Consider the following 137,940-nt stretch of genomic DNA (forward strand, 5'->3'; position numbering starts at 1 on the left):
AAGCCCCTGAGCGAGGGGCAAGGCTGGGCTGTGTGATGATCCTACAAGATTGGGCCAGTCCTTGGGCATGTCTGGGACAGGGAAGGGAGAGGCTGTGCAGGGCTGAGGAGAAGTCACTCTGAGCTGTGAGAGCAATAATCAGATGTCATGGTTTCGGTTGCCTTTACCAGCCATGACAGAGTGTGAGCTCTGGCTGCCTTGCGGTTGGTAGATCAGAATCTTTCTGTGGTTTCTGAGATCTTGATCTGGCCCTGTCACATCTCATGTCACAGGCAGTAACAGTTCCTTCATCTGCCAGCAGATCTGGGAACACCAAACAGGTTCATTTGCACGTCTCCATCTCTGCCACTCACCACAGGCGATGGGAGGTGACGCAGCACGGCAGCTGCTTTGTGGAGCTCTTTGTAGGGCCGTGTGGCAAGGCAGGTGGGGGACATAAAACAGACTTTTTCTACAGGCACTGCTCCTTGGAAAGAGAAATCCCAGCCCCAGGATCAGCCTTGGGGCAGTGGGGATGAGGCTTAGCACAAAGTGCAGTTGTTGTTTTGCTGAGAAGATGAGGGTGAGTCCCACTGCCTTACTTTACACCCTGCATGGATCTGGGGCATAAGCAATGCTCACATCAATTAGCCAGACCAACAGACAAATGACAATTCTAGAATACAGGATGGCACTAGCAATAAATAATCTGTCTCCTCATCTCAGACAGGGAGAGACCCTTGGCAAATTCCAGCTGAGGTTGTGTCCTTCGCAAAGCCTGAATACCTGCAGCACATTGCTGTGCTGCCCCAAAATGCCACCACTCTGTGTCTGTGACAACCCCATGATGTCAGGCACTCGGTTCAGCTCCAGCTCCTGCTCATGAAGAGTCCTCAGGGTCCTCAGGACAGCTTCCTGGGAAGATGATTTGAAAAAACCATGGGCTCCTGCTCCCCCCAGCAGGGTCCCTGGCACAGCCCTGGTCCCCACCCATGGGGACATTGTGGTTGAGGGTACACTGGGAAGGTTCTGAGTGCTCCCCCAGACCCATGAGGCCACTGTGGGAAAAGGAGAATGGCAGCAGAGCAGGCCTTCTCTGCAGCCCTGGTGCAGCACTGGGGCCGAGGGTCAGTGAGGAAATCTGGGAAACACGAGCTCGTGGCACCTTGTGAGCAGCAGCTGGGCTGGAAAACACCCAGAGGAACCACAGGCTGTGAGCTGGCAAAATGGGGGCCAGTCACAAAGTAGAGAGATGGAAAAAGGGGAAATGCTCCCTGGCACAACCTGAGGAGCCCATCATACCATAGCAAGGGCAGAGCCAGGGGCCTCTGTGCAGTCTGTGCCACGACCTCCGTGGCTGCAGGTGGGCACCAAGGACTGCAGTCTGTTGGTCCCTCTCAGCTCCCTGGGCTGGGGAAGTTCCTGCTCTGCCCTCTGCATCCCACCTTGAACCAAACCCACTGGCACTCAGAGAACATGCTCTTTGTAGAGTTAGCCCGTCCAGGCAGGATTCCCAGTCAAGCCCAGCCCCTACTGGGATTGTTGGAAGGGGTTTGGAGGGCACAGCCCCACACTGGAAGCACAGCACTGAGAATTCTGTGCCTGATGGTGCCAAGGCTGCCAGCCTGGATCTACAGCCAGTCTCCAGAGTGAGTGTTCCTGCTGCCCATGCTGCCCTCACTGACCCCCTGTTCCCACCCTGGACATTTCCCAGACCCACCACTGGAGAAGGGAACCCTTGGTGGAACCTGCACCTTCCATTTGACATTCTGAGCAGCCCTGACCCCCAGGCCTGCTTCCTTGAAGATGAGACTGAGCTGGGTCCTCCTGGTGCTTTGATGGGGATGCTGAGGAGACTTTGATAAGCAGAGTTGTTTTGGATGATGCAAACGTGAATCTGCTGCTCAAGGGTGGTTTCATATCCTGTCTTGGTCACTGGAGGCTGATTTGCTCACACTTACCTCTCTTCACCCAAAGGCTATTCTGCTACTTCCTCAGCCAGCTGGTTTGGTTTTTTTTTTTTCAGTATTTCTGGGGCAAAGGTGCCACGACATCAGCTCTATTATGTTTTGGAAATTCCACGTTTGCTTTCAAATCTGACTGACTGGCCACTGTCCCTATAAAAAGCAAGGACTGAGCCAGCACCTCACAAAAGGCCAGGAGGAACCTGCTCTTGATCCTGCCTCTGCTTATCCCTGTCCAGGATGAACATCTCCGCACTCTGCCTCTCCATCATCCTGGTTGCTGACCTCTTTTCTCAGGCCCTTCCTGCTCCATGTGAGTACAGCATCCCTCTGCTCTCCTGGAGTGGACTTTTGCTCTGACTGCCTGTAATTTGGAGCAGAACTCACAAAAGTCAGCTGCAAATGTTGGAAACCTGTTTGAATAACTTCTCCTAATTTATTTGGACTGGTCTTTCTTTCTAATATCCTTTTGTCTTAGGGATGAATTTTACTGGTATAAAAGTTTTCAGGTTTCCTCTCCCCTCATTTTCTTGCTGGCCCTTAGGAATGGACACAGGGTAACAATAGGGATTTTTACCCTGGATGAACAAACAATCCTAGCAATATTTTTTATCAAGCTTCTGTGTTCACAGGAAATTCTTGCTGATTTTTAGGGAAAACGGGAGGAGAAAGGACAGTTCAGCTGATTAAGGAGGTGGTTGCCTGTGCTCTCAGCCAGGAATGTACAATTTGTTGAGTAATGGTCTCAGGCTGGATTTCCTGATCTCTTCCAGTGGGGTCTGACATGGCTTTATGCTGCTTCAGCTACACCTCACGAAAGCTGCCCCAGAGTCATGTGCAGGAGTATTTCTACACCAGCAGCAAGTGCTCCCAGCCAGCAGTTGTGTAAGTACCAGCACTGGGCCCTGAGGGGAGGCTCTGCCAGCCTTTGGGCTCCTGGCTTCACATCTAACAGGGCCAGGAGCAGGATGCTGTGAGGCATCATACCTGGGGGAAGCCACCCAGGTTCCTTGTGCAGTGTGCAAGCCCTCACCCTCCTCAGCTGAGCATTAAGTGGTGCTTGGTGTCCTTGGACTGTCCTGATGCTGGGAATAAGGCATGGGAAGGAGGGTCAGAAGGCAGCAGGACCTTCCAGAACTTGATGAACTCAATCCACACAACATTCCACACTGCACCCAAGCTCACCTCTGCATAGGACAAGGGGACAAATATCTGAGCATGGCAGGGTCTCCCAAGGGACCCTGATCTCCCCCTGGGTTTTAGCACACTCTGCAGCTCCAGGATGCTTGAGAGTTTGTGAGAGATAACCCAATAACATGACCCCTGTCCCTGATGCCCCTTTTCCCCCCGGGACTGTAACCCTTGAACTCATGACTTGCCAGGTTTGTGACCAGGAAGAAGAGGGAGATCTGTGCTGACCCTGATGCCAGGTGGGTGAAGGAGTACGTGAACAGCCTGGAGCTGCAGTGAGCACTGGAAGCTGAGGAGTCCTGCCAGACCACCCATGAGAGTTTGTCACAGACCTAGAAATGCTACTGACAAGCACCAGGACCTGCTGAGCCACCTTGGGACCCTGGAAGTTTGTTTTGCCTTGCAAAGGTGTCATTTATCCAATAATTCAGCTTCACTTAGGGCAGAAGATGCTGATGCTGAAGACCTCTTGGCCTTGCAGACCCATCTTGGGGTGCCCTGCTGTGTGATGTAGCTAAACTGAGCCCCACCTTGTGCCTCCACTGCTAGAAGGAGAGGGGGATTTCATCCCAGAGCTATTTGTGGGTTGGAATTAGGTCTGAGTGCTGTTTTATGAGCCCAGGATGAGTTTTCCCACTGAATTTTGTAACGGTGCAGTAGATGCTGTGAGTAAGATCTGTCCCTAGAGAAGGAAGTGGTACCCTGGTTACTTACAGGATGCTTGTTGTGGAACCACAGTGTTCAGCCTTATTCTCAAACTGCTATTTTGTGCTGGTGCCAACGAATAAAGCTGTTTTCTCTCTGTGTCATCACTGGTTGCTCCCCTCCTGTTTGGAAAATGGGGACCCCGCTACAACTGTTTTTGGAGATGTAAGGGAAAAACCCAACTTCTCAGCTGGAACTGGCCCAGCCTTCTTAGGTCTAAAAGCCTCCCCTTCTGCTTGGCCTCCCTGATCCCAGCACCACAGCATCAGCAGCCCCAGCACTTCCCAGCACCTCCCAGTCTCTGTGCTGATGTGGAGCCAGAAGTTCTTCCCATCCCTTTCCCCCATCACATCATAGCCAAGGCTGGGGGCTGTGCCACTGCAGATTTGGCAAAGGAATGCCTGGAAATCTCAGCGTGGGGATTCAGGGGTGTCCCTATGTTGAGAGGAAAGGGGGATGGCCCGGACTACATCCCTGGCACAGGCTCCTTTGGAATGCAGCCTGAGCCAGGCTTAGCTCTTGGGATGCTCTGTTAGTATTTATTGCAAGACAAGCACCAATTCACTGTTGTTCTGCAGCTTCCTGGGGCAGGAAACAAGACTTCTGTTTTAAAAAGCACAAAGTAAAACCAACAAAAGCACTTTATCAGCCTGTGGTTGACTGGCTGGTAACTTTGTGGGTAGAAAATGAGACTGCTGGTCCCACCTCCCTGCTGGAGCTCTGCAGGGGATGGGAATGATTTGGGCTGTGTCCCTCAGAACTGGTTATGAGGGACAAGAAAACCAGTGTGAGATAAACTGCCTGTAAAACAGTCCCAAGCCCTGTTGGTGCCACAGCGACCTGCAGATGCTCAGGTTGTCTCCTGACCTCTCCTTGCTCACCATCACCTCTGCCCAAGGCAGGGGCAGTCTCCATCCCTGGAGGCGTTTAGCAGATGTGTGGATGTGGTACTTAGGGACATGGATTAGGGGTGGTCTTGGCAGTGCTGGGGGAATGACTGCAGCCACAATCCGTCTTTTCCAACCTTAGTGATTCTATGACTCACCTGGAGCAGAGCAGCACTGGGAAAGAAAAGCAGAAACAAGGCTCAAAACAAGGCTCAAGCAGAGAGACCTTCAAGCTCCCACCAGGGTGTGGGCAGATGTACAGACCATGTTTGTGCTCAGCCTGATCCATCCAGCCCCCACTTGGCACAGGGTAGCACCAGTGATGGGATGTATAAGTGGGTGGGTTTAGGAGAAAGGATTCTTGGATGAAGTGGCCAGTGCAAGTTGAAAAGACAGAAATTGAAGATGCTGAGGTGTGAGGCCAAACCATCAGTTCTCCAGGAGTGGCAGTGAGAGGCCATGCCAGGATGTTCATTATGGAGTTGGGAGCAGTGACCAGCAGGGAGACAATGTAGACACTGGGACTGAGGGTCTCCATGGCACCTCTCTCCTCCCAGGGCTTCTTCAAGTGAAGCTGGGAGAGAGGGAACAGCCACAGGGTTCATGGTCTCCAAAAGGCCAAAGAAAACCAGGCTATCCAGTGTTTTGTCCATGGAACCATGAAGGTCTTCTGATCTCCTGACGCCTTCTGCCATTGCAGGCAGGGAAGGACACGTTCCCTAAGTCCAGCAACTGGAAACTGAAACCAGAAAGGCTGGAGAGGGGAATTCCCACAAGTGCCTGGGCACACAGCCAGGGACTGTCCTGAGGGGAGGCAGCTGCAGCACTGGATGATCCAGCCCCTCCATCCTGTCCCTGCATCCTGGGCATGGGATAAACCCCAGTACTCCCCTCAGCTTCCCTTTCTCGAAAACATCCATCCTCCATCACCTCTCAGCTCAGAGTCCCAGAGCAGGGACAATTTGGGGCTCCTGTAGTTGGTCTGCAGTGCCAGACTTGGGGCTGGGATGTCCTCAGGGATAGAGGAGACATCCAGCACCCCATACCCATGGTCTTCTCCTGCTCCTGTCTCCCCACCCACCACCCTGCTCCACGGTTTCACAGCACAGTGAGGCAGCCACACTCAGGATACACCCCCTGCAGATTTTCATCTCTCCATGTATGGCCCCAGCACCATCTCCTGGGACACAGAATGGTGCTGGGCTGGGCTGCCCTTGGCTGGGATGCTGCTTCTTGGGTGTCCATGACCCTCCTGACTACAGCTAGCTTTCCTGCCCAGAAAGCACAAGACTAGAGAGAAATCACAAGACAACACAGAGGTGCTTTCCCAGCCTCAGAGTTGCCAAATCTGACCTATAACTGCAGGGGGGGGGTGTGTGGAAACACTAAGAGAAAGGGCTTTTTGCTTTAGGAAGAATGAGATGTGGGCAAGGCTATGTCAGCTCTGGACTATGCTGTGGGGGCAGTTAAACGGGGTCTGTAAGAAAGATGGGAACAAAACTTTCAGCAGGGCCTGTTGCTGTAGGCCAAAGAGGAATGGTATTACACTGAAGGAGGTGAGTTTAGAATGGGCATTGGAAAGAAATTCTTCCCTGTGAGGGTGGTGAGGCCCTGGCACAGGGTGCCCAGAGCAGCTGTGGCTGCCCCAGCCCTGGAAGTGTCCAAGGCCAGGCTGGACAGGGCTTGGACCATGCAGGTCCAGTAGAAGGTGTCCCTGCCCACAGCAGGGGTAGAATGAGATGAGCTTTAAGTTCCTTTACAGCCCAAATCCTTTTGGGATTTCTTCACAGAGTGCAGATGTCAAGGAGCCCTGAGCACGATCTCCATGGACAAGGTGTGCCCAGCACTGTGCCTTTGGGACCTGCTCCTTCCCATTCATGCTACCATGGAAAGCTGCATCCTGGCAACAATGGCAGCAGGTTTTCTGCTGGTTGTTTTACCCCTACAGCAGGAGCTGGGCCTTTCCCCTTGTTCTACAGGTGGGAAAGGGAGGAACAATCCCCACTGGGGCAGGCAGAATGAAAGATGGGGTCCCTGTCCCTCTCCAGCACTGCTGGTCTCAACGCTGCACACCCAAGTATCAGTTTGATGTGGGGTGTGTGGGGCTGGGAGCAGCAAATGTGTGCAATGTGCCTGGCAGTGTAGAGAGCAGATTCATGAATGTAAAAGTCCCCCATGTGGGTACAAACACCTCTAATTCTGTAGAGGATGTGGGGACTGGGGGTGTGTGCTGTGGGGGAATGAGGTTTTGGAGGATGTTCCTGAGTCTGCAGTATGGAAACTTTATGGGCTTGCCTCAAACCATTTTCCATCTTCATGTGTCCTATAGAGACACAAATGGCTCAGAGGTTTGTTCTGTGTGTGCTGGTGAACACCACAGAGGCACGTAAAAGGGACAAAGCAAGGGTTTTCTCCAAGTTCTTTATTCTCCAGAATCATGAGTTGACATGTATAAACCAGGGTTTCCCATCATTCAGCATTGGGTCACCCTCCTAGAATTACCCTCCCTGTCACCCCCCCCATAAATAATATCATCATCCACAGAAAAAAAGGACTGACTGCCCCATATGATGATTTCTTAAATAACTTCAAATAATACAACAGCCAAGGTGCAGTCCCATGGGCCTGGGGTTGGGGCAGAGGGATGAGGCTGAAGCCTGGTCTGTGCAAGCCAAGGATGACCAGCTGGCCTGAACACAAGGTGCCCTTCCAGGAGTCCCTGGGGACACCTGCAGATGCTCCTGTGGCTCCTGTTGTCCCAGGGTCCTCCTCCACGGCTGGAGCTCAGGATAACATGACTTGTCCATGACAGCAGCTACTCTTGCCACACTGCTTGGCTCAGTTCTGCTCCAAAATTCTCAGGTAGCTTTGGACCCAGATGCTTTCAGGATTGGCACAGACCTGGCGGCCTTCCTTTGTGACAAACCTGTGGAACAGGGATGGGACGTGTCAGATCTCTGCTCACACCTGCTTCCCAGGAGAGCTTGGATCCCAGCTCTGAGCATTGCAAGAAGTTTTCCCGTGTGCTGATGCTGAAAGCAGCAGCTGGCTGTGATGCTCCCCACTCCCACCCCTTCCTCCCCTCCTGCAGGAGCATCCCTGGGAATGCCCATATGAGCATCCCCAGCAATACTGTGTGAGCCCTTTCTCCTTGTTATTCCCCTCTCCCTGCTCTGTTCCTAGGCCCCCCTTGCTGTGCAGAGCTGGTCCCTGCCCTGTCCCACGCTGGCACTCACACGATGGCCGGCCGGGGGCAGCTGCTGCTGGTGCTGTAGTGACGCTGGATGAGCTTCCGTGGGAGCTTGTGCTGGCTGTATGTGAAACAGCAGATTGGGATGTCGAGTCCAGCTGGAAGAGGCAAAGGAAGACAAAGTGAGCTCTGGGATCTGCGCTCACAGGGAAGGGAGTGAGAAATTAGGGAATAATTAAGGTTGAAATGGACATTGGGGATCATCTGGTCCAATGCCCTGAGCAGTATCAAGGTACTGTGAGATTGTCACTCTGCCATTGCTTAGAGCTTCACTTCCCCAGTGCTCCAGCCACAGGGCAGAGGGGGGGAAATCTCTCAGTTCTAACCAGGAATAAGTACTTTGAGCCCAGGTTGGATGGATGGGTGGATGGATGGATGGATGGAGGATGGATGGATGGATGGATGGATGGATGGATGGATGGATGGATGGATGGAGGATGGATGGATGGATGGATGGACAGAGGGATAGATGATTTTCTGATTCCAGGGTTCCTACATGCAGCTGATCTCTGGGCAGAGTGGAGAATTGCACAAATGATGATAAATTCCCAGCTGTCTGTCATGGGAGCTCAGTGGAGAAATAATAGGAAAGGTTCAAATCTGTTTTCCCTTGACAAATGAAAAAGCAGGACTCACCTGGGCCACAGAAGGTTTGGGAGAAGGAGGCTGAAATGAGGACAAGAGCCAATCCAGCTGCAGAGACCTTCATCTTTCCGTCAGGTGAGGGCTGTCAGAGCAGGAGCAGAAGCTCTGGAAGATGCAGCTCAGTGTGGGACAGCTGGATTCAGCCCTCTTTTAAAAGGAAGTCCTGGAGGCAGCTGGGAGCAGCCGAAATGGAAATTCCAAGACGATGATAAAGGATGACATGAAAGTGAAATAGCTGAAGGGAATTAGAGGAAACAGAAAAAAGGGAGGTAGAATGGAATATGGTCCCTCGCAATGCCAAGTGACTCGGCTCTCATTTTTTTGTTCTAATCAAAAGGAATTTAAATGTGTCCAGCGGCCTGGCCACAAAAAGGAGAATGGTCCCAATGGAGGGGGGTTTCCCTATGAGGCTGTGAAGGGAAAGACAATGTTTGCATAGGATTATGCAATTCTGGAAAAAACCCCAACAGGCAGCACAGAATTGCTCTCGTGCCGTTGTGTGCTGGATGTTTGCCAGAGACTGCTGAGCTGCTGCCCCGGAGCTCAGGGATAGCTGCACTGAGGGCTCTGTGCCACCCAAAGCACTCAGCCTAACCCACAGGGCTGGTGAGGAGCTGAGGCTGGAATTCATCCAGCCCAGTGCCTGCAGGCGCTGCCCAGGACCACGTCCAGTGGGCTGTGAGACTCCACAGCCTCTCTGGACAGCCTGCTTCAGAGCGCAATAAAGTTTTATCTGGTGTTTAAATAGAATTTCTTGTTGCCTCTTGTCCTGTTAGTGGCCACCACTGAGAGTTGGGCTGCATCTACTTTGCTCCACATACATTGGACAGAATCCTCTGAGCCCTCTCCATCTTGAACTGTACCAGCATCTCCTCCCTGGACAAATGCCACTCTCTCTTCATCATCTCCGTGGCCCTTTGCTGGACTGTCTCAGTATGTCCATACACCTCTAATCCTGGGGAGCTCAGAACTAGACCCAGGACTTGAGGAACAGCCTCACCAATGTTGAGTAGAGAGGAAGGGTCCCCTCCTTCAACCTGCTGTCAATGTTCCTCTCATACAGCCCAGGAGCCTGATGGAATTTTGGTGGCAAGGGAATATTGCTGCTCATGTCCAGTCTAGTGTCCACCAGGAGCCCCAGGTCCTTTTGTGCCAAACTGCTTTCCAGCCGGTCAGCACTGCCATATACTGGTGCTTGGGGATGTTCCTTCACAGGGTCAGGACTTTGCACTTCTTTTTGAGCTTCATGAGGTTCTCCATCCTGATGAGATCTCCATGGATTTCACACAGGCCAAAAGTGATAAGATAAGGGAGAACAGCTTTAAACTAAAAAAAAAAAAAAAAAGGAGATTAAGATTAAATATTAGCAAGAAATTCTCTGTGAGGGTAGTGAGGCCCTGGAGCAGCTTGCTTCCAGGGGAAAGCAGTGGCTGCCCCCTCCCTGGGAAGTGTCCAAGGCCAGGTTGGACAGGCCTTGGAGCAGCCTGGGACAGTGGAAGGTGTCCCTCCCCATGGCACGGGGGACAGACCTGCGTGGGTTTTAAGGTCTCTTTGATGCCAATACATTTCATGATTCCATGATGGCAGCATGTCCCTCTAATGTGACAAGCCATCCTCCCAACTGTGTGTCACCTGCCAGCTCACTGAGGGTGACCTTTGTCCCATCAGCCAGGACACAAACATATTAAAGACCACCCAGTATCAATCCCTGGGTTTCCCTGCTGCTGACTGGCCTTTAGCTGGACTTTGTGCAATAGATCACAGTCCTCCAAGCACAGTGTCCAGCCCATTCTCAGCCTCTCTCACTGCTGTTTCACTAACCCACCCTTTATCACAGGCTTCCCAAAGGGCAGGATTTCACCTGGGAGCAGGGAGTTCACTATCAGAAGGGGTTTGCCAGACCTGAGGCAAGCCTCAGGCACTCCCTCCATGAGATGCACTGGGTACAAGACAGATTTTCTGGCTAAAGAGGTGAGATGAAAGTGGGGGACAACCAGCCTGATGTGGGAGAGACCAAGTCTCAGCAGGCCAACCACTCAGGGCAGCTCCTTGGGGAGCAGGAAGAGGGATGACCTGGGCTTCCTGATGTCCTGTCACATTCTGGGCCCGCAGTCAAAGACCTCTCCACTGCAGAGAGGCTGCTCAGACCTCTGGTTGTGTTCCTGAGTCTGGATTTTCTCTCCCAGAACTCTAAACCCTCTGCTTGGCTACCCTGGAGCTGCACATGAGAGCAATGGAGGCACGGTCCTTCACCAGCTGGCTTGTCCCTGGCAGGGACTGAAAGGAGAAGTTTGGAGGTTCCTTAGCCTGGTCTGCTCCTTCCCATGCTTATCCCATGGGGAGGGTTTGTTTTGCATCCCTCCTTCCCTCATGGTCTGGTCCTGCATTACATCCCGGGTGCTGCTGGCTGTGGCACATCCTCATCTGGGCAGAGACCTCACCAGAGAGGCCAAGGATGCGCTTTTAGAGGGAGCAGAGTCTCTGTAAGTCCTGACAAGGATATCAGGGAAGGTGGTGGAAGTCTGGCAGGAAGAACCAAGTCTGGCAGGATCAGCTCTTGGTTCCCTTGGTTAGACTGATCAGCTCAGCACAGAACAAGAAGTGGCTCCAGCTTGCGGCTGAATTGCTGCTGAAAAAAAACCAAATTATGGCTTTTTGCCACGGAAATAATTCATTCAGAAACCAACAGTGGGAGTTTTATGTTCCTCTGTTCTTGCAACTCACATTGGAGTGTGACAAACGGCAGCACCGAATGGAGCAGTGACAAAGGCTGTGGCTGCAGAAAGGCTCCCTGTGGCTGGCACCACCCTGTCACCAGCAGGTGACAGCTTTGCTCATGGGAACTTCGCACCTTCTGCTCACCAGCTGCCGCCCGCAAGGCACAACCCACGAGGCTGATTACACGCGTGAGGCACGGGGGGTGTGGGGAGGTGCGGTGGCTGCGATGGACCTGCAGCTCTGTCTTTTACCTGGAAGCTCTGAGATGGTCGGCGTGGGGAAAGAAAGCACAACTGAACGTGAGGAGGAGGAGGTGCAGGAGGAGGTGCTGCAAAAAGCTGCTGCAGCTGCAGCCCCTTGGTTTTGTCAGCAGTGGGTGCCCACGGAGCTGCTTTGTCAGCTGGAATGTCGCTTGCCCCGGGATGCCGGGAAGCCTCCGGACCAGGGGGCAGCTCCTGCCCGGCACGGTCACCCCCGCCCGCCGCGCTCCTGTTTGAGTCACCGGCGCCGCCCGGAGCTCTGCGCGGTGAGCCCGGACCAGCCGCCCCTGCGGACCTCTGGGCCCAGTTTCTGTTTTCTGGTTTCGGTTTTCTGCTTCTGTCCACTGGTTTTCGCTTCTCTGGCAAATCCCAGAGCTCTTTGCTGTTGCAGTTCCTGCAGTTTAAGTGTTTATTAGCTGACCCTTCCCAAGCTTCCTTTATTATTCCTGGAAAAAAGCCATTCTTTACCACTTTAGCCTCACTCGACTGGGGTATGAGGTTTGTTTTGGTGCAGGCAGGGTAGAAATAGAAAGCTAAAATTATTCAAAGGAGAAGCATGTAGGAAAGGCTGTTATGGGGCTGCTGAGTCTTCACCCCTGGGATATAAACAGTGACAAGGATTAGCCCAGAAGTTTTCAAACTCCTTCAAGCTGCCCTGAAATCCTGCCCTTGCCTAGAGACACAGGTCACAAAGCCAAGAACCCAGTGCAGGGGAATGGGGGTACTTTGCCCATGGGTGATGGTGAGGGCTCTCCCCAGGCTGGTGGGGGACTTTGTCAGCCTCCCCCTGTGGCACAGCTCACCCGTGGGGACTGCACTACCCCAGCCCTGGCACTGAAGGACCTTGGAGCACAGGAAGGATTATTATTCCATCCCTATTACTGCCTGTAGACTTTTCTCCTCTTTCCATAGGTCCACAATTGGATGCAAGCTCTGGGGAGTGGGATGATCCATTTGGGAGATGCTGGTGGCCTCACCTGGGGCAGAGGTGAGGTGCTCTGGGGGTCAAAGGACTGTCCCTCAGGTGTTCCCTGACTGAGCCCAGGTGCCTCTACTCCCCCTGACAAACTGACCCCACCAAGTCCCAACGTGTGGGACCCTGTGTGGTCCCCATGGGATGCAGGAGCCCTGGGGCTATGGAGGGATGGGGATGCTGTGGCTGAGGAGGTGGTAGGGGGATGCAGGAGAGGCCATGGGGGTTGTGGAAGGATGCAGGGGCCCGCAGGGGGAGGCTGCAGGGCCATGAAGGGATGCAGGAGAGGCTGTGGAGCTGCGGCACAATCAGTGAGCAGTGCCAAAGCTCCCTGAGCCCTCCCTCTCTCCCAGGGGATGCGGGTGCCAGGCACAGCCTGTGCTAGCTGGGGCAGCCAGACAATATCCCCTTTGAAGGGCACAAACCCGTCTGGGGTGGAAAAACCCTCCATATTACCGGGGACAGGACCTGCACCTCAGAGAAACACTGCCGAGCACCCCTACCTCCAAACAGCCCCAGGCATGGGAAGTGGTTTGACAGCTTTTAATAAATCATGAGGCCAGTAAACAGCAGCACATGAGCATGGTGTTCACTGGCAGCTGCAGAGCTCACACCTCGCTGTGGGACTGGGGCTCACACCTCCCATGGGGCTCCAACATCCCCACAGTGATACAGCCCTGCCAGGACCCTGCAGAGAGGGGCCAGCACTGGGCAAGGGAGTCCAGGGGACCATTCCTGGAGGGGTTTAACAGATGTGGGGATGTGGCACTTGGGGACCTGCATTAGTGGTGGCTCTTGTAATGTTTGGAGGATGGTTGGACTCAATGACCTCAGGGGGCTTTTCCAGCCTAAATGATTCCATGATTCTATGATTAGGGATGTCCTCCAGCTGTGGCAATAGCCCTGACACAAGTTTGAAGGTTATCCCTGCTCTCAGGGGAGGTTGTGGTTCTAACCTGGTTCTAACCTGTGGGGATCAGCCAGACATCCCATGCTCCCTGGGGCTGCCTCCACCCATCCCACCCAAAAATGCCTAGAACCCTGCACAGCAGGAGCACCAATGAAAATTGAAACTATTTGTGTCGTCTTTATTTTTATTTTTCCTTGATTATAATGAGCAGGCAAGGCCCACTGGGTTCATTAAAAGTGGGTTTGATATTCATAGAGTCATAGAATCAAAGAGTGGTTTGAGTTGGAAGGGACTTTAAAGAGCACCTTGTTCCACCCTCCCCATCCCCCCACCATCAACAGGGATCCCTCCCACTGTCCCAGGTGCTCCCAGCCCTGTCCAGCCTGGCCTTGGGCACTGCCAGGGATCCAGGGGCAGCCACAGCTGCTCTGGGCACCCTGTGCCAGGGCCTGCCCACCCTTACAAAGAAGAATTCCTTCCTCGTATCTATTCTAACTCTACCCTCTTCTAGTTTCCATCCCAGCAGAGCTCTGAATTTTCAGCCTGATCCTCCCTGCTTCTTTCTGGGGGACTCAACAATGATCTGAGCGAGGTGGGCAGAGGATGCAGCCCCAGCAGAGACACTTTGTCTGGTCCTCTCAGACATATGGGGTTTGAGGGATGCTGAAGGGGGTGGGTTGGGTCTGTCCCAGCCCCTGGAGCCAGCAGTCAGGGTGAAACAGAGACACAGCCCCACAGTCACCTCCCTAAGGCTCAAAAATTGCAAAACCTCAGGTTTTCCCTGTTTCTTTCTTTTCTTTTCATGCCAAGAATGGAGAGGGGTGTGGAGCAAAGAGGCTTTTTTATTTCACCGTAATTTGCTTTGAAACACTGTACAGTTCATCCTCTTTGGTTTGCTCTGCTTCAAAAGAAAGGCCAGGAAAAATTGGAGGTATCAGCCATTAGAAAGAAGAATATTCCCTAGAATATTTTATTTTGCAAAACGCCTTTACTGGAGAAGAATGGGACCTTTAGCGAGATACACATTTCTGATCAGCTATTGCTGCCTTCCTGTCCTGACATGACTTTGGGGAAATACAAAGAGTTTTCTGTGACCCAGCCAGAGGTGATCAGCCAAGGTGGCCGTGCTCTCCCCTGGACCCACCACACTGGAGACAGATGGTCCCCAATCACTCCCACAGCTTCTTACTGGAGTCAGTTCCAGGATGTGACATCATCTAAAAAATTCCAGCATTTCTCCAGCAATGTGAAGAATGGTGGGGGTGAAACTTCTGGACACTGGTGGAATGTCATCATTGCTGGAGCTGGAGCGGGGCAGGATGGATGGAGCTGCTGCAGGGGTTGGTGAATCTTGGCTTAGGGGCAATTTCTGAACTCAGGACATCTTTAATGACTTCCTTTTCTGAGTGAATCCCAATTCCTCAGCATTAAACCCTGCTATAAATAGCACCTTGCATCAGCCAGTCTCACCAGGTTCTCCTTTCATTCAAGACAGAGAATTTCCCTATTTCTGACGGAACTTATTTTGGGCATTTGCTTTACTTAGCACTTTCTCCCGGGATTTTTCGGGGGACTCATAGAAAACCTCAATCATATCCCTCTATGTAAAACAGGGCAACATCAACCAAACTCCTTCAGATGGCAAATCCCACTGACTCCAAGCACTGCCTGCTGGGTCAGGAATTCTGAAACCACCTGATGGGAAAACTTCCTACTTACACCACCACTTTGCTGTGTAATTAAATTAATCCCCCCAGAGATGCTCCAGCCCATTTTTCCCACTCTTCCATGGCCATCTTCATGTCTCAAGGCACCTCCCAGGGAAGATGGTTCCTCCTCTGAGACACACTCCACCTCCCTTCCTAAAAGAGGGAAGAGCCAGAAGAGATGACTTTCTCTTTTCATCGTCATTGGAATGTGGGAAATGGGTAAGAAACCATTTTTAGGAGCATGTTGCATCCCAGGGCATCACTGGCATGACTGTAACCTCCCACCTCCCTCCAGCTGGCCATGAGCTGGCAGAGCAGGATCTTTTATCAGACTTCTGAGGAAGAATTAGATTCCTAGAAACCAAGCAACCTGGCTTTGGAGTTATTTTTGGTTCTCAGCAGTAGAAAAGTTTCAGCCCTTACCAGTCCCCTGTAAAACACATTACCTAAACTAAACTGATCCTAAACTGACTTAGGAAATTTTTGCTTATATTAATTTCAAAATAGGCCCCGAGAGTCTAAAATAATTTGATATGTGCTTGCTGACAAAGGGATTAAGGCACACAGGTGTCCAGCTGCCTGAAAGGAAAAATCTTTCATTGAAAACATTTGAATAATCAAAGCAGATCCCAAACTAATTCTTCTGTTTTCATTAAACTCATCTTTTAGCAGAACATTCTCCACATTTTGGCACTGTGTGCCTCGGCAGCAGGATGGGAGCACTTGGCTGGAGGTGCCGGATCTCCAGGCATAACCCACGGATGCTTGAAGGCACAGTCAGAGGGGACAGCTCAGAGGCAAACCGTGCTCCTGCATCCATGTACAAGTTATATTCCCTGAGCAGCCAGACAGGATCCAAGGGAGCTGATGCTCACCCCCTCTCAGGCCAGCTGGTGTCTGTCAGAACACCAGGTTCCCACCTCCTGCCTGGCTGGGCGCCCTGCATGTGGGGACAGGCTCTCTCCTCATCTTCCCAGGATATTTGGAGACAAGCAAGATGACAAACAGAGTGAGGCAATGGAATACAGACTGATGAGTGAGCCTGCAAGGTGCCTCTCTGCAAAGGGAAAGATGGAAATGGGCCGGATCAGCTGTGGAAGGGGATGCTCAGCTTGGCAAGAGCCGTATTTGCTTCATGGGGTAGATCTGCCCTCCCCAGCCCGAGTGAGAGACACCACCACAGCTCCCAGCAGGAGCATCGCTGAGGGTGGGGACAAGTCTGCAGCATCTCCTGTGCCTTGTCCTCTGGAGCCCTCACTGCCCACCTGGAGCATGGAGCTGACCCAGCACGGCTGGTGGAGAGCTGAAGGATGTTGGGAAAACACCAGGGTATTTACAGAAGGTTCCTGGGGCAGTAACTGGAAACCTTTAATAGAAATAGGATGAGTCAGTACCCAGCGCTGCCGGGGGAAGTGCAGAGGTGCCAGGGTGAGCTTGGGTTGCTCCATTTACATTATAAACCTTCCACTCTTATTTAGGAAGTGTCTACCAAGACATCATCACTCCAAATAAAAAAATGGAGACATTCCCCAGGAATATCCTCCTGAGAACATCTCACTGCAGCCGGACAGCCCTCAGCTCTTCCCAGAGCACTCATCACCTCCCTGCCCAGCCTCCCCTCTCCTCCTCAGCAAGTCTGTCAGACCTCCATGGCTCTCTGTGTGGAGGGTGGTGGCTTCTTCCCAGCGACCCGTCCCTGTCTCAGCCCTTGCCCAGCCTTCATAGAGCTCTTACTCTCTCCTACATCATACTGCTTCCCCAGTCTGTGGTCATTTTCCCTCATCAGCTGAGACATTTCTTCCCAACATCCTAGTTTCTGCCCATGCTCTTACCGCACAGGTAATCTGCTCCTCATTTTCAGAATCACTGTTTCCTTCTTCACCCTGCTCCTGGAACTCTTTCTGCCTCACCTTCAGGGTTACAAATATCCACAACTTCTTTCAGCTCTTTGCATCCCCATGCCCAGACTACCAGTAGCTCTTGAAATGTAACTGTATAATCTTTATTTTTAAAAAGCAACTGTTTAATTAAATTGCAATTTAAGGTCTCCTTACAGGACCTGGAGTGCATCAGGCATTTCCAGGAGATAACAAGTAGCCCATCTCAGCACTCTTTTCCTTTAAATTGAGGAGGAAACTTAGTGTTTCAGCTTCTCAGATTCCTCTTTCCTGCCCACCACTACCTATGCCAGTGCCTGCAGTGCTGTCACAGCTGCAGGACATGCCCTGAGGCACCTCCAACCATGGGAAACACGTGCAGGACACTGGCAACAGCTCCCACCTCCTGCTCCTGGGGCACCAAGGGCTTTGCAAATATGGGAGAAGTCCTTGGTAAAGGAGACTTCAGTCTCTTTTTCCCTAACCAGCCTCATCCCACTGATGCTTCTGGGCCCTCCAGCACAGCTCTTTCATGGATACACTCTCCCCTCCAAGCTGCAGGGAAGGTTGGGTAACAGGGGACTTAACAAATGCAGGAACCTCCACAGAGGAACTTCTTACTAAGGGACAGGCACGAGAGAAGCAGAAATAGCCACAGTGACTGTTACATATCCTGTGTCACTGGGGAGGCACTGAACAGAGCAGGGAGCTCCACTCTTCCGGAGCTGGGTCTGCCCTGTTCCATCACGAGACCGCAGCACAAGTGGACTCTGGTGGAAATTCCACCGTGCCTACGCAAGCCTCTGCACAGACCCCTTGCTCCATAAATTGAGGGGCTGCTGATGGTCTCAGCGTCAGACAGCAAAGAGGCTTCCAAGCTACCCTTGCCTGCTCCAGCTCCAGCCACCACTTCTCCAGAGCCATGAAGGTTTTTGTGCTTGCCCTCACCATCCTCATCGCTGCCTTCTGCTACCAGACTTCTGCTGCTCCATGTAAGTCCAGGGTCTCCCCACCCTCTCTAAGTGGGGACAGGAGAGATGTCGCTGCTGGGACAGCCCCTTCTGGCAGCAATTCCACTCTGGGTCCCTCCCTCTGTCCCACCATCTTCTGGCAGGTGCTCCAGGGTTGTGGGACAAGAAGAGCTCAAAGACCATTAGCATAAAAGCTAAAGGTTTGTTACCCTTTTTAGGGTAAAAGCACAACCATGCCCCCCACCCCTGCTAGAGGGGTAAAATATGGGCACCCTGGGGAAGGCTAGGGCTGGCCAGGCTTGGGCTGGGAGATGTTGCCTGGTGGCACGGGCTGTGTCAATGCCAGCGCAGGGTGAACCCCACAGGGGAATAACTGAAGGAGAGGAAAAGACCCCATCTTTTCTCTTCCCCCTCCACATAATCCCTGCTCCCTAGACCCTGGGGTGGGTAATCCCAGCTCCGTGCCCTGTCCCCCATCCCTTGCCACTGCTGATGACTGTCTTTGCCCTTCACAGTTGGCTCCGACCCACCAACCTCCTGCTGCTTCTCCTACGTCTCGCGGCAGCTGCCCCGCAGCTTTGTGAAGGATTACTACGAGACCAACAGCCAGTGCTCCCAGCCTGCTGTCGTGTGAGTCCCTCCTCTGGGGCACGGGTGTTTTGGGCTGAGGAGACCGGGAGGGAAAGGCCCTTTTGCAAAGACAGGGAAGGAAGGCTGAGATAGACAAGAAGTACAAGGTGATGCTTGGAGCACAAAAGCCATATGCTGCTCCTGCTCTACCCCTTTGCAGATGAAACTGGTGGCTGCTCGATAGGATGGGCAAGGCATGGAGCTGCTCATCTTTGGGAGAGGCAAGGCTTGGGCAGGGCTCTTGTCCCAGCCCTGGAAGTGTCCAAAGCCAGGTTGGGTGGGGCTTGAACCTGGTCTAGTGGAAGATGTTCCTGCCCACGGCAGGGGGTGGGACTGAATAAGCTTTAAGGTGCCTTCCAAAGCAAACCATTCCATAATTCTATGATTCTGTGGTTCTCCATTCAGTGCTCTCCCACCAAAAACTGACCTCCTTGCACCCCACAGGTTCATCACCAGGAAGGGCCGGGAAATCTGTGCCAACCCCAAGGAGGACTGGGTCCAGCAGTACGTGAATGAGCTGGAGCTGGACTGAGCTCCTGCACAGATCCAGCTGCTCCATGGCCCCAGCTGCCGTGATGGATGGACGTGACCAGCTGGGGTCCACTGGAAGTGCTTCAATGTCATTTAGAGCTAGCTGAGAAACTGAAAACATTCCATAACCCAACTTCATGTTGTGCTATTTAATTTTTTACAAGGGAGGGATCAGGTGCAATAACTCTGAGATAAAAAATATTTTTATTTAATATGTATATTATTTTTTTAAACTTGTAGACTCAGGTTATATTTCTGTATTTAAGTAACTATATTTTTGACATAAAATTCAATTCAGATGTCAATAAATAATTTTTTTTGTAAGAATCTTCTGTGTTTGCCTCTGTTACAATCCTTTGGGATGACAATAGCTGAAATTATAATTGACAGCAGATTCTTTATATCCTTTTCCACACTGTCAAAACTCCTACAAGCTTTCTGTGTTTGAACATCCTGTTTTGCAAAATAATAACAAGAAAAGCCATGAAGGAGCAGTTGTGAGAAAGGCAGGGATTACATTCAGGTAACTTGTCTCAAGCTTTCTTTAAGGTATTTAATCTCCATTCATTATGACAACTGGAAGCTCAATAAATTCCATTTCTGGCCCCATTATAGTCAATCAAAAGATTACCGTTAGAGGCTGAAATTCAACATGTAGGCTGTTTTAGGGAAAGCTTTCTGAGAGCTACAGATAAAATGGATCAGCTATTTCCAGAGCTGAGGGTGGAAAAAATATGTTTCACTGCAAGAATTTTAGAATTATTTCATTAAGCTCTCATTTAGCTGGGACATGAAGCTTGGCAGATATTCCCTCTCAGTAATACTTTGACTCCAAAACCCGCTCATCTTTGGAGATGCCTGTCCAGAGATGACCATGCCAGACCCCAGCCCTGGGCAGAACCTGACCCTGCAAGGAAACATCTCCCCTGTCCCCACCCTGGTCCTGAAGGAAATGGAGCCCACCTTAGTGAAGGTATTTCCCACATTCCTGATGGCATTTTCCACACCACTGATGGTGCTTGGGATGCTCTGGACAGGCTTTGTTGGATCAGCAAGAAGTATTTGGGTTCCTCCTGCCTGGATCTCTGGTGCACTCCACAGAAAAATGCTCAGCTTACCACACTGCATTTCCACACTGGATTTGGGATTTCAGACACAAACACCAATGGCACACAGGCCAGCAGGGCAGGAGGCAGCCCTGGGGAGGGGCCTTGAGCAGAAACAGTGTGGTTGGTGAGCAGGGAGAGGAGGATCCGGTGGGGCTGGGAGGGATCGGGGGATGTGGAGAAAGGAACGCATCGCTCCTCACTCAGGGAGCTGCAGCCCCCGGCTCCTCAGCCCACGGGGCCCTGTGGATCCCATCAGACATCCCACCCCATTGCTGACTGCATCCAGCTTAAAATAGCACCCTGAGAGGAGGGAAGTGAGGTAGAGAGCAGGACCAGAGCCCCCTTCCCTGAGACACTGCTGGGAGGGGAGGGAGCCCATGGCTGGGAGGTTCAGAAGGACATTGCCACCGGCATGTGAAGGATGTGAAGGGGCTGGCTTTGGTGAAAGCCTGGACTCACCAGGTCCTGCACACCCCAGGGCCAGCTACAGAAGGCAGACTCATCTTGACCACTGAGTACCATCCGCCCTGGGTGCTGCCGGATAGATTCACCCTGAGGACTGACATTGGCACAAAGCCCAGTGCCCAGAACTGCCCTCACTCCAGGGAACAGCAGGAACAGGAGACAGGAGGGGGAAGACCTGTGATGGGATTATCCCAAAATCCCTTGAGCCTCCACAGTCCCTCTTGGATACAAGCCCTGCCTGCCTCTGTAGCACTGGGAGCGGTCCCACAGCCTCAGGTCTCTTGTGGAAGGGCACAGGGTCATGCAGTGAGCACCGTCCAGCACTGCTGGAGCCTGCAGCAGACACCCTCTTGTGCGGTGTCCTAAAGCACCCAGGGCACGTTCCAGCCTCCCACAGCCATGCCCTCCCCCTCCACTCCAGGGTACCTCAGCTGGCTCCTCACCGCTGCTCTGGGAGCCTGCAGGAGCCCAGAATTACTCATGTCTGTCTCGATCTTGCACCCGGCTGTGTGTGACAGCTCAGAAGAGCCAGTGAGAAGCTGTAACACTACACCCCCGGCAGAGAGGTGAGAACTGAGCGCCTTCTGCAGAGGATGAGGAGCGGCTCAGAGTAGGCGGGGGCACCATCAGCTCAGCTCCTCAGCCAGGGGTCACCCTGCCATGTGCCCTGGATGTATTTGTGGTTGGTGCAGCTGTTTGAGGCTGATTTTGTTGCTAGAGCTGAGGCATGCAAGGAGACCCTCACACCATGCAATCCTTGGGTCACAGAATCATGGAATCATAAAATCATGGAATGGCTTCAGTTCAGAGGGACCTCAAAGCTCATCCTGTTCCACCCCCTGCCATGGGCAGGGACACCTTCTGTCGTCACAGGCCCCCAGCCCGGTAATAATTAGCATTGACTCCATGATTCCCAGAAGGCTGATCAATCACTTTATTAAACTATGCCTATTAAGAAACTATTGCTTTTTTAGACAGTTACAATACAGATGGACCCAACTGGTCCTTCAATCCAAACACCATCACCATTGGCCAGTCAAGAAGCCACCCTTTGGTAAACAAATCTCCATAACACATTCCACATGTTCACAACAACAGAGGCAGCAAGTGAAGATAAGAATTATTTATCATTCTTTTCTCTGATCTTCTCACAGGCTTTCCCAGCACAATGCCTGGGAAAGTTGTGCTGCTCTCTGTAGCCAGAGCTGCTGCCACAGCCTTCCATTATCCAGGCTGCTTCAAGCCCCATCCAGCCTGGCCTTGGACACTGCCAGGGCTGGGGCAGCAACAGCTGCTCTGAGCAACCTGTGCCAGGGCCTCCCCATCCTCATGGGAAAGAGTTTTTTTCTCCTCAGGAAGTTCATGCCTGGGGCTCAGGGCAAATTGTGGTGCTCATCCCTCCCATAAGCAGTATCATGGGGTGGTCAAGCAGGTGGGCACCAGAATCACAGAACATGCTCAACTAGAAGGAATCCTTAAGTTTAACAGATGAAAAGTGGGACTGGGACCAAGAGGAGGGTGGTTTTCTGCAGAATTTTCTCTAGATTCAGATCAAAACAAGAACAATGCTGTTAAGGGGTTTGGAATTTGTAAACTACTCATCCTGAAATCAGAGTGTGGAGTTTGCTCAATGTTTTGCACAATGTATATAAAAATAATTCTCCTTTTTTTTTGGTTTTGTGGGGGTTGGTTTGTTTGGTTAAGTTTTGTTGTTGTTGTTGTTGTTGTTGCTTGGGTTTTTTTTTACAAAAGTCCTGGGCAAGCCTAGCTGTGAACAAAAATTCAATCATTACTATGATAAGAATATCATTACTATAATATATGTGCAGGTCTCCATATTTGCTGTTTACATCACTCTAGTGTGTCTGTAGGCATTCTGAGGCACATCAAATACCAGAGGAATCAGAGGCTGGAGGCCAGCATCTCACAGAAGGAAGAGCTGGGCTGTGCTGATGGGGATGTGGATTGAAGCCAGTCAATGTTCATGGTCTGGGCTTTTACATCTCCAGTTTTCAGAGAGGAATTAGATACTCTGAAGGCAAAATGTTTGTGTACCCAGAAGTGCCAATTCTGTGCCTTTCTCCCCATCCCAGAGCCCTGGTTTGCCACAGGGAGGGGAGGCTCAGTCCAGCATCCAGAACAGCTCTTCCCAGAGATACTATGAGCAGGGGGTGTGTCACCTCTGAGGGACCAGAATCCAAAAAATCTAATGTAAAAGGGGATGGGTTTGTAAGCTGCATACAAAAGTAGTGTTTTCCTAAAGTGGTGAAAAATCCCAGACTTCCAGGGCTAAGGAAGACACGTAATTATTACGGAAGAAATTGTGCCTGGCTGTTGCCTTCCCTGTGATGCCTCACAAAAGGCAGAAGTGGCCAGGAACACCCAAAAGAACTTTTCTGCTGAGTTCTTAAAAACACGCAGATGATGACTCACATCCCCCTGAGATGATGAAGCATTTTCTTCTAGAAGAGAAGGGTGCAACATTTTTGAGAAAGCACATTTCTAAAGCTGCAGATCTGTTAACTGTGCTGAATCACAACAAGGGACACTGCCAGTGCCTGGGAGTAAGCAAACTGCCCCGGGCGCCAATGCCTAAAGCGTTATTTTAACCTACTGATTTCTCAGAAAAACAGTAACACCCAATCCCTGGTCCCTCTGCCAGATTTGGTATCTCAAGGGATTCCTGCCTTCAGCCAAACCACACTCCTGGAGCAGAACAGTCCCTGGCTGGGGTAATAGATGGACTCAATGACCTCAGAGGCGTTTTCCAACCCGAACAATTCCATGATTCTATGATTCTCTGCTGTGCTGTGCAGCCATTCCCTCTGGATGAGGCTGAGCAGGATCTGGTCCTTGCAGGACAGGGTCTGTGTGGAGGCTTTAGCCAGACATCAATGCACTGCCACCGAGGACAGGGACAAACTCCAGGTGCCATGGCTTAGAGAGAGATCCTGCTTGCAAATCACCCCAGGATCAGTTTCAGAGCAGCAGGGAGCTCCCAAAGCCAGGTCCCAGTGCTCCCAGCTGCTCTCCAGCTGCCTATTGCCAACCAGTCTGGGCATCAGAGGGCAGACTGGTATCTGTTCCAAGCAGTTCCTTAGAAGCACGTGATGCAGAGTCCACCAGATGGAAAATCTGGGAGCCTACTCAGAACTACCTCATACCTTTGACCTCCACTGTCCTTCTCGGGGGAGGCAGATTCATGATTGCTAGAAACACTTTGGATGCTGCATTGGGGTGACCTCACATCCTTTCTACTCATTCATTTCTTCCCCTGCTTGCAAGATCTCTGAATTGTTGCACTTCCTTCTGCTTCTTCTGGAAACACTTTACCCCCCCCCCCCCCCCCCCCAGCGCTGCAGCAAGTGCCACTTGTCCATCACCTGCCAGGATCAGGTTGCTCTGGACAGTTTCTATTCCACCACCTCCTCCCACTCCTGTTCAGTGACATTTACCCTGGTTCCTTCCCTGCACAACAGGTTTCTGTTTGTTGCTGTCCTCACCACTCCCTCCACCAACTGCCTCTGCTTTCAGCTCTTGAAGTTTATGTCCTTTCTTATCTCCTCAGGCTCAATAAACTCCTTCTCCATGTGGTGAAAGTAAGATCACAATCTCTATGTAATATCTCCAGGTTGTCAATGCACTGCAGGACCCACTGAGACCTATCATCCTTCTCCTTCTTGGGATGTGGCAAAGCTGTGGCTGAGCTTGTCTCAGCAGTCTCTTCTCTGTTGTGCAGCCTTCAAAAGAAAGGTCCTGAAGGAATGTGGGACTCCCCAAAACACAGCAAAACTCAGTCAAGAGGAACTGCTCTCCCAGTCCAGCTAATTTATTCACTAGAAGACTCCTAAAGCATCATCCAGGACATCCCCAGAGAACTGGAGAGAGACAATTTACAAGGGCATGTAGTGACAGGACAAGGGGGAATGGCTGCCCACTGCTAGAGGGCAGGGTTAAATGGGATATGGGGAAGAATTCCTCCCTCTGAGGGTGGGGAGGCCCTGGCACAGGTGGCCCAGTGAAGCTGTGGCTGGCCCAGCTCTGGAAGTGTCCAAGGCCACATTGGGCAGGGCTTGGAGCCCTGGTTTAGTGGAAGGTGTCCCTGCCCATGGCAGGGGGTGGAACAACAGGAGCTTTAAAGTCCTTTCCAACCCAAACCAGTCCAGGACTCTATGATAAATTGTGCTGAGCATTTCAGACTATGTTTCACCAAATCTCATTTTATTTGCATTGATTTGGACTTCAAATTAGGCAGCTTCTTAATTTCTGTCTGAAGGACACACTGCATAGCCACTCCAGCTGGTAGTCCAGGGCTGGTGGCCCTGCTTGCACACCATGTGCCATGGAGCAGTGTTTTGTGCACCCAGGGCAATGTCTCCTCCTCCTGGCCCTGTGCAAAGACACCATGGCTCCACTCAGGTTTAGATGAGCTTTTCCTCCAGTGACATGCTGGCAGCCTGTTCAAGGCAAGAGCCTTAGGGGCAGCAAGACAGCCTGGAGGAGAAGGGATGTCCCAGGGGATGGACAGACCAAAGGTGAACACTTGAGAGAGAGTTTGGGCTATTTTTCTTTCCCTGGATCTTGCAGCCCTGAAGTACCCTGGCCCTGTGATGGGCAGCTCCCCACACTTGGAGATTTCCCACTCATGGGGTTTTGAGGGGGGGTGGAGGGGCTGGAGCTGACAGACCTGGAGGGGCTCTCCTGACCAGGGGACCAGAGACAGCAGCCCAGGGACCACCCCCACCCAAAGAGATGTCCTCTCTCTTTACCCTAGGTCCCAGTACCACAAGGCTGGGGTGAAGCTACCACACAGGCATCTGCCACTCCCAAATCCCTTCCTGGAGAGTGCTGCTGTGTCCCACAGATGCCACAGTGGGATCTCTCAAGGGCCCTCTGGGCTGGAGAGGATCAGGTCCAGCAGCACCCCTTTGCCTTCTGAGATATTTCAGAGTAGCAGCACTACAAACCCAAACCATTAACCACACAAGGTTCCCCAAATCAAGCCTTTATTGCTTTATTCCAATACAATTCACATCAAAGTCAGCACTACATGGCAGGCTGGGCACATCCGCTGCTCCAGCAGCCTGTGAGATGAGTATCAGGGCATCAGTGATCAGGGGACTCCCCTGTCCCCACTAGTGGCACAGAGGGTTATGGCACATTCCTGCTGCAAAGTGCCTTCCCAACACATGGCACACAGTGGGTGTCACACATGGCAGGTCACTCCAGCAGCCAGAACCATGTGAGAATCCTGCCAGGACACTCACCAGGGCGCTGAGGTTTTCCCCTAGTGCTGCCCCACTCACCAGGAGAAGCTGGTTGGGCTCCCAGGTCTCTGCCCACCAGTGCCAAACCAGGGCAGCCACTCTCACAAGATGATGCATCCGGTCCCCTGTGGGTCCCTGACCCAGGAGATCACCAAGGGTTCTGCATTTCTGCCCCCCAAAAAGGCACCCAAGAAAAAGAGAGGCCGGAGATTGCCTGAGAACTTGTCAGTGAAGGTGTAGATGTGGGAGCGGTCGCTGACGTTGTAGAAGGAGATCTCTCCCGCCTCGTAGTCCAGGAAGATGCCGACGCGCCGGGGCCTCACGCTCAGGGTGACGGGGGACACGGGTACGGTCAGGGCCTCGTAGGTGCCCCCGTTCTGCAGCCGCAGCACCCAGTAACCGTTGTTGGGGGAGAAGAGGACGGAGCCTTTCCGGCCGGCAGCCTCTCGACACAGCCCCAGGCCCCACTCGGGCTTGTCTCCCACCTGCACCTCCCAGTAGTGGCGGCCCGAGAAGAAGCCGGGGCTGCCCAGCACCACCGGTGCGCTGCCAAACCTCTTGGGGCTGTCAAAGAGGGACAGAAGCAGCTTCTTGCTCCCGCGCCGGACGCTCTTGCGGTCCTCAGACACGGTGAGGTCTGGGTGTGCTGTCTCTGGGTCCAGAATCACGTCCACTGGACAGAGAGAAGGATGGAAGGATGGACAAGGCTTCAGGCATCTGCAGGCACAGACACAAACAGGTGCCTGTGACCTGAATGCTGGGTTCTCCCAAACCATCCCACGTCCCACAATTATTTGCTCGTGGTTTTGCCCAAGTCCCAGCACTGCCTGGCAGTGGGGAAGTGTAATATAGAAAATGAGCCACATCAAAATATCTGGTGTCAGGCTGCAGAGCCAAGCCAAGGAGGGCATTTCCACAGCTTCAGGAAGAGGTCTGAAAGCAAGAGATCACGGGCAACATGGTGCTTGAAACCACCAAAGGACATCCTGGGCTTCAGGGTCCCCTCACAATCCATCCAAGACCACAACAAAGGTCTTCCCACCATGAAACCAGCCTGAACGCATCAGCGCACAAACCTGGAGCAGCTGGACAAAGCTTATTGGAAAAACCTCCCTGTGCCCAAGGGTACTGGGGAAAACCAGAGCCCAAATCTGCCTGGAGCTGCCCCCTCACCTTTAAACTTCTTCAGCATGTCCCTCATGCCCAGGCAGCGCTCAGGAATGCTGTAGTTTTCCTTCAGGGTCACAGACACAGCCTTGGGGGACTGGAACTTTACCCTTTCACACCTGAGAAGGGAGGGATGCTCTTGTGCTGTATCCAGAGCCTGCACGATGGCCCCTCTCCAGCTAGGAGGGGGGTCAATGCCCTCTTGTTGCCCTTCGCCTCCTGGAGCTCTGGCTGGGAAGAGCACTAGGGATAATTACTTGCATATTGGCAATCCAAATGAGATCACAGTTAAACAATACAGGGAGCAGCAATGCCAGGCCTGGGGAAGGAAGGAACAAAGCCACTGGGCAGCACATCCCTTAGGAGGGCATGCAGCTCACATGTCACAAGCCAGGCAAGACCTTGGCCCTGAGCCCCTGAAAAAAGAGGATGGAACCTCTGAGGGATTGTCTCAGTCCCTCCTGTGTCTACCCCAGGAGGACTAAAGCAGATGCTAGGCAGGGAGAATGGGGTGGCTGTTGTGGAACAGATGCAAACATCTGCCTCAAAGCCTGGAGGCATCCAGGACAGTAGAGGAACAGCCATGGTGCCTGCCAGGAGTAACTATGGCTACCTGCCAGGAATAATCATGGGTACCTACCAGGAATAATCATGGCACCTACCAGGAAAAATCACCCACCTACTCAGGATGCTTTTCATGTCCTAGAAGAAGACAAAAACAACTCTGGGTTCGTCTGGGCCAAGCCACCCACCCAGGTGACAAAGGCACCAGGGCTGAGTTAGTGGCAAAGCCTAACCTTGAGCAGCCCATCAGCTGGCTGCTGGCTCTTCCCCTTTATATCCAGGATCAGCTCCTCCAACAAGCACTTCTCCTCCACCAGCCTGGCCAGGTTTTCATTGATCAGCAGCAGAATCTGCTTCTCTTCCTCCTCCAGCTTCTGGAGCAGTAGCTTCTCCTCATCAGCCAGCAGCCGATGCAGCTTCCCAAACTCACTTACAATCCTCTCCCGCTTTTTCTTTACTGCCTCCTTGAGATAAGAAGATTCATGGGTGAACGTTATCCAGGCAGCCAAGACAGAGCCAGATGCTCCAGCATCCATGCCCGGCATCAGGCCCTGGGAAAATACTGCATTTTTGTGATAAGTGCATGAATTTAAAAACCAGCCAGAGGCAAGCTTGTGCTTCCACCTCACTGTAGTTCCCACTCCCCATCCTCGGTTTACCAGCAGCAGGACTTTGCCTGGGGGATTTCTGCTCAGCTGGACCCCAGAGGTCTGGGGCATGTTGGGCTGCAAGGAGGTGCCCTCAGGTGTCGGGGTAGGTTTTTATTGCAACTCATACCTCCAGCCAAATCCAGGTTAATAAACTACTTGAGCAGGTGGACAGTGCTGGAAAAATCCCCAGTTAAGAGCAAGAGGTAGAAAAGTCATAAAATCATGGAATGGTTTCAGTTGTAAGGGATCTTAAAGACATCTGCTTCCACCCCCTGCCACGGGCAGGGACACCTTTGACACTTTCAGGGACGGAGCAGCCAAAGCTTCTTTGGGCAACCTAGGCCATGGCCTTAGCACTCTCACATGGAGGAATTTCTTCCTTGTATCTAATCTAAATCTCTCCTCTCTTAGTTTAAGACAGATCCCTCATATCCTGTCTCTGCCATGTAAAGGAAGCCATGTAAAGGAAGGCTGTGGAGGATGGAAAGGCAGAGCCCAGGAGACTCCTTAGGTTTCACTAGGAGGTGAAGAGCCAGCAACTGGCAGGATCTGCCAGTGCCTTAGGGCTTCTCACCTCATCCCTAAAGCCGGCTGGAAACCTGGAGCTGCAGAAAGACACTCTGCAGTGAGCTTGGGCCAAGAAGCCTCAGAATGAAGAAGATAAAGGAAAGGAAATTGAACTTCTTTTTTTTTTCCCCATCCAAGTACTTGGACCTGAGTCATGAAGACTTGATAAGCCAGGACAGCCTCTTCCCCCCACCATTCACACAGGACTTTTTGCTCTTTTTGCTATAAAAGCACAACCAGACAAAACTGGAAGCAGCTGAGCCGTGACCCTGAGCCTTGACTCAGGCAGATGGGAGGACAGTGACACAGCTCTCACAATCTCTGTCCTTCTCCCCCAGTGGGGACAGAGGGTTCATAGGGACATCCTTAAAACCCACCACCATTTGTCTGGACTGCCAAAGGCAAGGGAACTGAGCGAAAAACTAGGGGAGTTCAGAGAAACCTGTCTTCCCTGCCAGAGCTGATTAACCATCTGCTCACTTCGGGGTTGGATAACTCATCCAGCAGTTTCATTTCCTTTTCCGCAGTTACTTTTACTTTCCAGCTTTCATTCCAAGAGACTTGAAATCCAGCTGTTTGCTGGTGTCTGCTCTTCCCAGAACTGTCTGGAGTGGGACAGAGTTGCAGTAATTCAGCTTTTTTTTTTCTTATGAAAACACTTCTGGTTCCTGTTGCTGTGGAGCAGAGCTCACCACACAGCTCACGCCTGGCTTGGAACTCAAGCACATGTTGTAAAACAAAAGGCAATAAAAAATAGCCCATGTCTACTTGTTTAACCAGCATACAGTCCTCATGATTCCAGGGAATCCGGCATGCTGCTCCTTGCAAATCTTTTTATAGAGCTGCACACATTTACTGAGCCTGGCTTCCAGCATTGCTCATACATGTGACAGCAGAACATGGGGACACAGCCTGGAGACAATGATAAATCTGTGCCCCCAGACAAGATCATTCAGGGCGGTTTTTTGGTTTTTTTTAATCCTGATATCTCTGAAGCTCATTCTTTAAGAATTAAGACAGGCACCTGCCTTGCACTCCTGGGTTTTCATCCTTTCTGCTGACTCACGCTTCTTTACCTCCTCCACTTCCTTTAAAAGACTCTCCAGGGATTTCTGGAGTTTGACCTGGAAAGAAAAATGGGCTCAACTCACCCCACGAGCACCCGCTGAGCACTGCAGGTTGGCTGGGTCCCCAGTGCCAGGCAGTGCAGACACTGACCCAGTGCCAGGCAGTGCCAGGCACTGGCACCCGAACAAAGCAGCTGTGCTCTTCACTCAGCTCACAGTGTTAACCCTCCCCATGCTCCGCAGGTTTCCCCTATGTTTTTCCTCGCTATTAAGGTTCTGGAGACCAGAGTGACAGCCCTCTTTCAACGCTGGGGTGAAGAGTGGATGGTGTCAGGATCATAGTTGGGATGTGGGATTTATGTGCCAGCATCCCTCCACCGGGGCAAAATGTCCTCTGGGACCCACCGGCTCAGCTTCCCCAGGGGTTGTGAATGGGCAGGGAGCCAGGCTGCGTCCCTGAGCTGGATGGACGGGGTGAGCCTGGGTCCACCAACAATTTGAAGATAACCAGGTCCAGCTTTATCCCTGCAGCGAGGGCGGCTGGGGGAGCGGGGCGGGGGGGGACGGAGGGAGGTGACCGTCTGCGCCACCCCTCCTTCTGCTTTCCCAGCCATGCCACTGAGCACGTTGGGGTCCCGGTGGCCGCACACCGCCGGGCCAGAGTGCCTCGGGGCACGACAGGGAGCCGGTGCCTTTCCCTCCCGTACCTTGTAGACGTGCGCCGCCTCCTCGATGGGGTACACGGTGTGCGGGCGGTGCTGCAGGGACTCCCGGCACACCACGCAGATGGGCTCCTCGTCCTCCTCGCAGAACAGCTTCAGCCGCTCGTCGTGCTGGGGGCACAGGGGCGTCCCCGGCTCCAGCTCGGGCCCCAGGCCGCCCCGCAGCCCCAGCTGGCGGATGCTCTCCACGATGTTGGCCAGCTGCCGGTTGGGTCGGAAGCCGCTGCGGTGGCAGGAGGCCCGGCACTGCGGGCAGGAGAAGGGCCCGTCGGCCCACAGCCCCTTGTCCTGGCAGTGCTTGGCGATGCAGCCCCGGCAGAAGTTGTGGCCGCAGTCGATGCTGACCGGCTCGCTCATGTACTCCAGGCAGATGGGGCAAATGGCCTCCTCCTGCAGCCGCTCCAGGGCACCTGCCAGCGCCATGGCGGCCCGCTGGTCTCCACGGGCGCTTCCCTCGCCCCTCGTCAACCGGCAAAGGCGGGCTCGCAGGCAGGCATGGCTGGCACGGCCCCACGGCGAGGGAGAACGGGCAGTGCCATGAAAGCCTGCAGGACGAGCCGGCCTCGCTACCGGGTAGCACCGGCCCCGGAGCCTCCGTGCTGCTGGGGGAGGAGCTGGCACCGGCCGGGACAGCTGCAGCCGGCCCCGAGGGCTGGGACTGCCTCCAGCCCGGCGGGGCAGAGCCGGACAAAGGCCCCGCGGGGAGAGCGGGACAGATTGGGAAGCAGCAGAAGTAAGCCGTGGCCAGAGACAGCCCCGGGCCGGGCCGGTGGTGGAGATGGGGTCGGGTCTGTGTTGGCTGAGCTCAGCAGCCCGTGGAACCCCTGAGGCACCTGCCCGCTGCCCAGAGATGTTGGCCGAGGTAAGGGACCCCTCGCCACACCAACAATTGTGCCAAGATATCCCCCGAGACACCCACCCACTGCCAAGAGCCGGGAGTTTGGGAATGTGCCGTGCAGGAGGCAGGGGGGACAGGCAGGATGAGAAATGCTCTCCCTCACATGCTGGGGGACAGCCAGGTGTCACCCCATCAGACACAGACGCTCCAGTGTCCAGCCATTGCTACACACCCCAGTCTCTGTGGAGCATCCCAAGAACCACTGGGAGAAGTTGCAAGTTTTGCTCCTTTTTATTATACAAAAATAACTTCAACACCTTCAGTACAAAGGAGAATGAAAAGTTTCACTGAAAATGTCAAATAAATTAATACTGCCTTTGCACAGCCTTCCATAAAAGAGCTAAACACTGAGTAGAATACTTGGCCAATTTCCCAGGCAATGAGAAAATAGAATATGTCTTGGAGGTGTCCATGAGACCACATCCTTGGAGAGAGCAGGGTGTTGCTCATCCACTGTGCTTATTGTCTAATTGATTCATTATGTCCTTGACCCACATGTCATTAGGGTTGGCACAGACCAGCTTGTCCTTGATGGTGGTAAATCTGGAAAGGGAAATCCAGTGAGGAGAGACAAAGGAAAGGAAGATAGAGGAGAGTGAGACCACCTGCTGCACACCAACAGTGACACCCACCAGACACCTCTACAGGCTTCAAAACAGCCCTACAGCCCTAGGGAAATGGGGTGGGGGTGGCTCCATCCTGTAAGGGTGTCCTGCTCTCTGCACTTAAAGCACTTTGTCCCCAGCATCTCTACATCTGGGACACCATCCTGGCTGGGTCCCACTATCTGGGGTGAGGGGGGTGACCAGCAAAAGCTCTTTGGCTCAAATCTAATAAGGAAGTCCACAAACTGGCTGGCTGGGATGTGGGATTGCCCTCTGATATGTTCCCAGGCTGTTCTCCTCACATGGGAAAGCCCTGCCCAGTGCTTTTCCATGTCAGGATGAGGTATGATGTAGGGTTCCCACACTGTCAGGACAAGCAGGGCAGGAGATCTACTTACATCACAGCTGCTGGAGAGCAGTGGCTGCCCGTGTGCTCATACTTTACCACCTGGCTCAAGGACAATTGTCTGGTGATGTACCCAACACAGCAGGGACCATAAAACTTGAGAGAAACTGGAAGAGAAGTTTTCTGTTACATCAGACCAGGAAAAGTGTCAGTGGGGAGAAGCAGGGTCAGAAGATGAGAAGATTCCCACTGGAGGAAGTGCTGCTCCCACAGTGGGCTCCCACCACAGGCATCTTCCCATCAGGGAGCCAAGGTAAGACAGGCCTCTCCTTTCCTACAGCAGATGCTAGTGAGAGCTGCCAAGCATTACTAGACCTTATACAGCAGACAGAAAGAGGAGACAGCTCGTTGAAGAGGAGAGACTGGACTTACTTGGAGAAGAGGTGGCCTGGTAGCAGAAGACAACCACAAAAAGTACAGAAAGGGCTGCTGTGAAGGTCTTCATGGTCCTGTTGGGTGGAGGTGAATTGTAGGAGTGAGGCTGGACTGTTGCAGAGTGTCCCTCAGTGTTCCTGGTGTGGGATCTCTGGGTTCAGCCCTCTTTATATAGGGAGACAGCAACCAAGGATGGAAACATTGCTGAAAGCCATGACACAATGGAAAAAGTGCAGTGTCAAGGATACCACACAGGCTTGCAGGGGAAACCGTCCAGAGCCCTGATGACAGCAGCATCCTGACATGGCACAGGGTACGATACCATGGGTGATAAGATACCATGAGAGGACAGAGAACAGGATATGCCCTGTCATTTCATTTCCCCTGACCTAAGGGCTCTGCAGAAAACCCAGAATTTGTAATTCAGAAGATCAGTAGGTGGACCTCTTGCCTAGAAGTCACAGCAGTGGATGAAGGACAACCATGGTTGTTACGCACTTGTGTTTCCCAGAACATCTGCATCATGGACAAACAGGAGATCTCACCTCTGCCACAGCAACTAAAGCAGGGAAATTCTGAGAGTCAGGCTGACCACCTATGTGCCCACCCAGCCATGCTGGCTCCCACTTGCAACGGGGGCTTCCTCTGTGGGACTCTGGAGGCCATCAGTGCATAAGGGTGCAGAGCAGAGGGTGGAGCATGATGCAGTACCAGACCTGGGCTCCTCTTATGTCCTTGAGCATCCCTTGCAACAAGTCTTTAGGGAACCGGTTCTGCTACATCACAACTTCTCAAATACTAGTGACAGCTGAAAGAGTATTCTGTTCTTCATGGATGTGGGAATCGGCCACTGATGCCCACAGAGAACTTTAGGAGCTGATGACTATGTTAGCAGAGCAAAGCTGACAAAGATGGTTATTTGGTTCCAGCAGTGTAGCACTAGCATCCTTCTGACACTGCTCTGTCATTGTCTCCACTGCCAAACACACACAGAGAAAAGATTGGCTGATTTAGCGCATATTGTTTAGGATGGGAATGGTGTCTCCGCACTGTCAGAAAAACTGTTGGAAATGTTACATCCCTCCAGAAGGGCTCTGCTGTTTTCCAGGCAAAGGTTTGTGGACAAAGCCTCAAGAGAGTGGAGGAAGAGCAAAGTCTCCATGGTGCTAGGAAATGGGTCTGGGCACTGGGCAACCACAGCCACAGTGGGAAAGCCATAGGAGCAGGCTGCCTTTCCTGATGGTCCAGTAGCAAAAGGGGTTTTGCTCCTTTGTGGAGGAGGATGATCACAAAACAGAACCCCCCACCCAAAGTGGGGTTCCTTGTAGGAAGCCAGAAGAGGAAATCAAAGGAAAATTAAGATATTGCCTGGAAGGGTGGGTTGCAGGCCTGAGGCTTCCATGTGCTCCAGGGCATGTGATAGATAATCAGCACATCTCAGGAGACTGAACTCCATGGAAAAGTGAGGCAGATTCATTGGAAGGTGCAGGGTGCTGCCATGGTGGGGTTTGTTTTACACAATGCTTTTTCTCTCACTACAACACTCTGTTACTAAGCATGAACAAAACTGAGCCTGGGTGACACCGCACATGATGCCTTGGTGCTAGGGAGGTGCAGCTAGAAGCCTGGGGAGTGGGCAGCTGAGGAGGACCTGCCCACAGAGCCCTGGGAGCACAGGGCACGTTGCTGGGTTTCTGGAAAGACATTTCCTTAGCAGAGACCTACCTGCCCCTTCCCACAGCAGGCAGGTGGGCTCCATACAGCTCATGGATTCTCTGCTGCCATCACAGCCCAGTCCCCAGCTTAGCCTTGGCACATCCGTTCCCTTCTCTGAAGCTCTTTCTCCATGTTCTGGCTCACTTTCATCCCAGCTCCTGCTAAGGGATTAAACTCCTAGAGTGAGAGTCAGTTGAGACAGCTGGAATCAAGGCTGAGGTTTTACTTGTGAAGAAGACTCAGAATATCCTGGTCCAAACAGCTGATGAGCTCAGGATTCCTCTGGGATCCTTCCTGCTCCATGACTTGCCTTGTTCTCTGTTCCAGAGCCTATTTGGATACTGGGATGAAACCTGGTACCTCCAAGGGCATGAAGTACTCCCACCATCATGGATCCAGTTCCCCCCACACTACACAGAGTGGGACAAGGAAGGTGTGAGTAGACCGAAACCCAAAGCTCAGCAAGGAGTGCAAGGACAGGGACAAATTGCCTGCACACCTTAGGAACAGGAATGCTGATGGAGCTTGGTGTGCCACTCCAAGGGAGACACGGAACAAAGGATGGAGCAACACAGAGGCACTGCAGTAATTATAAAACAAAAGATGGAGTGACACAGCAGTGTTGCGGATAGACTCCATGGAAAACAAAGCAGCTAATGAAAACTAAGTCAAATGAATGATCTAGATGGAAATCAAAAGCTGAACTTTGCTTAACTCAGACATACATATTACTTTTCTCTCCTCTATTTATGCTACTAACTAAAGTCAATAAACTCCACCTAATCTGTAAATGACATCAACTGTAACTTTATCTTTTTGCAAGAAAATATTATAAATATGGCTGAAGTGGGAAGGGAGGGCAGGAGACTCCAACATTTTTGCAGTCAGTTATTACCAGTGGCAACCTCTAAACCTGTCACAGTCTTCTCTGAGCAGTGCTAATAAACTGCTCAGTGGGAGTCACAGAATCACAGAACCACAGAATAATTTATGTTGCAAAAGTCCTCCAAGATCAGGTGTCACCAACACTCTTCCATCCTCCCATCCCCTGCTCCTTCCATTTCTACCAACACATTCAGAAACAAACTTGCACAAATTCCCATTGAGACTAAGCCTACACTGTTCAGACACATCTCCACAGAAGGACCAGAATAAAACTGAGAGGAGGAGAGCAGACTGAGGAATGAGCTGGAGCCTCCTTGCTGATGGCTCACACAAACACAGCCCAGCTCAGAGCAACTTCAGTTGAGTGTTCTGGATGTTCCACAACATTCAACTACAGGTTTGATTGAAATGTCAAGATTTGTTTCGAAAAACCAGTATTTTATAGCAGGAATTTAAATGCACCTCAACATTGTCAATGAATTTTCTGTCCTTTCAGATACACCATCATGTATTTCCTGCTTCTATTCAACCAAAAGGAATTTTTGGAGGTTTCAACACCTCTGTTATTTCCCCAACTCACTGTTTTCCTCTACTTTGTTCCTTCCTTAAAGATTCTGTATTCTTGCTCCTTCCTACCAAGACAAATAATGCAAACCTCTAAATATTTTGATTTCTAAAACCTCCTCCATATTATACATCCTAAATAGTGCTATTTATGGAGTCTGTAAATCCTCCACCTTATGGTGTGCTTCAGCTATGGACAGAAACCAGAGTATCTTTGGATCCATCACCAGGACAGGTTGGGGATGTGGGAGGAAACCTCTGCTCAGCCCTGAGGGTAGCCTGCTCCACCACAGCACCTCCTGGGCTGGAGCCATGTCTGGGAGATCACTTTATCACAGTGCTCCTGGGAGCTGCTGGATCACTAATGTGGGAAATTGGGTTTAACTGTGAGCAAACCAGTTGGAAATAGAAAGATAATGACTGGGGCCAGAGATCCCAGGGTGGTGCAGCTCCAAGCAAGATCTTAGATGAGAAAAAGTATTTTCAAGAAGAATTGAGACTTTCCACCTGAGAATTGAAGTCTGCAAGATGATAAGTGGCCTAGAAAGAGGGACAAAGCGAATAGTCACTGTCTGCCCCAGAGCAGGAACCACGGATTATTCAATGGAGTGGGCAAGAGGAAGGTTCAAAAGGAACAGAGGGAGGCAGCTCTTCACATGAGGAGCTCCTTGCCAAGGGACATGGTGAGGAAAAGGAAATTTCCTTGAGTCTGAGCTTGGATTTCAGGGTGATAAGCTTGAGAAGATTTGGAAAATGAGAATGGTTGGAAGCTGGGAGCACACTCCAGAGTGCAGTACAAATATTGATCTGTCTCTTCAAGGGGTCTGCTGTGGCCACATCTAGAGGCATCAAGCCTGATGTAGATGGATCCTTAGTCTGCATCCCCTGTGGCTGTTCATCTTTGATTCCCCAGAACAACTGGTCCAACAGGACCATCAGGGCTACAGAGCAGCTTGTGAAATTGCATTGAAATCCCTGGACTGAAATCTACATGCACACCAGGATGTGCCTCCAGATAAATATTTTTTGTAAATATCAGCAGAAAGACTCCAACGGTTTCTAAGCACACAGCAAGGCAGAAATAAATTGCTGCAGTCCATGCAATTTTCCAAGACAAATTTGGGGCACCTATAAAACCTTCACTTTGTGACTAGGAGTCTAAAAGAGCAGGATGTGGCTGGATGCCATGTTGGAATGTGTCCTTCACAGAAATGTGGTGGTACTTCCCAGGATAGCCAAATGATGCCTCTGCCACAACTCCTTTGTTTCCCCAACGATGTCCTCAGTACTGAGTAGCAACTGGCCTGGAGCTGATCAGGGCTTGTCCTGCAGCTGCAGCACAACATGACAGATTTAGCCACAGTTCAGAGAAAAGGAAATAAAACATTTGGCCTTGGGTTTGAGACGGGGAGGATCTGAGGCTGCGAGCACCACAGTGACGGCTGCATTGTCCTTGCACACTCTGCCGCCTGTTGTCATCAGCTGGAGGTACAGGGGATATCTGCAAGTTAGGCCATGGAGTTGCAGGAATCCTGAAAACAACATTTGACAAGAGTACTGGTGGATGTTGGATCATGGAAAACATAGAAATCATGGAGTCATTCAGGTTGGAAAAGACCTCTAACATTATTGAGTACAGCACTGCCAAGGCCACCACTAACCGTAGCCCTAAGCATCACATCTCTATTTCTGTTAAATCCCTCCAGGGATGGTGACTCCACCACTGCCCTGGGCAGCCCATTCCAATGCTTGCCGACTCTTTCAGTGAAGAAATTTTCCTTAATATCCAACCTGAACCTCCCTTGGTTCAATTTGAGGCTGTTTTCCCTTGTTCTATCACTTGTTCCCTAGGAGCAGAGCCTGACCCCCACCTGGCTCCACCCTCCTGCCAGGGAGTTGTAGAGAGCCAGAACGTTTCCTCTGTCATGAAGGGAAGACAGGGATATACTGGCTCTCCACATCCATGCCCATGTCCTGCTGCAGTACCTGCCCTGTGCTCTCCCAAGACTGCTCTGCAATGAGCACACGGCTCCCATACTCAACTCTGCACACTCCAAGTCTTACACAGAAATCCTTTCCTCAGTAATCCAACTCTGGCAGTCAAAGCTCCCAATACAGAAATAAAGGAAGAATTAGGAAGAATTTATTCACAGAAAGGGTTCTCAGACATTGGAATGGGCTGCCCAGGGAGGTGGTGGAGTCACCATCCCTGGAGATGACTGGATGTGACACTTAGTGCCATGGTCTAATTGACATGGTTGTGATCAGTCATAGGTTGGACCTGATGATCTCAGAGGTCTTTTCCAATCAATTCATTCTGTGAAATCAGGCTTGCCATGTCCTGCCTTGGAAGAGACCTGGGCTTGGTGGGGTGCTCCAGCTGGACCTGCTGGCCATTCCAAGGGGACACTCTCCAGCAAGTGGCTGGGATCCATTTTTCCCACCTCTAAGGGTGAAAGAGCAGGGTCTTAGCACAGCCCACTCTAGCACAGCCAGTGAGAAAACAGAGGAAGGACTGTGGAGCTCTGTGATTCTGTTTTGCTGTTGAAACAAGGGGGATCTGTGCTCTCCCTGAGCCCAGGCCAGGCCACGGGAGGGTGATGTGTGTTGCAGCAGCACCCTGGGACTCTCCAGCTCTGGCTGGGGAGGGAATTGTAAAGACAAACTCCAGCTCCCAGCCCCCACGAAAAGAGCATCCCTGAGCCCCAGACAGGGCCCATAGCCCCTGCAGTTCCTTCTGGCCCCTCTCCTGCCACTTGTCTTTCCCCTTTGGGTTAAGGATGTCCTGACAGAATGGGAGCAGACACCCGTTAGGGTCCTGTGGACAGGAGCCTATAGGCATGGAGCAGGAGGAGCTCCAGTCCCACCTGCCTGGCCTGAGCAGCACTTGATGGCTGCCCCATACTGCTCAGCAGGAAAAAAGAGAGGGCACACATTGTCCTCTCCATGTCCAGACAATGTCTGTCCCCACACAGGCCAGACACTCCCATGAGGGGCTCTGCCATCACCCTTCAGTCCAGCCTCTTGGACAGGAGTGAGGACAGACCATTCAGAGCAGGTGAACCCCAGCCATGGCTTCCAAAAAGAACATGCTGGGGAAGAAGAGCAATGCCCAACCTGCTCCACCTCCACCCTGCTCAGTTTCAGCCCTTCCCCATTATCTCCCCATGGAACCTGAGACAGAGGAACAGACGCTCCACAAGAACAGCTCTGTGCCTTCCCCTCTCAACTACCCGAATACAAGGCATCCTCTTCCACTGGAAAGGAGCTTCTCAAATCCCTGCAAAGCCCCACAGCACATTCCAGCAGAGATGCTGCATGGAATGGGTCAGCCCAGGGTGGTCTGACCAGCCGCTCATGGGCTGGACCCAGTTCAATCCTGTTACATCCCCTTCCTGGGGGAGGCAAGAGCAGCCAGTAGAAACAGCCTGTTCTGCCCCATATCCAAGTACCTTCCTCTGCTCCTGCCCAGGTCCCAGAGTGAGCACTGAGCCCTGGCTAGGGAAGAAGAGGATGTGGCTCTGTTCTTCAGTAGGAGGGTGCAGCTACACCAGGCCTCAGCCTAGTGGTCCCTTGCCATGGGCTCCCGGAGCAGGATGTTCCGAGCAAGGTGGAGGGTGGGAGAGGTCACAAGGATACTGCTGTCCTTTGTCCAGTGCCCTCCTTTGCTCTTCCTTTCCTCCATCTCTATTCAGGAATGACGTAATTTCTTCAATTATTAATCATCTTGCTGCAACAATGGATGAATCAAACCCATTAAACCTCCCCTGGGAGCAGCCCCAAGGAAGGAGGCAGGTTTCCAGAAAGTACATTAAGGACAATGCAGACAGGCAGTTGAGATAAGCCACGGTGGGAGGAATGGCCTTGCTGCTCCGTGAAGGCCATTTCCCATCAGCTGGGATTTGACATCCAATGCACAGGGTCTGGGAAGGCCTGTGATGCAAACAGCCTGTCACACACTCTGCTGGGCAGCTCCAGGAGGGTCCTGGTGTGGCAATTATTTCAGCTGAAAAGCCACAAAAGAGAGATATGCTGGGAAAATTATTTATACAAGAGCTCCTGACAGCCCACATGCTAAAAAGCTGTTTCTAGATTGCTCCATCACCCCAGCAGTGTTTTGCACAGCTCCCCACCCGGAGCAAAGTCATTGATTTGTTATGATCTGCTTTTAAGGATCTGGGAACCCAGCTGGCATAACCCCAGCACAGCCCATTTACCATATCCGTGGATTCAGTTTTCAGTCTCTTCACAAAAAAAAAAAAGTACTTTCTTCCAGTATTGCAGAAATGTTCCAAGTGAGAAATTCGCCTCTCGAATAGGATGGTAGTTCTGCTCAAAATTACAGGAGTCATCAATTCACCAGGTTGAGAGAATCCCAGAATGGTTTGGGTTGGAAGAAAGTTAAAGTTCATCCTATCACTGAAACAGCAGGAAAAACACAACCTTTCCAACAAATTTTAGTGTTAGAGAACTCAAGCAGTATTTTATTCTGGCCAGGATGATGTTCTGGCCAGAATGTGCGACAGAAGTCATTTTAGCCACACATGGGGTTGTGCAAAGAAAATAATTCCATCACACGTCTCTTTTATAGATTTTTCACATATTTATACAGCCAAAACTCAGAGAGATTAATTGGTTCAATGTTTATTGGTCCCAAGTTACACAATTCTTAGAATTTGGTTTCCTATTGGTTATCAATCCCTTCACCTTAGCTGCTAATCAGGTTCTCTTTCTTCTCTTATGATCTTTTCCCAGACCAAGTGTCTCCAACACACCAGGAAGGATGTTCAGGCACTGATGTTCATTAATAGTCACTTATCTCTTGTACATCCTCTGGCAGCTCCCAGTGCCTTGAAATGTAAAGCTCATCAGGTCTTGCCCAGGGAACAGTCTCTTGAAAAGAAACTTCCATTCCCTTCCTGAGCAAAGATGAACAAAACCCTGATTAAATTAGTTTAAAAATTTAGAAGTTGTATCGTTTCCTGTTCCACCCCCTGCTATGAGCACACCTTCTACCAGACCAGGTTGCTCCAAGTCCCGTGCAATGTGGCCCGGATAGCTTCCAGGGATGGGGCAGCCACAGCTTCTCTGGGCAACCTGTGCCAGGGCTTCAACCACCCTTACAGCCAAGAACTCCTTCCCGATATCCAATCTAATTCTACAAAAATCTCTGATCAGAGTGACAGGACCAGCGACATAGGCTCAGATCGGGTTATAAAATACAGTCCAGTTGTTCAGGGGAAGCAAAATCCTTCTCTCACCTCTCCTCTATTCTTTTTCAGACACCTGTAACCACATTTTGCCCCTCTGCCAATGCTTCACCCTTCCTGCTGGGCTCTGCCAGCTGTGCCTGCAGCATCCTCCTCCAGAGCTCCCACCCACAGCCCGGCTCCCACAATGGCAAAGCCTTACACAACCCTTCCGCAGGCTGCCGGGGCCCTGCTGGCGCTGACAGACGGCGGAGCCGCCTCCCCCCTCCCGGCCCCAGGCAGGGGGTGAGCCATGAACATCCCGTGCGCCAGGGGGGTCAGCTCCGAGAGGGGCCGGGCTGGGCCTGGGACGGGCGGCAGGCAGGGGGCAGCGGTGCCATGTCACCCCCGTGGTGACACTCTGGACTCGGCTGAGGGCCCGCAGCCTCGCAGGCCGCACAGACGAACTGTAAGGACGTCGGCGGCCTGCGGACCCGGATGGCTCAGCCGCGGCTCAGAGCCGTAGGACAGCGGCCCCCCGGGTCCGGCGGACCCCGCGGCGCTGCCCCGCACACGGCCGAGCCCCGCCCGGGCGAGGCCCCATCCCTGCCAGGGCCCGGCATCGGCGGCATCGCCACCGCCGCCAGGGGGCGCCGCGGCCCGAAACGGTGAGGGGCGGGGCGGGACACCGAAGTGTGAGCGGCAGGGTCGTGGGCCAATTACAGCAGGGGACCGCGCGAAGGCGTGGCCGCAGCGCTTGGGTGGGCGGTGCTAAGGGCGCGGTCCCTTAAGGCGGAGCAATGGGCAGGGGACTCTTGGGGGACGGGAGCTAGCGTTGATTGGCGTCCAGCTGAACCAATGAGCTGGGCGGTCGCCACGCAGAGGCTGGGCCTTCCCGGGGGCCGCTCCTCCCCGGGGGCCACGCCGAGAACCAATGAGAGCGAGAAGTGGGGCCGGTGGGCGGAGCTTCGTGTGGAGGGGTGGTGCCCCGCCGTGAGTGGCAGGTGGGCGGGCCAATGGCGCGGGGCCCGCGCGGCGGCGGCGCTGCGCGGGTCGGCGAGGCCGGGGCGGTGGCGGGCCCGGCGCGGCCATGGACCGCGTGAGCAGCACTATGAAGCAGGTGTCCAACCCGCTGCCCAAGGTGCTGAGCCGGCGGGCGGGCGGCGGCGGCCTGGAGGCGGAGCGGGAGAGCTTCGAGCGCGCCCAGGTGCGGGCGGGACGGGGCGGGGGATGCGAACCACGAGGAAGGGAAGGTGCCAGCTGAGGGGGCGCGGCCGGGCTGGGGCGCGGTGCGATGGGAACGGCCCGCCAGGTACCCGGAGCGATACAGCGGAGCGCGGCCGTGCCGAGCGGGCGGGGTTCGCCACAGTGGCCGAGCTCATTTGGGTGGGCGCGGTCAGGCAGGTGAGCCGGGGGCGGGGACAGCTCCGGTTGCCCGGCAGGTTGGTGTTGGCACAAGGGGCGGAGCTTGGGGCGGTGGGCGCGGCCGGCCCCGGCCGGTGGGCAGGGCTGGCCAGGTAGGTGGGGATCGGCGGGGCGGGGTTGGCCTCACCCACCCGGGGGGACGGTGGGTCGCAAGGGGGGGACAGAGATGGGGACCCTCAGGGCTCCATTCAGCTGGCGCTGAATCCTGGCCTTAGAGGAACACCCGGGGACACCGGGGTGCAGTGGCCCCCGGGGTGCCCCAGCCCAGCAGTGTCTGCTCAGCCTGGCCTGAGATGCTGCGTCTCCAAGCCCAGCCACAGGCAGGCATCATGCCCAGGACAGTGCCACCCTGTCCTTGGAACCGTCCTGAGAACACATAGCCTGTGTCTTCACTGGCTGGAGGGGACAAGGAGTGGCTCTTTGGCCAGTCACCGCACTGGATTCTGCTCCAGTGTCACTCAGGGACCCCAGGTGTGTCCCTGCAGGTGGCTCCTGGGAAGAGGCACCAGTATGTTGAAAAGCAGCATCCAGAGTATCCGAATGGGGCCCTTCACTCAGGTTTTAGGTGATGAATTGATGTCCTGCACAGAGGAAAGGTGGTAGCCAAGCTGGAGGGGCAGCAGGGGTGCTTTGGTGGAAAAAGCTGGTGATTTGGGGAAAGGATGTGCTTGGAGCAGCTGGAGATATGCCTGGACAAGGCATGGAGGGAGTGAAAAAAGAGGGGTGGTGGCAGAGGGAGCTGGGGACAGCTTGGCCCTGCTCCCTGTCCCGGGATGGAAAGTACCAGTGAAGCAGAGCTGTGTAGACCTACTGCAGGAGAGGAAGGGAAACTGAGGCAAGAAGCAAGGGTAGAAGTGGCACCAGTGGGAGCAGACTTGGATGAACCCAGTGTGGGAGCAACATGTGGGAGATAGCTTAGGGATGGAATAAACACCAAGGATCATGTCTGAGGGAGTTTTGCAGGAAGAAAATCCACCAGGCTGTGAAGTTGGAGGCAGGATCATGTGCAGGGCTCTGCTCACCTCCCTGCTCAGGTTGCCTCAGACATCAATTATTTACTCATACTGCTAAAGGTAGGAATGGAACTGGTTTGCTCCTGGAACCTTCTGGCTCCTTGTGTCAGCAACAGCCCTGTGTGCCTGGAGCTCTCTCAGGTTCCTCCCGAACTCATGGCTTCCCTGGAATGGTCAAGTAGAGAGGGCAATGGGGCAGCACCACTCCCCACATCACTATGAGATGGATTTTGTCTTCCTCATCTGATTTCCAGACTAATGACACTGCATGGCCTGGCTTTTCCTTTTTCTGTGCTTCAGCTCCATGCAATTCCCTTTCTAACTCTTTTTTTTAGCCCTCCTTTTTGTTTTTGTTTTTTTTTTTCTTCCCATAATTCTCTCTCTCCAGTTTAGAGAACTTGCCAGGCACCCCTTAGGTCTTGGTCATACAGTTTTTGTCCAACTTCTTCTTTCTGAGGTTTTTTTTAGAGAAACTTTGTGGGTTTGGGGTTTTTTCTTTTTGAAAGTGACTTCTTTTAAGAAAACTTTCATCTGTTAAATGGCTTTAAAATGAAATATTTCCCTCTGTTTTCAGCATGTACAGACTACTTCCCTCCCCTCCAATCCTGGCTGTCTCAGGGCAGCAGCACATGCATCGCAAAGCCTATTTTGGGCTAAAAGAGCCCAAACAGGCAGAAAGTGTGTCCCAGTGGGTCTTTGGGGAGCCTGAGGAGCACCTGCTTGGGTTGGCAGCGCCCAATTTCTGTGGTCTGAGCTCAGTCTGGAAGAACAAGAGCACCCTACCAAGCTGTGGTGGTGGCAGGACACCCTAGTAGTGGGGAGGTCTGGTGGTGGGGTGTTCTGTGGTGGTCAGATGTTTCCATGGTGGTGGTAAGCTGGTGCTGGCATGGTTCCATGGTGGTGGGATATTTTGGTGGTGGAAAGCTTCCATGGTGGTGGGACGCTTCCATGGTGGTCATTAGATTGCACAACGACTCTGCCCTGACAACCTCCATCTGTTGGCTTGCAGACAAGCAGGAATAAATTTCCTGGTGGCCTCTCTTCTGCTCCTACAGTTGTTCAAGTATCTCGATTTTCCTGGGAATGCAAATGTGGGAAACCTGAAGACATGCCCAGACGTGGTGTTCCTTTCATGCTGTCCTTGCTGCCTGCTGGGCGAGAGCAGCTCAGGGAGAACAAGACACAGCCAAGGACTCCTCTCTTCCTTTTCTGTTAATGCTGATAGTTTTCATAGGAAATTGAGCAACGGGAACACAAAATCCTGCAGTTCTGCTGCCATCAGGATGAGCTGGGTGCAGCCCCACCATGGGAGTGTGAATGGTTCAATGACTGTTCCCCCTTTGCTGGTGTTTCATGTGGTGATTCACCATTCATCACCTCAACCTTGGCACAAATCTTTGGGCACAACAAAGGTGACCAACAGAGGAGAAAAAGCACCAAAAGTGAAAATTCTTCCATATTCTAAGATAAATGTTTGTGGTTTACGTGGTGGGTGATGTTTGCATTCCCTCCAAGTTCTCCTGGTTGGATTAAAGGGTGTGTCCTGGAGCTGGAGCTCTGCAGGGAAGGTCTTCTTTGGGTAGTGCTTGGGATCTTCTCTCCTTGGAACCTTCCCTCCTTCTTCCTCTTTCCACGCTGTAATTGTCCACAGCAGACATCCTTGTGCCATGATGGAGCCAAGGACTGAAATTCCTTCTGTGCTTGGCTAGTTGGCAAAGACTGGATGTTCAACAATCGGATGAGCCAAAGTGTTGAGGGTGAAATCAGAGTTGGAAGGACACAGGACTTCAGTGGGGCAGGGATGATGCTCCAGGGGTGATGTCCCAGGCTCTCCTGCTCCTTCACTCATGTTTTAGATTGCCATGGGATATTTCCCTTTATTCCCAGCAGGGGTATGGCCAGCAGGGCATCAGTGCAAGTGCAGCTGCAGACTCCCAGAGGTGGTACATGACATTCCCAAGCAAAACAACAGCTGACTTCTGGGAGGCTGGAGGTGTGGAAAGATCCTTGCACAGCTCAGCTCTCCTGCACCTTCCTACTTTTTGTAAACCCATCGCTGGATGGGGCAAAAATGCTCAGACATCAAAATTGAGGGAAGTGCCCTTGAAGTTGCAGCAGGACATGCCCTGATCTTTTGTCCTTGTCCCTGACCTGGGTTTTGGGTGGAAGGGAGGCAGCATATTGTGGTGGTGTGTTATCATCTCCTGGGCTGCAAAGTCACCAAATAATTCTCTTGTGTCTCTCATCCTGAGCACTGCTCCAGTGCCCAGCTGCACTCCATCAGGAGCTATCATGTCCCACACCACTGCAGGCTGCCCTGAGTCTGTGCTGTGCCCCAGGGATGAGGACATGAGGTGGAGGCAGTGCCTGGGGCTGTGGAGGAGCTACAGAAATTCCATGTTTGTTTCCCAGAGCTCATGGCTGCTGGGGCTTTATACCAGCCAACGAGGCTGCACCCCCAGCATGGTCCCTTCCATAGGGACAATACCCAGGGTAATCCATCCTGACACGGGTGAGGGTTGGGTGGAGACGCTTCTTTAAAATTCCTGCAGAAAATCTAAACATTTTAAATTTTAGGTTCTTTGGCTACAGTTTTTTTTGGGGGGGGAAAATTCAGGGAGTAGCAAAGGGGAACAGGGACCACTTGGACTGCCCATGGCTGCCACTACCTCTGGCACATTTACACACTGGGTCCTTAGGACTGTGTGTGACAATAAAAGCAATTTATGACTCAGAAATTACCCTGCAAAGACATTTGCAGCAGAAGGTGACTGCTGGCTACGTCTCCACTCCTGCCATCAGAGTCCCCAGGGTGGTGCTGGGGATATCAGACCCTCCTGCTAAGGATTTCCCAGTGGGAAGGAGTGGCATTTTCATGTCAGGGAGATGCAGAACTCTGAGTGCAGCTGATGCCACATCTCAGGAAGGTTTTAATGTCCTTAGTATGAGCCATCCATCAGGGGCTGCAAAGCTGTTTTGCTTCCTACCTTGCTGCTGGAGGAGACTTCTCTAAAACCAGGTGCAGAGAAATGATGCAAAAGAAAAAGTATTCGGTGCAAATGAAATGGATTTTTTTCTCCCTCAGTGTCAGTTAATAAATCCTTTTGATATGTGAACCCAACTTTTTCACAGCCAAATGCAGGTTAAAAGCAGCTTTGTGCCCATCCTGTCCCTGCCATGGGCTGTGCCACCTCTGGGCCGTCATCACAGCTCCATTAATGCAATTAATCCTTTTCTCCCATCATTCTTATAAGTGAGAATATGGTCCTCTGTCTTCCAAACACAGCAACCCAGCTGATTGCAGATCAGACCCAGCTCGGTCCAACTCACAGTTGCAAAGGAAATACCATTTACTACTGAAAAAACCCCAATTTTTGTGGTTCAGATGCTGCAACCACCAGCAGCTTTGCCAAGAAATTCAGTTCTTACACAGGAAATGAGGCTCCTTTCAAAGCACCAAAGTGGGGCTATATATATACAGCCTCTCTGAAAAGATATTTAAAGAAACATATTGACACTAGCAAGAACAGGAAAAAATAGCTCCTGGCTGTGGGGAGTGAGGGCTGATGGCAGCTGAGCCCATCCTGGGGGAGTGGGTGGTACAGGGGATTCATTCATGGCCCTTTCATCTCCTGGAAAAGGAGCTCCTGGGTTTGGTGCTGTGTGAACCCCCGTGCTTTTGGTCTCCTGGCTTTTACTAGGAACTAGAGGTGCTGGGGATTGAATGCAGCTTCAGCAGTGAGGTAATGAGTCATCTCATCTCTTTTCAGAGTCCCTCTTAGAAACTTATTTCCATCCCCAGGGAAAGAAAATAGTTTGCCTTGTACCAGATATGGAGCTGCTTTTCTCGTTAGTGCACGCAGGGATGGAGGGGTTTAGGAGTTTTTTTTAGATATAGAAATATCTATTTTAGATGCAGAAATATCTGAGTTTTTTAATGTGGGGATGGGCTCCAGAAGCAGCTAAGCCTCAGGAGGATGAATAGATTTGGTGCTGAAAGTACTGCCACCGAGTCCAGGAGCTTCTGTAGCTGGGAAAACATGATGGTTTTGGACCACCAAGTGGCAAGGGGGAACCTTGCCTTGAATTACACCAGAGGCTGAATGGGAAGATGGGGATGCTGGGGGATGAAAAACCCCTTTCCCTCCCACTCAGCATGTACTTTCCCCCCAAGGATGTCCTGTGCTAGGTGTGCAGGGGGGTTCTTGCCCTCTGAAATTTATCCAGTTTAACTCCATCCATCTGCAGAGCTGAGGAGAAACAGCCAGGAAAGCAGAGTTTTCACTAAATTCCCCATCAGAGGACTCTGGAACAAGTGTGGTCCCCTCTGCTGCTCCTAGCCGTGACCCAAGTCCAATGAAAACAGTCAGGAAGGGCATGTGGGATGTGGGCATCTGCCATGAGGAGGGGGTGACTCATCCCAGCTTTGCTCTCCCAGAAGAAAAAACCTCTGAACAGGCGCTGGAGCTGCAGGAGGGACAATTTTGGCTGAAAGACTGAGAATCCAGGGATGGGGAAAAGGTGCCCAGTGCAGCCCATCGCATCATCCCATGTATGTAACAAGCGGCCAGGATGAGCATCGCCTGCTCCAGCACTGTCTGGCACGTGGCACTGCAGCACAAGCCCCAGCGCCTGGGGCCTGTGCCCATCCTCATCCCATCACCCGCTGCTGGCTCTTTACCCTCTGAACCTGGGACAGAGCGTCAGCAGCTGGGAGTCATACAGCAGCATGAGGGCCGGAGGAAGGGCTGGATCCTGGCCCTCGTCCCTGCCAACAGCTTGGCTGATTTATTTTGCAGTCACCAAATAAGAAAACTTCCTGGGGACAGCCTGTTCCCTGGGTGACAGCAGAAATAGGCAGCACAGCTGGTGTTTTAGCCCGGATGTGCAAGTCCAGCCCACGGCTGGACTAATTGTACGTGGTGTGCTGTTCCAGGCTAATCACAGGGCAGAGTAAATGATCCCAGTCTACAGTAGAAAGGTGAATTATTCTCTCAAAGGCATACACAGATACTGAATAGTTTATTATGGACTCACCTTTAAAGTTCAGCTTGTTCCACTTCCTGCCGTGGGCAGGGACACCTTCCTAGACCAGGTGCTCCAAGAGAGAGACCAGGTTGCTCCAAGCCATGTCCAGCCTGGCTTTGGACAATTCCAGGAATTAAAGTTGAGCTGTTGGAGTGAGTCCAGAGGAGGCCACAAAGATGTGCTGGTGCCTGGAGCCCCTCTGCTCTGGAGATAGGCTGAGACAAATGAGGGTGTTCACCTGGCGAAAAGAAGGCTCTGGGGAGATGTTAGAGCACCTCCAGTGCCTAAAGGGGCTCCAGGAGAGCTGGAGAGAGACTTTGGAGAAGGGGCTGGAGCGACAGGACAAGGGGGAAAGGCTTCAGATTGACAGAGCGTGGATAGATATGGGATGCTGGGAAGAATTCCTGGCTGTGAGGGTGGTGAGGCCTTGGCATAGATTGCCCAGAGAATCTGTGTCCGCCCCATCCCTGGAAGTGTCTGAGGCCAGGTTGGATGGGGCTTGGAGCACCCTGGTCTTCCTTCTAGTGGAAGGTGTCCCTGCCCATGGCAGGGGGTAGAACTGGGTGATCTTTAAGGTCCTTTCCAACCCAAACCACTCCAGTATTCTGTGCTATGTGAGTTCAAGCTTTCCTTGTGCTCTTCAGGCCCGGTGGGCCATGACTGCTGAGGTCTTCCCACTGATGCCATTCCCTGTTTTCGGGCTCTTAGGAGGAGAGGAGGCAATTCCTGGGTCTCCCTGAGGTTCTGGCACAAGCACCATGCAACACAGTTTGCACTTACGAAACCCTGTATTCTTGTTCACTTCCATGAGAACATGGAAAAAACTATTTTCCAGCCAGCATCTACTAATTCAAATAAAGCACGATGCCACAGGCTCTCTCAAGAGTGCTGAGCTGCTCACATCCGTCTTTTATTCCAATAAAAGAGACAAATGGTAACAATAAGCAGCAAGTCTCCAGGCTGGCTGGCCCTGGCAAAAGAAGCCACTTCTCCCAAAGGATCCCTTTTTCTGATGGAAGTTTCCTCTTTCCTGCATGGGCAAGCGCTTGGCACAACAGGACTGAACACCCACCGGGGAAGGGCACAGGCTGATAGTGTTAAACTATCAGGGATTTAGCGTCATCACACATGTAGGGATGTGTTTTTTGTTGATGGAGTGATAAAATTCTTTTTTTGTTTTTTAAAAAAGGAAAAAAGTTTAAAAGTTTTTCTTTTTAATTAGGTAAAAAGGTACTTCATAAGACTTTAGGGTCTTCACTTCAAACTTAAGGATAGTTAATTGGACAGAAAATAAAAAGTCTCACTTAAGTAATTTATTAGAAAAAGAAGAGAACAAAAAGAAATAATTGTTTGTGTGAGGTGTTTTATTAGGAGTAAGAGCTTTTTGTCTTAGTTTAGGGTTGTTTTTTTTTTGTACAGAGTTTTATTATTTTGCTTTTTATTAAAACTTTTTTGTTTTCATCACTGCCACAGAAGCCATCCTGCTAATTTTATGCCATCTGAAGTAGCCGAGCTATCTCAGGTATGATAGAGATCTCCCAAGAGCTTATAAGACCTGGCTCAAAGAGACCCCTATATCACCCACAAAGCTGGCTACCTGTGAGACTAGGTAAAAATGGCATCTAAAATTATGGAAATCTTGGAATAAAGTAGCCACAGCTCAGCAGGGTTTTATTAGTTTGCTCCACTGCCAAGTAACAAAGGATCTTCTTCACCTCAAGACTCGAGTGTGGCACATTGGGGCAGCCTCAGGTACCCTTGAACCTGAGTTTAATGGCCAAACCATCAAACCAGTCTGGCAACCTCCCTATGAGCTGACTACAGCCAGAGGAACTCTGCAGCTGCCTGATTCCTCAGTCCACAATGTTCCCAGCCCATGGACTGGTACTTTCTGCATTGGTGGGAACAAAGGCATCTTTTTGGTGGAGCACCAAACTTCCACAACCAAGGGGCAGGAGGGGATCAGTGAGTGAGTGCTGAGCACTGTGGAGGGCACAGGCTGCAGGACAAAGCTGATGGACATTCCCAGCCCAGCCCATGGTTAGGACTGACACCCTGTGTTGGCCTGAAGATGTTGTTGGAAGCCATGGCCAGGGTCCAATTCTGCAGCAGATACAGAGCTGATCCCATTATCATCACACAACACCAACCACAACCACAACCACAACCAGCCTTTAGGACATGCTCTGCATTGGTGTGAGGCGTGGCAAGCTGGAGATGTGTCCACCAAAGAAGGGACTGAGATTCTGCAGTTTTAAAAGGCAGCTCAATGTGCTAAGAGACTGTTCCAAAACACTGGAGTTAGGCTGGAGGATCTTTAAAGATCATCTGGTCCCAGTCCCCTGCTGTGGGCAGAGACATCTTTCTCAGGATCAGGCACCGGGAAGGCTCTTTTTAACTGCTGAAAAGAGCAATTGGCATCTTCTGCACAAGCCAGATATGGCCCTTAGATCCCCAGCCTGATCCTGGTGGAGTCACTGTTCTTCCACAACCTCTGCATCCCACCTCTAAATGAACTAAATGCAACCTCTGCATGCCACTGAATAAAGCATGGATCACCACTCTGGCATCTCCATGGGCTTGGCAGTAGGTCACACTGCTGCTGGCCCTCACCTTGCTGATCCATGGGCATCACAGAATCCTTTGGATTGGGAAACACCTCCAAGGTCATCGAGTCCAGCCTGTGACTGATTCCCACTTTGTCACCCAGCCCAGAGCTCTGTGTGCCATGTCCAGTCATTCCATAGACACCTCCAGGGATGGGTGCTCGACCACCTCTCTGGGAAGCCCTTTCCAATGCTGGACAATGCTTTCCGTGAAGAAATTCCTTCTGATGTCAAACCTGAACCTCCCCTGGTCCAGCTTGAGGCGATGCCCTCTTGTCCCATCTGTTGTCCCTCTCATCCTGAATTGTGGTTACCAAGTGTGCCAGCTTTAGGTTGCTCCATATGGACTACCTAGTCCAGCTCTACAACCCTTGGAACTGCTCAGGAGGAAAGTCCCACAAGGCCAGTCAGTGGTGTGAGGACATCTTCTGAGGTTTTAAGGGAATGCTGAAGTAGTGACAGAGGAAGACTTTGACTTTCTGGGTGTTGAAGAAGTCAGTGTATGCTGGGAATGGCTGTGCCAGAAGAGGTGCTTCTTATGCACTAAGTCAGTGAAGCCATTGAAGAACTCATCTCTTCGGGTGGTGCTGTTCCCAGTCAGTGACCTGATGGTGTTTTTCCAGCCAGGAATGTTTTGTGCACTTCACTAATGGGAATGAAATGTTCCAACAGTCTGCAAGGTTTGGCTGCTTCTGCAGAGGTAAATACTTATCTGGAGAGGGCAAAGGTGGGTATTCCTGGGCTTGCTGAATTTTATGGTCACCTGGAACTCACATAGTCCATCCTGTCCTGCTAGGATTCATGGAGCAGGTGTCAGGTGAGGGCTGTTAACCCTTTCAGCAGCCTGGGGAAAGGGGAGCTATGTTTTGGTGGAGCTCCTTCCACCTTGTGGTCCCAGGGGACACTCCATGCTCTGTCCCTGATCACCATGGTACCTTTGATCCTTCCCAAGCACAAGGAACCCAGAATTGTGTTGGGGTGATGAATGGGGCCAGTCCTGGACCATCTCCTCACACAGGAGGGGTGAGAGGTGATGGGGTGCCTTGGGACATGGCGCAGACAACATTTTCGTGGGTGGGATCCAGTCTGGAATTTCTGCTGTGCCTCCACAACTTTCCTTCCTTGGGGGTGCCTCAAGAGGTGGGTTGAGCAAGACCCTCTCCTGGCTTTACCCATGTCCTCAACAGGAGGGCAAACTGCTCCCTTGTTTGTCTTCCTGGCTCTTGCAGTCCCACTCCAGCTCTTTTTATAGCTCAGGAAGAAGTGCCTTGAATTTCTGAGTCGTCTTGGAGGCCAAACACACTGGGAGGAGTCGCAGCTAGAAATAGGGCTGCTCTCTGCTCCTGCATTCCAGATTTTTTATTTTTTTAGCTGAAATGTCCAAATTTGAAGAGTCCCATTGCCACAGGCACAGAACTGGGAACCATCCACATTTTTTCCATTAACACTGGATCCTTTCTCCTTTGCCTTATTTCCAGTGCTCTCACACCAGCCACTGAGCCCCGCCTTGGGATGATTTTCCCAGCAAATGGGGTCTGTCATCCCTGCCTGTGTTTTCTGTAACCCCCAGATTTCACCCCTCAACACAGCTGTTTTGGCAGGACAGCTCCCTGAGGGATTAGTAGTGTTTGGGGGGTGGAGGAGCAATCAGGTACCAGCCAAAGCTTCCGAGTGGTGAGCAAAGAGCTCAGACTAAATATCCAGCAATTTCTGCCTATGGAGAGGGAAGCAAAGCTTTGGCAGCAGCAGAGACACAAAAAAAAAACAGAGAAAAGGAAAGAGGAGAAATTGTTGGACAAAACCTATGGTTTCCAGCCCATTATTATCTGGGATCTTTGCTGTGGTGCTATGCTGGGGCAGGGGCATATGGACAGAGCTGTCCTGGCACAGCATTCACAGCATCCTGGGGTCAGCTCCTCTCTCCCACAGGAGCAGGGTATAATTGTGTCACATCTAGACTTTTCCATTAATCCCATAATACCTGGATACCATTGTGGGGCACACCCTAGCTGCAATATGCCCTTTGAGAGTTTTTTTAGCACAGAACCACTTTGGGTCCCTGCTGCCCCTTGTCTATTAGCCTCCAGAGTGCCATGTGTGTGCACCAGCATCTCTGTGAGCTGGGAATGGGATATGCCAGGGAAAAATAGATCTGGAATCAAATCTGAACCAATCTTTTTTCTAATCAGCCATCACATGGAAAAGACAATTAGCCAGTGTCTCTGTTAGATCTTTTATCATTTTAACCCTTTTCCCTCCTTTTCTGCAGCATTCACTAACTCTGGGAGTAGTTGCAATCCAACTTCTCTTCCCATCAGCAGGAAAAAGAAATTTTTCACGTGGTGGGAATGCTAAGAACTATGGATTCCTATCAGAGGGGTGAAGTCTGTCAGGCCCTTTCCTTGGATAATAAGCAAATTTTGGGTACTCATTCCCAGCACCTCCAAGGGATTCTTTCTTTCCAGCTGCAGCAGGAAGTGCTGTGATTTCTTCTTGGGGAAATAGCAAGCATCTCATGAACAGGGTGTGTAGCCATGGTTGAGGTCTTCTGCCTCTTCTTCCCATGGGTATTTCCATCTTTCCCAGCCCTGGAGGGTAAGGATGGTGCTCAGCTCCTTCCACAGCAATCCCTAGCTGGTCCCACAGCCTGGATGTTTCAGGACCTGGATGTTTGCTTCTCCCCTGCAGATGTTCCTAGTCCTGTGTTTAGGTTCAATGCTCTTCCAGAAAGAAGCAGCATTTGGAAATTCCCACTGATTGTCCCCACATGGATTTGTTTCTCTGCCTCACCAGGGTACAGCAGAGGAACAGGTCGTGGTGGTTAAGGTGTGATCAGGGCTCTCTGGGTTGTTTCTGCTAATATCATACAGCAGATTTCTTGCACATTTTTCTTTATTTATGCAGAAATGTGGAAAAAAAAATGTCCTGATTCCCTGAACACCGTCGGAGCACGAAGGATTTTCTCCACAGAGGAAACTGCTGCACTACTGGGTGCAGTTCCCACAGTCCTCAAGCTGGTGCCTGACTTAGCCATCCATCACCTTCACCGAGGCCACTCTGTTTCCTGTGGCTTTTGTGTCCCAGGAGCCTTGTCCCTGTGTCACTCCACCCAACCCTGTCACCTCCCAGCACAATATGTGTCTTGCAGGAGGACGTGCCAGGGGTGGGCAGGGGAGTGGTGGGGGGTGGGTGGGTTTGAGGACCAGGGTGCCCTGGGCTGGGCTGACCTTGCAGTGGCTGACAGCTGCTGGATTGCTGGAAAAGAAGGAAATTGGGTCTGTTTAGTGTCTCTCAGAGCCAATTCCTTGTGTTTGGGTGTCCCATATGCCCCTCTGCCAGTGTCAATAGCATTGAGTGTGCTCCTGTGATTTGCATTCGAGAGCAGAGATTTCCCTTCCACTTTAAACCCCCTGTTTTCCTGAAACAACTTGGAAATCCTGGGGCTGCCCTTCCCTCTGCCCTGATGAACTCTAGCAGGGGCATCCCTGGGGTGCAGAGCCCTTCAGGCACCCCTCTTCCCACCTTCATCCTTGTGTGGAAGAGCCTGCTCATAGGGCCGGAGGAAGGAGGAAACAGAGCGGCAGGCACAGCCATCCACGCCCAGCCCATTCCACTGGAATTACACAGGGGGGATTCCCCCCATGCCATGGGGAACCAGTGGCTCCCAGCACAGGGGGCATCTCCTGCTGCCAGAAAAGCTCCTGATGGAGTTGCTTCTTGTCATCTGCTTATTCCAAGTGCCTCCCATCTGTTTCCCCAATGCTTCCAGTAGGCACAGGCATGTTTTCCACACCCAGAGCTGGGTTTCATGCTCTTAGTGCCCCTCCAGCCTTGGTGCTGGGGCTGGTTGGAGCAGGACAGTGCAATCCTTCTCCCTGGGCTGGCTGAGCCTAAGGGTATGCTGGCAGTGCTCCAGCCAGTAGTGTTTATTTCCACACAAGGAAAATGAGGAAAACAAAATATTTATATGTCAGGGAGGGATTTTGCAGCCTTTTGCATGGAATCGTGCCTGCTATTCACTCCTCAATCATCTCAGACATGCAGCAATAACACATGAGACACAGTTTCCTTTATGTGCCCGAGTTTTTCCACCTTGGGCTCCACCCTGGTCGCAGCAGAGATTGCTGCTCCAGCCCTGCTGGCTCCCCAGGCCCTTCTCACCCTTCTACCCAGGGGCAGGCAGCTTGCCATGTGCTCTCAGGCAGGCAGAGTTATGGGGCTCTTGTGGGAGCATCACCTGTGCAGGAGCAGGTGTAGGCACTGGAGAGGTGTTGGATGCAGGAGCAGGGACTACTAAAAGAGTGCAAGGAATGCTTGAACTTGCATAGCAGAGAATCCTGGAGTGGTTTGAAAGGAACCTTAAAGACCATCTCACTCCACTCCTTGCCATGGGCAGGGACACCTTCCACTAGACCAGTTTGCTCCCAGCTCTACCCAGCCTGGCCTTGGACACTTCCAGGAATGGGGCAGACCCAGCTTCTCTGGGCAACGAGTGGCAGGGCCTCACCATGCTCACAGGGAAGAATTTCTTCCAATATCCCATCTATCCCTGCCCTCTGGTAGTGGGAAGCCATTCCCCCTTGTCCTGTCACTCCAAGCCTTTGTCCAAAGTCCTTCTCCAGTTCTCTTGGAGCCCCTTTAGGCAGAGGAAGGGGCTCTAATGTCTCCCTATAGCCTTCTCTTCTCCAAGTGAACATCCCAAGGTATTCCAGCTGGGCTCCAGCCCTCAAGGTTCACCCATGGGGTTTCATCCTGGCACTGGTGCATATGAGGGGATGCCAGGCAGGGAATTTACCATGTCATTTTTTGCTGTCATTTGGACACCTATTTGCTCCACCATTTCTCCCTTGGACTGAACTGGACACCCCGTTCCTGCTGGGAGGGAGAGCAGCTCTCGGCCCCTCTACAAATGCGCAGCTCTCCAGAGCACATGGCTCCACTGCCTTTTGGAAGCAGCTCTTTGGGACATGGGGAGTTGGACAGGGTCTCGGTAGCTGGGGTAGGGGGAGAGAACTGGGAAGTGGCTCTGGTGCCAAAGCAAGCAGCCAAACCTGTGGGAGCACTAGGAGGAGGCAGCAGTGCTGTGAGCCAGCATTGCCTGCTCTGCTCCAACCTGCCCCTGCAACGGCACTTAAATAGGAACGAGCTCAGGACTGGAAAGTGTCCCCAGGTATGTTGCATATTTCCTACAAATACCTCGACTGCTGCCTATTAGCCAGAGGCAGACAAAGCACCCACATCCCCCCCACAGCCCCAGCATTGCTGAGGGGGCTGCAGGCAGAGGTTGGCCAGGGGCTGACCTTGTAGGATGTGGTCTGGTGCAGGGAAAACACGTGCTGTGGCATTTCCCAACCTATTGCATCCAGTGGTTTTACTTCAGACGAGTTTGTTCCCCCTTTGCTACTCATCTGCAACAAAACTGCTCACATTTAGGACTTGTGGGAGGTGCTGAGGTGTGTGTCCCTGTACTAGAGCATCCGCACAGCCTCCTGCTCCCTTGTCTGGGTTCCCAGGGATATAAAGCTCAGGAGAAGGTGTAGGAAGCCTCTGGGAGGTGGTTGTGGGCTGGGCACTGAGCTGAGCGCCACACTTGGCATTGCCAGGCTCTGCTGTCTCAATTCAAGGGGCAAGCAAAAGCAGATAATTAAAGTGATTCCTCTGATGGGGCAATGGAGGGATCACCTAAGGCAAATGTTTGGAGATTCACAAGGGCCTCACTATGCTTTGAGGGAGGGAAGAAGGTACCCGAGGGCAGACACTGAATGTGTTTTGGCACTGTGCTTCGTGTGAAGCCTCAGCTCCCCATTTATGAAGTCTCCAGGGCAGAACTTGGCAACTTTAAAAGGAAATGAGTGGGAGATGTGTTTTGTGGCTTCAAACTGAAAGAGAGTAGATTTGGATTGGATATTAGGAATTCTTCCCTGCAGGGGTGGTTGCCCAGAGAAGCTGTGGCTGCCCCATCCCTGGAAGTGTCCAAGACCAGGTTGGACACATCTTGGAGCAGCGTGGGATAGTGGAAAGTGTCCCTAACCATGGCAGGGGTGGAATGAAATGGGCTTAAGGTCCCTTCCAACACAAATCCTTCTGAGATTCTATGATTTATCAACCATCTTCTGAGTCATTGGTGACACTGATCCAAGTATGGAAGGGCTGCAAGTAGAGGCAGGAGGACAGAGCTGGGGGTTGTTGATGGGGGGGTCAGTGGACTCATGGCTGGGGGTAAACATCCCCATGGATGGGGAGAGCTGCTGGGGGCATTGACCCCTGTAAACTTGGGGGCTTGCAAGGTGGTGGGTGACATTGGAGCCCAGGGAGCTGTGAGGGTCAGATGTGGCAGGGTGAGCCAGTTCCCACTGCAGCTGTCTTCTTTGCTGACCCTGTTTCCTCCTTCTGGGCGTTGGCTCATCTCAGTGGTGTCAGCGTGGGGCGAGAAGGAAGCAACACCACAGCAGAGCAATGTGCGTGTGCAAAGGAAGAGCCAGCCTGGGGCTCCTAGGAGGGTTCCCAGATAACCTGCATGTAAGGATGGGCCTCCAGGGGACCCAGGAGACATCTGCAATGATGAACAAGTTGTCACATAGAGCTTAAGTGTGCAGGTTTAAATCCCACTTCTGTGATTCACCTGTGCCAGCTCTTTACCTCGCTCATGGTGGAACGTTTCTTCTCCATCTCTAACCTGACCCCACCCCTTGTTCAGTTTAACATCATTGTCCTGTGCTGGGACCCCAGAGGTGCAGGCAGCTCCAGGGGGGGTCTCAGAAGACGCTTGGCTTTTTGGGCTGTCAGCACACATGGCTGGATCATGTCCCATTTGTCACCCACCAGAATCCCCCAGTCCTCTACAGGGTCGTCTCCATCCATCCATCCATCCATCCATCCATCCATCCATCCATCCATCCATCCATCCATCCTTCCATCCATTTATTTATGAAATCAATGATGACAGAATACACTGAATCTCTATGGAATCAGTGGATCCAGGACATGGAAGGCCTGCAAGTAGAGACGAGGACAACACTGGGGGCCATTGATGGGAGTAAATGGCCCCATGGATGGAGAGGGATACTGAGAGTGTTTATCCTCACAGACTTCTGGGGTCCCTGCAGATGTTCCTAGTCTGTGTTGGCACTAGAGATTGCCCCAGCCCAGGTCCATGATCTTGGCCTTGGCCTGACTGAACCTCATGAGGCTCCAGCCTGTCTGGCTCTCTCTGAATGCCCTCCCTTCCCTCCAGCCCATCGATGGCACCATTCAGATCAGTCTCACCCTTTCTGTGGGTTCCCAGCCCTACACACCAGGAAGGAAACAGGAGTTTCATCTGCCTCTGGTTTGGATGGGCGGTCTATCTACCTGTCTCCTTGCAGCACTGCCAGGAGCTGGAAGCAGCAAGGGGGGAGGATGTTGCTTATCCCACCTCTCTTTCCCTGTTGCATTTTTAATCCCGTTGGCATTGTATTGCTGCTCTCTGAGCTCCTGCTTACCTTGTAGCAGCCCCACTGAGCTGTGTTCCAGAGGGCTGTGTGATTGCTGTAACACCAACAAGGATGGATTGAATGGGAGCTAAAAATACCAAATGATCAATAATGGCACCATGAACCTGGCTTGCTTTTTTTTTTTTTTTTTTTAAGAAAATCTCTATATTGACAGCTCAACCAAGTGGCTTCCTGTAAAGGCAGGAGGGATAATGGAGCTTGGCTCCCTGCTGGGCTAGCAGCAGCTTCACTCACACCTCTCTGTCCGTGGCCCTGGGAGCCCTTCTGGATCTCCTGCCTGGGGTAATGTGGAAGGATTGCTCTCCTCCCTGCTTTCCATGCTGGTCCAGTCGTGGTGAGTAGCTGGGGGAGCTTGGTGCTGAAATAACCCCTGGCACTCCATGCCAGTACAGCCCTGGGCACAGACACGAGCCCTGGCCCTGTGCCTGCTTCAGCCTGATCCGCTTTTTCCTCTCACTTTCACATGTCCAGGAAACTGCAGCATTACACGGATTTGAAAATGGCCTTGAACTTTTTAAGCACTGCTCCCAAGCAGATATTTTTCCTAAATAAAGATTTGCAAAGGTATTTGGGCATTAGCCAGCCAGGGGGATTTCCAGAAGTGTTGAAGCAGTCAAATACCCTTTAAATCTGCCTCCATGCAGTACAGGGTTAGGGCTGGAAGTAGCTGGTTCACCAGGACTGTGACCATTTGGGGACATTTTTTACATCAGCAGTGTCAGCATGAGGGTTTTCCAAAGGTTGTTCATTGATGGATCTCTTTGGAAAATCACAGTGGGCTGAGCCCTGAGGGATGTGGCCGTACTGCAGTATCTGAGTCAAGAGAAACTCATCACACCTCCAGCTTCTGCCAGTACTGTTCCATCTCTGTATCCTGACTAATCCATGATGTGGTGCTGGCAGTAGGGACCATGCCTGGTGCAGGTCTTGGCTCTGTTTTGGAAAGTCATGGAACAGTGCAGGAAAACCAATCCCCATTACAGAGTTCTAACATCCCGCTCAGAGGAAAAACTCACCTTGCTGTCACCACATTGGTGGCAATGCCTTTTTTCCCCACTAAGTCCCACTATCCCAAACACCCCCAGTGCCCAGCATTCACCCCCTGCTCCTTAAATGCAAGCTCCTTGCACAGCCGGTGCTGGTCATCCAGCTCCAAGGACCAGACACCAAACCCAGCCTAACCCAGCCTCCACAGCATATTCCCCAAGGGAGTGCTCCAGGGCTGGAAAGCTGCTGGAAAAAACTGGAACCTGAAAAAAAACCAGACAATAAATAGTTTTCCAAGTGCTTGGTGGTTTTTCCAGTGAACCTGCTAGTCTCCCTAGAGCTCTGAAAATGCCAGGATCCTGGAGCTTCCATATCAGAACAATGCTTCAGCAGCATTGGGCAGGTGTAAGTCATGGAGCAGGATTAGTTTATTGTGAGCTGGGGAGGTGGGTTTAAACTGCTGCTACACTGGAGGAGATGGGAGAAAATACCATTCTCTGAGGAAAATGAATTTAGGAGTCTGAATCCAAGGAGCTGGTTGAGCCCTGATTCCTTCCCTGGGGAAGACTTGGGAAATACAGAGAGATCAAGAAGGAGCAACAGATATTATTAGTCATCAAGGAGGGAGGCGGCTGCAGAGGAAGATGGTTTTTAGTGGATTATTTTTAGACCTGGTAAGATGAACAGAAGGAGAGGAAAAAAGAGGGAAGGAGACCTTTGAGAGACACGTAAATGCTCCCTGGGGCAACTTGGCCCAGGCTTCCCACTCTCATCCTGAGCATCAGCTCAGGCAGGGATTTGCTCCAACAGAAATCAGAGATGTAAAAGCCAAAGCCTTAGGGACCTTCCGAGGAGCCTCTCTAGGCTGCAATGACAAAAGGCCACACTTGCTGAGACATTTTACCCTAATTCCCATCATTTTAATGAGAGGTGATTGCTGAAATAGAGTTTAAAAGCTGCTTTCAGAGCCTCCAGCAGGTGGGGGAAGATGCTGAATGTCTCTTCTTTTTTCATCCATCGTGGTCCAGACCACACATCCCATCCTGGAAGTTGGCAGGAGAGTCACAGAGCTGCAGGAGGGTGGAGGGTACTTCCAAGGTGGAGGAAGGGGACTTGCAGTGAAGCACCCAGGTAGATTCAGTACAACCAGGGGGAGAGGAAGGATCTGCATCTCTCCAGATCAGACCAGAGGATGATGAAAGCCCTCAGAGGACAGGGTGAAGCAAGGAGCTGCCTCCCCCCTGGTTCTCCAGGGAAGCCGCCCTCACTTTGCTTTCCCTCTTCCCTGTGGGAAAGGCTTCTTCCTACTCCGGTGGAGGCAGTGCCTGTGATGCCCTGCAGTTGTGCAGCAGCCCCATCAGTGCATCTCTCCTAATTCCCTCCATCCCACCTGGAGAGGCTTGCTAGGGTCTCTGCAAGTGCATCCCAAATTGTTCACATAGGATGCAGCCCTAGGAGAGTTTTGCTGGAGCCTGGGATGAAGCGTGTGGGTTTGCACATCTGACTGGGATACTCTGTGTATCCTCTGCTCTTCATGAGAGCACCTGGGAATAACCAAGAGCACCCGGGGCCGGGAATGCCTCTTCACCCTTGTGTCCTCACAGTGATGCAGTGAACTACAGCAAGGAAGCTCCCTTGAGAAGAGCTTGAAATTCCTTCCACCTCAGTGGATCCCTGAAGTGGTGGGATTTATCCCCATAGACTGCACCAGCCTTTCTTGAGCCCTGGATTGGTTGGGTGCTGTTGGAAGCTTGGTGCTTCCAGCTTTCCTGGCTTCTCTGAAAATGGGGTTTCCCTTCGCTCTGAGGACCACCCCCCCCCCCCCCCCCCCCCAAATTGCTTTTAAGTTAATTTCCAGATTTTCTCTTCAAGCTCCCTTGGCTCTGATTTTTTGCCCCCTGGCTGAAGCCCCCCCCCCATGCTGTGAAGCCAGGTGGATTTGGAACTCTCTGCCTTTGCCCCAAGTGCTTCCTGGTGGTGTCCAGACTCTGGACTTTGCCAGCTGGAGCAGCTCAGCCATGAGGAACCACACTGTAGCCATGGCCTCAAATACTTGGATGTCCTGACTCTGCGGGAGACTCTGGATACCTTCCCCCTGAGCTGAGCCCTTTGTTCAGAGGGGAGCTGGTCTGAAAGCTTAATTTGGAAAAGTAAGGTTAATGATGATTAGGTGATTTTAATTTGGGGGATTGAGCAGGGGTGCTTGGGAGCACAAAGCCTGTGAGTGGGGGGTGGGCAGTCTGGCATGGTTGCAAGCAGGTTCCAGGAGCATTACAGCATGTCACCACTAACTATGAAAAAATTGATGTATCCTGTTCATTATTTTAGAGGCTATTTTCCAAGCAGGTGGCATTGTAGAGAAAGTCCCATCCATCCTGTGCATGTGGGAGGGACTGGGTTTAGTCCAGATCCTCTTTGGTTTTGGCTGTGCTCTTTGCATACCTGCCTTAAGGTCTCTTCATGCAAATGAGCCATTAGTACTTGATGACCAAGTGCTAACTGCAGCACTGTGGCCTCTGGAAGCTGTGGCTTGGCTCCTTGGTGACTCCGGAGAGGGTGCCCTGGAAATTCTGGACCGCACCTCCAGCATATCCTGGGGCAGCAGCGGTCGTGGCACTGAGTTCAGAGTGATGTTAAACCCAGCTAAGAGGGAATCAATTGTTTCCAGGATCCCTTTAAGCTGAGGGAACACTGTGCTGGGGGGTGGGCTGCTCAGCGAGGATCCAAGCTCTCACTTTTCATGTTGAGAACATGGCTGGGAGTCACTCACTGTGGGGCTTCACTGGGGAAAGGGCAGAAAACCTCGCCCCATTTTGGCACCTGTGACAGGAGCAGGTACCCCCAATAGGGGCAGGTGTCTGCCCTGATTGCAGAGCATTGACCTGTGCTCCATTCCCAGGCTCAGAGCAACATCTAGACTCTGCTCCCAAAGGAACCTGGCTGCTGCTTGATACCATCTGCTCTAGCAAAACACATTTAGTCCAGCAAAAAACCTGTGAGCTGTGTGGTCCGAGACAAGCAGTGCTGCTGAGCAGTGCTCCATCCATCTGTCCATGCCAGGGATCTCACAGGGCTTTAACAACCACCTGATGAAAACATGACCTGGATTTGACCCTAAAAACTCCCCCAACACTGGGATGAACTGGGTGGTTGTGGAGCTGGGTGTTGCGAGATTGCAGGGGTGGCAGGGCTCTGTCTCCTTGGGGATGTGGGATCCTGTTATCTCATTAGGAGAGGCCAAACCATCATCCCAGAGTAAGTAGCTGAGCCGTGACTAGACTGCAGTAATCCCGAGGGATTAGTGTGTTGGATTAGTGTGTTGGCTGGGCTGGCCTCACAGCAGCACTTTGTTCTTCGGGCCCTGAAGCATCTCCTCAGCTGACAAGCCAAGGGCCCTGGCAGTGCTCTGGGGTTGCTTTTAGGAGATTCACTGAGTGATAGAAGAATGGTTTTGTCAGTTTCTTTTGTGCCTTCCCATCAGAAAATATTCCTTGAGCGCGAGGAGGAGCTGCAAAAAAACCAAATCCTCCTGCCTGGACGCTTTCCTGTCCCTCAGTGGGATGGTCATGGTGGTCAACGAGCCATTCCTGCCTGCCCGTGGGACTGACTCGGGCCAGGGGCTTGTTACCACGCTGGTTTAATTGCTCTTGTTGTTGGAAGCAAGATGCTAGCAGCCGAATAGGCTCTGGAACAAGGGAACTCTGTGCAGGTTCCAGCCTAGTGTAGCGTCACCCCCAGGCAGAGAGATGGGGGAGGTGGTGGGGCAGGGGATGGAGCAGGGGAGCTGACAGGGAATGGACGATGGGGCAGACAAAGGAGTAGAGAGTCTGACAGGGAGTAAGAGAGGGCTCAGGCAGTGGAGCAGAGGGTCAGGGGATGGAGCAGGAGAGTGTAGGTGGTACAAGGGATGAGGCACGGAATGGGGCAGGAGGCAGGGATGGGACAGCAGATCTGGCAGTGGGGCAGGGGTTCGGGTGGGGGTCGTGCATCTAGTAGTAGGGCGGCAGGGCTGGGGCAGCTGTGCCCGCGAACCCTCTGGCCATCATCCTCTCCTCCGCTCTGCCGCAGCCCCGAAGCGGGCGCGGCGGGGGTGGGCGGGCGGTTCTGCGTGCCGCCCCCCGGGCGTGCCGCCCCCCGAGGGCTCCTTTGTTATTCCGGCCGAGCGCCGCGGCCGCGCCCCCGCCTCGGCCGTGCCGCCCCTCGCGGGAGCGCGCCCCGGCTCCCCCCGCCCCGCCCGCTCCGCCGCCGCTGCCCGGCAGAACCTTCCAGCGCCGCCGCCCCGCGGGGCCGCCGCCATGGGCGCCGCCGCCGCGCCGCGCTGAGCCCGCACCGAGCCCCGAGTCCCCGCCATGGAGCTGGGCAAGGTGGTAAGTGCGCGGCCACGGCCACCCCCGGGACCCTCGCTCCCCTCCCGGGCTCATTCCTGCAATCGGGGTTCGCATCCAGGGAAACTCCTTCCCGGGGAAGTTCGTTCCCCTCGATGCTGGCGGCTCCCGGAGGAGCATCGCGGGGAGCGGGGATGGTTCGTGTGGCAGCGGGACCCGCCGGCGGCTGTGGGGGTCTCGTCTCCTGGGGATGAGGAGATTCCCGTGCGGCTGCGGCCGGGGCGGGTTCGCTCCCACACGTCCGTGTGAGTCGTCTTCCCCCAGTTCCCGGCTCGGCCGGGTTCAGGCCGTGCCGCGAACGCCCGCGTCCCCACGAGCACTCGTGTCCCCGTGCGTCCGTGTCCCCACAGCGCTCCCCATGCATCCGTGTTGCCATGTCCCCACATACCTGTATCTCCATGCACCTGTGTCCCCGTGCCTAGTGCTGCTGTCACAGCTCCTCTGGCCCACGGGGACTGCCCTTCACCCAGGTAGAAGGAATGAAAACAAGTTTGGGGCGAGAAGTGGGTTTTTAGGGACTGTTCCTACAGGGAGCACGTTCATCCCTGCGCTGCTCACCCTGGAAAGAGGGATTTGGCTTTTCCCGGTGCTCCACCATGTCCCTCAGATGCAGCATTGAGTCCACGTGGTCATGGCTGCTCTTGGCACCGTTGCAAGATCCAGACATCCTGGGGGGATAACAGGAGAGAGATGCCCCATCCTGCTCCCAGGAGGTGCCGCTCACCCAGAAACATTGCAAGGAATGATTTCCACCAACATTAGATCTGAGCTTCATTTCAGAATGTCCTGCTAGGACAGTAAGAGCTGCTGTGTTCCTGCTGGGGTGATGCTTCTCAAGAGAGGTGGGTCCTGGGTGTAGGTGATCATAGAAATGGATATCTGGATGAGCTCCTTGCATCTGTGCAAGGAGGAGCTGCAATCTCCCTAAATCTTTCACCCTCACTCCTTTTTCTCTTCCTGTTCCAAAAAAAAGCCTAAATATTTGCATCTGCTGGGAAGCAGAAGACTCTGGTCAACATGACTGGGAATGTTTCAAGAATGTTTGAAGGTGGTGGTAGACCTTCCTGGACTGACCTTGTCAGACATGGCCACACTCCCTCCCTGGACAGAAATCACCACTGCTGGAAGAGATTATCCTTGCATAAAATCCCCACGTAAAATTAAAAGCCTGGCTATTGGGGCAGCTCATGGGAAAGGCTCCGGCTGCAGCTGAGCCAGCTGGGCACTGACTGACTGCCCTGAGCAGTAATTAAGTGAGAAGAGTAATGAGCGAATGTGCATGTTTTAATGGAGGGATGGGGATCCTGGGGGTCCCCCTGGATTTCTGCCTCTCCTCAGATCCAGCCCCCTGTGATGGGCTCTGGTTGTGCTCTGGTGTTGGCAGTGCCAGGCAGCGGCAGCCTGAGCTCTGAACTTTACAGTGTCAGCTTCCCCTTCTGGTCCCTGTGAGGTCTGGATTTTGTAGCCTTGCTTTTTGCCAGCTAGTCTCCCCAAACTTTCTTCTTACCATCATTTTTTTTTTCCCCTAAGGTTTATCTGTGTAAAAGAAAAGTCCACATTCCTTAAACTGGATTTTAAAATTCCACGTCCAAGTAATTAAACTGCATAAGTTATTTATGGCTGGAGGAAGTCAGTTGCCCAGCACTCCAGGTGCTGGTTCCTTGTGGTGGGCAGTGATGTGATCACTGTGGTAAATCCTCATTTCTGGGAGCCAGACTCTCCCTGTGATCATTCCAGCTCTCCCCTGCTGGCATTGAGTGTCTCACTGGAGCCCTTGGGACCCACCACAGATTGGTTGGCTGGTTGTCCTCCTTCTTTCCTTTGCCTCGAAGGTGGAGGAGCAATTGGATCACACTGTTCTCATCCAACCCCATCCCTCCTGAAGGTGTGGAACTTGGAATTTTCACTCGAGGCTCTGGAAGAGCCAATGTGGGTCAAGTCCTTGCACACACGGCTCATGGGTGCATCCTCCTGTAGATCCCAACCTCTGCTGCCCTCAGGAGGAACTGGGAGCTGGTGGAGTGGGCTGTCCAGGCACGTTTCAAATGGACATAGTGGGCATCCTACAACTTTATTTTGGTTTTACTGCTGGGATAGCAGCACTACAGCTCTCAAGGCAAAGGCATGCTAGAAGTTGGGTGTCAGCTTCCAGCCTCGCATGTCTCATTGTGGTCAGAGACCTCTGAACCTCACACCACCACTCAATTTCCTGGCCTAGCTGGTTTTTTTCCCAGGAAACCCCACCTGTGCTGGAAGAGCTCCGTAACACTCCTTTATCAGGCGTTGCTGAGTGCTGGAGGGGCTGGTGGTGTCATTGATCTGAAGTCATCATCCTCCTGGCCTCAGGAGAGAGAGCAGACCTGGAGGCAGCAGTGCCAGAGCAAGGTCTCTGCCAAGAAGAGCGTTATGGTGATGCCATTGGATTCCAGTGTGGCTCACGGAGTTGCCATCTTCCCGGTGACTCTGTTTTGGAGTGTTCCATGTGCAGGCTGTGGGACAAGGTGACCCCCAGACACCTACACTGGTGTCACTTGGGGTTCAGGGCTGTCTCTGGACACCTTCATTTTCCTCCTGCTGGCATCTGGGCTGGTGGCATCAACATCTCCTCCTGGAGAGGGACATCTGAAGCCACCACCACTGGGAGCGACCCCAGTGGATGCAGTGAGGTTTTGGGGTCTCTGTCACTGAAGTATGTTGTTGGTTTGAGGAAAATGGGTTTTTTATCGCCCAAGCATTGCAAAATCTGAGAATTGTGTTTCTTTGGGGGGCTATTCTCATCTGGAGGGAGCAGGAGGTAAGAAGAGTGGCAGCATATTCTGAGATACGCTCACACAGCCTGGACAAGGAGCTTATCCCCAGAGGAGCTCCAGGATGTAGCCAGCCAGGAGAGGAGCACTTACTTTCCACACTCATGGATTCAGCAGCAGATGCAGCCAAATAGCCTGGATTAAGTGGTGGGAAGCTATTTTTTACATCTCCTGATTCCCTGCTCCCAAGAAGCCTATGGGACTGAGGGGAAAGGCCGGTTAGAGCATCCTCCTGTCCAATACATAGAAATATATCCCTGGGTTTTACATCCCATGTGGTCAGCCAGGCCTGCCAGCATTGCTTTCCTGCCTTCCTTCCTGCCTCCCTTTCCCTCCAGCTGCTGTCAGGCACAAAGCCAGGCTTGTTTCCTGCTGCTGCTGTCAGGCCACAGGTGCCCAGCACGGGGGGACTGCAGCCACCCCAGCTGTCCCCAGGAGCTCTCACCAGTCCTCAGTGGGGCATTGACTACCCCAGGTGCTACCCAGCTGGCTTTTTTCCAGGATTTTTCCAGGATTCCAGGGCAAAACCATTCCCTGAGCCCCTTGAGGCTGGAATTTGGCATTAGCTGCTGAAGGTGGGTGATGTTTAAAGAGATTAACAGAATTCACAGAATGACCAGGTTAGAAGAGACCTTCGAGATAATTGAGTCCAACCCATGCCCTAACACCTCACCCAAACCCTGGCACCCAGTGCCACATCCAGGCTTTTTTTAAACACACCCAGGGATGGTGACTCCACCACCTCCCTGCGCAGGCCATTCCCAAACTTTATCACTCTTTCTGTACAAAACTTTTTCCTAATATCCAACTTACATTTCCCTTGGTGCAGTTTAAGATGTGCCCTTGGAAGAGCTCGCCTGCCTCCCATGTTCTGTACACCCTCCAGAGCCTGAGCCAAGCTTTGCTTTACTGGGATTTGCATTTTAATTAAGCCCATGGATTTTTCTTCCAGGCTTGTTGTAGTCAAGTCTTCCTGCTCACTCCCTTCTCTGAAGCTCCTGCAACTGCAGGGCTTGTGAGCAGTTTTCCAGAGGTATGCTCCATCCCGGCTCTCCATTTATAGAAAGGAATTAAGAAAAAATGAGGGAGCATTACTAAGAGGATTTGCACTGCGACTTACTCAGTTTGTCGAAATAATTTGCAGTAGCTCTGGATTCTTTAATCAACACTTGTTTCCTTCTGGAAATGAAAGAAGCAGGAAGGCGTTGTGCTGCTCTTGAGCCAAGCTTGGCTCTTTGCCTTCAAATGGGAAATTTTGCATTCAGAGAGTAATCTGGGGAGAACTGGTGGGGAGTGAGGGTGTGTGTGGCAGAGGGAGGTGTGTGTCAGGGCTCATAAAGCCTCTGACCCTCTTCCTCCATGCAGTTTTGGGCTTCTCTGGAGCCTGCAGACACATGCCTGGAGAGGTGACATGAGACCTGGTCAATGGGTCACCCCAGTGTGGAGCTGTTGATGGCTCTGCCCTGCTGTGGGATCTCCATGTGAGCAGATCTGGGCTGGATCAGGGGTTAGGAATTCCCGTGGGACAAAGCTGTGGTGGCCTGTCAAGCCATATGGTGGCCTGTCAGGCAGTAGACCTTCCACAGGTTTCTGGGAATCCCCCTGATGTTGCAGAGGGAGGAAAAGACTATTGGAAAGATGTCATTGCTCAGGGATAGATAGGCCCAGACTGCTCCTCTCCCAAGTGGCCTGTGCCTTTCCATGCACATGTCTGTGGGGTTTTCTCACCCTGCTCTAGTGGCACTTGGAAAGCTAACAGTGCTTGCAGCATTCTATTGCAGCCTTCCCAGCCCCAATACCTTTCTCAGCCCTTGCAGCACCCATGGAGCTGCTCCCCAGCCTGGCCCCAGGTCCTGCCCCACTGAGCCCAGTCCTGGCCCTGTGGCTCTTCAGGGCTGACCAGATGTCAGTGTCACACTCATACCTCTCTGCAATAGACCCTTCTGGACTCTCCTCCTGCTTCCTGCCTGGCCCTTGCACAAGAGGAAACTCCAGGGTTTCCTGTCCCAGCAGCAGGGTGGGGTGTGGGGCTGCCCCATGTCCCCAATGTCCCCTGCCCAGTTCACGAAACTGGAGTGGGGCCGGCAGTGCTGCCCAAATGTGCCCTGGTGGGTCAGAAGTCACCCCCATAAGCTGGAAGCTCATAATTAAATTAAAATTCCATCAGCTGCAGGTGTGGGATGGTGGTGGGGAGTGGCATCTCTGAGTCAGGGTAAAAGACCCTCTGCGGGGAAGGGATCTGGGCTTGCTGTCCAGGCAGCCTTGATTTTCCCTCTGCTCTGACCCAATTTTGCAGCCAAATCACCCTCCCTGACCCCACTTGTCCCCCAGAGGTGACAATTCTAGCCTTGGTCTCCTGCTACTGCTCCATGCTCCCCCAGTTTGCTGATGTGAGCACTTCCAGAGACACTGATACGGCAATTTGGGCATACCCCAGGTGACTCTGGGGATGGGACCCCTGCCCTGCACTCCTGGAGATGCAATGTGAAAGTGGGGTGTCCACAACTACACCTAGAAAGTGAGATCCAGCTTTTCCTTGGAAACCTTTCTGCCTTCCAGATGGATGTGTGTGCTTCAAATGGAGTTGAGGAACTTGGGGATGGAAGCTCCAGCTGGTCCCTGCCTGGAACCAGGGGCTGCCAGCCCCCATCACCCTCGTGCTGTGTCTCCTCACTCTTGAAGGTCACTGGGGCTTCCTTAGTTGGAAAAAAGTGTCCTTGCTTTGCTGGGGAAAGCTGGCACAAAAGAGCAGTTAAACTGGGAGCTCCACTTCTAGCTTTCCCAGGGACGCAGCACAGCTTCCCTCCGGAGACCATCCCTGTTCTGGTCGTTCAAGGACAGCAGGAGCAGCTTTGGGAAAGTGGGGCCTACATCCTGCCTCTGGCTATGAGCTTCTGCTCCCCAGCTCTGGCTTTGCATTTGGCTTGTTCCTTGTGGTCCAGGACTCCATTCGGAGGTGGAATGTGCATTTAAATGCTGATCCTGGCACTCCTCACTGTGCTGGCTGGTTCATCACAACTGTCATGACAGTCTTGGGGGCTTTGGGGCTGAAGCCTGGGATTTTGAGTGAGGACAAGCTGCCTCTGGAGCTGGATCCATGACACGTGTCACAGGTGGCTGTTGGGATGCAGGCATCCTGCTCCAGGCCTTTAGGACATGGTCATCCCTCTCCAGACTGGCAGAGGCACCTTCTCAAGCATTTTTTTAAGGCTGCATTTAATTTCATGGTTTTTCTGACAAGGGGCTGTGGATTCTGAGAATTCGGGTCCCCTGACACCTCAACGTGAGCCTCCTGCATCTTGCTGATGACCTCCTATGTCACCTCCATGGTCCTTACTGGTCACCTCCATGGTCACCACCCAGAGCCAGTAGGGATGGGGCTGCAAACACCATAGAGCAGTGGCATTCCTGCAACAGAACTGCAACATCCAGACACAGTTTCAGCTAAGGGGGTGCTTGACTCTGGGCTGGGGGTGCAGGGCTGGGATGCAGCTGTGGGTGGGGTCTTGTCTGTCTCAGGCTGTCATCATTCCCTTTCCAGCTAGCACATGTTTTGGTGGCAGAGGGACTTCCTGGGGGATTTGGGCTGTACTCCACCACATTTGGGGCTCCTGTGGACCCCTCCAGCCCTGCTCAGCACAGACTCACTGGAGTCTGTAGAGATGAAGCCATGTGGGGCCACCTCAGAAAGGGCCGGGAAGCAGGGCTGCAGCAAGGATTGTAGTGAGAAAGGCATTGAAATTAATCTCACGGCTTTAATTGGTTTATATCAGTAATGAGCTACTTCTGGCAGTGCTGAGCCAGACGGTTCCTTCCCTTGGCAATGGGTTGTTCATTGGAGCAGGTGCCAAGAAAGCACTTGGTGATGTGGGAGCCTGGGGAGAGGATGACCCTGAGCTGACATCTTCGTCCCTGTGAAGGACAGTCTTGCCATCCCACTGCCCAATTTTTTGTGGCCCCCCAAATCGTCCTCCCCATTCAGCACCTCAAAAGTGGGGTAGGAGCTGCCAGCTGCTGCCCACGATCCAAAGGCAGGGGAGGAATTTGCCACCACTCTGGGGGCAGCAGAGGGTTCTTTGTGGGCAGTGCTTTAATTGCTTCATTATTATCCTGAGTAAATGAGTCCTGGCAACAGCTGAACCTGGTGGATGCCAACTGCATCCCAGAAAGGCATCTGGGAAAGGTCAGCATCCATCTGGCACAATCAGGGATTGGGGACCTGGGTGGAACCCAGCCACCGCAGAGCCAGAGGATCTCAGTGAGCAAGGGAGGACCATGAGGGAGCCTCAGCCTTTCCCATCTCACCCCCCATCACTTTTCTCTTGCAGACCGTCAGCATCAATAAAGCCATTAATGCACAGGAAGTGGCTGTCAAGGAGAAACATGCCAGGAATATCCTTCTCAAAGCTGGCCATGGGACTGTGGGAGCGGGGCTGGGGCTGCCTGGGAAAGGGGCAGCATCAAGAGGATGTGTGAGAAGTGCCCAGGGTGCCGGGGAGGCTGGGGGCTATTAACTACATTGGATATTTTTCCAGCATGGCATGGGGTCCCTGCTACTGCTGTCACAGCCTTTGAATGTTGGTAGGTGTCCAGGCTGGTGTTCCCAGCAGTGCCATCCCAGAAGGCAGGAGGGGAAGGTGCCCACAGTAGGCTGGGACACTGCCACCAAAAGTGGATCCCCAGCATCCCAGCCAGGCACCTGGGAAGGCTCAGCAGAGGCACAGCCCCAGCCTTGCATGCATCATGGTGCTCCCAGAGCAGGCCTGGGGGAAGAGAGGGTGGCTTGTGCCACTTTGGGGACAGCATATGCCTGGACTAGGCATCATTACCTCCCTGTGGTGGCCTGGCCACTCTGGCTGCAGCTGTCTTTGGGTGGCCATTCTCCATCACCAAAGGGCAGAGGAGTGCTTCCTTGACCACTGGCACCATGCATCCTGGGCACGCACCATGAGAAGGGAGCACAGACCTTCTGGTCAGTGGTGAACCGGCTGCCGCTGTCCGGCAATGCCGTGCTCTGCTGGAAGTTCTGCCATGTCTTCCACAAGCTCCTCCGGGATGGACATTCCAATGTGAGTGCCCACAGCTCAGCTTGGGGCCAAATCCTTTCCCCTGCAGGGCTGCACTGGGTGGTGGGAGGTGCTGGATGGTCAGTGTCCTTCTGGGAGGTCAGTCCTGGGGTGGGAACTGGAGTCCTCCCAGAGGGTCATTGGCCTCCCAGGGGTCAGTCCAGAGCAGGGCCTGGAGCTGGAGTCCCCCTGGAGGGTTGGTGTCCTCCTGGGGGTCAATCCTATGGGGACACCAGTGCTGGAGCTCTCCCAAAGGGTCAGTGCCCTCCTGCAGGTCAATCTGGGGTGGCAGAGCCCTCCTGGTGCTGCCCTGCCCAAAACCATGTGCCTCAAACCCCAGTGCCATCTGCAGTGCTGGTGCCAGAGGAAACTGCTCAGTGCCTGCAATGGCGTGCGTGCAGGAGCCTTCAGCAAGGATCCGCCTTGGGGAAGTGGAGGCACCCAGGGCTGGTGGCAGCAGTAAAGGGTTGGGAATGCATCAAGAGCTCCCATTTGTCACCCAGTTCCTGGTTTCAAGTATGGAACACCGTGTCCTGGTGCTCTGCCTACTGATTGTCACCATCATTCCTCCAGGTCCTGAAAGACTCTGTGCGATACAAGAATGAGCTGAGTGACATGAGCAGGATGTGGGTAAGTGACCAACCCTGCCAGCCATGGTGGGGAGACCCTGGGGGTGCCATGGCCAGGCTGGGGGGTGTGTAGGCTTGGGGGGGTTCCCTCTTTCCCTCTCCCAGGAAGCAGAGCACAGCCATGGCTGACCTGTGGCTGTTTTCACCTACTTGGGCTGGGTTTCAGTTGCATTCTGTGTTCCCTTCCACCAAAATCAAATGCCTCCTTCCTATTTTATGGCAAAACCCAGTAAAAACTCGGCTCTGACAGTCAAATGAAGCATTGAAACATGCAGCGAAGGTGATGAGAAGGTCTGACCAAATCCCTTCAGTAGAGCCAGTCTGCATCCAGGTGCTAGCGAGGAGGGTTTGGCTATGTTTTGGGGAGATAAGGGAGGGGTCAATCGTTCTGCAGCAGAAGGCTTTTCCACAGCCTGCCTTGGATCTCAGCAGCTTTTTGGGGTCCCCACAGGGCCACCTGAGTGAGGGCTACGGTCAGCTCTGCAGCATCTACCTCAAACTGCTGAGAACCAAGATGGAATTTCACACCAAGGTAAGCCTCCCCATCCCTGTCCCCAGGGCTGTAGCAAGGGGTGGGCACTGGGGTGACAGCAAGGTACCAGCATGGCTATCCTGCTGCCTCCATGAAATATTCCCAAATCTGCCAGTGCCCATCAAAAATGGCCCAAGGACCAATGCTTTGGAGGTGGCAGGACTCCTGGTGGCCCAGGGCTCCTTCGGCTGGGCTGGGAGTTGGTGGATTACAAGTACTGGGAGACACACACACCCCACTTTCTCTCAGCTATCCTAGATGAGAAAACTGCTGGAAAGAGGTGTTTTCTGTGCCCATCACCCTGTTCTGGAAGTGTGATGTGACGTTCCCCAAAAGGCCAGGGCAGGTACCCCCTGGAGAAGATGTCACTCCATCCTGTCCAGCTCTCTGCTGGCAGCTCTATCTCCTCCCTGCTAGGCAGGTTTCTCGGCCCAGGGAGAATCAGCATTTCTTGCTGGGAAGAGAACAGATGCTGTGGCATAGGGATGCTGTGGTCACCCAGGGTTCAGAGACCCTGTGCTACCTCCCTTTTCCCCCACATCACTCCCCTGGCTCATCCAAGAGCTGACTTTGAGGCTTCAGGATCACAGCCCTGGTGCTCCCACAGCTATGGCCAGACCAGGAGATCTTCTGGAACCCTTTCCTGACTCCTGTTTTCCCCACAGAATCCCCGATTCCCTGGAAATCTGCAGATGTCTGACCGGCAGCTCGATGAGGCTGGGGAGAATGACGTCAATAACTTGTGAGTGCAGGGCAGGGGAAGGTCTGGGTGCAGGTGGGTGGCACAATCTGCCCAACCCCACTGGCAGCATGACCAAGCAGGGACAGGACCCTTCCTCATGGGTGTCCTTGGAGACAGTCCCCAACCATCCTCAACCCTGTTTCCTAGTTTTCAGCTGACGGTGGAGATGTTTGACTACCTGGAGTGTGAGCTGAACCTCTTCCAGACAGGTAAAGGCCTGCATTACTCTGAGACACGGTGGAGTGAGAGATCTGCTGGAGTTCAGCCCCTTGGTGGGGCTGATCCAAGCTGGATGAGGCTCTGACAGGGGATGTTGGCTGAGGCCATCACAACTCAGCTCTTCTATGGGCACTTCACCTGGATTATGGTTCAACAAGGCAAAGTGGAAGGTGCTGCACCTGGGTCAGGGCAAACCCTGGTATCAATCCAGGCTGAAGGATGGAGGGATGGAGAGCAGCCCTGCCAGGAAGGACTTGGGGATGCTGGAGGATGAGGAGTTCAACATGCCCCAGCCATGTGTGTTCCAAAACCTCCCATGCTCTGGGCTGATCCCCCAGCATGGGCAGCAGGTGAGGGGGCGATTCTGCCCTTCTGCCCCTCTGCCCCACTTAAGTAAGAACCTACCTGCAGAGCTGCCTCCAGCCCTGGTGTCCCAGCACAGGAAGGACATGGGGCTACTGGAGCAAGTCCAGAGGATGCCACAGAGATGCTCTGAGGGCTGGAGCCCTTCTCTGGAGACAGGTTGGGAGAGCTGGGGGCGTCCAGCTGGAGAACAGAAGAGTCCAGGAAGATCTTAAAGCTTCTTCCAGCGCCTAAAGGGGCTCCAAGAGCACCAGAAAGGGACTTCAAACAAGGAATGGAGTGACAGGACAAGGGGAAATGGCTCCCCACTAACAGAGGGCAGGGTTAGGTGGGAAACTGGGAAGCAGTTCTTGGCTGTGAGGGTGGTGAGACCCTGGCGCAGGTTGTCCAGGGAAGCTGTGGCTGCCCCATCCCTGGAAGAGTTCAAGGCCAGGTTAAATAGAGTTTAGAGCACCCTGGTCTAGTGGAAGGTGTTGGAATGAGATGGTCTTCAGCTGCTCCAAGCTGGTTTTGGAGCATCTTCGGTCTGGCACACCCAGCACACTCCAGTGGCCAGTGGGACAACGGTGACAGGCAGAGCACAGGGGTCACGTGTCAGCCCTGCCCAGGGACATGTCTGGGGCTCAGTCCTGGTTGGAGGTGCCAGGCTGGAGTGTTCCCAGGCCTGGGTGGGAGACCTGGGTGGGAATTTTGCCTCCCACTGAGCTCCCACAAACAGCTGCAGGGCAGCAGGCTGTGTCCCTAAGGGCCAGTGGGTGTCTTGCTCTGGATGACGTCTGTGGATTTGGCTGGCATAGTGTGGTACCGTCAGATGCTGCCAGATCTGATCCTGCACTCCTTCCCTGCAGTATTCAGCTCTCTGGACATGTCACGCTCAGTGTCAGTGACAGCAGCAGGGCAGTGCCGTTTGGCCCCACTCATCCAGGTGATCCTGGACTGCAGCCACCTCTATGACTACACTGTCAAGCTGCTCTTCAAGCTCCACTCCTGTGAGTGTCCCCAGCACTACTGCCTTTGATGGGGGGGGACACACAGGGAGGCACTGGGTCCACCAACCTGCTCAGCCTGGGCTGTTTACCACCACCTCTTCCCCCACCTCTTTCGGGGGGTGAAGGGAGTCACCATGGCACAACGCATATCCTTCAGGATCTGGAATTATGGCAGCCCACACTTCTCTCTGCCCTGAGGAGTGTGGGGTGTGGTCCCCTCCTGCAGCAGGACACTGTGTGGAGTAGTTGGTCCCCTAAAGGAGGGTGGCCATCTCTGGCAAAGAGCTGCCTCCACGTGGCTGTGCTGATGGGTTGTTCCCTGATCCATGAAGACACCCACTGACATTTCTACTTTCTGCTTCTTCCAGGTCTGCCAGCAGATACACTGCAGGGCCACCGGGATCGCTTCCTGGAGCAGTTCCGAAAGTAGGTGCCCAGACCCAGAGCATTGGTGCTCTGGGAGTGCTCCCAAGGCACTGAGATTAAAAATGAGCGAGCAGGGATGTGCTTTGGTCTCTGGTACAGGATTATTTAGAGTAACCAAAACAAAACTGGCCACCAAGAGCAGGGAGGGGATGTCATGGTGCCAGGGGAGGATGTCATTGTGCTGAGAGCTTGATTCAAGGTCACAAACTCAAAGAGCAGATAGCAGTGCTGACTGGGCTCTGACCACACAGAGACTAACCTTGGGACAGGGATCAACAGCGCCAAGATCCTGACTAGGTTGCTCAGGTGACTGGGAGAGGTGGGAGCTAGGAGTGGTGTGGCTGGGCACTGTCCCTCCTCCCCAAAACTTTTAAGTCAGGGAGGGAGGTACCCTGCTTCTGGGGAGGATGCTCCTGCAAGAGCTGAAGGTGAGGCTGTTGGCTCCAGGCAAGAAGCCCCCCTGCTCCTGAAAACTTTGAGTAGGCAGGAAGTGGTTTAGGTTGGAAGGCACCTTTGAAGGTCATCAGGTACTACTCCCTGCCATGGGCAGGGACACCTTCCACTAGACCAGGTCACCCAAGTTCCAGGTCCTTCTCCCTGCCCGTCAGGCCTGGGATTTATGAGATAAACCCTCCAGCAGTAGGAGGACTTCCAGGACCTGCCCTGAGTTTGGTGACAGCACAAAACACATTCCTCTCCAGAGCAGTACAGTGGGCGGATGACACCCCCTGGAGCCAGGCAGGGGGTTGTCCAGGTTGAACAAGAACCATCTCTAACCATTCCCTGCTCCTTGCAGGCTCAAGGACCTTTTCTACCGCTCCAGCAACCTCCAGTACTTCAAGAGGCTGATTCAGATCCCGCAGCTGCCAGAGGTGAGACCCTGCAGTCCCCATGTTCCCTGTCCCTGTGCCCAGGGGCAGCAGTGGAGGCACTGGCCAAAGGCCCAAAAAAGCCTATTGCTGCCTTTCCCAGCTTCTTAGGTCTGGTGGCAGTGTGGGGCTCCTGGGCCTTGAGGATTCTTTTATCCCTCACTGGGTGGCATCCAAGTGGATGTAGCTGCCCTCTGACTGGAAGCTGGGATCCCCTCTCTCACTGATCCATAGCCCTTGCTGAGATCCAACCCTGCAGGTCCTCATTCTATCCCTGTGGGTCCTGGCTCCATTCTCATGGGTCAAGGCATGGCCAGCTTGGCTCCAGGGCAGGATTTCAACCAACTGTGCTTTCAGTCCAGCAGCAGTGCCAGTCTTTCCACCTTAGCCCTGCTCCACTCCCTCCCCAGAACCCTCCCAATTTCCTGCGTGCCTCTGCGCTGTCAGAGCACATCAGCCCTGTGGTGGTGATCCCCGCCGAGGCATCCTCGCCCGACAGCGAGCCCATCACAGACCTGGTGGAGATGGACGCAGCCTCACAGGTGAGGATGGTGGGGGCTCTCTGCCTCTGAGCCAGGGTTATTTCTTTAAATCCATGCTGCAGTGAGGGCTGAGACAGTGGGGATGGCCTTGGGAGCTGGGGAGTGTCACTGGAGAGAGATGGGTTGGTGTTGGGTGACTGTCTGGGTGCTGGATGTCCCATCTGGGTGCTGCTTATCCCATCTGGATGCTGGGTGTCAGGTCTGGGTGCTGATGGGACTGAACTAGCCTGAGTTCTCCCAGTGCTGCTCAGTGGTGTGGTGCCCTCCAGTGAGCGAGGAGAGATTTGTCTTCAAGCATTACCATGGAGACCTTTAGGTCTTCACCCTCCTCTCCACCAAGGGTTGTCCTCAGGGATTGAGTGGGGAGGGGAAGGAGGTTGCAGTGACATGGCTTTGGGGATCTTCTCCCTCCAGGAGTTAGGTGGGGATGGACCACAGACGCCCCATGTTCATCAAGTTCATCACATTCAGTGTTCTGGAAGCACGGGGAACCAGCCCCGGTGTCCAGGCAGCTCATAGGCCAGCTTGGCAGTGACACTGGGGACATAGAGGGACAAGGGCTCCCAAGTGGTAGTGGGGTCACTCTGTCCTGCTTTTCCCACAGAGCCTGTTTGACAACAAGTTTGATGACATCTTTGGCAGCTCCTTCAGCTGCGACCCCTTCAACTTTAACAGCCAGAACGGGATGAACAAGGATGACAAGTAAGCAATCCTGGCGATGCTGCGGAATGGCCAAGATGGTACACACAGGAGCTCCCTGCCTGGAACAGCATCGCAGCCATGGTGACACAGGGGACACCTCCCCTCCCAGGCTGTGTCCCTGTGGCACTGAGAGTGAATCCCATGTCTCTCCTTCCTAGGGACCGGCTAATTGAGCAGCTTTATGGGGAGATCACAGCCCTGAAGGAGGAGCTGGAGAACTTCAAAGCTGAGGTGGGTGATCTTGTCTCTGGGTGGACAAGACAGTGACCCCATCTCTGTCCTGCCCTCTTCCCAGTGGCTTCCCCCACACAGGGGTCCCCAAGTGTGCCAGGGGGCTGCATCTCTGTCGGGGGTTGGACTAAGGCCCACTGCCCAGCATCCTTGTGCTTTGCACAGATGCACTTAGGGGCCAGCAGGGTGATACCCATGGCGGGGCCGCTGGACATTACTGGTGGGCGTTGAATGGTCCTGGCAAGCGCTGAACAGCACCATCAGCCCCCACCCGTCCCCGCAGAGCGCACGGGGTGCAGTGCAGCTGCGTGGCCGTGCCAGTGAGTTGGAGGCTGAGCTGGCCGAGCAGCAGCACCTGAAGCAGCAGGCACAGGACGAGAGTGAGTTCCTGCGTGCAGAGCTGGAGGAGCTGAAGAAGCAGCGGGAGGACACGGAGAAGGCTCAGCGGAGCCTGACGGAAATTGAGAGTGAGCGGGGAGGGCCAGTACTGGCGTGGGGTTGGGGTGAGCCTCGGGCAGGGGGGTCTCAGGTGCTCAGCTCTGTGTCCCTGTGTGCATGGCAGGACGGGCACAGGCCAACGAGCAGCGGTATAGCAAACTGAAGGAGAAGTACAGTGAGCTGGTGCAGAACCACGCTGACCTGCTGCGCAAGGTGGGCTCCCCAAACCACCCCCCCCCCCAGCCTCCCCTCTCCCAGCCCTGCCCTCTGCTACCAGGGGCTGCTCAGCTCATTCTCTGATGTTGCCAGAACGCAGAGGTGACCAAGCAGATCACCGTGGCCAGGCAGGCCCAGGGGGATGTGGAGCGGGAGAAGAAAGAGCTGGAGGACTCCTTCCAGCGCGTGAGTGAGCAGGCACAGAGGAAGGTGAGTAGGGATGGTGGGGGACACACCAGGGATGAGCAGGGGCTCCCCATGGGACACCATTGCTGCCAACCTCTTGCCTTGCTGCAGTCTCAGGAGCAGGCAGAGGTGCTGGAGACACTGAAGCGGGAGCTGGCAGCCAGCAGACAAGAGCTGCAGGTCCTCCAGGGCACACTGGAGTCCAGCACACAGGTGAGAGCACCCCTCTGGGCTGGGTAGCCAGGCCTTAACCATTTGAGAGGTGATACCCACCACTGGGCTGAAAACCCTGTCATCATCTTGGCCACATCTGAGCAGGTTTGATGTCACATAGGGGAGTTTCACGCTCCTGAGTGTGGTAGTATGTGGAGTAATGGGCTCCAGCAGCAGGGATCATGGAAGAAAAAAGGCCTGGAAGAACATGGTGAGTTCGCAGCTCTGCCAGCTGTAAGCCCAGGTAGCAGTGTAGCATCACACTGCAAGATGTGCCAGAGGGTTACCCATGCCACACAGAGCTATGGAAGACAGCAGGGGTGCCTGGGCTCGTTGTAGGAGGCAGAAGCTGGCAGGAAATTGCATTCACCCATCTATGAGGTGGGCAGACTCGGCAGCAGGATGGGGATGGGGCAGAGGCAGCACCTTGCATCCACTCCTCCATCAGGCTGGTGACAGTTGTGATAAAAATGCATTTTCACTGATAAAAATGAAAAAGCTCCCCAGGAGCCTCAGTTGTCACCAGATAAGATCATCAGTGCTGCTTGGTCTGGGGAGCTGTGCTTGTGCAGGCCATGGCGCACCCAGCAGGGACAGTCAGGGTGGGCCAAACCTGGATGAAGAATGGGTCCCCAGACTGGAGGGTTCACCCTCGGCACAGCCCCAGCTGCTGTTTCATGCCCCACCAGGCAGGAGTGGAGCAGAACACTCGGATTGCCAGCCTGGAGCAGGAGAGGGACAGGCTGAGCCAAGCAGCAGAGCAGCACAGGGACAAGATGGCAGCTCTGCAGGCTGAGCTGCAGCAGCTGCGGGACACACTCAGCTGCGAGCAGGAGAGCAGCAGGACAGAGCTGGAGATACTGCAGACCCAGCTGAGAGACAAGGTACTGTGAGGGTCCTGCCATCTCCCTTCTGGCCATACCAGAGGGGTTTGGGCAGGCCAAGTGCCCGGTGGCCCAGCAAGGGCTCTGAGCCTGGCTCTGGCCCAGCAGGAGAGCACAGAGCGGGCGCTGCAGCAGCGCCTGGCCGAGGAGCAGCTATCCCTCCTGAAGGGCACCACGCGCGAGGCCAAGCGCATGGTGCAGGACGCCCTGGCTCGCATGGAGGATCCTGCTCATATCAGCTGCACTGGCTCAGCAGGTGATGCCCCTGCTACTCCCAAATCTGGTGTTATCACAGCCTACCTGCTTCCTGTGATCCCAGCTGAGCCCTGCCTGCTGTCTGCCTGCAGATTGCCTCCTATCCCAGACGCTGGCAGCCTCCGAGTGTGCAGAGCGGCTGCGGGATGCGCACAGCAAGTACCTTTCGGATGGCGCAGGTGAGAGGTCCTGGCATTGGGCACGGGGCAGCTCTGCCGCGCGGGGCAGGTGGGCAGCGCAGTGGGGGCTGAGGCCTGTGCCCGCTGTCCTGCTGCAGCCGTGGGCTCCCTGCTGCCCCACCTGGCACTCTTCGCCCACCTGGTCAGCAACACCATCCTGCAGGGCAGTGCAACCTCCCATGTGGCCCCTGTGGAGCCTGCTGACCGTGAGTGCTGCCCCGGGCCAGGGGCTGGGTGAGCAGGGATCAGAATGGGCAGGGGATCAGGCTGAACATGGTGGGTGGGTAGGGGTCAGAATGAGCAAGGGCTGGGGTGGGCAGGGGATTCAGTGGGCAGGGACCAAGATGGGTAGGAGATCAGGGTGAGCAGGGACTGGAGTGAGCAGATGTCAGGGTGGGAATGCGCCAGGGCAAAGAGGATACTGGGTGAGAGGCCAGGATGTGCAGGGGTCATGGCAGGATGCTGGGATAAGGTGGGCAGGATGCTGGGCCAAGTAGGGTGCTGAAGTGGGCAGAAACCAGGGCAGGCAGAGGCCAGCACAGGCAGGATGCTGTGGAGGGTAGGAACCAGACATCTCCTCCCAACATGTGGCTCCTTCAGCCCCCCATGCTGCCCATGCAGGTCTGCTGGAGCTGTGCAAGCAGTGTGGCAGTGAGACTGTGAGCTACCTCAGCGCCCTGGAAGACCCAGGGATGGTCGCAAGTGTTGACTGCAGCCTGGTGACAGCCTGCCTGGGCCAGATCAGCGCTATCGGGGAGGTGGGTGGCCCAGGAGGGCTAGTGGGATGGGATCAGGCCATGGCAAGCACCACCAGAGGGACTGTAGTGCTCCTGGACAGTCCCTTTCATCCCATCCTGTCCCCAGGAGCTGCGTCCCAGAGGCCTGGACGTCAAGCAGGAGGAGCTGGGTGACCTAGTGGACAAGGAGATGGCAGCGACAGCCGCGGCCATCGAAGTCGCATCTGCCCGTATTGAGGTGAGGGTCACCACAAGCAGAGAGGTGCCCACAGATGTGATGCTGGGGGCCTGCTGGGACCCACTGTAGAGGCCAGGGAGACACACTGGGCTCAATACAGCTTCTCTCCCCTCAACCAGGAGATGCTGAGCAAGGCACGGGCTGGTGACACTGGGGTCCAACTGGAAGTTAATGAGAGGTAAGTGATGATCAGAACATTGGACAAAGCCAGGCAGGCAGGGTGGGGACATATGCTGCAGGCAGGGCAGCTGGTCCACAGAGGGGACTCAGTGGTTTTTGTCTCACAGGATTCTGGGCTCCTGCACAGGCCTCATGCAGGCCATCCGTGTCCTGGTCCTGGCCTCCAAGGATCTCCAGAGAGAGATCGTGGAGAGTGGACGGGTGAGCTGGGACAGGGGTTGGGGGCAAGGGGGTGCTTGTCCAGCTGGGGGTCATCGCGCACTTGTTGGGACATGCTGCTCCAACCATTGTCCCGCTGGTACTTCCCCACCAGCTGCCAGGAGCTCCTTGCTGACCCCAGGGGCTCACTCTGGTTATGGTTCCTGGGGTGTCGTGGTGATCCCTGATCTCCCTTCCCACAAAGGGGACCCCACAACCTACAAGTTCAGTGCGTCCCCATCTCCCACACACAGCTTGAATGACACCCTGACCTCTTCCTTTCTTACCCCAGAGTAGGGGTTTGGGGATGCTCAGTAATAATTGTGCCTTTACCAATGGCAGGGTGCAGCATCCCCCAAGGAGTTCTATGCCAAGAATTCACGCTGGACCGAGGGTCTCATCTCTGCTTCCAAGGCAGTAGGCTGGGGTGCCACTGTCATGGTGTAAGTGCCACTGTCACCAGAGCAGGGAGAGAATGGCAGACTCCTGCCATCATCACAGGGAGGGGACACAGGTGGCAGGATGATGCTGCAGCTCCTCTTTGCTGTCCTGCAGTGATGCTGCTGACCTGGTAGTGCAAGGCAAGGGAACATTCGAGGAGCTGATGGTCTGTTCCCGGGAAATCGCAGCCAGCACCGCTCAGCTGGTGGCAGCCTCCAAGGTAGGAGCAAGACTGCTACCCTTCCCATGGTTCAGGGAGATGCTGGGGCACCATGTGGTCACCCCAAATCCTGGGGCTGGTCTGCTGAGGTGGGGTGTGACCCCCTCCTCACTGTCCTGTCAGGTGAAGGCAGACAAAGACAGTGCCAACCTCTGCAAGCTCCAGCAAGCCTCCCGGGGCGTCAACCAGGCCACGGCCAGTGTGGTGGCCTCCACCAAAGCTGGGAAGTCTCAAGTGGAGGAGAAAGGTATGTGTTGGGCTGCAGGGATCTTAGAACCATGTAATCACTAAGGTTGGGGAAGCTCTCTAGGACAATTGAGTTTACCTGTTCCCCCACCACTAACCACATCCCCAAGTGCCACGTTTCCGTGGTTTTTAAATCCCTCCAGGAATTGTGACTCCACCATATCCTGGGCAGCCTCTGCCAGTGCTGAACAACCCTTTTCATGAAAAAATTTTCCTTTTTATCCAACCTAAACCTCCTCTGGTACAACTCAAGGCCATTTTCTCTGGTCCTAATGCTTGGAGCACAAACGTGTCCTAAAACCTCTCCTCTTGGCACTCACCACTCTTGGTTGGCTGTCCTCCTGTGGTCTCTGCCCATGGCTGTCCCTCACTCCCTCCCTCCCATGGTGCCAGACCCTGCAAGCAGCATGGGAGCTGCTGGGGGATGTGACTGGGGGAGCAGAGCTTGAGGGGGCCTGGTGGTGTCTTTCTCCACAGATAGTATGGACTTCTCCAGCATGACACTCACCCAGATCAAGCGTCAGGAGATGGACTCACAGGTAGGAGATTCCCATATTTTGAGAAACACACCCGGTCAAGTTTCTCTTGGGCTGCCTGAGGTGGGGCATCAAATTTGGGGTCACCATGCCCAGTTGCCCCCTGGTGGCACAAGCAAAGGCAAAGCCCGAGGTGTGAAGGCAACAGATGGGTTTGCCCAGGAGTCACATGCTCTTGGTCCTCAATCCTTCCCTGATGCTGTTCCCATCATGACATATGGCCCATGGCCATATGTTCCCATGGGCCACCCCTGCCCCCCGTGTGCTACCCATAGCATCTGCCTCTGCTGGGCATGGGGCAGCTCTGGGAAACTCCCCTGCCTGGGATGCCCAACCAGATCATTGTGCCTTCACTTGTCTGCACAAGCAGTGCCCACCTGAGCTCCATCCCTTCCCCAAGTCCACTCGTCATTGGAGCACTCGTGGGATGTATCTCTGTGGTCTTTGGGCTTGATGCTGGGGGCAAAACGTGTGTGAAAGGGGAGTGCTTGGCCCAGCTCCATGCCAGGGTGGGCATGTCCTGGCCATGTCCCCAGGTGCGGGTGCTGGAGCTGGAGAACCAGCTGCAGAAGGAGCGGCAGAAGCTGGGGGAGCTGCGCAAGAAGCACTACGAGCTGGCTGGTGTCGCGGAGGGCTGGGAGGAGGACGGTGAGTGGTGCCAGCCCTGCTCCAGCTGAGCAGCTGCTCCCAGAAAAGGTGGGGCAGGGTGTAGAAGCCCTGCCTGCCATCCCCGGCAGTGAGAAGCTTTTGCTGCATCCCCCACAGGCCTGGGGATAGTTGGCACACATGGGCAAATCCTATGGGGTCTCTCCACAGGAAAAGCCCCAACATGTGAGATCTACATCATCCCCAGGCAGGGGGCTCAGGTGCTGCTAGAGCAGCCTTGTGGTCCCAGAGGGATGGGGCAGAGGGATTCTGGTGAACAGCACACCCCCTGACCCTGCCTTCCCACTTATAGCTGCAGATTAGCACCAGTGGTAGAAGCAGCCCACAGGGGACGTCTGGAACCCTGTGGGGGACACCCCTGGGACCCCACTTGGTGCAGTCTGTTGAGAAGAACCCCAAGGAAGTGGTGCAGAAGTCCCCCTGAAGCACACATCCCTTGTGTCCCTCCAGGAGCCGCCTCCAGAAGCAGAGCCAAGCCGCCAGCAGGACTCTAGGGCTGGGGCAGGGCGCAAGCCGCACCTGTATTTATTAGAGGTGCTGGGGGTGGGGGGAGGTGTCCACACGGGGGTCTTTAACCCTTTAGTTTTGTTTTTGCACAGATTCTGGGAACTCCTAGAGCCTTCTCTGGCTGAGCGAGAGCAGTCAGGCTTCTCTTGCCTCTCGCTGCTTTTCCAGCCTTAATCCAGCCCCTGGCTCGACATGAATGTCCCCCCGCCCTGGGAATGAGCATGCTGAAGGCCCCGGGGGTGCCACCAGGTGGGGGACAGCCTTTGGGGTGCTGCTGGGCTTGGTGCTAAGTGTTCTCCCCCTTGGTGGGGACACCGAGTGCCTTTGGCCACTGCAGGCTGAGAGGTGGTGTTCCCATGGGATACCCTGATTGATGACACAGGGTGCTAGGAACATCTAGGAAAGGGGCAGCAGCAGGGATGCTGCCATGAGCTCCTGTCCCTCATTCTAGGTCCCCAAAATGCCTCCCAGGACCCCCTGAGCTGGGCTTCTCTGCCCTGACAGTTCACTGTGTTCATGCCAGCAATAAACCCTCCGCAAGGTGCTGGGTGTGGCTTTGGGCCACCACGGTGCCACCACACAAGCCACCAGCTTCTGGGGATGGGGGGGTGACTCTAGGGCAGCAACACAGAGGGTGTGGGGGGGAGCCAGGGTGCCCCAAAACCAGAGCATCCCAAAAGCCAGAGTAAGTTAGCTCCCTGTCCCTGCTCACTTTGGTGCCACCCCGGTGTCATCACCACCCTCTTGGGTGCAGGTGGACCAGGGCCAGTGTGGCTGTGGGCAGAGGTGGCCACGGAGCTGGCACCAGCCAGGGAACCTTTGTGCCTTGAGCAGGGGGCTCAGAGAGCAGGGGGCATCAGCCACCTCCGGGCCCCTCAGCTCATCTCGCTGCAGTGGAGACAGTGATGTCAGATCATGCAGCAATGTCCCCATCCCCCACGGTCCTGCTGGTGCCCCTTCTGGGGCCAGTGTCCCTCCACTCGAGGTGCTGAGGACAGGATTTGGCCTTTCTCCCTTTGGGAAGAGGCTGGGCTGTCACTGTGTGCTTTCCCAGCAACACCCACCCAGCTGGCACCTGGAGCAGTGGGACCTGCCACTGCCGTGGCCTCAGAGCTGCCACCTATCCATGCAGCCATCCAGCGTGCAGGGAGCCACTGTTCCCGTGTCCCCCCAGCCCTGCTGCTCTGTGTGCCAGCCCACCAGAGGGACCTGGGCTCCTGCTGCTTCCCCATCCTCAACCCATGCTGGCCCCCCTTGGATGCAATACCAACCATCCCGTTCCTGCAGGACACAGGGAGCCCCAAAACCCTCCCCACTATTTTTGGGGGGAGTCTTGCCTGCACGCCCAACTACCTCAGGCCTTGGGGCCCGGGAGTGGCATGGGGGTCACAGTGGCACTGGGGGCTTGGGGACAGCGGCACTGCTCTCGGCCTAATCCACTTGTCCCTTTTGTATCTCAGCCAGGTGTGGGCAAAGGGTCCCTGCGGTGTCCCCAGTGATGGCAGCAGGTGACGGGGATGGCGGGGGTGCTCCCCCCACGGCAGGGCAAGTTGATTTGGGTGTTCATTGTATGATAATGACCATGTTGTTTGTTTTGGATTTTTCAATAAAGCCTTCAGCCCAGCCCCGCAGCTTGAGGGGGGACACAGGAGACCTGTGTCACAAGGGGTTGAGGGCTCTGCCCTCATCAGTGTGCTCAGTGGCCCCCAAAATCACTTGGTGTCGAGGTGACCCAGGTGTTGTTCTGGTGATGACCTCCAGCCTTTGCCCCCACTGTTCCACACCTGTGTGTCCCCAGGGCCAGCCTCATGTCACCTCCCAGCCCAGCCCCGAGGAGCGTGGGTGGCTCTGTCCTCCCTGGGAGGATGATGCTGCAGTGGGGAGGCCATGCAGATCATCCTGTCACCCCAGCAGAGCCAGGTGGCCCATGTAGTCCCCAGACAGAGATCTCAGAGGAATGTCCCCTCCTAAGCATAGTTAACCCACCCTGGGCAGCACCTAGTGTCCTGCAGCCTTGCCAGAGCCACCTGGACCCCTGGGACGCAGAAAGCCCTGTGATGGCAACCACTGTCCCTGTCATTTTCCCTGCTGTTGTGCCTGCCTGCAGTGGTCCCTGCCCTGCAGAACACAGCTGGCTGGCAGTGGGGTGAGATAGCCCCAGGGATGCCCATGTCTCCTGAGGAGCCCAAGGGCTCGCCCAGCCTGCCAGAATTTCCCACAGCTCCCAGCCCTGTCCTCAGAGCAGGAGGGTGGCAATGGCACCCTTCAGCTGGGACAAGGGGACAGGCTGGGCCCGGTGCTGACTGGGGAGAGGCAGGACCGTGCCTGCCCCTGGGTTCCTGCACCTGTTACGGGGTCGGGACTGGGGACATGTGACAGGGACTGGGGCAACGGGACACAGAGGCTGGAATGGTATAGGGGGGCTGTAGGGGACATAGGGGGGAACACAGGCTGGAATCATGTTGGGGGGTTATTAGAGACAGGACGGGAACACAGAGACCGGGAGAACGTGGGGATTGGGATGGTAAACAGGACTAAGGATTGGAGATGGGGAAATTGGAAGCTGGGTGGGTGAGACGCGGTGGGGAAGGGATGGGGCAAGCCCGAAGGTCCCGGTGGGAACAGGGGCACATGGCCTGGGGCAGGGGGGATGGATGACGGCGAGAGAGACCCGGCGACAGAGAGGCCGAGGAACGACAAGGGAATGAAGGAGAACCATGAGGGGCCCCGGAGCCGAGCCCCGCCCACCCCGCGCAGAGCACGCCGGGAGCCCGCGGAGACAGGGCTGGCCGTGCTCCCGCCCACTTAGCCCCGCCTACCTCGAGCCCCGCCCATCCCACGCAGCTGGAAGCGTCGATCACCCCAGAAGCTCTCCCCCATAAAGCCACGGCCCCGCGGTGACGCAAGAGGGCCGGCCCCGCCCGCCCCGCTCCCCCTCGTTAAGCCCCGCCTACCCATGGGGCCCCGGCCCCTCCGTGCATGCCGGCGGGAGTCGTCGCGCAGGGACTGGAAGCCCCGCCTACTAGGCGTGTCCCTCCACCTAAGCCCCGCCTCCGCGGTACGCGCCGAGAGGGCCGACCGCGCTCACCTTAAGCCCCGCCCACTCGGGAAGCTTCCGCCCTGCTGTTAAGCCCCGCCCCGCCCGCCCTCCGCCCCGCCCCGCCCCGCAGAGCACGCCGGGAGCAGCGGGCGCGCGGCGATGGCGGGCGCGGGGCCGGGCGGGGGGCGGGATGGGGCCGTGAGGGCCGCGCTGGCCGTGGCCGCCGCGCTGGCGCTCGCCTTGGCCTGGCTGCTGCTGCGGGGTGCGCTGCTGGGCGCGGCGGCGCTGGGTGCGGCGGGCGCCTGGTGTGCCATGCGGCCCGGCCCAACCGCGCCGCGCCCGCCCGGCAAAGCCGCCGCCAACGGGGGCCCGGCCGCGAGGGCCGGGCCGCGTCGCCCCCAGCCCGGGTAAGCAAGGGGAAGATGGGGGTAGAGCGGGCGGGGAAGCCCCAGACCGCGTCAGAGGCGCTGACCGCGCTCTGCCCCCACAGGGTCCCGCGCTCCCGGCTGCAGGCCCCGCGCCGCCGGTACCCGCTGCCTGAGGCCCACCCGGCCGTGCCGCTGTGCTTGCCCGCCGCCCGCTGGGAGGGTGGCTCCCCCCGCAGCACGCCTTGGGCCCGCCGTGCCGGGCCGCTCCGCAGCCCCGTCACCGTGAGAATCGCCCCGCCGGCCGGCGGCATCGCCCGCTCCCCGGCGTGAGTACGGGGGAGACCGGGACACACCTGGGGGAGCCCGGATATCGGCCACGGTGGGGACCAGGACACACTGTAGGGAACGCTCAGCCGACTGTGCTGTGCCCGGGAGCAGCATCCTGTCCTGAGCGCTACCATGTGGCTGGGGGGATGCTGCTTTCCAAACCTCCGGGAAGGGCTGCAAGAGAGAGCTGTGTCCTTTCTGTGGGGTGATCAGACCGGGGTCCCCAGCCTGTTTAACACTTCTGTCTGCTCTGTTCCACAGTCTAGAACAGCTGGTCTCGCCTCTGGCCTTCCCAGCCACCAGCAGCCCTGACCCGTGTGCGAAGGAGACTGTGCTGAATGCTATCAGGGAGAGCAGGAAAAGGGCTGTGGAGGAGGAGGAGGAGGACCAGACTTTTGAGAATGACCAGGAGTGCAAAAGAAGGTAAAAAGGGAGCAGTTCAAGTTGGAGCCAGTGTGTTGGGAAGGTCACAAATGGGATTTTGCTCCAGAGGTGACCAATGGGATGTGTCCCAGAGCATGCCAGGCCCCATGAGCCCTGGAGTCAGGGCTGGAAAAGTACTCTGAGAAGTGAACCACAGAGAGGAAGCACACCCCATCTGTCACCCAGCCCTTGGTGCTGCATCTGAAAGTCCTCTTCTGCAGTCGAAGGAACATGGTTTAGCTGTGGGTCCAGTGTGCTCCCCTGCCTGGCTGGGATGTGTTTTGGGAAGCCTAGGTGGGAACTGGCTCATCTCCTCACCAGGGTTTGAAGACTGAGAAAGCATGGTAGGAAATGTTGGTATCTGCTGTGGGCTCTGTCCTTCCATCAGCCCCAGGCTCCCAGGAGAGATGTGATTACCAGGTGGAAGCATTGCACTTGGAGAGCTCCAAGCACTTCCCTTGTGAGCTGATCTAGCAGAGGGAGATGAAACAAGAGAGAAAATGAGACACTGTCTGCTGCTTTTGTTACTCAACGTCAGCAACTTCCATCCCTGACTTCGAAGGAGGGAAGGTGCTATGTTTTTGCCAGTGTCCCTAGGAAGGACAAAGAGCAAGTCCTGAGAGCCATGGTCTACCAGAGCCTTTTCAACCACCGAGCCACAGCACTGCCTTGCTATCCCACCCTCCTGCTTTTCCTAGAATCACAGGATGATTTGGGTTGGAAGGGACCATAAAGGTCATCCAGTGCCGCCCTCTATAATAGGGACACAGTCCACTAGACCAGGGTGCTCCAATCCCTGTCCAACCTGGCCTTGAACACTTCCAGGGATGAGGCAGCCACACTTTCTCTGGACAGCCTGTTCCAGGGCCTCACCACTCTCAGAGGGAAGAATTTATTCTGTATATCCAGCCTAAATTACCCTGCTTTCAATTTGAAGCCTTTCCCCCTTGTCCTATGACTGCACTTCTTGACGCAGTCTTTTTCCAGTTTCCTTGCAAGCCCCTTCAGATCCTGAAAGCTTGCTGGGATCTCCACAAAACCTTCTGTGCTTCAGGCTGAACAGCCCCTGATGTCTCATCCTCTTTCCACAGGGAAGGTGCTCCAATCCCCTTACCGAATTTGTAGCTCTTTTCTGGACTTGCTCCAACAGTTGCCTTGTCCTTCCTAGTTGTGTCCATGGAGGCTCTTCCATCTGGGCTGGGATGGGGAGCTGAGACAGTGCTTGGGCAGTGCTTGGGGCATTGTCCTGCACTGGGGCTGCTGCTGGAGGTGGCCCAGGGAGCAGAGCAGGGTAAAGCAGGGCACGCCGTCCTCTTCCAGCACTGAATTCCTATCTCTGAATGCTTGGCTCATTGGATCTGAGCCCCACAAGAGCCAATCAGGACCACAGAATGGGTGCACAGACAAGATCAGCTCAGAGTGTTTTTCTTTAAACTGTTTTTGTAATATGCCAATACACAACTCAGGCACAAAAGCCACTTTTGAAGGTATTAATGTTTGGCAACCACGAGGAATGGTTGTAGATAGAAAATTTCATGTACTTGGTGGACAGAAAGGAGCTGTGTCAGCTGGAGAGCCTGGGACCACCTGTGCCTTGCAGTCAGCTTGCCCTGGGCTTGGGGGAACTGCCTGGCCAGGTGACAGGGTTGTCCTACACTTCCAGTTCCACTTTACAGCAGGGTGTCTTTTGTGATTTTGACACTTCATATCCTCAGGAAATCATAGTGGGAAGGGGAATTCAGTTTTTGACTTGAACTGTCCAGGGCACTGGTTAGGAAGAGGTCAGAGGTGGGAGTTTCAGAACTAAGGTCTGTCCAGAAAGACTGAGCAGCTCATTCTAATTTCTGGAAGTATTTTGGCTTTTTTGTTTGTTTGTTTTGTTTTGTTTTGTTTGGGTTTTTTTGGGGGTTTTTTTGTTATTTTTACTTTCACATGAAACTGCTGTGCCAAGCAGGCAGCTGGAGGAGCTCCTGGTGTTTAGGGTGAGAGTCAGTGAGGACAGGCCCGCAGGGAGAGAAGATCTGCAGCAGGGTGTAGGTGGGGGAAAGCTCTGTCCTGAGTATTGGGTGCCAGGAAAAAAGCAAGGTTTGATCTTTCTCTGGGTGCTCAGCCTGCCTTTCCCCAGGCTGGGAGAGGCTTCCACACTGTCATAGGCTTTCATACTCTCTTCCCACAGGCGCCACGACAGCAGTGGAAGTGGGCAGTCAGCATTTGAGCCACTGATAGCCAATGGTGCCCCTGCTTCTCTTATACCCAAGTAAGTGCCCGACGGCCAAAAGCAACTCCTAGGATGGGAGGGAGCAAATAGCTGTGGGATCTGGAAAAGGGGGCTTGGGCTTTGCTTTCAGAGCCTAGCTTCGGGGCAGAGCAAGAGAGACGGTGGTTGTGCCTTCAGTCTGTCAGCCTGTGACAGCAAGGCTGTGCTGCTGCTGAGAGTTGTTTCTAAGCAGGATTTCCTTCCTCCACCTGCCCTGCGCGAAAAGGACCGATGGGCAGGAGCGGTGAGGAGCTCATCAAACCTTCATCCCCCTCCAGGCCTGGCTCTCTGAAGAGGGGCCTCATCTCACACTGCCCAGATGACTGCTCCAACAAGAGGTCTCGCACCTCCTCTATGAGCTCCCTCAACAACACCTACGCCGGTGGGATCCCCAGCTCCATCCGCAATGCCATTGCCAGCTCCTACAGCTCCAGCCGGGGCCTCACACAGGTAGAGACACTGTCTTGACATTCTTTTGGAATCACCCATGTAATCCCAGCTCTGGGCTCGTGAGGAGACGGTAGAGGTGTGGCAGGATGTCTGGACCCAGTGTAGCTCAGCCTGGCAGTCTCACCACCCCGGAGAGCAGGTGAGCTGTGGGCCATGGGCCAAGCAGCAATTATTTGTTTTTTGGAGGAGTCCCAGGCTGAGCTGTACTGCTGCTTTTACACCAAACCAAGAAGGAGACTGTTTTCTCCTCTCTCCTGCTTCTTGGTCAGTCTGCTAGACTGGATAGATCCAGGTGAAGGAAAAAAAATGTTTTTGCTGTGCTGACATGTTTTCAGCGGGAATCAGCAGTGTGGGAGCTGTGTGTTCTCATTCTGACCCAGGTCCCACCTGCTGATGGTGATGGAGCACTGCTTGTGGCTTGGCTGGGCTTGCTGATGTGCCAGGGACAGATAGCCGTGGCTACTGGAGCTTTGTCTGTGTGGGGAAAGGTTTGCTCCAGGTGGTGGGAGGGAGGGGTTTGCTGGGGCTGCAGAGAATCTCACCCTTGCGTTGGGACCCATCTGCTTTGAACTCCTGGCAAAGAGATGCTGCCTCCTGCCAGAGCAGCCCCATACATGAGGGTGTCTAAAGCAGTTGGGTGGCCTCTGCCTGTGTCACACAAAGGCAAAGGCCCAGCAGTATACTCCCTCCCTGGGCTCAGTCAGGGCAGTAAAGGCCCTGGAGGCTGCTTGTTCCTTATGTGGGTTCAGCTTAGGGTGGCTGGATTTTGTGCTCCCTAAATTGTGGAGGGGAGTTTAAGTGGCGGTGAAGCAGGAGAAGCTCTGAGCTCATTGGGCTCGACAACCATGGCCCTGGGAAATGGGGCTTATTGTGGGTGATCAGGGGGTCTGTGCTCTCTGCCAGACCCATGCCAAGTTACTGCTGGTATCTCTCTGCATTCCAGCTGTGGAAGAGAAGAGGTGTGAGCATGTCCCCTCTGTCCAGCCCAGCGTCCTCCCGCCCCCAGACACCAGAGTGGCCTCTCAAGAAAGCCAGGTAATCAGCTGATGGCTAGCCAGAAAGAGAGCAGTCTTTCCCAGCCATCTTAGCACACAAGTCCCACTTTCCACTGGAGCTGGGACAGTCCAGGCCCCTCTCCTACACATAATGATGCAGAGACCCACTTGTGTCAGTTGACCTCCCTGTCACCTTGTCACGCTGTGGTGTGTCTAATCTGTGTTACCCCTGGCCCACTCACAAGCAAGGTCAGATATTTAAGGGCACAGGTTGCCACAGTAGTGATGGTGCCTGGTGGCATTGGCATGGACTGAATTGCCAGATCATTAGGAAGAGACAGGCCCTGATTTTTGCCACGTCAAAGTAAAATCCCAGGATCTGTATTTTAGTGCCTGCCTTGGAGCACAGCCTGTGTTCTCCTCTTTCCCAAATCAGAGGAGCCTGAGCTTATGTCAGAACCAAAACTGGCACAACCACCTGGATGGGCCCAACCTGCAAGGGGCAGTGACTGCCATCTGAGACCCCCAGCTACCCTCCTGAGGCTGACTCATCTTGTGGAGGGTGCACAGGCTCAGCCAAGCTGTGTCTGGAGGAGGAAGCAATTCCTTTGCCTGGAGTTGGGCAAAGCTTTTGTCTTGAGATCGGTTTGCAGGAGGCAAATAAACACCAGGGATACTCCAAGTCTTCAGCCTGTTCAGTTTCATCCTGCTCCCTGCAGACAGGGCTGGGCCTAGGGTTGACCGTAACTGTCCCTCCTGCTTACACAGGGAAGAGGAGTCACAGCATTCCAACGCTTCCACCCCAGTGAAATCGGACAAGGAGCTGCAGACAGAGAAAGGTAAGTGTACGTGTGCCCCGACACTGCACCCAGGTCACCAGTGCAAGCAAGAGAGCAGGACAGGGGGCAGCTGAGGTCTGCAGTGGGATTGGCTTGAGGGGTCACCTGGAAAGTTGGCATGTGCTGGTCCCAAGGCAGTGGCACTTCTGCTGCCCTCAGTGACTGCCCTAGTGGGATTTCCAAGCGATAAGGGGGTGCTGACAGTGTTGGGGTGCTAGCAGATGCCTGGGAGTTGGCTTGCCAAGGAGGAGCTCCAGCTCCCAAGCCAGCATGGGTCAGGTGTCAGCCTTGATCCACAACCTGCAGTGGCATGGGTAGCACTCTGACCAGATTCCAGTCTGAGCTTATTCCAGTGCTTCCTCGGCTAAAACGGAGAGGAAATCCTCTGTGCCCATGGCAGATGGGCCCCATAATAGAGTGCCAGCTGTGGCACGTGGTTTGGGTAAGGCAGCGTGTTGGCACAATCCATGGAGCTAGGAAGGGGCCACTGCCCCACAGAGCCCCACCAGCCTCATGTCACAGACCTCCTGGATGTGAAGCTGCTCTTCAGGGTATCACAACCTTGTCCTCAGCTTCAAACCATGCCCCTGGCCCTGCCCTCTGAGCGGGGCCACCTAGGGTGGGGTCAGAAGGGACAGACCCATCATTGCAACCAAACACTTCTCTGCCCAGAGCTCAGCCTGACTTGTCTCCTTCTATAGTTGTGGAGTCACCGGTGTGGAAGAAGCAGAATTCCCTGAGCCCACCATCTGCTTCAGGGAGCAGTGGGAAGCGCAAGCGGAAGATCCCTTTGCTGTCGTCTTTCCATGGGGACCAGCTGGTGCTGGTATGTCACTGTCTCACAGCCCTTTTGGTCCCACTCTGGCAATAGAATGTGCTCACTGCAATTTCTGCAGGGCTGGGGGCACACTGACCTGCCTGCCCTCAGGAAGGAGGCCCCGTCCTTGGTCGAGTGGGAAGTGACGCTCTCCCCAGCCCCAGTGTCTGGTGGGCTGTGCGTGGTTGTGCTGCCTGCTGCCGGACCAGGTAATGGCCTGGGGAAGGCCTGCCGCGCCCTCAGCGCCACGCCGGGGCCCACCAGTGTTGGGGACCCAAGTAGCTGCGGCAGGACCACCTGCTTCACAGGGCTCACCACAGACAGTCGCCAGCACACCTTCAGAGAGGCTCTGTCCGCTTCCCTGGGAAGGAGCTAAGCTGCTGCTGCTCTCTCTTGGCAGCCCCCGCCCCCTCAGCTGGGCTACTCCGTCACCTCAGAGGACCTGGATGCAGAGAAGAAGGCAGTGCTGCAGTGGTTCAACAGTGTCTTGGAGGATAAGGCTGGTAAGGATGGGCTGGAAATGTGGAGGAGTAGGAACAAGCTCTGGTCGGGGGGTGCTCTTGATGCCTTCCAGCTGAAGAGATCTCGTGCTTTGTGGTGCTGGATGAGGTTGCCCAGGGCTGTAGGGTGTAGGTGCAGTTCCCCTGCCTGCTGGGAACCTCTGCTAAGGGTTTGTTTCTCACAGCCAGTTGTGGGTCCTGATACCTTGCTGTTTCCCTGTAGATGCAGTCACCAGCACCACTGCAGAGATGATGCCTGTGTCCAAGCCACCGGCGTTTGTTGTGACCTCCCCTGGGCCTATGCCTGCCTCCACAGCTCCTGCGCCAGCCAGCTCCTCACTTCTGGACAGTCTGAAGAAGATGCAGAGCAGCCAGGCTGTATCCACAACACCAGGTGAGGAGGAGGAGGAGAGTTGGCACAGTGGAATGCCAGCAGAATCAGGCAGGTGCAGCAGGAACTCCTCGTCTCTACATAAGGTAGCTGTTCAAATGCTCTGCTGGCAGCAGAACTATCATTCAGGGCTTGAGGGGACACCTTTGGGGATGCTGAGCCCCTGGTCCTGCTGGAGGCTATGGTAACCATGCAGGGCTAGGTGTGATGGGAGCTCCAGGAGCCTTTGCAGCCATGGGTCAGTACTTGGCAGAAGGGTGGGCTTCTGAAGGTGTCCCCTTGTCCGTAAATAAGCTCTTTCCCCTTTCCAGACTCCACTGGAACTCTGGCAGCATCCCAGCCACCTCAGTCAGCTGCACAGCCACCTGCTCCTGCTGTGTCATTGGAGTCAAACTCTCTGCCTGCCATCTCTGCTGACGCCAAGCCTGTGCCTGTATTGAGCACACCTTCCCCCAGTGCTGCCCCTGCCCTGGTGGTGCAACCCCCCAGCAGCCTAGCCTCTCCTGTGTTCACTGAGCTGGGCCAGACCCCCAGCAAGCCTCCCTCCTTCCCAAAGCCAAGCATCCTGTTCGGGACGCTGAACACCCCACCAGCCAGCCAGCCAGCAGTGACTGTGGCCGCTACCATGCCCACCATGGCTACTGCTACACCCACTGCTGTGCCCATCCCACCCACTGCCATGCCCACCACAACCCCCATCTTCAAACCCATCTTTGGTGCTGTGCCGAAGAGTGAGAGCACAGCAGTCTGCACGGCTGTCACTTCCACCACAGCCACCATGCCTGTAAGCTCAGGCCCTGCCTCAACGTCCTCCACATCCTCCATATTCAAGCCCATCTTTGGTAGCATCACTGCAGCTTCCTCTCCAGCAAAAGTTTCTCCTTTTGCCTTCAAACCCGCCACACAGCCAGCCTCAGAGCCAACAACTGCCTCCACAGCTACTCTGGCAGGAATCGCGGGTCTTCCCAATGTCATCTTCACCACTGCAGCTACAACTGCCACCACCCAGAGTTCCTCCACGGATGCCACCATTAAACCTGTCTTCAGCTTTGGACTGAACCCACCTGCTTCCACTGGCCCTGCTGCCAGTGTGACTGTCACTGCTGCCACCTCCACCAGCACAACACAGTCCTTCCTGTTTGGAGGCCTCTCCAGCTCTGCTCCCAGCACAGAAACCAGCTTTGCCCCCTCAGGGCCTGTGTTCCAGTTTGGGAAGCCACCTCCAGCTGCAGTCACTGCCACCACCAGTGTCCCAGGAGGCCCTGCCTTTGGCCAGGTACCTTCAAACTCAACAGTTGCTGCCACCACCGTGGGCTTTAGCATATTTGGGAGCACTACACTGACCACCTCTGCCCCAGCCACCACAGCTCAAGCGCCGCTGACATTTGGCTCCTCCGTTTCAGCTTTTGGCAGCTTTACACCCAGCGCAAAGCCGCCACCACCATACCCTGGCACTGGGAGCCAGCTCACCTTCAGCACGGGGGCTGCTGAGAGCCAGGTCCCCACCAGCAAGCCTGCTGCTGGCCCCATCAGCTTCACTCCTCCGTTCAGTTTTGGAGCCTCCCCAGCACAGTCAGTGGCTCAGCCAGCATTTGGCAGTGGTGCCCAGCCAGCCTTTGGCACAACCAGTGCCCAGGGCTCCTTTGGCACCAGCAATACCCAGGCAGCATTTGGGACCACCACCTCAGTGTTCTCTTTTGGAACAACCACCTCTACCACATCCAGCTTTGGTGCCACCACCCAGACCACAAGCAGCAGCACCGGTGCCACTGTCTTTGGCACCACCCCTTCTCCATTCACTTTTGGGGCCAGCACCCAGCCGGGCCCCTCCACCAGCGCCTTTGGGATGGGTACGCCGGGCCTCAGCAGTGGGTCCCCAGCTGTGGCCTTCAGCTTTGGGGCTGGGCAGAGCGGGGCAGCCCCAACAGCAACACCCTTCGGCTCATCTCTGCCACAGAGTGCACTGGGAGCGCAGGGCCAGAGCACGCCCTTCGCCTTCACCATGACCAGCACTCCCAACAGCAAGCCTGCATTTGGAGGTGAGTCATTATGGAATCATGGAACGGGTCATGTTGGAAAGGACCTTTTAAGATAATGTTGATCCACCCCCCTGCCATGGGCAGAGACACCTTCCGCTAGACCAGGTTGCTCAGGGCCCTGTCCAACATGGCCTTGAACATTTCCAGGTTGGGATGGGGGCAGACAGTCCATCTTGAGGGTCTAGAGTTGGTCAGGAATATTTGTGATGGACCTTGCCAAGGCTCCCAGGGTCCACAGCCCTGGTGGAGGCCAGTGATCCTGCTATGCCGTGAAAAGCCACAGGGGCTGCTTCTAGCCGGATAGCTGGTTTCCCACAGGGTCAATGCACCCCAGGCGAGCAGGCAGGCTTGGGCCAGATAGCTCAGCCTTCCGGAGGCTGGGTGTCCGAAACCCAATCTGCTCTATAGCCGTGGCCACCTCAGCAAGCTTTGTGATTATCAGCTCTCGGTGATCTCAGCTCTTTTATAGTTTTCAGCTCTTAGCTTGCTAAAGGCGCTCTGGCTAGAAGTAGCTTCTCGGGCAGGCATAGAGAGAGAGAGAGAAGGCAGGCTCGGCTAGTTCCACGGTGGTTTATTGAGGGATCTGTGAAGGGTTCCGGCGACAGCTCTTCTCCCAGAGTGGGCAAAAGTAGCCTCTCTTATAGGGGCACAATGGCTCAGGAACAGACCAGTTGTAAGGGTTAGGGGGACAGTAGCCTATAGGGTCACAGATAAGCTAGCCTGGAGGACCGGAGAGAGGGCTTCTGGCTTAGTTACTATGACTTGGCATTTTCTTATCTCTAAGCCTCCGTCCTCCACGGAGCTCTTGCTCGCTCCGTGTCTGCTACAACGCAGAGCCTTGCTGTACAAAGGGAAGGCGCTTCCATCGCTCCCTGTAAGGATCCTGCCCCTCTGGGGAGGGGAATCCCTAAACTCTGCTTATTGGCCCCTCTGAAGGCACCAGCTCCCCGACTTTGCCCATCCAAGTATCCTGCAAGAGCCGAGGTTGTCTGAGTCGTTAAGAACCACCTGGAACACCTTAGTGAGCTGGAATGCTGCCAACCAGCATCTGCCATTTCTTCATGCTTGTTCTCAGGGTTTCCCTAACACTTGAGATCCTTGCTGGATATTCCCAGTTCCCATGGAACTGAAACCCTCACAGTGAGCAACTCCTTGATCTAGCAAGGCCAAGGTCTTTGTTCCTCCCTGACAAATCCTTCTGTGCAGCCCTGCTGTTCAGAGAGCCCAGGGATCATCTGGAGACCGTAACTTTTGCATTAAAAGGGCTTTTCAGGAGCAGAGGCTGGTTCTGGGGAATGGGTTGTGGTGCTTTGGCCCCCAGAGAGCATCCTGTGCCTCCTCTGGGTGCCACCGGCTCCCAGAGGCTCTTTCTCCTTTGCCAGCCCTGGCTCACAGTGACCTGTTGCTTTCCAGGAGCTCCAGTGCCCACTTTTGGGCAGGGCACACCTGTCCCTGGAGCTGTGGGCAGTGGAAGCAGCACCCTTTCCTTCAGGACACCCAGCACTCCTGCCTCAAGCTTTGGAGGAGTCGGCACTTCCTTTGGTAAGGAAGGAGTTGGTGCTCCAGCCTTGGGGAGCTCATGGGTCATGGTGTCCCCTTAGGCTGGGGACAGTGGTAGGGCCAGGTGTTCTCTGGGAGATGGCTCAGGGAGTACATGCTGGATTCTTGGGGATGCCAAGCCTTCCATTCCTCCCAGGGTGAGAATTGCACTGATCCCAAAGCTAGCAGCCTGAGCAACCTTTCTGCTTTCAGGTTCATCCACTCCCGCCTTCTCCATCGGGGCAGGAACCAAGATGGGCACTCGCCAACGGCTGCAGGCACGGAGGCAGCACACCCGCAAAAAGTAACCCTAGTGCTGCTGGGCTCCACTGGCTCATGTGTGGGGGGCTCTGGACTGGAGCTGTCCCTATGGTGGGACCAGGCCCTGTCCCTGACACCCACTGGATATACCATGCTGGGAGAGGATAAGCCAAACTCTTGTTACTTGAACAGTTCCAGAGCCAAGACTGGACAAATCTCTGTACATATCCACAATGTTCTTTCCCTCAATTTATTTTGCCTTGTTTAATACTGTGTACATTTCTCCCCATTTGCTTCTTCTAGCTGTTTCCATGCCCCTCCCCAGCCCTCAGCCAGCCCCAAGGCCATGTCCCGCTCAGAGCTTGGCTGGTGACATGCTGTGGTTCCGAGTTGCTGTCAGACACCGTCTCCACCAGGTCCCAAAATCTTTCCCATTGTTCATCCCATGGCCTGGTGAGCATGGTCCCATGCCTGCAGCCAGGGTGGGGTCCAGCCTGGCTCTGTTTCAGTGCCACTGGCATGGGTGCGGCTGGGTGACACCCTTGGGACCTGATGTCCTGCTACCTGCAGCTGAGGACATGCCATAGCCTGGGACCTGGGCTGGAGGCACGGGGTGAGGATGGGGGTCCCCCCACCCCTCTCCCATCTCCGCTGCTCTGTGGGGCTGTGGGCTGCCCCCACCCTGCTCCCCAGTTCTGCTTTATCCGTGCTCCTGTTCCTGCACTCACTGAATCGAGTTTGGAGGAAGAGCTAAACTGTGTGTGTGGCGGCATGTTGGTTATGCCGGATTTGCTGTTTGGAGTTTCTTTTTTGGGGGGCACCAGTCTTTGGGGGGAGACATGCCCCGACTAATTGGGTGTTGACAGTAGCATCACTGCGTGGCTGCTCGTGCTGGGGAGTTGTCTCTTCTATGTTGTGACTAAAAGGCAGCTAGGATAGGGGATTCCAACCACGGCAGTCTCTCCACTCCCTTCTCCTCTCTTCTTCCCCTCTCTTCCGCCCTTCAGGGGGCTCTGGAATTGTTCACAGGAGTCCAGAGCAGATGCATGGGAGAATCCTCACCTCCATCCCAAATCCCAAATCCAAGTTGTTTTTCATTTTTCAGCTCATTTCCATCCCAGTGGGTTTTACTAGCTCCTAGGAACTGTGGTGCTGCCTCCCCTGTCCCCATCCAACCAGGAGTGGGATTCCCACCCTTCCCTGCCTTAGAGCTGCTGTGGGAAGAGACTGCCAGAGCTGGAGGTCCCCAAAGAGCCACCCCCTGCCCTGTCCCTGGCGAGGGATGGGCACTCCATTCCCAGGAGTGCTTTGCCGCCGGGTTTTTACTCTCCAAGCCGTGTGAGTGTGTGTGTTTGCTGGGGTCTAAATTAAAAAAAAAAAAAGAAAAAAACAAAAAAAAATCACAAATATTTAAACATTTTTTAACAAAATAAAAATTTATTTTTATATTTAAGCTAAATTGCCTTCAAATTCCTTCAAGCTTGGTTCAGTGAAGTTGCCTACCCCACGGCCATTAGTGTTTAGCTATTCCCACCTTGGCTGTGCCTGTGGAAATGCACTGTGTTGGGAAAGGCAGCTGCATCCTGCAGGCTCTGCCATGCTCCCCCCGCTGTTCATCATCACCTTCCTTTTAAATGTGACGTATGTGGATGTGACTAAACCTTTTTTTGGTTGTTTTTTTTTTTAAAGTTCTTAATTATTTCTCTGTGGGTGGGGAGCAGGAGCTCTCATGTTATGGTGCCGAGTGCCAGGGTCAAGACATCTCTCCCAGCAGAAAAGGCAGGTGATGGGCTCTATGTGGCACAGAGGGGAAACAGCCCTGTAGAAAGGGGAGATAGTGGACCTCCAGGTGCTGGTGGGAATTTTCTGGCCATCACCCACCAGCATGGCTGTGGGTGCAGTGGGCCAAGAGCAGTCAGGCTGGGAAAACGTGTCCTTGGGGTTGGAGGAAGCAGAGGGCAAGGGGCTAGTGCCTGCCAAGACTGACCCTGGGTGTCCTTCCCTCTGCCCCAGTTAGGATCCTGGGCCAGGAGAGCACTCGCTCCCCATCCTTGAGGTGCCGAGGTTTGGCCAGGTCAGCTCTGAGATGGGGATGAGCTGGGACAAGGTTGAGGGCACCCTGGCCCTGGGTCCTGCCCCCAGAAGTAGCTGCTGCATGTAGTCCCACACGCCTGTGAGGAGCCAGGCTGTCCCTTCCCTGCCACGCAGGCCCTGCTGGGAGAGCCCCTTGTGTTTGGGGAGAGGCTGGGTTTTAACTGACTGAAGACTTGGATCATTCCTGGTGTGGCTGATGAGGATTTTAGTGTGAATGTGCAATTCTTGTTTCCTTACTTCTTATGTCTCTGGTTTAAAATAAAATGACTGTGTTCACTTGGCTGTGCCCACGTGTGTTTCCTGGGACTCTGGTGCTAGTGGGGTTCAGGTGCAGCGCCCTCTGGCTCATGTGTCCTTGCTCCCCCAGTTCAAAGAGAGGGACAGGATTATTATTATTATTTCACCTTTTTCCCCCCACAATGCCTCTACTATGAGCAGTGGCAGTTTCAGGGCAGGACTACACAAACACACTGTAAAAAACAGTGAAGAGAAAGAAACTTTTAATTTGCTTCATCCCTACAGTGATTTTTTTGGGGGGGAGGGAACATGATAAACTGCCCTTTATCGAGCTGGAGGACCCCAGCCCTGCAGGGTGCAGAGTGGGGATTGCCTTGGGTGGGGGCTGGCTGCAAGGGGCAGCCCTGGGTGAGCAGTTGCCCCTTCCCGGCACCAGGGTGGTCCCAGTGTTGGCACTCAGTCCCCAGCGTTACACAGCACATAGCTTCACTTGTGTTCAGGCCAGTATGTGTTCCCCACAGCCCCAGCTGTGCAGGGGTTTGTCCAGAAAATGTTGATTCACTCTTTCACCCGCTGCTTTTTCTTTTTCCTCTTCTTGAGAGCTGCTCCTGGCTCTGTTCCCTTTCCTGGCTGTGGGTTCTCCTTGGCTGCTGCAGGCAGGGAGCTGTGGACAAGAGCAAACGGCCTGAGCCACAAATATCCCCTCACACCCTCCCCGAGGTGCCCAAAGCACTGACCTTGGCCATGGTGCCCCCCCCGCCCAGAAGCAGCTGGAGTTCCCCCACAGCCCCCCCTCACCACGGGACAGCAGCCCCTTCCCTGCACCGCTCCAGCACAGCCACAAAGAAGCCATGGGTGAGGGTCTCTGCAGGGGAAGCACGGAGGCAGCTTTCTGCTCCAGAGAAGGCTGCGAGTCCTCGGCAGGGCCAGGATGGGAAGGCAGTCACCAGCCTGTGGCATGGAAAAGGGGTCAGTACCAAACCCTGCCCTACAGCCCCCCAGGTTCCCTGAGCCAGACCCACCTGAAGGCCGAGCCCCACTCCTGCAGTACAGCCTGCACCACATCCTCATTCTCTTCCTGGTGTAGGGAGCAGGTGGAGTAGACCAGGCGCCGGAGAGCTGGAAAGCTCAGGGCATGGCTGAGGATGCGGCGCTGAAAGCCAGCCAGCGCCTGCAAGCGTTCAGCACTCGGGGCTGCCTCCTCCCCTGGCCCCCGTGTCACCATCCCTGCAGGACAGGAGCTGTCACCCAGGGTTTGCACACCCACAGCCCAGTTCCAGGTGAGCAGCTGGAGCCCCACACGTTACCTGAGCCACTGCAGGATGGGTCGAGAAGGATGTGGGTTACCCTGCTGTATTTGGGGTCTCCGGGGTCCACGGTCAGGAAGTCTTGCTGGACCAGCTGGCAGCCAGTGACCCCTGCCCGTGTCAGCAGTGTGTTCATGGTGGCCACGCGCTTGGGGTCCACATCAAAGGCAAAGATCTGTCTGAAGGCAGAGCCAAGTGCCCAAGACAAGCCGTGAACAGGACACCTGGCCCCCAGGAACACTCAAATACTGGGCAGGCAGACCTTGAGAACTGCCTCCCCTCCGGCAGTGTTATGGAACAGGCCCAGGGCTGGGGTCTGGGAGTGAACCCCTATGTGAGTTCATGTCCCCTCAGGTCCTTCCAGTGACCCAGAAGAGATCAGCTCACCTGAGTTGGTGACAGGTTGTAGCTCCTCCTGCCACCTTCTTATGGGCTCAGGGGGACCAGGGCCACCTCCCCCATTCCTTCCACCCCTGCACACAACCCTGCCCTTACCCCTTGTTCTTCAGAATGGCAGCCAGGTGGCTTGTCTTGTTTCCAGGGGCAGCGCAGGCATCAATGACATGGGAGCCAGCAACAGGGTCAAGGAGGAAGGCAGGGAGGCAGCTGGCCTGCAAGAGGACAAAGACCGTCAGAGGGGTGGGCAGAAGCACCTCGCCCCTCCTCAGGCATGGCTGATGCTGTGGGGTCACAAGGACCACCATGACACAGGGTCAAGGCCACCACCACACTCCATAAAAGTCTTGCCCAACCCATGCCCCCCTGCTCCTCCCAACTCCCAAAGGGATTTTATACCCCAGAATTTCAACCTGAACCTTCAAAGAACAGAAGCAAAGCCCCAGGGGAGTCCCACAGTTTCTGCTTTGATTTAAATGCTGCAGCAAGCTGAGCCATTGTGGAAGGAGCTCACACTTCATCCCTGTCAGTACTTTCCCTGCCTCTGCAACTTTCTGCTCCCCAGTTCCCCCACCTTGTCCTGCAGAATTATGTGTCCTGAAGTATACAGCAGGTTGTCATGGAAGTCTGTCTGCGAAGGGAAAACCAACAGCTCCGGAAGATGTGGATCCAACAAGAATTTTTTTCCTGAAAGGGCCTTCAGCTCCTCCACACTGTCCACGAGATACAGGGAGCATGAATACAAAGTCCTAATCCCAGTGCTCACAGCAGAGCCCAGGCTGAGAAATCCCTTCATCCCACAGTTCTTCTCCAGCTCCAGGCAGCACCCAGATAGGCAGCATCTAAGAGTGGGGAGTGATAGAGACCCCAACCCAACCCCTCTGAGCACCAAGCTCAGCAACCCTTCAACCCACCAGACCTCGTCCCACTTGCTGACATTCTGGGAAAGGTGGGATAGCAGAAAGAAATACTCACCTGGCTGCCTTGCCCAGATAGGCATATCCCTGGCGCTTGAATAACTCAATCACATCGTCCACACAAGTCTTCAGGGTGTTGACCCGGATGTAGCGTGGGACCTGGGAGGCTGCAGGGGCCGGACAGGTCAGACACAAACCCCACTGCTCCCAACACAGGGTGCCCACCCAGCCCAAGCCCACTCACCTGCGGCGCTTACTGCCTTCTCCGGGGCCAGCAGGTCCTCGTTGCGGCTCACCTTGCGCCGCACCTTCATGCGGGCCAGCTCGGCCTCCAGCCGTGCCCGGTGCCGCCGGGCCAGGGCCTTCCACCGGCCCCCGCACTTCAGTCCCTTGCCGAAGAGCAGGTCATACACCAAGACCTGCGGGGACGGTACGAGGTGAGCCCGGTCCCGCCGCCCCGGGACACCGCGGCTCCGGGACACCGCAGCCCGGGGATTCCGCCAATCCGGGAGCGCCCGGCTCCAGGACGTGATCCCCCAGGGATCCGCGGATGGCTGTACCTTCGCCAGCTGCGGCGCCAGCTTCTTCTCGGCCTGCAGCAGCGCGGCTCCATCCAGCAGCTTCTCCAGCACCGAGGCGTAGCGGAGGGTCTCGGACACCAGCGCGTACAGCTGCCGGACATGCTGCGGAGCAGCCAGCGATGAGCGCGACCCGGGCCCGCGCCGGACCCCGGGGCTCCCCCCGTCCTCCCGTGTGCGACTTCCCCCGGCCGCCCCGCACCCCCTTTCCCTCCGGGCGCACCGGGAAGCCGCTGTTGTACACGAGGCTCTTGAGGCCGCCCTCGCCGCGCTCCAGCCCCGCCAGCACCGCGGCCGCCGCGCTGTACAGCGCCATGTGCGCCCCGCGCCGCTTCCGCCGGGGCCTCCGGGGCGGCAGGGGGCGAGCGCGGGCCCGCTCCGGGCTCGGTGCCCGGGGCAGAGCGGGCAGAGGGCGCCGGGCGGGCACCGTGCGGGCGCTGCTGGGCGGGCAGCGCCGGCGGAAGGGCCCAGCTCACCCCGGCTACACCATCATCGCAGTGACCCCGGCCAACGCAGTCACCCCGGCGACCCCTATCACGCTGGTTACCCCGGTGATCCCAGCCACCTTGTCCAACTCTGGCCACCCCGACCACCCCATCATCACAATGACCTCGGCCACTCTGGTCGCTCCGGCCAGCCAATTACCCCGGCCACCCCCATCATCCTGGCCGCCCCATCATCAGTGACTTTGGCCAGCCCAGTGACACCAGTGATCCCAGTCACCCTGCTCATCCTGGTGATCCCAGCTACCCTGATCAACCCATCACCCTGACCATCCTGGTTACCCCGGCCATCCCAGCCACCTCTACCACCCCAGTGACCTTGGTCACCAGCCCCAGACACCCCATCCAGTCCCTGCGTGTGGAAGCACACTGACATTACTACTGATTGTTAGACCCTGTGGTACCCTGTGGACGATGGGTTGGTGGGCATTTGCTGCAGACTTTGGTGGTGTTCATGCTGCACTCAAACAGAGCAAAGAATGCCCAGCCCTGGAAAGAGGGGTCTGGTCGAGGAAAGGGATCTGCTCTGAGAAAGACAGATCTGCTCCGGGAAGCTCAGAGCTGTATATGGAGGGTAAAGGATACCCCAGAACAGTGACCATAAGGCAGTATCCCAGCAACCTGGACATGGCTTTGAAACTGTCCCCAAACCATCTGGTGCAATGGATCAGTCACTCCAGCATGACCAGCTCCAGGGACACCTGGATCCAGGAACAGGCGAGAGCTGCTTTGCAGGGTCTGAAGGGTTCGCAGAAGGGTGCTGGGGATCAGTCATCTTGTACCTGAACAATAAAAGGGTGTAAGAATCTCATTCTAGTGACAGGATCTGGGGGATGGCTCAAGCTCTGTCACTGTCAGGGAAGGTTTAGTTTGGTCTCAGGAAAAGGTTCCTCCTCCAGAGGGTGCTGGGGCACCGAACAGCTCCCCAGGGAATGCTCATATTCCCAGGGCTGCCAGAGCTCCAGCAGCATTTGTTCAACACTCTCAGGCACAAGGTGGGATTATTGAGGTGTCTGTGCAGGGCCAGGAGTTGGACTCGATGATCCCTGTAGGTCCCTTCCAACAAGGGATATTCCATAATTCTACAATACTTGAACCTGTGGAAAGGCACATTCAGGAGCCCCTGTTTGGCAGGGATGCAGGAACAAACATTTACCTTGGTGGTGGTATTTTATTCCCCAGTTTCTGATTGACACAGGCTGGTTGTGCATTTTGGTGACAGGCCCAAGGAGTGGGTCCCTGGTGACCCTTTGCAGTTTGCAGGAGCCACTGCTGCCCTGTGTGCAGGGTGGCTGAGCCTTCAGGTGCCTTGCTCCCCTCAGCCCACAGCCCTGGGCAGTGTCCCTCCCTAGCAGACTGGGCACACAGTCTCCCATGCCAGCTCACTGCCCTGGGCAGCTGGAAAGACCAGGACTGACCTGCTGCCTGCACAAAGGTCTTCAGCTGCTTTTTGTGCTCCCATTTCCCTCTCCAGCTGCCTCTCACCATGGCTGCCTGCTCGGCTCTGGCTGTTCTGTTCTCTCAGAGAGGGTCCCCGTGTCAGCCAGCAACCAACCCATCTGCCTCAAACTCTCTTTGGAAGGATGGGCCACAAAGACCCTGAACACTCACTGCTCACCCTCTTCAGGCATACAGACCTTTCCTGTGGGGACATCCTGGCAGGTAAGCTGTGTTTCAGGGTGGTAGACTGGGGATGGGGATGCTGAGGTTAAGGCTGACATTTTATGCCGTTAGAGGAAAGGACTCTGCTGTACTGATGGAGTTTGTTGCAGCACCACGGTTTCCACAGGAGGACAACTCTGCCACAGCCTTAACTGAGATAAGCTGAGAGAGCTGGGGCTGTTCAGTCTGGAAAAGAGAAAGTTTCAGTATCTGAAGGGGGCTACAAGGAAGCTCAGGAACTGAACTTTTCATCAGGAACTGGATAGATGTAGAGGCTTGGCTGCAGAAGAAAGGACACAGGCTTCTGCTGGGGGTGCATAACCCAGGCCTGAAGCTACTGGATAGTCCTTGAATTGCCCTTGGACACGAGATGAGAGGAAGCTGGCTGGTTACACCATGATAGCAGGATGTGCCAGCAGGATACCTGTAAACTGCAAGGCAGAAATATTGCAGAAGTAAGCAGGAGCATGAACAGCTGGCTTGTACCAATCATAGCACTAGTTAGGGTGTGTGAACAGCCACTTGTAACCAATAATATGTAAGCTTAAGCTGCGTGAACAGCCGACAATGGTGTATAAGAGCATGCCAATTAGCAATAAAGGGAACAAGATGTATACCTCATATCGAGCTGCTTCTTGATTCCAGACCCCTTTTTCCTGACAGATAGATGAGGAGGAAATGCATTCAAATTGAAAAAGAGGAAATTTAAGTTAGATAAATGGAAGAGATTTTTCCCTGTGAGGGTGAAAAAGCCTTGGCACAGGTTGCCCAGAGAAGCTGGGGCTGGCCCATCCCTGGAAGTGTCCAAGGCCAGGTTGGCTGGAGCTTGAAGCAGCCTGGTCTAGTGAAAGATGTCCCTGCACATGAAAGGGGGGTGGAGTGAGATTATCTTTAAGGTCCCTTCCAAGCCAAAGCATTCCATGATTCTGTGCCTGTGCATCTGTGGGGTGCATTGGGCAAGACTCTGAGGTGGGCTCTGCCCTCACAGGCCAGCACAATGCTGGGTGCCAGGGGACTGCAGGCACTTGGCACCACATGGGGCACAGGAGCTGCCCCTCCAGCCCCCTGGGGAGGGACAGCATGCAGGGCTGACAGGACCAGTGCCCACACTGCAGCATCAGTGGCTCCTTGAATACCCAGGCAGATGGGACAGAGCAGCTGCTCCTCGAGCTTGTCGATGCTCGTCTCCTGAGCCATCCTGCCACCTTCCCACCTGACCTGGGCTGGGAAACCCTGGTGGGAGATCAGTCCTGTTCTAAGAACAAGACCTGCAGCACAGACAGTTGTAAACCCATCCTTAAAACTCCAAACAAAGTCTCAGATGGTGATTTTAACCCCTAATGGTTTTGTGTCTACACCTGGCCCACACCTGGCCATGTGTTTCGGGTCTGCCCAAGGTGTCAGCAGTCACCCCTAAGCTGTTCCCACCTTGGCCCAGGCAGGGATGTCAGACTGCAGTCGAGTCTTGCCCGTGTGCCAGAGCTCAGACACAGCCAGGAAGGATTTTCTGCTGAAAAATCCCAGTCTTGACCCTGTATGAATTCCCACAGATGTCTCTGGGGTTATCTCAGCCCATGGACATCCTCAGAAAGACTGGCATCAGTCAAGTGATACATCTAAGAAGCAGAAGGAAAACATGAAAAGCACGTTTATCTTGGACACAGAGGGCTGGATTTGGGAAGCTGAGGCACAGCTCACCCCCTTGAAACTTGTTTCCATGTTCCATACTCTGCCCCAAAAGATGTGAGCTGAAATCCCAGCCTCTCCCTGCCCCAGGGAGCACAGGGCAGCGTGTTTCCAAGCTGTAAGGCTCAGGCAGCACTGCCTTCCCTGCTGTTTGCAGGTGGGACAGAACTGCCAGACTCCTGGGCAAGTCAAACATATGGCCTTGAAACTGAAGAAAATGAACCTGAAGTCAGGAACTTGATTGGTTCCCCAGGGAAAGGGGAGGCTGGGACCTGAGCTGGGCTGGTGTCACCATTGCTGTGCGTTGAACCAAGTGCCCACCAGATATCCCAGGAGCACAAGCAGAGGGACCAGTCTCAGTGCTCACAGAGAAACACCTCCCAGAGACCCAAATAATACCCAAGCACTCAGGTGACCTGCACGGGTTTCTCCAGCTCCCCTTCTCCCAGGGAATGGACCCAAGCAACTTTCCTCCACTTCTGCTGGCCAAGCGGACGGGACCCAGTCACACAAGGCAGCTCCTCCTCTGGATGGGGATCCAGTGGCTGTCTTCCTGCAGCCTCAGCCCCTTTGGGATGTTCCTGCTGCCAGGGAAGGCCAGGCAGGCTTTGTCCCCTGTGCTGTCCCTGCCTGCAGCCCCAGGAGCAGAGGGGCCGTGTTTGCCTCCCACAGCAGCCAGGCTCCCCTTGGGGCTCCCCTTATCCCCACTGCAACAGAGAGAACGTTCTCAACAAAGCATGTTGTTATCAGCTAAGTTTAAGATAACTTGACTTTCGGATATTGTTATCAACTAGGTCAACTTTGCTATTAATTACCTTTTTTTTTTTTTTTTTTTGTTAAATCGATGGGGCTTTTTGTGGTGTGGTGAAAACCTGTTGTGCTTTTGGGAAAAAAAAACAAAACAACAAAACAGAAGGAAACCAAACAGTGCTCTAACTGTGTGGGGCAAGGCACAAGGAATTATTTTGTCTGATTGTGAAAAAATATAGTTTCTCATATAATAACTCCTGGTTCATGGATGTGTTTGGCTTATGAGTATCCCTCATACAAATCCCATAATGATTCCCTGAGGAATGTCCAACTTTGGGAATGTGGTGATGGACGGATCATCCTGGGGCTGTCAGCCAGCCTTACACTGAAGGTCTTGGAGACACAGCAAAGAGGAGGATGAAGCACCTTCTCTCCAAAGGGGGGCTGGGGACAGGCTCTGGGGACCTCCCTCCCTCCCACCTTCTGTGAACAGAAAACTTGGGTTTATGTTCTTTTGTAGTGATCTCAAAAATTCTCAAGAATGTGGCTTTCTTTTTATTTTGCATTCTCATTAGTTTTGCATTTGTACTGTTTCAAGTGCTTGAAGAAGGCCAAACTTACCAACTTGTTTCAAACCAGTTTGGATTTTTTGCCTGTTGGTTTTTGGTTTTTGGTTTTTTGTGTGTGTGTGTGTGTGTGTGTGGTTGGTTTGGTCGGTCAGTCAGTCAGTTGGTCGGTCAGTCCGTCAGTCGGTTGGTTGGTCAGTTGGTTGGTTGGTTGGTTGGTTAGTCGGTTGGTTGGGGTGGTTTTGGTTTTTTTTTTCCCTTCTTTGGTTTGAGGTTTTGTTTGATTTGGTTGTAGTTTGGGGTTTTGGGGTTTTTTGTTTGGTTTTTTTTTCTATAGTTGTTTGGTTGCGGTTTTTGATGCTGTTTTTGTGGGGGTTGGTGTTGGTTTTTGAGTTTTGGGTTGGTTTAGGGTTTTTGCTCTAACGAACTGCGGAAGGCAGTGCCCAGGCGGACTACATCCCCCAGCGTGCATCGCGGCGCTCCCTGCCCGTCCGCCTTCCATTGGTCCTGCGCAGCCGCGCGTCCGTTCCCGCGTGGCTCTAAAGCCGCGCGTCGGGCCGGGGCCGCTGCTCGGAGCGTGATTGGCTGGGGGTGCCACGCTTGGAGGGCGGAGTTTGGCGGCGCGGCCATGATGGCGGGCGGCGCCGGCCGGGAGGGGCTCGGGGGGCGAGACCCGGACCCGGCTTCGACTCCGGCGTGGGCTCTGGCGCTGACCCCAGCACCGACCCCGGCCTCGGCACCCTCTTTTTCTCTGGCCTCGGAGTCTCTCCAACCCCTGCAGGACCTGACCGGCGATGGAGGGGTGCGCAAGGAGCAGCTGCGCCCCGGCACCGGGCAGCCCGTGCCCCCATCCGCCTCTGTGGCAGGTAGAGCCGGGTCTGGGGCCTCCGGAGCCTGCTGTGGGCCCTGAGAGGTCCCGTGGCCAGGGCCGGGCACTCCTGTTAGGGATGTCCCAACTCTCTGACACAGGTTGCCCAAGGAAGCTGTGGTTGCCCCGTTCCTGGAAATGTTCAAGGCCATGCTGAAGCAACCTGCTCTAGTGGAAGGTGTCCCTGCTCGTGGGCAGGAGGTTGGGCTGGATGATCTTCAGGGTCCTTTCCAACCCAAAGCATTCCATGATTCTCGCAGTCTCTCTAGGGCTGGTGTCCTGGAGTGAGGCTGCCTGAGCTTGGCCTGGCTGCTCAGGGGGCTTCCGGGTGCAGTAATGTTGTGCCTGAATTCACTGGTAGTTCAGGCACCAGTGGCCATCTCCTGAGCAGCTTTTAAATAAAGAGTGTTTAGTTTAGCCTGTGTTCAGCAGGACTAAGAATGTGAAAGTCTGTGGAAGTGTGCGCAGGAGTGAGGATCTGGTGCTCCTCTCTGTAGCGTGTGTCTCCGTGTGAGGTTTGGTCTGTGTGGCTGGACCTGAAGCAGGTGCTGAGGGAAACAGGGCAGAGTCTGTTGGGAAAAATCCCCCGAGGCTCTAATGTTGACTTGCTGGTGGCTGGCAAAAACCACAACAAGGGCTTTAGAGTGCTGATATTATGCTGCGGTGCGTCTCTGTTTCAGAGACTGTCTCCTCTCCTTATCAGTGTTTTAACACTTGGGATAACCTGTTTAACTTCTTGTGGCTGAGGCATTAAATGAAAAGGCTTCCTGACCTTGAGGAATGAAGGATTTCTAGGGCCCACCTGTGCTCACAGAGAAGTCTGAAGTTGGAAGCAGTTCCTGAAGTGCAGGGCCCTGGTGCTGTGTCAAGAGAGGCCCATTACATTTTTTCTGTGTTTTCTGAGACAGATCTGGAGTTACAGATGCAGAGCAGAGGGGTAGCAGTACATTTTCCCCCTTGTTCCTCTTTCCAGAGCTCCAGCTTTGGTTAGGGAATTCTTTTTAAATATTTCTGCGTATAACTGGGGCATTTTGTTTTGCTCGGCTGAAGTTTCCAATTCTTAAAAGTGCAAAATCATATCTCTTAAATAGATTGGGACTGTGAAGCAGCTGATTTTCTGGGAATGATGCTAAAACACACAGCAGTTGGCTGCTTGGATGTGACCAGGTTTTTGGTGTAAAACAGAGGAGGTTTTGCTGCCTCTGCTGTTGTATAGCAGAACAGAAAAGGAGAAGCAGGATAACTGGGTGGTTACAATTCCTGATGTTGCTGTTACGGGATATGAAATCAACCTCTTGCTTTTCCTTTCTCCCCACTCCTCGCTTTGGGCTGTACAGTGAAGTACTCTGGGTATCTAGGAAATTGGAATAAGCTCTTCTGTTCAAATGGGAACAGCAAGTATCCAAGGCTGATGAAACTTGGAAAAGGTAGGTTTGAGCCACAAACTTTGTCCTGGGGCTTGGGATTGTATTAAGGCATTTCAGTTTAAATGCTGTTTGGTGTCTTTCGGTTGTTTGAAACCTCTAACACTTGTTCATGGAGTCCAAAATCCTCCTGGTTCACATGGGAGATGGAATCTGGACCTGCTCACCCTCTGCCTGGGAGTGGTAGGGAGGTGTTTCCCACCTGCCCTCAGGTAGTTTTAAATCTCTTGAGAGGAGATAGTGTTTTCCAGGTTGGACAGGCCTTTTAGCATGCTGGTCTAATGGAAGGTGTCCCTGACTGTGGCAGGGCTTGGGCTGGATGATCTCTAAAGCCCCTTCCAATTCATCCCACTCTGGATTTGCAATGCCACGTGCTCAGTCCCACAGCAGCAGTACCCCTCATAATCCCTTCTGGAGCACCTGGCTGTTGTAGTTGCTGAGACAGGAGCTCCCAAGCTCCCAGGGATTTTTTTTCCTTCGGGCTTAAGGAGAATCATTGTTTGGTGTGTGAGGGTGTTGGTGTTTGTGAAGCTCACCTGTCCCACCCCTTGTTGTGACAGACATCACCCTGTGGGGACTGGAGATCGGGCTGCTGTCCATGACCAAAGGAGAGGCTGCGCTCTTCGTCCTCAGTCCAGAATACGCCTACGGCCAGCGGGGCTGTCCTCCCTCCATCCCCCCAAACACCACGGTCCTCTTCAAGGTGGAGGTGTTGGACTTCATAGACTCAGAGGAGTGTGATGCCTTCTTTGAGTTGACTTATGTGAGTTCCTTTAATAAGGCTTGAGACTGAAATCTGGAGGGTGAACCATCATTGTCCTGTCTCACAGTTGCTGTGGCTCGTGTGTTACATGTGTTCAGGTGAATGCTGGTGCAAGTATCTAGTCCCTGGACTCCCAGCTCTGCTCTGATCCACATGCCTGCCTTTTTTGTCCCTCCATGTCTCTCTCTGTTTGCCCTCCCATGCAGAGGGAAAAGGTGGGATCTGCCTTTGTTTGCTCCTCTCTGCTGGATGGAGTCAGTGGAATGGCTCCCATTTATTTTTAGTTTTACGAGAAACCTCATGGTTGCACTAGAGGGCACCAACTTCCAGGAATTTTTTTAAGGAACAGTAAGGAGCTGACTGTAACAATCCTCTTCAGTCTCAGTGTCCCAGTTCCCCACCAGCCCCCACCCTTTGCCTCTTGTCTCCTCTCCCAAGTCCTCTCTCTTTTTTCCTTCCTGGTGAGTCACAGTGCTATTGTTAATTCACCTTTTCATGTCATGTGGGTCAGTGAGTGGAGGCAGAAGCTAATGGGGGAGCCCCTCCAGTCCCTGCACAGGTAAATTTTCCCCCAGAGCCCTGTGAGCAAACCACACTTGTTGTGCTCCCTCTTTGCCCACCCATTTTGGCTGACTGACCTCTCTCTGTGAGCTGCTTCCAACTTGCAGACCCAGAAGAAAACCTGTCCCTCAATTTTTTTTTTTTTTTAATTTTTTTTTTTTTAATGATTGTTGGAATTTTTGTTTTGCTGTTTGGTGTCTTTAGGAGTGTCAGGCTGTCCCAGAGCTGGCCTGAGAACAATTAGAGCAATGGAATGTTTCGAGCAGCTTTGTGCTGGTGGCAGCATTTGTGTTAACTCAGCTGTGTGCTGAAGGAGTTGGGCAGGTTTTAAGAACACATTCCTGCTTTTTTTCAGTCCCACTTTCGACTCGGGGAGCTTCTGACCTCTTTAGTGGAATAATCAGCACATGAACAGTGTAATTTTTCAGCCTGGCTGGGGAGATCCCACATGGTGGTGGCCTGGCCTTGGTAAGGACCTGACTTCTGCTCTGTGAATAGGAGGGGGCTGTTCGGAACTGTCCTGTCTGAGTTCTCTGCCTGTTTCTTTAGTTTGAGCTGAAATTCAGATGTTTCTTCACACAGGAACAGCGGGATAGACTTCCTCTAGAAAAGGTGTTGAAAGTGGCAGCCACAGAGAGAGAGTTTGGCAACTACTTCTTCTATAAACAGCGCTTCAAGATTGCCAAGGACAGATACAAGAGGGTATGGCACCAGGAAAATGTGGGGTGTGCTTTGGGAAAGCTGTGGAAAAAGGGATTATTTTAGCTCACCACAACAGGTATAGGTTAGAGATCAAATAACTTTATGGTATTTTTCCAGGCATAGTTTGTTACTTCAGAATAGGGCTTGCACACCTGGTTTTGTGTGAGCAGCAGTGGTAAATGAAGGAATAGTCACAGAATCACTTTGGCTGGAAAAGCTCTCTGAGACCACCAAGTCCAACTGTTCCCCAGCACTGCCAAGGCCACCACTAATCAATGTCCACAAGTGCCAAATCCACAGGGCTGTTAAATCCCTCCAGGGATGGGGATTCCGTCACTGCCCTGAATACCCTCTGTGCCAGGGCTGGACAGCACTTTCAGTGAGAAATATTCCCCAGTATCCAAACTGAACCTCCTGTGCTGCAGCTTGAGGCTGTTTGTCTTGTCCAGCTACCTGGGAGCAGAGCTTGACCCATCTGGCTGCACCTTCTTGTCCAGGAATTGTAGAGAGTGAGACAGTGATCCCCCTAATCCTTTTTCCCAGTCTGAGCCTCTTCCCTCTCCCAGCAGGGTAAATGCTCAGTTATTCTCAAACTGGAAGGCATCTGCTACTTTTTCAGAGGTAGAGATGATTCAAAGTTGCTTTTGCTTGGATTTTTGAAACAAAAGTAATTGACTTGCCTTCTTCCCTGTAAGATATCCATATTTATCCTGTAAGATATCCATATTAAATCTGAGTCCTGGATCCTTTTCTTTTGATTCTTCTGCCTTCTTTTTCCATGATAAGTTTCTAAACCTGTAGTCATATGGTTAGCATGACTAGTCATGCTGAGAATGCCATTCCCTGTATTTACAGTTTTGAATGTTACTACGTTTTAGTGACCTAGGTGAACAGAAATATGGGTGTAGCTGTTGGATGAGACGGATTTCCCACTTTCCATGATGGATTTGTTGTGCACTGGCTGGTTTTCCCTCTCTGCTCAGGCGCTCTCCATCCTGGGTCGCAACTCTTCCAGTAAAGCAGAGCAGAGCCAGATCAACGCTTCCAAACTGCTGCTGTTCCTGAATCTCTCACTCACTTACCTCAAACTGGAACGTGCTGACCGAGCTTTGAAGTACGGGGAGTTAGCCTTGGAGATGGACCAAGGAAATGCCAAAGCGCTGTTCAGGTGTGGCCAGGTGGGCAAATAAATCATCATGGAACATCCCGGCCTGGCTGTGGAGGGAGCCCAGAATGAACTGAGGAGAATCTCTGGATTCTGGGCTGCTGCAGTAGTCAAGCTGGTTTGTCTGCATCTGCCCTTTTGGAAAGTCTGGCTCTCTGGAAATGTGTCACGTGGAGCTTTTCCTGGAGTGTTCCTGAATTACTTTTCTCTGTTGCAGGAAAGTTTGTTTTGGCACGAAGCCTGAAGAAGGGCAGTGCGTCTGTATTCATCTTGTGATGTGTCTTACTTCTTTCTATGACAGGCTTGTCTCTACATGAGGGAGTACAGCAAATCCCGGGATTTCCTGGCCAGAGCTCAGTGCATCCAGCCCTTCAACCGTGATATCAACAATGAGCTGAAGAAATTAGCAAGGTGAGAGCCCTCCTTTCTATACCTGGGGAAGAGAGAGTGTTTGGACAGGCTGTAATACCCATTCAAAAATATTTAAAATATTAAAAAAACCCCCAAACTATTGGGTTAATAAGTGACTCGGGAAAATGCATGTGGAGAAAACAGCTTGAAACATTTTTTAGACCCAAAAGCTGCAAGGGAAGAGCTCAGAGCACCCACCCTTTCCATGTATTTCTTTAGTGGGATGTATGTTTCCTGACTTGTGAGCAGATCAGGGTGAGGACAGGGATGTGAGGGCTACTAAAATACCTCAAATCCAGTGAAATACAGTTGGCTGATGATCCAGCAGGTAATGTTCTCAATAAGTATGATTTTCATTCCCTTTAAGATGTGTTGGTTATTTTCAGCAGCTGCACGTGCTTCAATGCACAATACTAATATTCATTAAAAGTGAATTTCTTGCCATCTTGGAGATAATAAATAAACAGCCCTGAAGATGAACTCTCTCTTTCCTCACAGGCTGAGTTCAGGACTATCCTGTCAGCATTTAGTCACCTGCCAGCCCCCACCCCACCAAAACATGACTAATGCTTGTCTATGCCCTCATGATGCTGTTCCTTTGAAACTGCCAAAAGCATTAGCTTTTTCCCAAAAGTGTGTGCTGTCCTCCTGGCACTGTTTACTGAGGCAGGAGCGATGCTGTCCTCAGCTCTGGAGCTCACAAAGCAGCCCTTGAATACAAACCCTCTTCTGTATGTCAGTGCCAGGCACTTGCAGAAAGGCAGCAGTAACACCTAAAAAGTGTGGCTGGTGCTGCTGGAAAAGCCAGTCTGGTGGGCTGAGTGCCTTTTGCCAGGGGATATGTTGGTGGAGGGCTGTTCTGTCCTGTGTATTCATGTTGTCTTTAATAGTCTGTCATAACACTGAGTCTGCAAATTTGTTCTGTTACTTCTGAAGCACAGAGAGCTTGAAGGTAGTACTAGCTGCTGGTCTGGAAATTTTAAATTAATCTCTTGTATTCATCCTGATCTCCCACTGGGTATGGAGCTACCAAATTGTCCATTGAGGGTGGGGAGTTCTAAACTAGATCTGGCTGGCTGCTCTCGGAGGCTAGTACATGTATAGTGCTAGCAGGCCTGATTCTGGAAGCCTCATTTATTCACTTAGATTTATTTGAAATATGTTGGTAGATAAAAGAGGAATTTTGCTAATGGTGTTTAGATGGTTTGGCTGGGAAGCAAGAAGGCATTTCTGCCTTTGTCAGCTCCAGCTCTGTAGAGAGCAGCATGTTCAGGGAGTGTGCATGCGTCAGAACTGAGTGCACCATATACCGCTCTTCTCCTGGAGTTCCCGCTTCGCTGCCTGTTAAAACTGGTGTACTTTTTGCTTTTAACTGTGCAATGGTTTGGGTTGGAAGGGACCCTAAAGCTCATTCCACTGTCATGGGCAAAGACTCTTTTCACTGTACCAGGGTGCTCTAAGCCCTGACCAACCTGGCCTTTAACACTTCAGGGATGGGGCAGCCACAGCTTCTCCGGGCAGCCTGTGCCAGGGCCTCCCCGCTCTCACAGGGAAGAATTTCTTCCCAGTATCCCATCTAACCTTGCCCTCTGGCAGCAGGAAGCCATTCCCTCTTGTCCAAAGTCGATCTCCAGCTCTCCTGGGGCCCCTTTAGGCAGAGGAAGGGGTTCTGAGGTCTTCCTGGAGTTCTTTCCAGATGAATACCCTTGCTCTTCCAGCTTGTCTTCAGAGCAGAGGGGCTCCAGCCTTTGGAGCATCTCCATGGCCTCTTCTGGACTTGCTCCAGCAGCTGTATGTGTTTCCAATGGTGGAGAGTTCTTTTGCCTGTGACAAAGAGTGGAATTAGTGCGAAACAGATGAAGCAAGTGTTACTGGGTTGTTAATGAGGCCTTAGCTCTGGCTCAATATGTAATGTTGCCAGCCTGCCCTTGCTTGAGAACTTGCAGTGTGATCTGACAAATGCGTCAGAAATGGAATATGAATCAAAATCATGTTCTTAGTGGCTTTTCACTTCCTTACTGAGTACATCTATACTTTGTTAAAAGCAATGTTTTTGTGGTAATCAGCAGGCTCCCTTTTGCTGTCTAAAACAAAGCTTTGGAATGCATCTGTTTACTGGCTGAAACAGATTCTTGGCAAAACCCCCTGGAGAAAAACAGGCAGAATCCAGGGTGAGAGGTATGTAGAATGTGTCTGGTACCAGCTGTGGTAGATTTGGTGCAAATTCTGCTGCTGGATTAGGAATTCTATTGTAAGGCTTGCATTGCATCAAAACCAGAATGAATTTGGTTTCTTCCAATGTCTGGCATTAATCTGTCCCTCCAAACAAGGGCTCTTGGATTTCCTGCTCTCATAGGTGTGGGAATGTGCCAGCTACAGGTGGGCATCCTTGGTCAGCAACTTCTGTGTGAGACTTACCAGGAGAGATTTGTTGTGCCGGGATTTTGTACCCTCTGAGGTTCTGGGCTCCAAGGCTGCTGAGGGCTGGGGCTGAGAGAACCTGAGCCAGCCTCTCACTGGGGTTGGTTCTAGTGTGTTGCACAAAACCCTTTGCTTTTGGCCTTATATGGCAGCAGATGCAGGAAAGCCGAACTCATGGGCAGCCACTGATCCCTGGAAGAGTGTTCCCAAACTGAGTCAGCCTGCAGCTCAGGAATTCCTTACCAGTGAGATGAGAGCACAGAGACAGAGGATTCTGTACTTGGAGAAGTAGCCACTGATCCCTGCAAGAGTGTTCCCAAACTGAGTCAGCCTGCAGCTCAGGAATTCCTTACCAGTGAGATGAGAGCACAGAGACAGAGGATTCTGTGCTTGGAGAAGTTCAAATGGAGTAGACTGTGAAGCTTTTGCCATCCTGTCACACTGGCAAGGAAGAGAGAACAGAGGAAGATACATCTGCTTGTCATCCACTTAGTCCAGACACAAATCCCTGCTGTCTCCTTCCCATCCTCTGCTCAGATCCTATATCCTGCTGAATGGTAGTCAGACAGTGTCTCTTGGGTGCTAAAAGAGCTTGCATAAAGACACACAAAAGTATCCCACAGCACACAGGTGGGGTTCCTCTGCACTGTCCCATGTTTCCAGAACTAGTGTGGAGAGCACCTGTCTCACAGAAGGCAAATGATCTAATTAGTCCCAAGTAGAGCAGAGATCCAAGGTCTGGGGGTGAGGCATGACATTTCCAGCTCTCTTTCCCTGACCTTGCAGAAAGAAGGGCTTAGAGGAGCTGTTTCTCTGCTGCCAGCACAATTTTCCATTATGTTAATATATTTATATCCAGAAGATAACATTATTTTCAGGTTGTGACACTGAGGGTGGCACAGATAGTCTCCAGCCCCTGACACAATCCTGTGCTCTACTTTGCAGATACTACAAGGAGTACATGGAAATGGAGAAAGAAATGTGCTGCCAGATGTTTGACCCTCTCAATTCTTATGGCTGAGAAGAAATCAAGGTAATCAGGTTTTGAAAAGGGCTAAACTCTCTCAGAACATGTCATGCCTGTAGTGTTCTCAGGTGGGGGACCTGCTTCTCTTCTGCGGGGTAGGCTTTTGGAGGCAAAATGGAAAGTGGTGGGAGTGTGTGGAGAGGAAGGGCAGGATGGTGGGGTGGAATACTGCTACATCATCACCTTGAAAAATCTTCCCTGTGATGCAAAGCATGTGTGGGACAGGGACCTGGGACTGGCAGCAGTTGAGTAAATTTGGTTTGTTGTTTCCTCTGCTGCTCATCCCAGCTATTCCTGGTCAGAGCCAGGGGCTGAAATAGCTTTGTAGTCTTGTTTCTCTGCCAGTTAAAAGAAAGGGGGAAAAAAAAAAAAAGAAAAGTTCCTGTCAAACTTAAGAATTGGATTTCCTCCTCCCCTCCAGCACTTCTGTCTGGAGCTGTTGGAATGCCTCACTTCAGAAAAATCTAAATACTTTATTTCTGGGGTTTTTTTAAAGTATTAAAAGAAGTCTGTTTGGATAGAAAACTTCAAGTAGATGTTTTGGACTCTTTAAAGCCTTAAATCTTCGAGCAAAATTGACAGGTTTATAAATGCACAAAGTCTCTTTGATCCTTCTTTTTTTTCCTCAAAATCTTCAGGGGGGTGCAAGCAGGAGCAGAAATCTTTTCTGGTCTCTTGCTTTGCGGGAAACCCTCAGGAAAGAATTCTGGAAAATGACAAAATCATTCTGTCATGAACCATCCCCAGCTCAGGGCCATCAGTTTGCTGCTGCTGTCTCTCCTGCAATACAGACAGTACCTCTTTGCTAGCAGAAAATTAATATTGGCAGCCTTTCCATCAGCTCTGGTGTTTTAAGGCTGTTTCTTTGTGCTTGTAAGGAAGCTAAGGCAGTGTTTGAGGAAGAGGTTGGATTGAACGCTGCTTCCTAAAGGAACACAACCTTCTCCTGACTGGACATGACTCCTTGTGGAGCCTTTATCCTTCCTGCTGCCCCTATGCTCTAGTCCAAGCTGGGCATGTGACCTCAGAGCACAAATCATCCTGCCCTGGGTTTGGGATGAGATTTACTAAGTGTGTTAACAGGTGCCTGCCCCCAGGAAGGGAGCTCTGAAAGGGGATGTAAGACTGATGAGGTCTTATGCAGAAAGTCTGTGGCTCTAGACTTGGCAAGAGGCTCTGATTTTCCACTTGCTGCGTTTCAGAAAGTTGCAGTTTGGAAGCATATAGGATCTTGGGTCTCATCCCTGGTGGTGTCTGACCTGGAAAGCTCTTGTGGGGGTCTGACATCACCTGGGCCTGGTTTGTGGTGGGTGTCAGGGTGGTTGGGGTGATCTGCTGGGGCACTGGACAAGTCCTCCCCTGGGAAGGTTGTGTGGCTACTTGTTTCCCAAAAAGCATCTTGTGAAGATGCTGATTTCCACACATCTGTTGTAAGTAAAACCAGTGATTTTGGTTAGAGGAGACTGAGAAGCACAAAGGAAAAGGGCCGAATCTCTCCTTTAGGCAAGCTTAAGTGCTGGGCTGAACTGCTTATCAGCCATTTTATCCAGTGACTTCTGTGTGGGGAGTTCTCCTACCTTACACAGCTGATGGCTAGCTGTCAGTCAAAAATATTTCCAAGCTTCCTTGAAGTTGATTTTTGTTGCAGTATTAAAAGGAAACTAAGTGTCCCAGATGAACATAAATCACTGAGACCCAAACAAAAATCTACTGTTCATTCATGGCAAAAGAAGTCCTCTGCTGGAGGAGGTTCCTGCAGGGCCCTGTGCGAGCTGAAGGTTGGGCTGCTGCTTTAAAACTTCATTATACATTCAGAGAGGAGCAAAACAGTTCCAGCAGGAGCTCCTGCTCCCTGTCAAAGACACTGGGAATTGGTCAGAATTGAGGCAGAACATTCTTTAGTGTTTTCCAACGGCTTTGTACCAGTTAAGTTTAGGGTACAGGCTGTACTGGGGCAGTTTGGCAGGCCAGCTTCATCCATTCTCTTAGACACCGGGTGAGGCGATGGGCCGGGAATGCTGTCTGCAGTCCATGCTTAATGGACCAGTGGAATCACTAAAGTTATAGACAGCCTCCCTATTTACTAGCTGACAGGTGCTTGTGAAGCACTGAGCTGACCTGTGGTCCAGCTCCTGAGTGGCTCAGAGCTGTAGTTATAGTATCTCTTCCCTCCTGAACATTACTGCATCCATCCCTTGTTTCAGAGCTCTTTCCAAGCTAAAACTGCTATGCCTTTGCTGAACCCTGCTGCGTTCCAGGAACAAAGTTCATTTCTCTGTACTGAATAATCCAGGGCTGTTATGTATAATTGCACTCAAACTTGGGTGCACCTGAGCATCTTCCTTCTGCCTGATATTTTTGCAAGGGTTTTTGTAGTGATAGGACAAGCGAGAAGGACTTTAAGCTTTAAGGACTTTAAGAGGGAAGATTCAGATTCGATACAGGGAGGAAATTCTTTCCTGTGAGGGTGGTGAGAGCCTGGCACAGGTTGTCCAGAGAAACTGGCACTGTGCCATCTCTGGAAGTGTTCAAGGCCAGGCTCTAAGCACCCTGGTCTAGTGGAACGTGCCCCTGTCCATGGCAGAGAGTGAAACCAATGGGTTTTGAGGTGCTTTCCAACCCAGACTGTTCCATGATTTTTGTATCCCCTGCCAGCTGTAGAGCCCAGTTCTTCTAATTGCCACAAACATCTTGCTCCGAACACATTTCCTACCTTTTCAATGGAATTTCAGGTCAGAATAGATCTTCCCTTTGGCGAAATGCAAGGCTGCTTGTGGTGCTTCTTGGGGGAATTCGGAAGTACTCGGAGGGAGACAGAAGCGCAAACTCCTTTATAAATCCATCCTGCTACATTTCCTTCTAAATCTCTTGGGTCTCAACTGGCCCCTCTGAGGGTTTGGTTTATTTACCTGTCTCTGTTCACTTTGTGTGGTGCAGGTATGTAGAGCTTAGCTTCCTCAGATGTGCAGAGCTTGAAGTCTCCCTTGGTGTTCCGTAAACTGCAGAATGGTGGGTTGAGGCCTCTGGCTTTTTGGAGCTTTTTGATAGTTTTGATTGAAAGACCCATCAGGGAAGGAAAAAAAAAAAAAAAACACTTTCCCATTGTTGTGTTGCTGTGGACTCTCTCTCATAAGAGAACCAAATCATGAGGACTGGAGACAACTTCCCTAGGAATGTCTGGATTGTAGTAGAGGGTCCTTGGTGATAGTTCTGTCCCAGGAGGATGAGTCTCTGCACTCTTATTTATGGTTATAGGTGAGCCAGAGTTGAAAGCCTGTGTCTGATATGTATTTCAGCTCAGTACACAGGAGAAGTGGTCCCAGGAGTTGGGAGCACACAGGGAGATGTTCCAGTGAAAACAAACAAGACTGAAATTATGACAGGAAACAGTAACTTTGAGGTCAAACTGGTGATTACCATGAATAGCAAGTTCTATCAATTCTGGAGGCATTAATGGGTGAGAATTGGCTGCAGAACTGAGGCTGTGTCACCAGGTAGAAGGGGCTATAATTGGGCTTAAAATCAGCAGCAGTTGCCAGTTGAACTGACCTACTAAGCTGCAGGAGACTTGCAAATAAACTGAGAAGTCTGTGCATAACCCAATCAAGCTCCTGCCTTGGGAAAGCTCCAGACTTGGAATAAACAGCAACTTGCTTCTTCCCCTCCTGCTCTCTCTTATTCCTGAGCAGAGCTGAAATGTACCTCCTGCTGATTTTGTCCCTCCCCACTGTGGCTGAACAACAGAGAACCAGTGATTCACTGCTCCTTTAGAATATGCAAATTCCTGTCCCACTGAGGGGTCCTGTGCTGCAGAGGAAATTAAGTCTCTGCTTTCTGCTGAGCCTTGCCAGGTGAGGAGGAAGCCTCAAAGGAGGACTTAATTAAGCATTCTCCTTGTTAAGCAAAGGAAGGAGAAAGGCTTTAATGAGGTTGTTGAGTTGGGGGTTTTGTTTTCCTTCCAACTCTCTCCTCTTCTAGCATCTTTCACTTTTTTCTGAGGATTTCTGCAGTTCCTGCCTGCAGTAGTACCTGTGATACCTCTCTGGAAGGATTCTGGGCTCTGATCTCTTCTGGAAACTGAAGAAATTACTGTGGCGCCTGGTTTTAGGGATCCCTGATATGCTTTGCTAGGGGACATGCTGGACATGGGTCTGGGTGCACTAGGGCTGCCTTTGCCCAAACTGGGAGGACTGGCCAGGACTTAGAAGCCACAAGATGATGTGAAGTGAAAAGGACAGAGACCTGTGCAATATCACCGTGTCCCACTGTGCCTGTCCTTCAGGGCTGTGGTGAAGTATTGGTCCTCCAGCCTTATCCAAGGATGGGCCCTCAGCTGTTCACTCTGATTTAGGAAGTGCCTAAAGCCTGTAATTTCCTTTTGTGCTCAAACACAAGGCTCCCAGGTGAGGTAGGAGCAGATTCCTGGCTGCAGTGCTGAAAGGGAACTTTGCTGACAGGAGGTTGGGGCCAGTTGGGGTTAGGCTCTGCTCTCAGGTGATAAGTGACAGGACAAGGGGAAACAGCCTCAAGTTGTACCAGATTTAGATTGGATATTTGGGCAAATTTCATGGAAAGGGTTGTAAAGCATTGGAAAATTCTGCCCAGAGCAGTAGTGGCGTCACCTTCCTGTAAGTGTTCCAAAAATGCATGGACGTGGGACTTGAGGACATGGTTTAGTGGTGACTGCGGTTTGTGGTGCTGGATTGATGGTTGGACTTGGTCTTAGAGGGTTTATCCAACCTTCTGTGGTTCTGTTCTCCTCCAGCTCCTGCCTGTTAAAGGTCACCTGGCACTGGTCCTGGGAAGGGCCAGGCTGAGACCCCAAGGGATATATCCCTCTGTGAGGTGTTACTTCTCAGAGACTTTGCCAGCAGTTCTAATATAAAATATTGTGGTGTTACAAATGAAAAAGGTGCTGGGCTCTTTCCATTCCCATGATAACAGCTGCTTTATCATGCAGGTGGAGTTTAAACAGACTTGGCTGTGTGTAAGATGGGAATTTCTTTATGAAGTTTTAGCTTTGCAGAGCACTCAGAGTCACTAACCCTCACTTCCTGCAGCAAGGAGTCACATGATTATCCTAAGTTTTTCTCCGATTTATAACTTTTCAGGCCTCCTTTCTCTTCTCGAGCTGTGCTCTGTCTGGGCACCAGTCCTGCTGCTTTGGAGGCTCCAGACTTTCCCTTTGAACTAGCAGAAGAGATGTCTTTGTCCAGGTTTTCTTAGTCTTTAATCCAGAGATTTTAAATCATCATGGATGCTTATTACTGTCCTGATACCCTTCAGGGGAAGTGCTCTCCTGGTTATGAGAGGTTGTTGGTGCTAGTCTGAGTCCTAAGACCTGCCAGCTCTATGCTCTACTGAGCAGTGAAACACCAATAAACTTGAGCAGAGTTTTAAATGCTCTAATTGGGCATTGCAGTAGCTGTGATGATACAGGAGCAGTTGAGGTTAATATGATGAGTGCTGAGGGGCCTCAGAAGTGTTCATTGGGGTTTTAAAAAACACTCCTCTGCTTGTGAGCTCCTAAGCCTTGTTCACCCTTGTTCACTTTTGCATGGAATCACTGAATCACAGACTTGTTAAGGTTGGAAAAGCCCTCTAAGATCACAGAGTCCACCTGTTCCCCCAGCACTGCCAAGGCCACTACTAACTCATGTCCCCAAGTGTCACATCCACACATCTCTTAAACCCCTCCAGGGATGGACACTCTACTGGCCTGGGCAGTTGTGTCAGTGCCTGATCAACTATCCTGTGAACAAAATTTCAAGAATATCCAAACTAAACCTCCCCTGGCACAGCTTGAGGCTCTTCCCTCTTGTCCTGTCCCTTGTTCCCTAGGGGCAGAACCCAACCCCCACCTGGCTGCCCCTCCTATCAGGGAGCTGTGCAGAGCCAGAAGGGCCCCTCCCGAGCCTCCTTTTCTCCAGGCTGAGCCCCTTTCCAGCTCCCTCAGCTTCTCCATATTGGAGTGTCTTTTCCATCAGCAGCAGCACAGAGCACCTGATGGAATTGGGGGCTGCATCCCTGCTGGAGCAGCATCTGGGCACTAGCAGCTGTGTCTGAGACAGTGGCAGCAGCACTTTGCAAGCAGGTGATGGTTTTGGCTGTCAGCACCAGGAAGTCCCCCCCAAGGGCTCCATATTTAGGGAATGAGCTTTTGGAAAGTCTTTTTGCCTCAGATGCAGGGAGTGTCTTGGCACTGTGGAGAGCTGGTTTGCAGAGCTCAAGAATTACTGCAGAGCTTCAAGAGTAAGGATAGACATGACCTTAATGTGCCTCTTGTGCAGCCCACCCTGCTCTATCAGGTGCTGTTGATTCCATAGAATGCTGAACACTACTGTCATAGAGGTTTTTTGAGCACTTGAAGGACTAGGAGCTGCTCCGAGGATCAGTTTCAGCCCCCACTTGCTGGGTGAAGTCCTTCCTGAGTCAGAAGTGTGTGTTGAAGAGTTCATCACTCTTTCACCTTCCCATAGTCGTCCCTCTTATGGGACTTCTTGCTCTCTGAACAAGAACTTTTGTTGCTTTAGCTGGGTGCTGTTTTAAGGGTTCGGGTTTGAAGTTTTTTTTTTTTTAAAGGTGTGCTTGGGAAAGAGCTCTGCTTTATGTTCTTCCTTTTTGCTTTATGTATTCTTGTCTTATTCCAGATCTAAACAGACTTCACAGCACTTACATCACTTTAGGTTCGGGATGGTAGTGCATGTCATCAGCATTCAGGGCCTTTGGAGTCAAGACTTGTTACAGATCTCTGGAGAATTCCTCCTGTTGCAGAGTGGCTCTCTAGCATACATGCAGCTCTTGGAAGTCACTGTGGATCTTTTGCAGAGCTGATCATCTTGGTGAATTGACTTGGAGAAAAAGTCCTGAGAAAAGAATGTGTGTAAGTGCAGATCTTGAGATGGCAGTTGACATTTACGTGGCTTGGCTCTAAAAAAGAGGAGCAGCATATCTGTTCCTTCCACTTTCCTCTGTGGAATTTGAGTATCTGTGATGGGACTCTGACTTTGGATGTTGGAAGGGTGAGTGTCTGTGCTTGTGTGCTGCCATGCTCAGAGAATATATCCATGGCCACCTCAACCATTGGAGTGGCTGCTTGAAACCCTCACAGCGGGACATCCCTAAAGAGCACTTACAGGGAAAAGAGGAGGGCATGGTTGACTGCAGAGCCACTTCCACAGAGAGCATATCAACGGTCCCTAATTAGGGAATTTTCTCCCTAAGGCATGTCACCTGCTCAGAGACAGCTCTCTGGGATAGCAATGCCTCATGCCCAGATAAATCAGGACAGGCTGGTGTTGTAAATAGCTGTTCCTCTCCTGGTGTCAGGGTGGATTGCCCAGCACATAATGTTATCAGCTGCTGAGAGCACTGCAGTGTCAGGAACCCCTCGTGGAGTCCATGAGATTGTTCCCTCCTGGTCGCAGTGGTTTTTCTCCGGAGTGTCAGTGCCTGTGGGACTGGTCAGGCTCTGAGTGAAGAGCACTTCTCAGGCAGTTGCTGTTCACGGTTTTGGCTCTTTGCTGATGTGTGCACACAACATCTGCTTTCCCAGGCAGGCTCATGTGGAGCTGTGTTAGGATGTGCTTTATCCTTCTGGCTACTGAGTCACAACTTCCCTTCCTTTCTTCTCCATGCTCAGTTGTGAATCCCATTTAGACCTGAACAGAAGCATTGAAGAGGAGATGTTCTGTTTCCCCTAAGAGATGAGGGTGCATTTCTCTGAATATCCTTTGAGGTCACTTTTCTGAGATGTGAAAGCTTTCCAGACTGCCACCATCAACCCAATTTCTTGGATACTTGCCTTGAGGAGCATTCTTCTCACAGAGGGTTGTCCCAGTGCAACACTCTGGGAGCTACTGCCTCAAGGCATGGGGGCAGTGAGGGCTGAACTGGCAGGAACAATATTTAAGTGCACAATTCTGAGTTTTACAGTTTCCTCATATTTTGACAGGAACTTTATCTGCTGTGTTTGGTGCCTCCCTACAGCCCTTCTAGAGATGGAGGCAGGAAAGTGGGAGCTGGGGAAGATGCACCTGCAGTTTTTTATGCAGAAAAGCATCTTAAACAAATTGTAAAGCCTTACTTAAGCATTAACTGTTAATTGTGGCTTTAATGCAGTGTAAAGGTGATATAATTATATCATTATTATGATTATAAATGACTTGTGACCTGGTGTGTTACTCCCTATGAATTGCCGATCAGCTTTGTAGTTCCAAAGGATGAGTTAAAACAGCTGAGACCAACAGGCTTGTGTGTGACCATTGAAATATCAATGTGCCTTGCTGGATTTCATTGCTGAGTTGCTGCCAACCTGCTGTAGTGAAGGAAACAAACCTTGGAGCAGGGTTCTGGTTGGAGTGTGCTGTTCTCCTCCATGCAGGAGCAGCACTGGTGTTGAACCCTATCCAGCTACTGTGTCTGCAGGGTCCTGTGATTCCCCTCCACTTCTCTTCTGATTGTGGAGCCATTTGGTGGAAATGAAAGAGATAAACTGATCAAACACTCCCTGAAATGGCTTTACAATTTCAGTTTGAATGTTTTTTTAATTAGCTGCATGTAAAGACTTTATTACTTCAAATAGCAGCCATGAAACCGGAAACCTCTTGGTCTGATCCTTTCTTTTCCTAGTGTACAAGAAGCCTCAGTTAGCTGTAGGCTCGTTCCAAATTAGACACCCCAAACCCCAGCTAACAGCTGGTGGGAACACCCAGTGATCAGCTTTGAAGTTTTCCTGTTGGAAACATGTGAAGGAACTGCTGTGTGGGGCTGGGATTAGACTGACAAGGAGCAGAGTGGAAGTCAGTTGTATTTTAGGAAGAGCAAGATTGCTTTAGTTTAACAATGCAGAGAACACTAGCACATCAAGAATAAGGATTCCTTTTTCTCACTCGAAGCCTTTCTTTCCTTCTCCTGGTTGAAAGAACTTTCTGCTGTGAACTGGAGAAATTATTTAAGTGTTTCTCTCTCTGATTCATTTTCAAAGAGGAGGTCAGCTGAAGTGTCCCTCAGTCATTTTCCTTCTTTATGGACTTCCTTTCCCCCTTTTCCTGGAAAGTGCTGCCATCCTGGACTGACAACTGATACCTTGTGTGTCAGGAACCTCGTGTACCCCCAAAGTTTTGGAAGGTTTGGCAGTACAAGGGGGCCTATTAAATGAGGCTGTAGCATGGGATTTGGTGAGTGCACTAACTCCCAGTTTGTGGTTGGAAGTGTTATTCCTGTGTATTAAAAGTTCAACTCATTTGTGCTTTTATTATCCTTAACTCTAAACTGGGGACACCCCTTGTAAGAGGCACATTGTGCTGACTCAGACCCAGTTTTCTGTCAGGGTGGCCCTTGGTCATGGGTTCTGTATGGCTCTGAGCCCATGGACTGATGATCCCACTGCTTCAGGGTCATCAGAGGGAGATGAGTCATTGAGGGTGGGCTGGAGAGTCTTGATGTTCCTCAAAGCCCCAGTTATCCCGTGGTCCTGTGGTGCCTTTCAAGATGTATAATGAATGAGGTGTGGATTTTGAGCATCATGTGATGCTTCATCTTCTCCTCTTTTATTCTGTAAAGAAGCAATTTTCCTCACAGTTCCTGGGGGGGGGGGGGGTTTGCCTCCTGGTTAGCAGCCTGTAACTCAATATCCTCTACGGAATAGGCTTTCCTATTTTGCTACCAGTAATTTGATTTACATGTGCTGGAATGGCCACTGCAGCTGAGCTGGCTGGGTCAGCTGTGGTGGCATGCAGATGCTGGAAGATTATAAAAATGGGTTTGGGGTCCTGGTATTCCTGAGCTGTGAGCAGGTCATGCACCTTTTGGATGGGATCCTTTGATACTCAGAGCTCCTGTAGGAGGCAGATACTAGGTTGTTCAGGGGAAAGGTTTCTAAGAATTTTCTTGGGTTTTCATTCATTCTATTTTTCCTTCTGCTCGTAATCCTATGGATGAGAGAGGGACAAGGCTTATGTTCCAATAGTATTTTGGTGTCTTTTGTGCTCACAAATTGGGGAAATAATTCCAGTAGAAGTTTTTCTGTGTTGGTATTTGGGAGGAGCCACTTGCAGCTACGTCAGGAACAGCAGGATGTGACCTGTGGCACCAGACACAGGAAAAGGTGCTGATTCTGTCTGAGGGCCAGGGAGGGGAAGGTGCTGCTTCTGCAGGAGCAGAGGGAAAGCCCACCTGGGAGAGGCCCTGGAGGAGCAGGTGAGCTTTTGGCACCAAGGTCAGTGAAGCCGTTAGAAGGTGAGGTAGGTTAGCCAAGTCCTGATCAGTAACCAGAGAGGTTCCTCTTTCAAATTTAGAGCTGAGGAGGGAGGAATCACCACTTAAAAACAGTCCTGGTTCTTACGCAGTCCAAGCTGATGCTGCACCAAGATATGGATTTCCTTCTGGTTACCCTAAAGAAGGGGAGGTGTGGGTGGAGGCTGAGATGAAATAAAGAGGTTTTGCTGGATGTGGAAATTGTTATTTCCCTTGCCAGGTCTTCAAGACTGTCAAGGACCCAACTGTGAGTGATGGGGTGAGGTAAACAGTTGCCCAAAGTGCTGGGGGTGCTCTCTGATCCATTGGTGGGATGCAGCCAGATGGCCAAGCCTTCCAGTGCTCCTGTCCTGCAACAGGAAGGCGCTGGGAGCAGGGAATTACAGGGAGACATAATAGAAATCTGGGTTGAGAGGAAATTCCTGTGTGGCATACAAGATTCACCTTTCTTCCAAAGGCAGGGTAAGTATCCAGGCTTCAGCTTCCCAGAACCAGGAAAAGTGTAAGCGATGCGAAGCATGGATGACCTGTGTAGGAAGGGAGGTGGGCCAAGGAGTGCTCTGGGGGTTTCCCTGAGGGGGCCTGGCTCATTTTTGGCTCTTGTCACCTAAAACTCTGTTTCCTTCAAGTCTTTCATGAGGAAATTGAATGGATTTTAAGGGGGTTTCACTGTGTTTGTTGCACTTGTGCTAATCTGTGGAATTCTAGGTGTTTCTTTCAGGGCCACTGGAGGTGTGTGCTGGTAACCATGTATCATTGAGAGCTGAAATTCAATAAACTGTGCAGGTGATGCTGGGGAAACACTGACTGTGATACTTTTGTCATCCTAGGACTGTTGCAGCTGTCCACCTTTTGGCACATGGACATCTCAGCATCACATACAAGTTTTGGGAGAAGGGGCAGGAGCACTGTCTTACTTCAAGAGACTGAAGTGAACCTGATTTCCCTGAAGTTTGATTTATACACAACCTGATTTCCCTGAAGTTTGGTTTGTTTGCTATGTTTTGAGGCAGTTTCCAGAATAATTAAATCCATGCTGTTGGAGAGAGGAAATGGGTATGTGTAAATTCCTTCTCTTCTCCCATGCACAGTTTGAAGAAAACTCTTTCCTGACGTCCTGCCTCTTGCTGATAGATGCCAGGCTGCTTTCAGGGAATTTGTAAGCGGGAGGAGGATGCCATGAAGTTTTCTATTTACACAGGTTGTTCTTAATAAAAATATGTTTGACATTTTTGTTCTGAGGAAATAAACCAACCTGAACACTAAAGCTGGCAGGACTTGTGCCAGTTTATTGCACAAATAAAAGTGATTGCTTGCAAGAGTGATTTTTGCCTGAAATGAGCTGGAATTTGGAATGGGGTGTGTAGAGCTGGCTCCCTTTGTGGGTGACTGGTTGTGGTACTCTTTGTTTTGGCTGAACGTTCCTGTGAATGTTGATGCTAGATCTAAAATTGCTGAATAATACCAGCTTTGGAGCAAACTCCAGAACTCTGTGTGCTCACATGGGGCTGTGGCTGGGATTGAATAAATGCAGAGTCAGAGATGCTCTAAGAGCTGGAGTCCCTCTGCTCTGGAGCCAGGCTGGGAGAACTGGAAGTGTTCACCTGGAGAAGGCTCCAGGAAGACCTTAGAGCCCATTCCTCTCTGTAAAGAGGCTCAAGGAGAGATGCAGAAGGACTTTGGACAAGGGCCTGGAGTAACAAGACAAGGAAGAATGGCTTCCTGCTGATAGAGGGCAGGGTTAGATGGGATAGTAGGGAAGAAATTCTTCCCTATGAACATTGAGGCTGTGGCACTGGGTGCCCAGTTCAGCTCCTGCTGCAGGGCCGGTGTGTCCCTGAGCCCTTTCCTAGCCTGACACTAGATGGCAATGCTTCCTTCCCAGCAGTATTTGGGACTCCTTTCTGAGGGCCTTTAAATCTGGATCTCTGTCTTTCTCTGCATACATTACATAGTAACTCTGAGTGGGAGTTTGTGCTTCCTGGGATAAGATAGTTCTGAAGACATAAACACAGCAAGTTTTCCAGAATGGGACAGCTGTGCCTCAGGAGTTCCCTGACAAGGGCTGTGCTAGCACTTCCCTGCCAGCCCTTGGGTCAAACAACTGTGGGCGGCTGGATCCATGAGTGGAGACGCGGCACATCCCTGTCCACCAATGCCCTTGGAAATGCAGGATCTCCTGGACCCCAAACTGTGGGGCTAGAGCCCATTGAGGAAGATGTTTCACCTGCTAAATCTGAAGTGTAGGAGTGGTGTGACCGTTGTGGCACAGTGAGAAGCATTCCAAGCCTCTGAAAGATCCACTCCAGTCCTGCTGCCAGCAGCACACACTGCAGGAGCAGCAGCCACCCTTCCCTGCCACCCAGGCCATGTTGGCTAATTGTACTTCCCCCAGAGTCTGTTGACAGGCAGGGTGTTAGGCAGGTTGTTGCTGTTGGAGACTTCCCATGCTGAGGTAGATCTTGCTGAAGTGCATTTTTCTTTACCAAATTATGTCGAAAAACTACTTTTTTTTTTCCTTCCCCCCCTTTTTCCTTTTTACCCCTCCTTTCTCCCTTCCTTCCTTCTTTTTTGTTATTAAAGGAGGAAATACAATCTCTTAGCCTCTGGGCAAAATCAGAGGTGTGTTCTGATCCTGACTTGGCATTAAAGCAGAAATACTAGTCCTTGAGCAAAAGAGGCAAAAATCTCTACAGAGAGCCACACTTTCATGATGGTAGTCAAAAAACACCAAATCAGAGAAAAGTTTCCTACTGGAATTTTTAATTTCGGCCAAAATGCTTCCCTTTCTCCCCTCCATGAAATAGTTTTTGACAAACATCTTCAATGTGTTCCCTGGAGAAGCCTTTCCAAAGGTTGGTCCCCAGCTCAGCAGTGGTCTTGTATTTCCAATTGGGGTTTATCAAATGTCAAACTGCAGCTCTGCAGCTGTGCTGGGTTTGCTCAATTCCAAGATTATCTGATCTCAGGTGAAGTTTTCCTGGCATGGCTATTTATCCAAACCTGAAATGTCATGCACCCTCAACCCATCAATCCAGCAGCTCCTTGGGCTCTTTGAAGTGTGAATCACAACCCCTGTGTGTCATCTGAGCATCTCCCATCATGTTGTCCTCCCCTGCACACCACTGACCCCCAAGAACACATAAGGGCAGTGAAATCCCACTCCATGCCTGTTCCCTCCACTGGCAGCTGGTGCAGAAACCTGGAGAGTGTGGGTCCTTGTGGCTCCTGTGGGGTGGGCTGTGCTCTGCCAGGCACAAGGGTGAGCTGAGACCACTGGCAAGCAAACAAAACACATGAAATGGCTGTGCTAAACCTGTGCTGAGACATCCAGGGCATGGAAATAGGAGTGCTTGAAGGTGCTCTACGCTGTGGCTGGCACCTCCTGTTATGATGCAGGCTGGTTTCTTCCAAGGCACAAGGTGCTGCAGTGGGAAATGCAGCATCGCCCCAAACCTTCCTGGCATGTGTGGGGATGCTGGTCCTATCAGCTCAGTCTGGGTGGGTGCTCAGCACCCTCCCCTGGGCCAGGAGCAATCCTGCTGATCTTGGGGGGGACTTGCGGGCTCAGGCTCCTGCCAGCATCCCTGTGCTGCTGACAGGGCAGAGAGGAGGCTGCAGGCAAGGACCAAGGGCCCCTGTGGCACTGGATGCCCGGGGCTGGTATAGGGGCAGAGGACTCCCTGGGTTTCTGGAGCCCCTTGAGTCATTGGGCTCCCTGTTCTCGGCTGGGACAGGAAGCAGGAACTCCCATGGCACTGGAGCCCCTGGGCTGGGACAAGGACCAAGGACCCCCATGGCACCGGAGTCCCTTCCCTCACTGGGCACCCGTTCCCCCAGGTAAGGACAAGGGACTCAGATCTTTTTGTTCCAATGGCTGGCCCTGGAAGTCATGGAAGCAGAAACCCCTTTGTGCTGCCAGCCACAGGCGAGCCCAGCCAGGCACAGAACGTGCCAGCTCCGTGCTCCGCTCCTGGCCCCTCGTTTGTGTTGGCACCAGGCAGAGAGCGAAGCCGATTTAATTGGCAGTTGTGTTTGTGGCCAGGGTGCTATGAAAAGGTTTTCTGTCTCCCTCTGTAAGGTCCCCTGAATATGTTTTCACTCTTAATATAATATTCACTTCATTATTAGCTGAAAGAGGCTCTTTTCAGAGAGGGCTTTTTTTTTCCTCTCCTTCCAAAAATACTTTAAACCGCCCCTTCATGCAGCGCTGCTCTGAGGGCTGGGATTGTCTACTGAGCGGGAAGTGAGAAACCCGACAGTAAATGGGATTTACACAGAAATTCCTTTCTTCCCCAGTGTGCTGGCACTGCTGGCTGGGTAATGGAGGAAGCGGCTGTTGCTTACAGGGTGATTTGGGATACCTCCCCTCCCCGACAACGTGGTCACCAAGGGGATCCCCCCAAGCAGAGCAGGGGCTCCCAGTGCTCTCAGCTGGTGTTTCCAGGTGCAAACCCCTCTAGCAGGGTTGGGACCCAGCCCCAGGGATTTCCATGTGCGCTGAAAGTGTTTCCAGCATCTGTCAGGTTTTGGAAGCTTGCTCTCTCTTGGGTGGGTTTGAGGGCATTGGGTGCAACTGGACCCCCATATTGCCATCTTGCATTGCTGCTCTTCATGACTTTGCAGCTTCCCTAAGGTTTTTTCCTCCAGCTTTGAGAAAATCCCTTTGAAAATTCTGTGAGGTGCAGAAGCAGTGAGGGTAGTATCACATGCAGAGCATTCAGCCTGGCTCAGCCTTGGGGATCCAGGGGAAACAATTCTGCTTTCATCTTGTCTGAGTTCCCTGAAGGGCACCGACAGCCCAGCCAAGCTCTGAGTTCAGTTGTTTGCCATTTTTGGGTGGTTTTGCAGGGCCATGCAGCCCCCAGTGTCCTCACTCAATGTCCTCAGCCCAGCCCAGGTGGGAATATCTCAGGCTGGGGCTGCCTGTGGGGTTGTGCTATCTCAGCCCTGGCCCCAGCTCCTTTGGGGATGCCCTAAGACAGCCAGTCACAGCTGGGGGAGGTGGGGGGGGGGGGGATGGGACACTGGGCCGGGTCTTGCACTATTGCTATGGGGCACTGGGGTCCCTGGGGACTTCCACACCTCTGCTCCATCCCTCGAGGAGCTGCTATGAAAGCCCAGGGGAGCCCAAACCACGTTTTCCCTTTCCCCAAAAGCAGCATAGACACAAATCTCCCCTCTCGGGGCAGATGCCAGGAGCCTTACCCAGCTCCACTGCCCCCATTCCCAGCCATCCTGGGAAAATCATTAGGGCTGGTACCATGTACTGATAAGTATCCAAGTTCTGTTCTTAACTGGGAACAATTAGCATTTGTTTCAGGATACCTCTGTTTCAGGATACAGCTGTGACTCCAGAGCTGACAGAATCATTCCCATCCAAGGAGGGCCCAAAGGAGCTCCCTAGGGATGATGCAACTCCCAGTTAAAGATGCTCTTGGGAGGGGTCCAGCTTATGCATCCTCAACCCCTCACCTGGTCCTGACATTGGCAGGAAAGTGGGAGTTCCCTGATGATCCTGCACTTGTTTTTCCAGATTTTGGGGAAAAAAAAAAATCAGATTTGAGCTGTTTTTTCTGGGGTTCTGGTAGTTTGTCCACCCCTTCCCATGCATGTCTTGTGTGCAGTGTATCCTGGTGCCTCCCCTGTCTATCCCACAGTGCAGAGCATCCTCTTGTGTGAAGCCAGACAGGAAATGTGCCTGACAGGCTCTGGGGGCTGATTCTGGAGAAGGTAGTAGAGAAGGTTCTGGAGTTACACAGGCAAAGGAAGACTTTGGATTTTGCACATGGGTCTGAAAGCTGATGGTGGAATACTGACCTGTATCAGGAATGAGAAGTGCTGGGGGAAAGGTTGTGGTCTTTCCAGTGTGGAAGGGTCAGGAACGTGGTGATTACCAGCTCTGCTCCCCTTGATGAGCCCAGAGGTGAGGGACAGTGGTGTCTGCCTGGCCTCACATGTCAGATGCCGGAGGGACCGGTCCCAAATGTGGGCTTAGGAAGGCTGGAGCTAATGCAGGACCTGGGCTTGGAGCAACACAGGGAGAGGTGAATGGGGGAACCACTGGGTCTACACCAGCAGCACTCTCGCCCTTGAAACTCTGTCTGCTCCACAAAACCTTCAGTGCACTCCAAAACAGCTCCCTGCAGCTCGAGGTGCTCTGGATCCTGCACAGGGGGAGTGGGCAACCAGCTGGGGTGGGACACTGGAGATCCTGGAGCTGGACAACCTGTGGTTTGAGAGTCAAGGGGCTGAGGAGGAAGAGGAGGAAGAATGTGGCCTGGCTGACAGGGATGGGCTTGGTTTTCCATGGCTTCACATTTTCCTTCCCTGGGGGTTTGCAGTGAAGGTGGAAAATGTGGTGGGAGAGGAGGGGTGTGGGGCCGCTGGGGGCTTTGGGATGTGACCTGCCTGCTAGGGCAGAGCCCATGGCAGGGACATGGACGTGGTACATGCCAAAGCCCAGTGGATCTGGGAAGTGTCCCTGCTCAGGGGGGTTGGAGCCAGGAATTTGCTGGGAAGCAGGGCAGCTCCACAGGCTGCCTGGACTTCAGCTTCCATGGGATGGTCTGGCACCCCTGAGGCTGACATGTGATGGGATTGCTACAGAGGTGCCAGGGGACCCACCAGAACATGGAGTACAGGGCTAGACACAGGTTTACTGCAGTACTGCAGCTCCCTCCCACCACCCAAGGCCATCCCCTGTGGCATGCAGATATCTCAAATCCCACTTTGACACCTTACTGCTGCTCCCGGGGTGTTGGCAGCAAACCTGTATTACTGGGAGTCATGAGCTGGCTGCAGAAACACTTGGACTCACCTAAGAGGGCAGCTGGGTTCTGCCCTCAGTCCTGCCAACACAACCCTCTGACAGCCACAGCAGGGTGATAGGATATGACATTTCCTTGGGCCATGGCTCTGCTGCAGACCTGGAGACATGTTTGTTTTCCAGCCCTGGATTTTGGGAGTATGTAGAGCTGGTGGGACCTTCAGCTCTGCCAGCCAGCACCAAGTCCTTTGCCTGTGGCTCTTTTCACGTGAAGCAGGGCAGGATTAGGGATGGAGAGAGGAGGAAGGTAACTCAGGGTACCCTGGGGCAGAGCAAAAACAGGAACAGAAAGACTGAACATCAAGGGAAGAGGGCAGGGCACTCGGCTGGGATCTATTGTCTCCTGCTGCTCTGGGATGAGGTCATGGAATCGGAATCACAGAATGGTTTGAGTTGGAAGGGACTTTAAAGATGATCCAGTTCCAAGTTCCTTTCACTTCTGTTCACTAAACACCTTTCACTAGACCAGATTGCTCCAAGCCCCACCCAGCCTCACCTTGAACACTTCCAGGGATGTCACCTCTAGCTTGTGGCCTCCCCAATAACAGCTTTTGCTCTCCCCATCTCCTCCAGTGACCAGCACATGACAGGGAAATTTGTGCTATTAGCAGGGCCAGGAGACAGACGGGCTGGAGTTGGGGATGGGGACAGAGCAGAGCCACCCCAGAGCCCACCCCAGTGCTGCTGGAGGAGCCCAGGGATGGATGACCCAGCTCACAGCCTTGGTGGCGCACCAAAAAGCTCATTTCCTCACCTCCAACCTCCTGCCCAATGATGCCTGTGAGCCCTCATTGCAGCCACTGACCTTTAAACAAGATGGTTGGAGAGACGGAGGTAGCAGAAATCCCTGAAAGATTATTTGTTTCTCACAAACTATATTTAGACACCATCAGCAAAACTCAAAAGTGCTGAGTTTGGCTGAATAAATCCGGGAGATTTGTGGGTTTTTTTCCCCGTCAAGGAGAACAGGATTAGCCAGCAAATGGGGAATTGTGTTTTTGTTTGACATACCTGAGGGTTTCCACTCCAAGTTGCTATTTTGAGCTCCTAGTGCCATGATGATGAGGATGGTGATAGACCTGACAAGGCGCTACCCCATCTTGTCAAGATATTTTTTGGAAAAGAAAAGGAGCAGCTGGCTCCCCCACCATGGTACTGCTTGCTTTCTTTGTTAAATTTGGAGTTTTGAATATTTTCAGAGATGTTGGTGTATTAGGGTGTTGAAGGAGGTCACGCTGGTGCTGCTCCAGTGCAAAGTCCTTCCCTGGTGGAATGCACCCCTCCAGCTCCCTGCACGCACCAATGCTGCCCCAAGGGATGGGTGCCTCAGGGACCTGGGAGGGTTGACATGCTCCTGACTGGGTGGGGCTGCAGGGAATGGCAAGAGGTGACATTGCTTTTCTGGAACACCCTTGGATCAGCTGGGGTGTAGTTCTTTGCAGGTTTGGATTCCCTGTGCCTAAATCCCATCTCCTCCAGGGAGACTGGGATCAGGTCTGAACTTCCCAAGTGGAGTATTTGTGTGGCCAAGCAGGTGAGAGGTGTCAGAGCCCATCTGACCAGCTGGTGATAATGAAAAGCAGAATGACCCATCAGGAGCCTCCCATTTGGACATGAACCCAAATCCTGCGGGTGATGGGAGGCAGGAGGGAAGAAGGGCTCTAGATCCATCTCCAGCTGAGCAGAAAATTCTTTACCCTAAACTTGTCAAAATTCTGCGTCCCTTGAGCTGGCCCTGCCAGGGCATTGGACACTGTTCT

At 53.2% G+C, this 137,940-nt stretch overlaps 8 protein-coding genes across 11 annotated transcripts; 5 read left to right on the top strand and 3 right to left on the bottom strand.

Moving 5' to 3' along the window:
• Nucleotides 1-2,183: 2,183 nt before the first annotated feature.
• On the top strand, nucleotides 2,184-3,705 carry LOC311161511 (C-C motif chemokine 5-like; the record flags this gene model as incomplete). Its single annotated transcript, XM_084219128.1, has 3 exons — nucleotides 2,184-2,256; nucleotides 2,717-2,828; nucleotides 3,326-3,705. 3 exons carry the CDS (start codon nucleotides 2,184-2,186, stop codon nucleotides 3,411-3,413), a joined length of 273 nt encoding a protein of 90 aa, XP_084075254.1. The 3' UTR covers nucleotides 3,414-3,705.
• Nucleotides 3,706-7,564: 3,859 nt separating this feature from the next.
• On the bottom strand, nucleotides 7,565-8,685 carry LOC311161363 (C-C motif chemokine 4 homolog; the record flags this gene model as incomplete). Its single annotated transcript, XM_084218872.1, has 3 exons — nucleotides 7,565-7,652; nucleotides 7,963-8,074; nucleotides 8,613-8,685. 3 exons carry the CDS (start codon nucleotides 8,683-8,685, stop codon nucleotides 7,565-7,567), a joined length of 273 nt encoding a protein of 90 aa, XP_084074998.1.
• Nucleotides 8,686-17,990: 9,305 nt separating this feature from the next.
• On the top strand, nucleotides 17,991-19,201 carry LOC311161491 (C-C motif chemokine 4 homolog; the record flags this gene model as incomplete). Its single annotated transcript, XM_084219104.1, has 3 exons — nucleotides 17,991-18,060; nucleotides 18,555-18,669; nucleotides 19,114-19,201. The coding sequence occupies 3 exons, from the start codon at nucleotides 17,991-17,993 to the stop codon at nucleotides 19,199-19,201; spliced, it is 273 nt and encodes a 90-aa protein (XP_084075230.1).
• Nucleotides 19,202-25,790: 6,589 nt separating this feature from the next.
• TRIM50 (tripartite motif containing 50) lies at nucleotides 25,791-31,414 on the bottom strand. 3 transcript variants are annotated; one of them, XM_084218968.1, is made up of 7 exons: nucleotides 30,764-31,414; nucleotides 30,018-30,113; nucleotides 28,006-28,236; nucleotides 27,888-27,910; nucleotides 27,215-27,327; nucleotides 26,527-26,714; nucleotides 25,791-26,418 (listed from the first exon to the last, which is right to left on the bottom strand). In XM_084218968.1, exons 1-7 carry the CDS (start codon nucleotides 31,199-31,201, stop codon nucleotides 26,143-26,145), a joined length of 1,365 nt encoding a protein of 454 aa, XP_084075094.1. In that variant the 5' UTR covers nucleotides 31,202-31,414; the 3' UTR covers nucleotides 25,791-26,142. The 3 variants fall into 3 exon arrangements, with proteins under 3 accessions (XP_084075094.1, XP_084075093.1, XP_084075092.1); XM_084218967.1 differs by having other exon boundaries at nucleotides 25,791-26,714; XM_084218966.1 differs by having other exon boundaries at nucleotides 25,791-26,714; nucleotides 27,849-27,910.
• An 11,019-nt stretch (nucleotides 31,415-42,433) lies between these two features.
• HIP1 (huntingtin interacting protein 1) lies at nucleotides 42,434-86,470 on the top strand. Of its 2 annotated transcripts, none has more exons than XM_084219262.1 (31): nucleotides 42,434-42,623; nucleotides 71,489-71,552; nucleotides 72,087-72,229; nucleotides 72,800-72,856; nucleotides 73,307-73,387; nucleotides 74,053-74,129; nucleotides 74,277-74,338; nucleotides 75,560-75,700; nucleotides 76,069-76,126; nucleotides 76,923-76,998; nucleotides 77,406-77,537; nucleotides 78,142-78,239; nucleotides 78,398-78,470; nucleotides 78,754-78,937; nucleotides 79,033-79,121; nucleotides 79,218-79,334; nucleotides 79,422-79,523; nucleotides 80,213-80,407; nucleotides 80,516-80,663; nucleotides 80,755-80,841; nucleotides 80,940-81,047; nucleotides 81,463-81,599; nucleotides 81,706-81,816; nucleotides 81,936-81,994; nucleotides 82,104-82,197; nucleotides 82,537-82,637; nucleotides 82,750-82,855; nucleotides 82,979-83,102; nucleotides 83,579-83,640; nucleotides 84,174-84,285; nucleotides 84,596-86,470. In XM_084219262.1, the coding sequence occupies exons 1-31, from the start codon at nucleotides 42,507-42,509 to the stop codon at nucleotides 84,604-84,606; spliced, it is 3,126 nt and encodes a 1,041-aa protein (XP_084075388.1). In that variant the 5' UTR covers nucleotides 42,434-42,506; the 3' UTR covers nucleotides 84,607-86,470. The 2 variants fall into 2 exon arrangements, with proteins under 2 accessions (XP_084075388.1, XP_084075389.1); XM_084219263.1 differs by lacking the exon at nucleotides 42,434-42,623 and adding an exon at nucleotides 64,204-64,335.
• Nucleotides 86,471-88,009: 1,539 nt separating this feature from the next.
• LOC311161649 (nuclear envelope pore membrane protein POM 121-like) lies at nucleotides 88,010-101,426 on the top strand (the record flags this gene model as incomplete). Its single annotated transcript, XM_084219382.1, is given in 13 exon segments — nucleotides 88,010-88,246; nucleotides 88,249-88,544; nucleotides 88,807-88,968; nucleotides 91,145-91,225; nucleotides 91,504-91,675; nucleotides 92,619-92,710; nucleotides 93,439-93,509; nucleotides 94,211-94,335; nucleotides 94,727-94,829; nucleotides 95,050-95,220; nucleotides 95,529-97,256; nucleotides 98,670-98,798; nucleotides 99,009-101,426. Coding segments are annotated over 13 exon segments (3,462 nt in total). The 3' UTR covers nucleotides 99,104-101,426.
• A 255-nt stretch (nucleotides 101,427-101,681) lies between these two features.
• On the bottom strand, nucleotides 101,682-104,929 carry NSUN5 (NOP2/Sun RNA methyltransferase 5). The gene is made up of 10 exons (XM_084218984.1): nucleotides 104,809-104,929; nucleotides 104,568-104,690; nucleotides 104,252-104,426; nucleotides 104,066-104,174; nucleotides 103,665-103,803; nucleotides 103,190-103,305; nucleotides 102,695-102,873; nucleotides 102,410-102,614; nucleotides 102,186-102,338; nucleotides 101,682-102,051 (listed from the first exon to the last, which is right to left on the bottom strand). Exons 1-10 carry the CDS (start codon nucleotides 104,899-104,901, stop codon nucleotides 101,946-101,948), a joined length of 1,398 nt encoding a protein of 465 aa, XP_084075110.1. The 5' UTR covers nucleotides 104,902-104,929; the 3' UTR covers nucleotides 101,682-101,945.
• A 5,451-nt stretch (nucleotides 104,930-110,380) lies between these two features.
• On the top strand, nucleotides 110,381-119,088 carry FKBP6 (FKBP prolyl isomerase family member 6 (inactive); the record flags this gene model as incomplete). The annotated part of the gene is made up of 7 exons (XM_084219147.1): nucleotides 110,381-110,618; nucleotides 111,958-112,047; nucleotides 112,605-112,807; nucleotides 113,951-114,070; nucleotides 115,054-115,248; nucleotides 115,537-115,646; nucleotides 119,013-119,088. 7 exons carry the CDS (start codon nucleotides 110,381-110,383, stop codon nucleotides 119,086-119,088), a joined length of 1,032 nt encoding a protein of 343 aa, XP_084075273.1.
• Nucleotides 119,089-137,940: the final 18,852 nt, after the last annotated feature.

Source organism: Fringilla coelebs (assembly GCF_963513975.1).
Source record: "Fringilla coelebs genome assembly, chromosome: 20".
NCBI lineage: Eukaryota > Metazoa > Chordata > Aves > Passeriformes > Fringillidae > Fringilla > Fringilla coelebs.

Bases quoted from the DNA above. Each gene is read 5' to 3' on its own strand.
- TRIM50 (XM_084218966.1), bottom strand. From the start codon at position 31,201: ATGGCGCTGGCAGGTGCCCTGGAGCGGCTGCAGGAGGAGGCCATTTGC. The intron at 30,114-30,763 runs GTACGGGAGGGA...TTTTCTTTCCAG, and splicing joins AGGCGGCGCACGTCTACAAG to GTCAAACTCCAGAAATCCCT. The intron at 28,237-30,017 runs GCAGGTGCCTGT...TCTTATCTCAAG, and splicing joins TGAAAACCCAGGAGTGCAAG to GAGGCAGTAAAGAAAAAGCG.
- HIP1 (XM_084219262.1), top strand. From the start codon at position 42,507: ATGGACCGCGTGAGCAGCACTATGAAGCAGGTGTCCAACCCGCTGCCC. The intron at 74,130-74,276 runs GTGAGTGCAGGG...CCTGTTTCCTAG, and splicing joins GAGAATGACGTCAATAACTT to TTTTCAGCTGACGGTGGAGA. The intron at 76,999-77,405 runs GTGAGACCCTGC...CTCCCTCCCCAG, and splicing joins AGATCCCGCAGCTGCCAGAG to AACCCTCCCAATTTCCTGCG.
- NSUN5 (XM_084218984.1), bottom strand. From the start codon at position 104,901: ATGGCGCTGTACAGCGCGGCGGCCGCGGTGCTGGCGGGGCTGGAGCGC. The intron at 104,175-104,251 runs GTGAGTGGGCTT...CGGCCCCTGCAG, and splicing joins GAAGGCAGTAAGCGCCGCAG to CCTCCCAGGTCCCACGCTAC. The intron at 103,804-104,065 runs GTGAGTATTTCT...TCTCGTGGACAG, and splicing joins TATCTGGGCAAGGCAGCCAG to TGTGGAGGAGCTGAAGGCCC.